The 144,179-nt window shown below is 42.0% G+C and overlaps 1 protein-coding gene across 1 annotated transcript; it reads right to left on the bottom strand.

Annotated features, from left to right (window-relative positions):
* Positions 1 to 34,828: 34,828 nt before the first annotated feature.
* LOC123771298 (probable G-protein coupled receptor Mth-like 1) lies at positions 34,829 to 122,528 on the bottom strand. The gene is made up of 6 exons (XM_069305103.1): positions 119,388 to 122,528; positions 118,521 to 118,717; positions 96,527 to 96,695; positions 42,964 to 43,053; positions 39,445 to 39,804; positions 34,829 to 35,348 (listed from the first exon to the last, which is right to left on the bottom strand). The coding sequence occupies exons 1-5, from the start codon at positions 119,489 to 119,491 to the stop codon at positions 39,537 to 39,539; spliced, it is 828 nt and encodes a 275-aa protein (XP_069161204.1). The 5' UTR covers positions 119,492 to 122,528; the 3' UTR covers positions 34,829 to 35,348; positions 39,445 to 39,536.
* Positions 122,529 to 144,179: the final 21,651 nt, after the last annotated feature.

Here is a 144,179-nt window from a genome sequence, read left to right as displayed (position 1 = left end):
GCTGAGTTGCCAGATGGTTGAACTGCAGTGCAACATTTGGCCAGCTATATGATGGATGTGAGGACAGTTTACTATTGTATGAACAGGCACTAATCCCCCTGAGCTGCCAGATGTACGATAACTACCTCTGAAATATAGTGGACCAATTATCTACAGTGTTACATAAAAGCTGTTCATGTGTAGGAATTACCTAGATTATGAAATGGTTGAGGAACTGTCGTAGAAGTCCTCTGCAGTTACTAAAAAACTGCGATTACTGAGATTGTCATCTAAAAAAATTGTCACCCACATTGTATATTTGTTAAAAAGTAGAATGTACACTATATATATTCTAATAAAAATTAAATAAAATGTACAAAATGCAAATTCTTAAGCCTTTGGTGAGGTTAGGCTTGGGGTGATTAGTCTTAACATTTGAATATTATTATTTTTATTATAATTATTATTATTAATATTTTAATTATTATTATCATTATTATTATTATTATGATTATTAGTAAACATTTAATGCATTACATATAAGTAGTATACTAGTTGAACAAGGCATCATTGCATAGCTTGTGACGTCACCTAGTGCTAAAGTAAGGCTGCTGTAAGAATTTCACACCTCTGTGTTAATGAGTAGAAAATTTGGTCCCTCTTTGGAAATGCTTGTGACTTCATGTGCCGCTAATGTAACGTTTCCTATTAGTGACTGAATACTCCTTGGGGCCGAAGACGTAGCTATTAAGAACATAAGAATGAAGGTAACTGCTGAAGGCCTATTTATCGATACGAGGCAGCTCCTATTTGTTTCAACCAAATCTTATTCACACACACACACACAAAGGGAAGAATCCGAGAAGCAACAGAAGAATCCATGGTATAATAGGGCATGTATGGAAGCGGAAAAACTGAACAAAAGGGCGTAGAGGAACTTCCGGAATAACAGGACACCAGATAGCAGAGAGAGATACCAGAGAACCAGGAATGAGTACGTCAGGGTGAGAAGAGAAGCAAAGAAAAGTTTTGAAAATGATATAGCAAACAAAGCCAAGACCGAACCAAAGCTACTCCACAGTCACATCAGAAGGAAAACAACAGTGAAAGAACAGGTATTGAAACTTCGAACAGGCGAGGACAGGTATACAGAGAATGACAGAGAGGTGTGTGAAGAACTCAACAAGAGGTTCCAGGAGGTCTTCACAATAGAACAAGGTGAGGTCACTGTGCTAGGAGAAAGGGAGGTAAACCAGGTGGCCTTGGAAGAGTTCGAAATTACGAGAGAGGAGGTCAAGAGACACCTGCTGGATCTGGATGTAAGAAAGGCTGTTGGTCCAGACAGGATCTCACCATGGATACTGAAAGAGTGTGCAGAGGCACTTTGATTGCCACTCTCCATAGTGTATAGTAAGTCACTGGAGTGGTCCCAATATACAAACAGGGCGACAAGCAGGAGGCACTGAACTACAGGCCAGTGTCCTTGACTTGTATACGATGTACGGTGATGGAGAAGATCGTGAGAAAAAACCTGGTAACACATCTGGAGAGAAGGGACTTCGTGACAAATCGCCAACATGGGTTCAGAGAGGGTAAATCTTGCCGTACAGGTTTGATAGAATTCTACGATAAGGTGACAAAGATTAAGCAAGAAAGAGAGGGCGGGGCGGACTGCATTTTCTTGGATTGTCGGAAAGCCTTTGACACAGTAACGCATAAGAGGCTGGTACATAAGCTGGAGAGATAGGCAGGTGTAGCTGGTAAGGTGCTCCAGTGGATAAGGGAGTACCTAAGCAATAGGAAGCAGAGAGTTACAGTGAGGGGTGAGACCTCCTATTGGCGTGAAGACACCAGTGGAGTCCCACAGGGCTCTGTACTCGGTACTATCTTGTTTCTGATATATGTAATTGATCTCCCGGAGGGTATCGATTCATTTCTCTCCATGTTTGCGGACGATGCTAAAATTATGAGAAGGATTAAAACCGAAGAGGACTGTTTGAGGCTTCAAGAAGACCTAGACAAGCTGAAGGAATGGTCGAACAAATGGTTGTTAGAGTTTAACCCAGCCAAATGTAATGTAATGAAGATAGGTGTAGGGAGCAGGAGGCCAGATACAAGGTATCATCTGGGAGAGGAAATTCTTCAGGAGTCAGAGAAAGAAAAAGACTTGGGAGTTGATATCACGCCAGACCTGTCTCCTGCAGCACATATCAAGAGGATAACATCAGCGGCATATGCCAGGCTGGCCAACATACGAACGGCATTCAGAAACTTGTGTAAAGAATCATTCAGAACTTTGTACACCACATATGTCAGGCCAATCCTGGAGTATGCAGCCCCAACATGGAGTTCATGTCTAGTCAAGGATAAGACTAAACTGAAAAAGGTTCAAATGTTTGCCACCAGACTCGTACCCGAGCTGAGAGGTATGAGCTACGAGGAGAGACTACGGGAATTAAACCTCACTTCGCTGGAAGACAGAAAAGTTAGGGGGGACATGATCACCACATACAAGATTCTGAAGGGAATTGATAGGGTAGATAAAGACAGGCTATTTAACACAAAAGGCACACGCACAAGGGGACACAGTTGGAAACTGAGTGCCCAAATGAGCCACAGAGATATTAGAAAGAACTTTTTTAGTGTCAGAGTGGTTGACAAATGGAATGCATTAAGAAGTGATGTGGTGGAGGCTGACTCCATAAAGTTTCAAGTGTAGATATGATAGAGCCCAATAGGCTCGGGAATCTGTACACCTGTTGATTGACGGTTGAGAGGCGGGACCAAAGAGCCAGAGCTCCCCCCCCCCTCAAACGCAACTAGGTGAGTACACACACACACACACACACACACTAAGTAACCACCTTGGGCACCCTCTCCCAACCCATCCCCTTTCTCCCACTCACCCCCCCCCCTCTTCCCACTCACCCCTCTCCCCAGGACTTCCCTTCTCCCCCATCCCCCAAGCCCTCCCTTCTCCCACATGCCCTCTCGTCTCTCCCACTCCCAAGCCCTCCGTTCTCCCCCGCTCCCTTAAGTCCCTCCACTCTCCCTCACCCCATCTAAGTCTTCCCCTCTCCACCACTCCCCTAAACCCTCCCCACTTCCTCACCCACCTCAGCCTTCCTTCTCCCCCCGCCCACCCCAAGCCCTCTCCCGTTTTCTGACCCCCCAAGCCCTCCCATCTCCCAAAGCCTCTCCTCCTCCATGCTCCCCCAACCCTACCCCTCTCACCCCCCCCCAACCCTCCCCCACTCACTTTCCCCCTTCCGCCCTCTCACTCTCCCTACTACCCTCCCCCTCTCACCCCCTCCCCCCCCCAAGCCCTACCGCCTCCACCACTCTCCCCGTACCAGATCCTCCCAGATCCAACAGGTCTCCCCCAGAAGAGAAGCAGAAGAGAGTCAGTTTCAGGGTGATGTACTCGAACATAGATGGGATCACAAGCAAGACAAGTGAACTAAGGGAAAGAGCACAAGAAGTGAACCCAGATGTAATCGGACTCACGGAAACAAAACTCTCTGGAATCAAAATGAATGCTGTGTTTCCCCAGGAATACACAGTAATAAGGAAAGAGAGGGAAGGTAGGGAATTAGGCTTAGTGGTTCTACTCATGCGAAAGGAATGAAGTTTTAAGGAGATGGCTATCCCGGGCGGTGAGGGTTTCAGAGACTACATAGTAGGCACCATGACAATGGGAGGACCAAGAATAGTAGTAGCAGTAATATACAACCCTGCACCAAATGACAGAAGACCCAGTCAAGAGTACGAAAACAACAACATTGCAGTTAACACTAAAATTGAGAGGACAGCCTCTGCTGCCTGTAGAAGTAGATCTCACCTGCTCATCATGGGGGACTTCAAACACGGGAGGATTGACTGGGAGAACAAGGAACTGCATGGAGGCGAGGATACATGGAGAGCTAAACTACTGGAGGTGATGAATAGAAACTTTTTAACCCAGCATGTCAGAGAACCCACAAGGATGAGAGCAAATGACGAACCAGCGAGACTCGACCTGGTCTTCACTCTGAACGATTCCGACATAAGAGAAATCGGTTTTGAGGCCCCAGTAGGAATGAGCTACCACAGTGTACTGGTGTTTGAGTACCTGATTGAAGAAGGGTTATTAAACTCGAGGAGGGATACCGAAACCAAAAGGTTAGCATACCGAAAGGGAAACTATGAGGAGATAAGAAAATTCCTAACAGAAATAGCATGTGAAACAGAGCTCAGGGGAAAGACGGCCCAAGATATGATGGACTACATCACGCAAAAATGCAAGGACGCAGCAAACAAGTTTGCCTCAGTCCAAAAGGAAAACAGTGAAATGAAGATGATAAACACATGGTTTAATCAGAGATGTAGGCTAGCTAAGCAGCAAAGTACAAGGGCATGGAGAAACTACAGGAATAACAGGACACTGGAGAGCAAAGAAAGATATCAGAATGCCAGGAATGAATATGTCAGGATGAAAAGAGAGGCAGAAAGACAATGCGAAAATGACATCGCATGCAAGGAAAAGAATCAGCCTATATTGCTGCATAGCCACATCAGGAGAAAAACAACAGTAAAGGAACAGCTTATGAAATTAAGGATAAGGGCAGAAGGATTCACTACAAATTACAAGGAAGTGTGTGAGGAACTGAATAAGAAATTCCAGGAGGTCTTCACCTTAGAGCAAGGAGAAATCCCAGAGATAAGAGAGGGAATAACTAACCAGGAACCACTGGACGAGTTTGAGATTACCAGCGGGGAAGTAAGGAAGTGTTTACTAGAGTTGGATGTGACAAAGGTTATAGGCCCAGATGGAATCTCCCCTTGGATACTAAAGGAAGGAGCAGAAGAACTGTGCCTACCACTCTCCATAGTGTATAACAAATCACTGGCAACAGGGGAACTGCCAGAAATTTGGAAAGCAGCTAACGTAGTCCTGATATACAAGAAAGGCGATAAACAGAAGGAACTGAATTACAGGCCAGTGTCCCTAACCTGCATGCCATGCAAGCTGATGGAGAAGATTGTGCGAAGAAAGCTAGTGTAGCATCTGGAGCAAAAGAACTTTGTAACACAGCATCAACATGGGTTCAGGGATGGCAGTTCCTGCATCACAGGGTTACTTGAATTCTACGACCAGGCAAGAAAGAGAAGGGTGGGCAGACTGCATATTTTTGGACTGTCAGAAAGCCTTTGATATAGTGCCACACAAAAGGCTAGTGAAAGAGAAGGTACGCCATTGGATAAAGGAGTACCTAAGCAACAGAAGACAACGAGTCAGTGTGAGGGGTGAGGTCTCAGATTAGCGAGACTTTACGAGTGGAGTCACGCAGGGGTCAGTCCTTGGACCTATACTGTTTCTGATATAGGTAAATGATCTCCCAGAGGGTTTAGAATCGTTTCTCTCAATGTTTGCCGATGTTGCAAAAATTATGAGGAGGATTGAAACTTAGGATGATAGTAGGAGGCTACAAGATGACCTGGACAGACTGAGTGAATGGTCCAACAAATGGCTATTGAAGTTCAACCCGAGTAAATGCAAAGTAATGAAACTAGGCAGTGGAAACAGGAAGCCAGACACAGGAAAAAGAATAGGAGATGAAGTACTTAATGAAACGGACAGAGAGAAAGATCTAGGAGTTGATTTCACACCAAACCTGTCTCCTGAAGCCCACATAAAAAAATTACGTCTGCGGCATATTCAAGGCTGGCTAACATCAGAACAGCGTTCAGGAACCTGTGTAAGGAATCATTCAGAATCTTGTACACTACATATGTAAGACCGATCCTGGAGTATGCGGCCCCAGAATGGAGCCCGTCCCTTGTCAAGCAGAAGACGAAGCTGGAAAAAGTTCAAAGGCATGCCACTAGACTAGTCCCAGAACAAAAAGGCATGAGTTACGAGGAAAGGTTGCGGGAAAGGAACCTTACGACCCGGGACGACAGAAGAGTAAGGGGGGACATGATCACAACCTGCAAAATCCTCAGGGGAATCGATTGGCTAAACACGGATAAACTATTCAACACTGGCGGGACGCTAACAAAGGGACACAGGTGGAAACTGAGTACCCACATGAGCCACAGGGACGTAAGAAGGAAATTTTTCAGTGTCAGTAGTTAACGGATGGAATGTATTAGGCAGTGATGTGGTGGAGGCTGACTCCATACACAGTTTTAAATGTAGATATGATAGAGCCCAGTAGGCTCAGGAACCTGTACACCAGTTGATTGTCAGTTGAGAGGCGGGACCAAAGAGCCAAAGCTCAACCCCCGCAAGCACAAATAGGTGAGAAAACACACACACACACACAAACACATACACACACACACACACACACACACACACACACACACACACACACACACACACACACACACACACACACACACACACACACACACACACACACACACACACACACACACACACAAATGTACACACACACACACACACACACACACACACACACACACACACACACACACACACACACACACACACACACACACACACACACACACACACACACACACACATACACACACACACACTACCTCACCTGTTGATTGACGGTTGAGAGGCGGGACCAAAGAGCCAGAGCTCAACCCCCGCAAACAAAACTAGGTGAGTAAACTAGGTGAGTACACACACACACACACACACACACACACACACACACACACACACACACACACACACACACACACACACACACACACACACACACACACACACACACACACACACACACACACACACACACACACACACAGTGTCAGGAGGCAGTAAACAGGTTCATCCCGGCCCAAAGGGAAAAATCCGAGAAGGCACAGAAGAATCCATGGTATAATAGGGCATGTATGGAAGCGAAGAAACTGAACAAAAGGGCGTGTAGGAACTTCCGGAATAACAGAACACCAGAAAGCAGAGAGTGATACCAGAGAACCAGGAATGAGTACGTCAGGGTGAGAAGAGAAGCAGAGAAAAGTTTTGAAAATGATATAGCAAACAAAGCCAAGACCGAACCAAAGCTACTCCACAGTAACATCAGAAGGAAAACAACAGTGAAAGAACAGGTATTGAAACTTCGAACAGGCGAGGACAGGTATATAGAGAATGACAGAGAGGTGTGTGAAGAACTCAACAAGAGGTTCCAGGAGGTCTTCACAATAGAACAAGGTGAGGTCACTGTGCTAGAAGAAAGGGAGGTAAACCAGGCGGCCTTGGAAGAGTTCGAAATTACGAGAGAGGAGGTCAAGAAACACCTGCTGGATCTGGATGTTAGAAAGGCTGTTGGTCCAGATGGGATCTCACCATGGATACTGAAAGAGAGTGCAGAGGCACTTTGCTTGCCACTCTCCATAGTGTATAGTAAGTCACTGGAGACGGGAGACCTACCAGAAATATGGAAGACAGCGAATGTGGTCCCAATATACAAAAAGGGTGACAGGCAAGAGGCACTGAACTACAGGCCAGTGTCCTTGACTTGTATACCATGCAAGGTGATGGAGAAGATCGTGAGAAAAAAACTGGTAACACATCTGGAGAGAAGGGACTTCGTGACAAATCGCCAACATGGGTTCAGGGAGGGTAAATCTTGCCTTACAGGCTTGATAGAATTCTACGATCAGGTGACAAAGATTAAGGAAGAAAGAGAGGGCTGGGCGGACTGCATTTTCTTGGATTGTTGGAAAGTCTTTGACACAGTACCGCATAAGAGGCTGGTACATAAGCTGGAGAGACAGGCAGGTGTAGCTGGTAAAGTGCTCCAGTGGATAAGGGAGTATCTAAGCAATAGGAAGCAGAGAGTTACGGTGAGGGGTGAGACCTCCGATTGGCGTGAAGTCACCAGTGGAGTCCCACAGGGCTCTGTACTCGGTCCTATCTTGTTTCTGATATATGTAAATAATCTCCCAGAGGGTATCGATTCATTTCTCTCAATGTTTGCGGACGATGCTAAAATTATGTGAAGGATTAAAACAGAAGAGGACTGTTTGAGGCTTCAAGAAGACCTAGACAAGCTGAAGGAATGGTCGAACAAATGGTTGTTAGAGTTTAACCCAACCAAATGTAATGTAATGAAGATCGGTGTAGGGAGCAGGAGGCCAGATACAAGGTATCATCTGGGAGAGGAAATTCTTCAGGAGTCAGAGAAGGAAAAAGACTTGAGGGTTGATATCACGCCAGACCTGTCTCCTGCAGCACATATCAAGCGGATAACATCAGCGGCATATGCCAGGCTGGCCAACATACGAACGACATTCAGAAACTTGTGTAAAGAATCATTCAGAACTTTGTATACCAAATATGTCAGGCCAATCCTGGAGTATGCAGCCCCAGCATGGAGTCCATATCTATAGTCAAGGATAAGACTAAACTGGAAAAGGTTTAAAGGTTTGCCACCAGACTTGTACCCGAGCTGAGAGGTATGAGCTACGAAGAGAGACTACGGGAATTAAACCTCACTTCGCTGGAAGACAGAAGAGTTATGGGGGACATGATCACCACATTCAAGATTCTGAAGGGAATTGATAGGGTAGATAGGGTAAATGGACAGTCTATTTAACACAAGGGGAACCCGTACAAGGGGACACAGGTGGAAACTGAGTGCCCAAATGAGCCACAGAGATATTAGTAAGAACTTTTTTAGTGTCAGAGTGGTGGACAAATGGAATGCATTAGGAAGTGATGTGGTGGAGGCCGACACCATACACAGTTTCAAGTGTAGATATGATAGAGGCCGATAGGCTCAGGAATCTGTACACCTGTTGATTGACGGTTGAGAGGCGGGACCAAAGAGCCAGAGCTCAACCCCCGCAAACACAACTAGGTGAGTACAACTAGTTGAGTACACATCATCTGGAGCGAAGGAACTTTGTAACACAGCAACAACATGGGTTCAGGGATGGCAGGTCCTGCTTCACAGGGTTACTTGAATTCTACGACCAGGCAACAAAAATAAGGCAAGAAAGAGAAGGGTGGGCAGACTGCATATTTTTGGATTGTCAGAAAGCCTTTGATACAGTGCTACACAAGAGGCTAGTGCGAAAGTTGGAGATGCAGGCTGGATTGAAACTGAAGGTACTCCGGTGGATAGAGGAGTACCTAAGCAACAGGAGACAACGAGTCTGTGTGAGGGGTGAGATCTCAGATTGGCGAAACGTCACAAGTGGAGTCCCGCCGGGGTCAGTCCTTGGACCTATACTGTTTCTGGTATATGTAAAATATCTACCAGAGGGTATAGATTCGTTCCTCTCAATGTTTGCCGACGATGCAAAAATTATATATATATAGTTGTGCAATCTCATATAATCTCTTCCCACAACCAAATTATATAATTGTGCAATTATATATATAGTTGTGCAATATATATATATATATATATATATATATATATATATATATATATATATATATATATATATATATATATATATATATATATATATATATATATATATATATAATCTCACATATCATAATCATATAATCATATAATCTCTTCCCACAACCAAACCATCGCCAGAGAAATCCTAGTAAACAACACAGAAATCACCGATAGATACAGCGATAGCAGGCGGCTTGACGTTTGCGAGGCACTACACATCAAGAAGTCAACACCAGCAATCAACAGCCAATTATTGCACAACTATATTCTACCCACCTCAAGACTCCGCTCCAATATAGAAGCATCAAGAAATATGGACCAATAGGCTTTCTACAATCACTTCCATTTCAATACCCATTGTTTCGTGTTCTGTCTTGTGTTGATGAAATTAATACCCTGTTAATGCCACCTTTTTTCCTGTCTTGTGTTGATAAAATTAATACCCTATTAATGACACCTCACCCCATCCACCTCACTCAAATGTAGACATAAACAAAATCGGAGATGTGTAAGTTCTATTCAGTTGTGTATTTGTAAACTAAAGTCTTTGAAAATGTAATAAGTTTTACGAAACGCGCTCGTGTCGCGTCAGACTAGAAATAAAAATGAATTTTGGAGAATTGATTTTTGAATTACCTCCAACAGTGAAAAGTAATGTACGAAAGATTGAGAAAATTCGTGTTAGAATTATTAATCTTACTTTTTCGGTCATATTAATAATATATGTCTACAGGAAAGACTGCTACCAAAATATACAAATATATATATATATATATATATATATATATATATATATATATATATATATATATATATATATATATATATATATATATATATATATATATATATATATATATATATATATATATATATATATATATATATATATATATATATATATATATATATATATATATATATATATATATATAATAGGGTATTAATTTAATCAACACAAGACAGAACACGAAACAATGGATATTGAATGCAAGTGTTTGTAGAAAGCCTATTGGTCCATATTTCTTGATGCTTCTATATTGGAGCGGAGTCTTGAGGTGGGTAGAATATAGTTGTGCAATAATTGGCTGCTGATTGCTGGTGTTGACTTCTTGATGCGTAGTGCCTCGCAAACGTCAAGCCGCCTGCTATCGCTGTATCTATCGATGATTTCTGTGTTGTTTACTAGGATTTCTCTGGCGATGGTTTGGATGTGGGAAGAGATTATATGTTCCTTAATGGAGCCCTGTTGCTTATGCATCGTTAAACGCCTAGTAAGAGATGTTGTTGTCTTGCCTATATACTGGTTTTTTTTGGAGCTTACAGTCCCCAAGAGGGCATTTGAAGGCATAGACGACGTTAGTCTCTTTTAAAGCGTTCTGTTTTGTGTCTGGAGAGTTTCTCATGAGTAGGCTGGCCGTTTTTCTGGTTTTATAGTAAATCGTCAGTTGTATCCTCTGATTTTTGTCTGTAGGGATAACGTTTCTATTAACAATATCTTTCAGGACCCTTTCCTCCGTTTTATGAGCTGTGGAAAAGAAGTTCCTGTAAAATAGTCTAATAGGGGGTATAGGTGTTGTGTTAGTTGTCTCTTCAGAGGTTGCATGGCTTTTCACTTTCCTTCTTATGATGTCTTCGACGAAACCATTGGAGAAGCCGTTATTGACTAGGACCTGCCTTACCCTACAGAGTTCTTCTTCAGAGTTCAGTTGAAGAACTCTGTAGGGTAAGGCAGGTCCTAGTCAATAACGGCTTCTCCAATGGTTTCGTCGAAGACATCATAAGAAGGAAAGTGAAAAGCCATGCAACCTCTGAAGAGACAACTAACACAACACCTATACCCCCTATTAGAATATATATATATATATATATATATATATATATATATATATATATATATATATATATATATATATATATATATATATATATATATATATATATATATATATATATATATATATATATATATATATATATATATATATATATATATATATATATATATATATATATATGCGGAAAATCCACAGAGAAATATGAAATGAGGTGAACGTTTCGGCTTTGTTAAAGCCTTGGTCAACACCAGACTGACTAAGGAGAAGGGAGAAGGGGGGAAGATATATAGGCCGACACCTGACCACCCCATCCCAAGGGTTGGTCAGGTGTAATTAACCAAAAACAGGTATAGCTTAGCTTAGAATGGTCAAAGAGGATTAAGCGGTCAGAGAATAAGGATGAAAGATTAAAGAAAAGCCTCATGAACACACAATATATGAATATACAATTATAATGAGACATTGTAAGCCTCTCTATCAGAGTTGTTTCTTAAACTGTTGTGCAATATTATAACTTAAAAATGGATCAAGTTTGTACATTCCAGTACTAACATTAAGAAGATTTGGACACTGACTGATTAGAGCAGACTCAATCAAATTCCGTTCCGCAAAATCCCCACAATTGGTAATGCTTTTTGCCCCATTCCAGTTAATATTGTGATCGCATAAACTCGTATGTAGATATAATGCATTAGACGTTTGGGCAGTTCTAATACTATAAGCATGTTGTGACAACCGCAATTGTAAGGACTTTCCTGTTTGTCCAAGGTACACAGAATCACAATCATTGCAGGGAATCGAATACACACAACCTGCTGTATCAGGGGAGTTTTTTATTAAATTGGATTTGATCGTACTATTAGTGAACACCAAATTTATATTAAGTTTCTTAAAAATCAGAGACAATTTTTCAAGTCCACTCGCATAAGGTACCACCAATGAGTTAATAATTTTTGGTTTCGCTTTAGGGACGTGATTATAAAACGTACGCTTGGCTTGTACAAACGAGAAATCCAAAAACCTCTTAGGATATTGTAAACTCTTCCCAATTTCATATATTTTAGCAATCTCTTCATCAAAAAACTCAGGGCTGCAAACCCTCAAAGCTCGTAGAAACATTCCTGAAAATACTGCCTGTTTAACTTTACTATGATGATTCGAATAAAAATGAACATACGACCCCACGTTGGTAGGTTTCCTATACACATTAAATTTGAACTTTCTAGTGACTCTATGAATCATAATGTCCAAAAACGGAAGAGTACCATTCTCCTCAATCTCACAAGTGAATTTTATTGAAGGTACCAAAGAATTGAGTTTATTAAGAAAAACTATCTGGTCTTTGTCACACGGCCATAAGCACAAAATATCATCAACATACCTATACCAAACCACATTAGCCGGGATAATCCTGGATAAGATTTTTGTTTCAAAGAATTCCATATACAAATTGCTTAAAACTGGGGACAGGGGATTGCCCATCGCCATACCAAATGTTTGTTTGAAAAATTTTCCATTAAAACTAAAATAATTGTCTTTTATACACAATTTAATAAGTTCCAATACTTTATTGGTCTGCAAGCTCAAATTATATTTAGGCAGTTCCTCACGTAGAAATTCTAACAGATCATCAACAGGAACTTTAGTGAATAAAGAGGTCACATCGAAACTTATAAGTTTAAAATCAAAATTTAAATTCAGTGTGGATAGCTTATTAACTAAGTCCACATTGTTTGTCAAGTGCGAGTTGGAAATAGTACCAACTATAGGGGACAAAACTTTGACTAACCACTTAGAGAGTTTATAAGCCGCCGAACCAATTGAACTAATAATCGGCCTTGCCGGATTATATGGCTTATGAGTTTTTATAAGACCATACATGTAAGGAAGAGAGGGGGATCGACTTGTTAGCCTAGATATCAACTCTTTATCGCCTTTACACACGGTTTTAAGAGTTTTGTTAAAATGTGCAATCACTTTTTCAGTAGGATCTCTGTTAACCAATAGATAAGTATCCCTGTCTTCCAAGAGTAACTCCATTTTTCGGACATAGTCATCTTTATTCATAATAACTACTGCATTTGACTTATCAGCCTTGGTAATATGTAATGAACTATCTTTTTTGAGATTTTTGAACGCATGAACAAATCGCCTTGGACAATTAGGAACAGAATTGTTAAGTAAAACGCCATACATCATACCTTTGCACACATTAATATCTTCAACTGAGACATTGCTATACTTTTCAAGATTGCTGAAACCTTTGGCAATATCTACATAATTGACTGTTCCGTTAGATGTGGCAAAGCTCAGGCCATATCCTAATGCAGTAATCGTGTCATTATCAAGCTGTCTATCCGAGAGGTTTATAACAAAATCCCGGTTGGAGTGTTTATTCCAGAAACTTTGTTGAATAAGTTTCTTTAATTTGAAATCAAGTTTAGTGCTCACCTTTCTGCAGGTAGACCTCAAAGTAGTATAACAGTAATCCATCATACAACGGTTCCACTCAGGTGGAATGGCTTGGAGAAAAGCGTACTTACAGTTATTCACAACTTTAAAACATTCACGAACTTCAAATTTAAGTAAATCGATGTTTTTCATAAGCACTATGCGGGGTATCTCATCAAACGGCTGATCTGACAATTTAAGAACGCTGTTGGGTAATAATGAACGGGGAAGCACTTGTTCACTGAGGCATTTTCGAAGAAAACGAAGACGAATTTTTAAGGAATGAGATTTCACTAAAGCAGAACGAAGTTTAGTAACAAAAGGTTTAAGGGAAGGGTAGAGAGAGGAGAAGGTAAGAAATTGGCACGTGGTATCCATTGATGCAATTGACGATCACAAAACACTGATCATTTTATGCGGAAAATCCACGGAGAAATATGAAATGAGGTGAACGTTTCGGCTTTGTTAAAGCCTTTGTCAACACCAGACTGACTAAGGAGAAGGGAGAAGGGGGGAAGATATATAGGCCGACACAATATGGACATGAAAAATTGTCTCTGATTTTTAAGAAACTTATATATATATATATATATATATATATATATATATATATATATATATATATATATATATATATATATATATAGATATATATATATATATATATATATATATATATATATATATAGATATATATATATATATATATATATATATATATATATATATATATATATATATATATATATATATATATATATATATATATATATATATATATATATATATATATATATATATATATATATATATATATATATATATATATATATATATTAGTATATTTTTGTAGCAGTCTTTCCTGTAGACATATATTATTAACTCTCTAAGTGGTTAGTCAAAGTTTTGTCCCCTATAGTTGGTACTATTTCCAACTCGCACTTGACAAACAATGTGGACTTAGTTAATAAGCTATCCACACTGAATTTAAATTTTGATTTTAAACTTATAAGTTTCGATGTGACCTCTTTATTCACTAAAGTTCCTGTTGATGATCTGTTAGAATTTCTACGTGAGGAACTGCCTAAATATAATTTGAGCTTGCAGACCAATAAAGTATTGGAACTTATTAAATTGTGTATAAAAGACAATTATTTTAGTTTTAATGGAAAATTTTTCAAACAAACATTTGGTATGGCGATGGGCAATCCCCTGTCCCCAGTTTTAAGCAATTTGTATATGGAATTCTTTGAAACAAAAATCTTATCCAGGATTATCCCGGCTAATGTGGTTTGGTATAGGTATGTTGATGATATTTTGTGCTTATGGCCGTGTGACAAAGACCAGATAGTTTTTCTTAATGAACTCAATTCTTTGGTACCTTCAATAAAATTCACTTGTGAGACTGAGGAGAATGGTACTCTTCCGTTTTTGGACATTATGATTCATAGAGTCACTAGAAAGTTCAAATTTAATGTGTATAGGAAACCTACCAACGTGGGGTCGTATGTTCATTTTTATTCGAATCATCATAGTAAAGTTAAACAGGCAGTATTTTCAGGAATGTTTCTACGAGCTTTGAGGGTTTGCAGCCCTGAGTTTTTTGATGAAGAGATTGCTAAAATATATGAAATTGGGAAGAGTTTACAATATCCTAAGAGGTTTTTGGATTCCTCGTTTGTACAAGCCAAGCGTACGTTTTATAATCACGTCCCTAAAGCGAAACCAAAAATTATTAACTCATTGGTGGTACCTTATGCGAGTGGACTTGAAAAATTGTCTCTGATTTTTAAGAAACTTAATATAAATTTGGTGTTCACTAATAGTACGATCAAATCCAATTTAATAAAAAACTCCCCTGATACAGCAGGTTGTGTGTATTCGATTCCCTGTAATGATTGTGATTCTGTGTACCTTGGACAAACAGGAAAGTCCTTACAATTGCGGTTGTCACAACATGCTTATAGTATTAGAACTGCCCAAACGTCTAATGCATTATATCTACATACGAGTTTATGCGATCACAATATTAACTGGAATGGGGCAAAAAGCATTACCAATTGTGGGGATTTTGTGGATCGGAATTTGATTGAGTCTGCTCTAATCAGTCAGTGTCCAAATCTTCTTAATGTTAGTACTGGAATGTACAAACTTGATCCATTTTTAAGTTATAATATTGCACAACAGTTTAAGAAACAACTCTGATAGAGAGGCTTACAATGTCTCATTATAATTGTATATTCATATATTGTGTGTTCATGAGGCTTTTCTTTAATCTTTCATCCTTATTCTCTGACCGCTTAATCCTCTTTGACCATTCTAAGCTAAGCTATACCTGTTTTTGGTTAATTACACCTGACCAACCCTTGGGATGGGGTGGTCAGGTGTCGGCCTATATATCTTCCCCCCTTCTCCCTTCTCCTTAGTCAGTCTGGTGTTGACAAAGGCTTTAACAAAGCCGAAACGTTCACCTCATTTCATATTTCTCTGTGGATTTTCCGCATAAAATGATCAGTGTTTTGTGATCGTCAATTGCATATATATATATATATATATATATATATATATATATATATATATATATATATATATATATATATATATATATATATATATATATATATATATATATATATATATATATACATATATATATATATATATATATATATATATATATATATATATATATATATATATATATATATATATATATATATATATATATATATATATATATATATATATATTAGTATATTTTGGTAGCAGTCTTTCCTGTAGACATATATTATTAAATATGACCGAAAAAGTAAGATTAATAATTCTAACACGAATTTTCTCAATCTTTCGTACATTACGCTTCACTGTTGGAGGTAAATCAAAAATCACTTCTCCAAAATTCACTTTTATTTCTAGTCTGACGCGACACGGGCGCGTTTCGTAAAACTTATTACATTTTCAAAGACTTCACAAATACACAACTGATTAGAACGTATCTCTGATTTTATATCTACATTTGAGTGAGGTGGGAAGGGTGATGTGGCATTAACACAAGACAGAACAGGAGGGGATATTAATAGGGTATTAAAAGTATCAACACAAGACAGAACAGAAACAATGGGTATTGAATAGAAGTGTTTGTAGAAAGCCTACTGGTCCATATTTCTTGATGCTTCTATATTGGAGCGGAGTCTTGAGGTGGGTAGAATATAGTTGTGCAATAATTGGCTGTTGATTGCTGGTGTTGACTTCTTGATGTGTAGTGCCTCGCAAACGTCAAGCCGCCTGCTATCGCTGTATCTATCGATGATTTCTGTGTTGTTTACTAGGATTTCTCTGGCGATGGTTTGGTTATGGGAAGAGATTATATGTTCCTTAATGGAGCCCTGTTGCTTATGCATCGTTAAACGCATAGAAAGAGATGTTGTTGTCTTGCCTATATACTGGGTTTTTTGGAGCTTACAGTCCCCAAGTTGGCATTTGAAGGCATAGACGACATTAGTCTCTTTTAAAGCATTCTGTTTTGTGTCTGGAGAGTTTCTCATGAGTAGGCTGGCCGTTTTTCTGGTTTTATAGTAAATCGTCAGTTGTATCCTCTGATTTTTGTCTGTAGGGATAACGTTTCTATTAACAATATCTTTCAGGACCCTTTCCTCCGTTTTATGAGCTGTGGAAAAGAAGTTCCTGTAAAATAGTCTAATAGGGGGTATAGGTGTTGTGTTAGTTGTCTCTTCAGAGGTTGCATGGCTTTTCACTTTCCTTCTTATGATGTCTTCGATGAAACCATTGGAGAAGCCGTTATTGACTAGGACCTGCCTTACCCTACAGAGTTCTTCGTCGACTTGCTTCCATTCTGAGCTGTGGCTGAGAGCACGGTCGACGTATGCGTTAACAACACTCCTCTTGTACCTGTCAGGGCAGTCGCTGTTGGCATTTAGGCACATTCCTATGTTTGTTTCCTTAGTGTAGACTGCAGTGTGGAAACCTCTGCAGTCTGGAAAAAGTCTTTCCTCAGTGTGAAAAAGAAAGGAAAGACTGCTACCAAAATATACTAATATTAAAGTGCACGACCCAGCAGCAAGGAATCAAGCCTTCACGATAAAATATCGCCAGGATCTGATTCGTGATCAGATATACAAGGCAGAGAATGAAATCAAAGACAACAAAACGCAACTACTTCATGCTACAAACGAGTGGAGAAATAGCAACATCGACCATAGTATCCGTACCCGCATTGAACAACACCTCGACACCCTCACAGACCAACATCACCTCAGCACTGAAACAAGGATTATCAAGAAACTAACAACATTATATGGAGGACCTATGGCAATTCCACGACCAAGAGATGGCTTCCTGAACCTTGCAGGAATTAACCTCCCTGAGGACCAAGTCACTCTCCTAAATCTGGGCATAAACTGTCATGTTATGTCCAGACCGAGTGAAATGGTCCGGAAAGTAGAGTTGGAAATTCTGTTGGACGACATATTCGACCTCGAGACACAAAAAAAGGTCACTACCAAATATACCTTACAAGCAGAACTTATTGCAGAAGGAGGAAAGAATCGAGGCAACTACAGAAGCACCATACTGTCCCCCGAGCTTAAAGCGGCAGCTAAAAGCCTTCGTGAGAACAAGGAGATAGTTGTCAGGAGAGGTGACAAGTCGCCAATATATGTCATTCTTAAAAAAGACGAATATCTGGCGAAAATGAACATCATACTCTCTGACCAAACTAAGTTCCAAAGGGTAACGAAGGACACTACAGCCGAATTAAAAGCAAAGGTCAACAAACTGATCGAAACTGTAAACGCCAAGAAATCCGGACTCCACCTGCCAAAGATCATTGGGGAATATAAACCTGGATATGCGTATGGAAATGTCAAGACGCACAAGCCTGGAAACCCACTTCGGCCAATCATTAGCCAGATACCCACACCCACGTACAGACTGGCAAAGCGACTCAACGGCCTGCTGACTCCTTATGTTCCTTGCGCCTTCAGCCTGAAGTCTCCAAAGGAATTTGTGGACTTACTGCGGGGCACACGGGCCACAGGGATAAGAGCCTCGTTGGACGTAGAATCGCTGTTTACCAACGTACCTGTGGACGAGACAATCGGAATGATAGCCGACAGAGTGTATCGTGATCCAGCCTTTACTCCTCTTGACATGCCAGAAAGTATTCTGAGGAAACTACTCCAAGCTTGTACTAAAGAGGCACCCTTCTTGAGCCCGGATGGGCACATGTATAAGCAAGTAGATGGGGTCGCCATGGGTTCTCCCCTAGGTGTCCTGTTTGCAAACTTCTACATGGGTACCATCGAGCAAAAAGTCTTAGTCGACATGAACTTGAAACCGGCCATATACTGCAGGTATGTTGGCGACATTTTTACACAGGTACCTGATGTCAGACATCTGCAGAAGCTGAAGGAGGCATTTGAGCAGAGTTCCGTGCTGCGTTTCACTTACGAGACGGAAAAGGATGGGAAGCTGCCTTTTCTAGATGTAACAGTCATGGAAAAGGGCGGGGGTTTCCACACTGCAGTCTACACTAAGGAAACAAACATAGGAATGTGCCTAAATGCCAACAGCGACTGCCCTGACAAGTACAAGAGGAGTGTTGTTAACGCATACGTCGACCGTGCTCTCAGCCACAGCTCAGAATGGAAGCAAGTCGACGAAGAACTCTGTAGGGTAAGGCAGGTCCTAGTCAATAACGGTTTCTCCAATGGTTTCATCGAAGACATCATAAGAAGGAAAGTGAAAAGCCATGCAACCTCCGAAGAGACAACTAACACAACACCTATACCCCCTATTAGACTATTTTACAGGAACTTCTTTTCCACAGCTCATAAAACAGAGGAAAGGGTCCTGAAAGATATTGTTAATAGAAACGTTATCCCTACAGACAAAAATCAGAGGATACAACTGACGATTTACTATAAAACCAGAAAAACGGCCAGCCTACTCATGAGAAACTCTCCAGACACAAAACAGAACGCTTTAAAAGAGACTAACGTCGTCTATGCCTTCAAATGCCCACTTGGGGACTGTAAGCTCCAAAAAACCCAGTATATAGGCAAGACAACAACATCTCTTTCTAGGCGTTTAACGATGCATAAACAACAGGGCTCCATTAAGGAACATATAATCTCTTCCCATAACCAAACCATTGCCAGAGAAATCCTAGTAAACAACACAGAAATCATCGATAGATACAGCGATAGCACGCGGCTTGACGTTTGCGAGGCACTACACATCAAGAAGTCAACACCAGCAATCAACAGCCAATTATTGCACAACTATATTCTACCCACCTCAAGACTCCACTCCAATATAGAAGCATCAAGAAATATGGACCAATAGGCTTTCTACAAACACTTCTATTCAATACCCATTGTTTCTGTTCTGTCTTGTGTTGATACTTTTAATACCCTATTAATATCCCCTAGTGTTCTGTCTTGTGTTAATGCCACATCACCCTTCCCACCTCACTCAAATGTAATGCCACATCACCCTTCCCACCTCACTCAAATGTAGATATAAAATCAGGGAAACGCAAGTTCTAATCAGTTGTGTATTTGTGAAGTCTTTGAAAATGTAATAAGTTTTACGAAACGCGCCCGTGTCGCGTCAGACTAGAAATAAAAATGAATTTTGGAGAAGTGATTTTTGATTTACCTCCAACAGTGAAGCGTAATGTACGAAAGATTGAGAAAATTCGTGTTAGAATTATTAATCTTACTTTTTCGGTCATATTTAATAATATATGTCTACAGGAAAGACTGCTACCAAAATATACTAATATATATATATATATATATATGTATATATATATATATATATATATATATATATATATATATATATATATATAAATATATATATATATATATATATATATATATATATATATATATATATATATGTGTGTATATCACGAAAATAAACACGTGATTAAGAATGTGACAATGTCAGACCACGGAGGAAAAATGAAACAGGAAATTTCCTGTTTCATTTTTCCTCCGTGGTCTGACATTGTCATATATATATATATATATATATATATATATATATATATATATATATATATATATATATATATATATATATATATATATATATATATATATATATATATATATATATATATATATATATATATATATATATTTATGCTTGTTGGAAGAAGGGGGACCCATAGCCTCGGAGGAAACCACACATAACGCATTGGAGGGAATGTAGGTCCCCTCCAATGCAGTTTCTGTGTGATTTTCTCCTACCACCCCCTTCCTTTTTTTTTTTTGGCTTTATTGTGTATTTAAAGGTTACAAAACATACAAGACAAATGCCTAAAGGTTATGGATCTCTTGAAGCTCCTCCGCTTCCTGACTGGAGCCGAGGACGCAGCAAGCATTTCCCCTCTGGATCGCCACACTGAGGCGCTGAAACAAAAAACTGGAAGCCCTTGGATCTCTGGTGACGTCAATGAGCTTGGAACCTAATTCCTTGAGAAATCCCAAGGCACTCTTGCCCTAGGGGCCATGCGTCTCAGACGCTATGGGAACAAAGAGGTATTGACCTTTCAGTCGCCTGTACTTGAGTGATTTTGCTGTTTCCCTGTGGTTGGCCGCCCCACCTGCTTGATCAGCTCCATAGTGTACTTAGGTGTCAGCCAGGGTGGATACACATGTGTAGTCCCACATCAACTGTCTACCCTCCTTCCGTGAGTATATGGTGATGCCATCATGGCGAAGTGCGGGGAAATCCGGGTTTTGGACCCCTAGGATGCGAAGTTCTCTCTCCGCTGGGCACCTAGCTGAGACGAGGCTACTCTTGATGATGTCATTGACCTCGTTGTGTCTTGCATGCCAGCCCTTTGTGCTTCCGTAATGCAACCCATGCAGTCCGTATTGGTCTGCTTCCACCCTGATGCAAATACACTTGTATTCAGTGTGAATTGGGGCACCAAGGCAGAGGGCCACTGCTACACGAAGGGATTCTGGATCTAGGCGCGTGCCCATTGCTGACGTGGGTACTGCCAGGAGGAAGTCTCCTGCATGGGGGGCATGCACTGCTCTGAGGCGGGCTTTCTCCTTGTCTGATGTTGCGGCGCTGAGCATAGCATCAGCTACTTTTTCCACTAGAGGGTGGTCCCAGCCGGACTGTTTGTGTTGTTTTGTTGGCTCTATAATGGTTGCTGGGGCTGCAAGAACATCTCACTGATTTGAACATTCAGTGAAAGCATAATCGTGTATTCCTGCTGAATCTCTCAGGGTTGCAGGTAAGATATCTCTGACGAGGTCGTGCGATGCGTGGGAGGAGGAAAGGAAGGCTGGTAGAGCAATTAGGGAGGCTGTGCGGACACCAAGGCCGCCGAGTCTTACAGGAAGGGTTGCTTGCTCCCACTGAGAGTCGTCCAATGGCAGATTCAGGACTTTCACGAGCATGGACCTCAGAAGGGTGTCATACACATTTAACTTAGGGCTGCTGTAGGATGGAGAACATCTCAGAAAGTACGTCAACTTAGGGAGAGACAGGCATCTTGTGAGGAGAAAGAGAGCATCATGGGCATCAATCTTGTCAATCCTGTTCAGCATTCTCTTTAGATCAGTGATTTTTGCAGCCAGGACCTCCTCGATTGCTCGTTGGCCAATGTGGGCACCCAGGAGAGTGCAGTGATGTTTTGGTTGCGGGAGATTATTTCACATTTGGATGAATTGAGAATGAGGCCTAAGACTGCACCCTGCTCCTGGATTTTCCTTATATCCTCCAAAATGGTTTCCGGGGTTCCAGCGAGAGTGCCATCATCCAGGTACCAGATGTTTAGCTCGCTTGTCAGACTATCAGTGACCTCTTTGATAGCTAGGCAGAAAAGGAGGGGGGCTAAGGGACCTTGTTGGACACCTTCACAGTAGTTTATTTCGTGCTCCCCAAAAAGAAGCTTAGAGTCCCCACTGTAGCACGATCGGATGAATGGGTAAAGGGGACGGAAATGGTTGTGTACAGCCCTGAGAACAGCGTCTCGTCGGACTTGATTGAAAGCATTTTTGAAGTCAAGCTTTACTAGTGCCTTCTGGTCCTGGAGATCAGCAATGTAAGCCCGCGCTGCATGTGCTGCAGCTTCACAATCTAGGGGAATCCCAAACCCAAGCTGATGAGGTTTCAGCAAGGTGGCTGCTTCCTGGCTGATGGATCTCACTGCAGCCTTAGCTACGAGGCGTCGGAGGGTGTTGCCAACGGCAATGGGCCTGATACGCCTTTCCTTCTTCTTTAGAGCACAGAGTGCTGCTCCATAAAAGACAGGCCTGATGTCCTCAGGGATGCCGCCAGCCAAACACATGCTGGAGAATCTGGTAAGTTCCACTAGAAGGTCCTATGCAGCATCTCCAAGCACCGGGTTCAGCATTTGTTTGATGTGCTGGGGTCTTAGGCCTGTAAAGCCCCCTGCTGAACCTGTTGGAAAAGACGTGGCTGCTTTGTACACCTCAGATTCTCGAACATCCAAGGGTTCTATTCCAACATTGTTTTCCTGGGGATCCCTGCTGTTGTCGAGGGCTCTGGGTGGGTGTTTGTCCTGACTCCAAAGACCACCACCTCCCAAGAGCATTATCTTATCGTAAAAATGACCCCTCACTTGCTCTAGTGCTCTTGGGAGGTGGTGGTCTTTGGAGTGTATAAATACTCCGAAATTACCATCTCTTTTAAGGGTCTGAGCAGGTGGTGGAGTGGGTTAAGGCGTACCTGTTATGCCAGTTGCTGGAAGGCTTCTGTGCTGGCTAGGGTTCGAGTCTCCTGGTGGGAAAGTGTTTCTAAAGTTGCATACTTCACTCTCGTGTTTAGGAGAGTTGTGCCTTAAGCATAGACACAGTGTTCTCCCATATTAACAGGGACTTGATGAAAAAACGTAAAAATGACCCCTCACTTGCTCTAGTGCTCTTGGGAGGTGGTGGTCTTTGGAGTGTATAAATACTCCGAAATTACCATCTCTTTTAAGGGTCTGAGCAGGTGGTGGAGTGGGTTAAGGCGTACCTGTTATGCGAGTTGCTGGAAGGCTTCTTTGCTGGCTAGGGTTCGAGTCTCCTGGTGGGAAAGTGTTTCTAAAGTTGTATACTTCACTCTCGTGTTTAGGAGAGTGGTGCCTTATATATATATATATATATATATATATATATATATATATATATATATATATATATTATCAATGATTATCATTGAAAAAATCATTGAAAAACATTTGTCTCACTAATTTATTGTATATATTTACCTCTTTATGTTATAATTACCTATGTATTATGCTTGTATGTCTGCTGTATCAGATGGGCCATTGGGCTTCATCGGATGGGCCAATTGGGTGCATCTGATGGGCCAATGGGCCTTCTGTGTTGTCCAAGTATTGTACCTCACCTTACTTCACCACTCTCTCCTGCCTATTTATACCCATCACTCGATCTGTAAAATGACCTTCTGAAGATGTATTTAATATACGAAAGTACTTAAGGAAATTTCCTGTTTCATTTTTCCTTCGTGGTCTGACATTGTCATATATATATATATGTATATATATATATATATATATATATATATATATATATATATATATATATATATATATATATATATATATATATATATATATATTGTGACGGTAACGCGTTGGTGTTCGGCTGTTTAAGGCTAGGGGTATGGCCTCGTCACATAGTTATAAAAAAAAATAGAAAAACTGGAACTTCGTCTGTGGTAAGGTAAGGAGAAGACACACAAAACACAAGTAAACTTTAACAATGAAATTTTAATTACGTTAAATAAATCAAAACATGAAAAAATGGACAAACAAATTTGTATAATAAAATCAATCAATCAAAACAATAAGAATAATTAAATGACACAATGAAAAGTTACGTTAAGGCAAAATAACAAGAAGTGCAATACAAAATAAAGGGAAGGTGCTGGAATATTGGCTTTAAGCTACCACCTCTCTCAGTACACGCTAACGTCTAGCCGGGAGGAGTGGTAACCACGAAAGCACTGAATATTCTGAGGTCTGAGGTCGTGGCGACCCCAGACATCAAGTAGTATGGGGGGGTGGAGTGCAGTTGCAGCCCGGCCTGCGACCAATCAGCGGAGCCGGTAACGATCAACAGGTAGTTTGGCGGTTTGAGTCTGAACAGGTGTCTCTGGCTGCAACGTTTTGCGCTCTGGCAAACCTTGGAGATGTTGTTGTCGTTGTTGGACATTCTTCCCTAGTAGTTTTATATAATTTCAACGACGTAATTGTGGAGGGAAGAGCAGGCTCATTCTCTTGAAGGAGATTATCGTCACAACTCTCCCCCGAAGCCTGCGGTTCTGGAAGAAGTACGTCGTTATGTGGTGGAGTAATGGATGGAGTCGCTTCTACTTCATAAACTCTGGAGAGATCATGGGCTAAGATGTTGTCAGACTCTTGGTATAGCGTGTCTCCAGGTTGAATTTCTGCAGGTAGCAAGCCCATAGTAGAAGACGTTGAGATGAGAAGTGGGCGTGCTGCAGGAGGTGTAGGGTGGTGTGGTCCGTATTGATGATGGACCGAGCACTTTTCAGGTGTGGAGTGAAGTGCTGAAGCTTCAGGATGAGGAAGAGTAGCTCCTTGCCAATTGTTCCGTAGTTCCTTGTAGCAGTAGTCGCTGACAGGTGTATTCTTCTCGCCTCGTTGCTGCATCACGACACCACCAACGTCGGTACCATTGGCGTCGACATGGAGGATGAAGGGCTTATCTGACGAGGTGAGAGTGGAATTAGAAGAGGGCAAAGGAGCACGATTATTATCCTGAAAGCATTTGGGAAGATCATTAAGGATTTCGGGATTAGAAAGCGCTGACTCCTTGTCAGTGCTTTCGGGAGGAGAAGCTGGGATGGTCTCACTGTGGATGTAGGGTTCTGTGAAGGTAGAACAATTAGTCAAGACAGTGGGAGGAGTACCATTATATTGCTTCAGGAGGTTGACGTGGCACAGCTGGGTCTTCCGCCGCCTATCTGGAGTCTCTATTACGTAGTTGTTATTATTCCTGCACTCTTTGACGCAGTAGGGTCCTGAAAACCTGTTTTGTAATGGTGAACCTGGGATAGGGAAATAGGCAAGGATGAAGTCTCCCGGCTTGAATTTTCGTACTTTGCTGGTCTGGTTGTAAGGAGTTTTCATTCTCACCTGGGCTTTCAATAGATTATCATGGGCAAAGCGGTGGACTCTCTCTAGAATGTGTTGAAGGTTTTGAAGAAACTGGGGCACATTCTGATGCTCACTGAAGGTGGCATCTCTGAGAGAGTCTTTGAAAGCCTTAAGGGGAGTACGGCACTTACGGCCGTAGAGCATCTCATAAGGAGATACTCCTAGGGACTCATTGGGGAGACTTCTGAAAATACACATTATAAGGTCAATCTGCTTATCCCAATCCTTCGAGGTTTCACTACAAAACTTTTTCAAGAGTGCTTTGATGGTCTGATGACTACGTTCAAGAGAACCCTGTGAAGCAGGATGATAGGGGCTGGACAATACCTGTTTGATGTTGAACTCCTCCAGTGTCCTTTTGAAGAGATCACTGGTGAAGTTGGTACCACAGTCACTTTGAATCTCCCTGGGAAATCCGTATTGAGTGAAGATCTTCAATAGATGTTTTATAACCGTAGCAGCCGTGATGTTCTTCACTGGAACTGCTATGGGAAATCTGGTGGTAGGACACAGGATGGTTAGGATGTAGGCGTTACCTGAACTGGTCCGAGGTAAAGGACCAACACAGTCTATTATGAGTCTGTGGAAAGGTTCCGCAGGCACCTGTATGGGAATCAGTGGTGCTCTGGGAATGGAGACGTTCGGTTTGCCTGCCATCTGACATGTATGACACTGTTTTACATACTGTTTGACGTTATTTACCATACCTGGCCAGTAGTAGTCTTGACGAATCCCATGGTAAGTCTTGTTGAAGCCGTAGTGGGAGAATGCTCCGTGGGCCAGGTGTAGAATAGTGGGCCGCAGGCTGGTGGGAATCACAAGTTGTTCGATGTTGGCCCAATCGTCCTCCTCCTTCAGTTTACTGGGTCTTTGTTGGTCAGTGGTTCCCTTGTATTGAGACTTACCACACTTGTCAATGGTATGTCCATAGAGTCTACAATACTTGCAGTACAGTTGTGAACCAGCTTGATCGGGGCTCACCTTCTCGTAACTGTACCACGACTTCTTACTGGAGGATGGTTCGGGTGTCAGCCGGTGGATGAGGCTGTAAGTGTCAGCCGACTTTGCACACTTCAGGTAGTCGGTTTCTTCTTTATCTGCTAAGTAGAGGCGGACAGGAGGCGGCACACGTCTCAAGAATTCTTCAACAAGCATCAGGTTGACGAGTTCTGAAAAAGTAGAGACATGTGCTGCTTCCAGCCATTTCATGAAATACCTCCGTTTCGTGTTAGCTAACTCGAGGAAGGTAGTGGTACTTGCCTTCAGGTGGTCACGGAATTTCCTTCTATAACTTTCAGTAGAGAGGAGGTAGGCGTCCAACACTGCTTGTTTCAGAGTGTGGTAGTCATTCTCAGACGCCAAAGTACTGAGTGTGACTGCAGCTCTACCGGTAAGATGGACTTTGAGAAGTGTGGCCCATTGGTCGACAGGCCAACTGAGTTGATTAGCAAGGGTTTCAAAGGTGGTAAAGAACACATCAACTTCTGCTTCTACAAAGGATGGCATTAACTTACTTGCATGTGATATATTAAAACTGACGGGAAGATTGGCAGTAGCTTGCTGGTGTTGAGTGAAGTGTGAAGTTTCCAAGGCGATTTCGCGTTGACGACACTCTAGAGCCAGAGTCGCTTGTTGCTTGTCATGTTCGCGTTGCATCTCCAACTCGCGTCGTTTGGTTTCAAGCTGTACTCGTTCCCGCTCCTGGAGTAGTGCAACCTCACGTTCCTGGAGGGCGAGTCCACGTTCGTGTTCTTCTCTCCTCAAGGCAGCTTCGCGTTCTTGTTCTTCTCTCCTCAAGGCAGCCTCGCGTTCTTGTTCGTCTCTTCTCAAAGCGGCCTCGCGTTCTCTGAGGGTGATTTCTCGTTCTTGTTCTTCCCTCCGTATGGCAGCTGTTCGTTCTTCAATCTTGGCCAGCTCTAGTTTGAGTTTCATCGTCGCCAAATCAGTTTTATCTGTAATATAGTAAGTTTCATGAGTTTCAGAGTCTATCTTACCTTGCTCTAAATAGTAATCCAGCAACAGGTTGTGTAGGTCATTTTTGTTGGCTTGGTAGGGAACTTCTAGTTGATACTCATGTGCAAGAGTTTGTAATTCAGTCTTCTTGGCACGACTTAAAGTCCCTATTTCACCTGCTGGATTTGTACGGAAAGCTTGGAGACGAAACATGGTGAAATTAGCAAATAAAGGTACACGAATATTCAATAGTGAAATGTCAGAAACAGGACAACGTGGCAACTGGTACCTACCCTGTGAGATCTTTAACAATTAAAGTTAAGTAAAAGATGTTAAATGATTAAATTAAATCAAGGGCGCAGGAAATCTTGTACCCGGTACTCATGTAAGAGGATAAGGGCAAGAAAATCCTACTAACAAATGAAACCGAGTTTCGAAAACAAATGAAACAGTTAAATGCTTCAAAAGTAAAATTGGTAGTCCAAGGATGTAGGCATACCTTGCCACGTCTCTATAGGACATAAAGCAAGTTTTTCCTACTGAATTTAATATGATACTTACAGAATTAGCGAACTTTTGTGCTCTGAAAAAATAAGCTAATTCCCTACCGTTGTATGTATCATCATCTCTGACTGACGTGTAGGGGTGCGAGGTGTCAACTGGTGACGAGAACTGCTGCTGACGTCCCAATTCAGCAACTAAAGTTCGAGCTAGAGGAACTATGGCCCTCTTTGTCCTCCTACAGTCAGATTGCAGAAGATTGGGTACTCTTGACCCGGGGCAGACCACAGTACCAGGGTACCAATATGATGATCTGTCAAAATGAGAAATATTCAAGGGACATAGATGGTAAACACGAGTAATAACACGGAGGGAGAGATGACCAATTAAGAGTATGACTGCGGCCTACAGTCACCACGTAATCCAAAGTTGTCTCACCTTCACCATATGTTACTCTCGTAATGCACAATACACCGCACCTTATAAAAAATGAAATTGAATATGAAAAATAGTAAAGCTACGTTAACAAAGTTAAATACGCTTACCATAAATTACCACTTGGCACCAGTACCTGAGTGAAGCTCCTAGGACAGGCCCCCATATAACTTGTGACGGTAACGCGTTGGTGTTCGGCTGTTTAAGGCTAGGGGTATGGCCTCGTCACATAGTTATAAAAAAAAATAGAAAAACTGGAACTTCGTCTGTGGTAAGGTAAGGAGAAGACACACAAAACACAAATAAACTTTAACAATGAAATTTTAATTACGTTAAATAAATCAAAACATGAAAAAATGGACAAACAAATTTGTATAATAAAATCAATCAATCAAAATAATAAGAATAATTAAATGACACAATGAAAAGTTACGTTAAGGCAAAATAACAAGAAGTGCAATACAAAATAAAGGGAAGGTGCTGGAATATTGGCTTTAAGCTACCACCTCTCTCAGTACACGCTAACGTCTAGCCGGGAGGAGTGGTAACCACGAAAGCACTGAATATTCTGAGGTCTGAGGTCGTGGCGACCCCAGACGTCAAGTAGTATGGGGGGGGTGGAGTGCAGTTGCAGCCCGGCCGGCGACCAATCAGCGGAGCCGGTAGCGATCAACAGGTAGTTTGGCGGTTTGAGTCTGAACAGGTGTCTCTGGCTGCAACGTTTTGCGCTCTGGCAAACCTTGGAGATGTTGTTGTCGTTGTTGGACATTCTTCCCTAGTAGTTTTATATAATTTCAACGACGTAATTGTGGAGGGAAGAGCAGGCTCAATCTCTTGAAGGAGATTATCGTCACAATATATATATATATATATATATATGTCGTACCTAGTAGCCAGAACGCACTTCTCAGCCTAATATGCAAGGCCAAATTTGCCTAATAAGCAAGGTTTTCATGAATTAATTGTTTTTCGACTACCTAACCTACCTAACCTAACCTAACCTAACTTTTTCGGCTACCTAACCTTACCTAACCTATAAAGATAGGTTAGGTTAGGTTAGGTAGGGTTGGTTAGGTTCGGCCATATATCTACGTCAATTTTAACTCCAATAAAAAAAAAAATTACCTCATACATAATGAAATGGGTAGCTTTATCATTTCATAAGCAAAAAATTTGAGAAAATATATTAATTCATGAAAACTTGGCTTATTAGGCAAATCAGGCCTTGCATAGTAGGCTGAGAAGTGCGTTCTGGCTATTAGGTACGACATATATATATATATATATACATATATATATATATATATATATATATATATATATATATATATATATATATATATATATATATATATATATATATATATGTCGCACCTAGTAGCCAGAACGCACTTCTCGGCCTATTATGCATAGCCCGATTTGCCTAATAAGCCAAGTTTTCCTGAATTAATATATTTTCTCTAATTTTTTTCTCATGAAATGATAAAGCTATCCATTTCATTATGTATGAGGTCAAATTTTTTTTATTGGAGTTAAAATTAACGTAGATATATGAAAGAACCTAACCAACCCTACCTAACCTAACCTAACCTATCTTTATAGGTTAGGTTAGGTTAGGTAGCCGAAAAAGTTAGGTATGGTTAGGTTAGGTAGGTTAGGTAGTCGAAAAACAATTAATTCACGAAAACTTGGCTTAGTAGGCAAATCGGGCGTTGCATTGTAGGCTGAGAAGTGCGTTCTGGCTATTAGGTACGACATATATATATATATATATATATATATATATATATATATATATATATATATATATATATATATATATATATATATATATATATATATATATATATATATATATATATATATATATATATATATATATATATATATATATATATATATATTGTGACGGAGTTCCCCTCCCTTATAATTCTCCCACGCCTGCAGTAAGAGTCATGTCTGCTTTTCCCAAGCGTTCTCTACGTTGCAGGCTACAATTTGATATATGGGAGAGAGTGAAGTATTCTCGGAGAGCCGATAAATTTGTGAAATAGTAATATTTTGGCCTGTGGTTTAGGCCCTTTAGGGAGCCAAGATGGCACTTGCCTCCCTGATCTCCCGCCAAAACCGTGTGACGTCAGTGGCACCGGATTGGTCACCGACAGCAATGTGGCACCGGGAGCCAATGAAAACCTCCCGTAGCAAAAGTGACGTCACGAAGGAAGGGGGTCCGGCCCGCGAGCCGGGCTGGCGCCATCAGTCAGACACGACACGTCATAGAGGTCGGACGTGCGACGGTTGGTCCTGTCAGTTGGACAGTTGTTTCTCGCTCCCGTGGATTTACGCGTCACCTGAAGTCCGCCAGTACTCTGAGAAGTCTTCCCTAGTTCATGTGTTGAACCAGAAGAGGGAATTGACGGTTATTTGAGCAACAAGTGCTCCAGTCAGGTGCTGTGCAAGAAGCAGTGAAGCCGTGCAGTGACGCATGTGGCGTCTGTGGCAATTCACCAGTTCGTGACAGCGTAGTGGCAGACAGAACCACTGGGTAGCTGAGGAAGAGAGGACTATTTGGGGAAACCGGACGACTGTAGCTGAGACGTAGGCGACAGCCGTTGCTGGGAAAAGACGACGGCCAGGAGACCGACTCCAACCTTCAAGAAGTCAAGAAGGAGGACGGACCTGCAGTGAGGAGGCACGGAGACGACGCGCTAAACGGTGGGACGACGAGAGGCTCTGGTAGGACACGACAACGTGTAGTGTGGGGGCGTTCCCGACACGAGGACCAGGAGCTACATCTCGACTCTCATCGGAGGATAGGGTGAAGTAGGTGTTTCTAGTTCCCTCCCCATTCCCCTTTAGTTAGCTATGTTATTCGGCTATATTATCTAGCCTGAGGATTTTATATGTCGTGAGCAAGTCTCACCCATGTCAGGGTAAAGCACCAGTGTGCTAGACAGTACTATCAAGAGTACTTGTAATATTCATGTTGATTATTGATGTGTGAAGGCACCAGGAACAAGTGATAAATTTACTGTGTTGTGTATATCTTTCTATAGATTTTGATATGAACATATAGTGGTAAATTATATATAATATTATGCCAGTATTTGAAAGTTAGGCTGTGTGCCCAGAAATCATTTATTTTCCATGTATTGATATTTGATGTATCTATATTATATATGCTATGTTTATGCAGTGATGAGTCATTTGTGAGTACAGTGAATTATTGCGTTATCGCCCGCGAGAGAAAGTACTGAAAACTCCAGTGTTAATATTTCACAATATATTGTTGGATGAATAACAGTGTAAGACCATTACAGTGTTTCATGGTAGCATTGATTGTAGAAAAGACTGTTTGAGCCTGAGTATAGTGTAACCAAGTGATACGTGCTACTGTAGCCAATATCGTGTGTGCGAGTTCATAGTAATATTGGAGAACTTAAAGAAACAGCGCGCGTGATTCTGAAAACAAGCAAAGAGCTTCCGCGCGGAGGGCCAGGCGATCAGCTGTTCTTGACACTTGATGAGGGGGGGGAGGTGTTGCCCCCTAGTGATCGCATACTATTCGTGGGAATTTCCGGCCGCGTCAGGATCAGTTGATTTATTGATTATTGTTGGGCTTTGTGACATCTTTCATACATTTTAAGTAAAATACAAAACTATCTTTGTGTTTTTATCATTCCCTCCATTGATCTTGTGGCTATATGATACTGAAAGCATTGAGTGATAACAATAAGTACCTGCCTGATTCCTGATCTTTTGAGTGTGACCTTGCCAAGGCTACCACTAATTCCACCAGTCCACTGATGGTGTTACTGGCCACCTAAAACACCAGTTGGCGACCTTGTGGTTAACCGTAGAGCCCGATTGTTGGGGAGGGCACACGACAGTCAAGTGCACGAGTCGTGTTCTCACTCTTTCTTAATCAGAGGCCGTTAAGATTGACTGGGAGACTCTCCTGGCGTGCAGTGGCGCCGTGAGGATCGAGTGAAGACCCGCAGGGCTACGGTGAGTTACCTTGAGCATAACTATTGCTCACCCCAGAGTAAGAGAATAGAGAGGTGAAACCCCAACAATATATATATATATATATGCAATAATGATCACAAAAACACTGATCCAAGTATGCCAAATAACTACTTGTGAAAAATAGATAATACTTAATGCGTTTTCGGCTAATTCGCCTTCATCAGAGCAAAGTAGATTGAAGATGATCTTCATTCTATGAAGATCATATGAAGAATGGTCAGATCTATATATATATATATATATATATATATATATATATATATATATATATATATATATATATATATATATATATATATATATTTATATATGCGAACAAGCCTGAATGGTCCCCAGGACTATATGCAACTGAAAACTCACACCCCAGAAGTGACTTGAACCCATACTGCCAGGAGCAACGCAACTGGTATGTACAGGACACCTTAATCCGTTCGACCATCACGACCGGACATAAGGAGGTGATAGCCGAAGCTATATGAACCTCCTCCTCCCCCCCCCTCCCGCCGGCACTCGGATGGTAATCTTGGGCATAGTATTTTATCAAATCACCTCATCCTTACAAAGAGATCTACATGATCTCTACAAATGGTCAGAAAACCGGAAAATGCTTTTAATATCGACAAAGGCAAGACCATGCATTTAGAGCATAACAATCTACGCCACGACTTTCAAATTAATAACATTAACATTACATTACAGCAGAAAAGAACCTTTGAGTCAAAATCCATTATTAATATTAAAAGTTGCACAATCGGTAGGTGCAACAGTCAGAAACGCTAACCAAACTCTTGGGATTATCAAGCGTACTTTTGACTATAAGAAAAAGAAGGTAATGGTTCAACTGTATAAATCTCTGGGCACCCCCTTTTGGATTACTGTATCCATGCATGGAGACCTCATTTTCAGAAGGATATAGCTGCTCTGGAGAAGCTGCAACACCGGGCAACAAAAATCATCCCTGAGCTAAGTCATCTCTCGTATCATGAACGCTTAAAGGCCACAGGGCTAAAAACACTCCAAACCAGGCTTGACGGGGCAGATCGCATTGAAACTTTTAAAATACTGAACAAGACGATGTTGATCCGGATATTTTCTTCAGAAGGCCAGATGTAACACAAACAATGAGCACCGGTTTCAAGCTCAACACGCCACAATGTAAGACAGAGAACAGGAGACGCCTTTTCACCCATAGGGTTATTAACCCATGAAACCGTCTACCTGCCGAAGCCGTAACTGTTTAAACTGGTGCTGAGTTGTAAAATATACTTGGAAAACTTCGTCATGGCAAATGGGGACCTTCGACAAACCGCCGGTTTCCTGTCCTCGTTGAGGCCACTTTAGTTAGGGGCCCCTCATGTAAACTTCGTAAATATATATTTTACTACTTATTCCCATATCCGGCCTATTCACCTCATTTAGTTCCTGATCAAATGCTATCTAGATATTAGATATATTTACCATTTTTACCAAACGTTTTACCATTTTTCCATGGTAAAACTCCGAGATTACTTAGTGTAATCTTATCTTAGATTATGGGTTGGTTCTTAGTAATGGGTTGGATCTTAGCATGTCGAACATGAACTTCTCAATGGTCTTTTACCACTAGGTGAGGAAAATCATCCAATAGGTGCTGGGCTGGTCAACGTGTGTCGTATCAAGCTAGCAAATTTGGGGCGAGATGTAGCCTCCGCCCTCCCACACCCCCGTTTATGTGTGAAGTTAGCGACTGATTCTCATATCGGGAGTATCTATTAATTTCTTGTCTTAAGATTTATTTAAATAATCAAATGGACTTTTAAAACGTTAAATTTGATGTCCTTCACTTAGATTAATAGTGAGAATCAACAGTTACATATAATAGCTTCATAGTCACAGAAAAGTGGGAAGATTTTGGCCGAATTGCGGCCACAGACTTATTAGCAACAATCTGGTTATGTGCATTTTAGTTCAAGTTATAATTTATGAAAAGAGTTCGAATCCTCTTAGCTTAAATGTCAGTAATTTGTGGTTAGTCTTATAAGCTTATGAAAGCAGGAATCTTCATAGTCATATATTATTAGAGATATTTATTAAGCAGAACATTGTCTTATAAGTGGAAAATATTTCTCACAAGTACACCTACACAAAATCAATAATATTCGTCACACACAGAAATCACAATAGCGTGATGCATCAAATGAACAAATCCCTTGTGGATTTGTTCATTTGATGCATCACGTTATTGTGATTTCTGTGTGTAATGAAGTAAGGGCGAAGAGGTAGAACAGCCTATTGACATAGCTCGAGTGCATGGGGGAGTTGTGTAAAACCCTGGTTTGTGTCTCGGAGAGGCTGCAGGATCCAAGTAAGTTCAGTAGAACTTCTGATCTTAATTCTTTTGACCATGTCGTAGCTCAGTCGATTAAGGCAGCGTCTGGGATGCTCTCGGACGTAGGTTCGAATCCTCGTCACGGCCCTTGTGCATTTTTTCAATTATATTCGTCCTTTGACTGGGTATAGTAAAAATTCCATATATATAACAAAATGCATCTGGAGTATTCAAACACTTCCTGCAGCAGCCAAGATCTAAAACTGGAATAGAGAGTTTAAAATTAGGTCCCCACATAACTTGACATAACATAACTTGTTACCACATACCTTGTCACCACATAACGTGTTACCACTTACCACATTACCACATAACTTGTCACCATATAACTAGCCACCACATATATAGACGAGGAGTCACAAATATGTTCCTGAAATATGTTGACCAATATGTAGGCACTACATAACTTGTCACCACATAACTTGTCACCACATAACTTTTCACCACATACCTTGTCACCACATACCTGTCACCACATAACCTGTCACCACATAACTTGTCACCACATAACCTTTCACCATATAACTTGTCACCACATACCCGTATGTTATATGATAGCTTTCACCATATAACTTTCCTGACAGTCATTACTTAACTTTCGTGGATGCATATTCAGGCATTTGTTCGACAGCATCATGGGGTATTTTATACAACAAGTGCAAATGTCAAAGAACAAAAACTGTAAAATATAAAATGCCATAAAACAAAACCTTGGCAAGATAGGCAAGATCCCGAAATTTATTAATCTTTATTCATTCTTTATTTTGATTGTAAAAATATAGAAATTTTGTTCCTTCAGTAAACACTAATCTGATCATCAACATTTTTATATATAACAATAATAATAATATTAATAATAATAAGGATAAAATCCATAGGATCCACGATGAGGTTTCGAGCTCATGCGGTGAGAAACTATTGAAATGAAGCTACGAGAATCATACAAAATCCAAGAGAGTCAAGAGAACAAAAGCCCATCAGTGAAATAGACAGAAATCCGAACATGATCAAAAACTACATCTAGTATCGGGCCTCTGCGAAAGAGAGATAGAACTTTCACAGTTGCCAACAAAGAAATGAGCTAAATACTGTAGAATCAGTACGACTTGAGCGAGCTTCAGTAAACACACTAAAAATTGATAATCCAAATGATTAATTTTTCATGCATGTGATACCAACATCAAATTATATAGCAAATGTCTCCCTATCCCCACTGGTTTTTAAAGGAGCCATAGACAGTATGCCTATGCACAAGGCCGATCCTTGGAACTCTATATTCATCAAGAACTGTAAAAAACACTATCGCAGGCCCATCACATTATTTGAAGGCAGAGCCTAGTTATTGGCGTTATCCCTGACATACTAAATATAGCAGAGATAGAACCACTCCATAAAGGAGGAAATAAGGCAGAGGCAAAAAATTAAAGACGATAACACTAACATGACACATGAATAAAATCTTTGAAAAAGTGCTAAGAAGTAAGATCACAAAATACATGGAATCTCAGCATCTCAATAACCCTGAACAACATGGTTTCAGATGAAGGCGCTCTTGCCTATCACATTTGCTGGACCACTATGACATGGCCTTAGATGCCATGAAAGACAAGCAAAACGCCGATCTAATTTGCACAGATTTCGCAAAAGTCTTCGACAAATATGACCGAGGTGTTATTGCCCACAAAATGCGTTCAAAAAGAATTACCGGAAAAATAGACAGATGAAACTACAATTTCCTGACAAACAGAAATCTACCCGGTCCCCCAAGGGTACTGTGCTTACTCCAGTACTTTTTCTCATCCTCATATCGGACACAGACAAGGACACACACTATACCGTACCGTATCATCTTTTGCAAAAGATGATACGTACAAAATTCAGTCAAATCAAAATATAGAACGAAAAAAAAATGTAAAGGATTTGAATGTACTCATGTTGGAAGATCTTAACTTTAAAGAGCACAATAAGGTATCCATTACATTTGCAAGAAAAATGACTGGAATACTATTGCACAATGCTAGTCCTTTTCAAAGCAGGAGAAATTGCTGACCTGGAAGGCGTGCAGAGATCCATTACTGCTTGAATCCACTCAGTAAAACATTTAAAATATTGGGACCGACTTAAATGCCTAGATCTGAATTCTCTTGAGCATAGGTGTGAGAGATACATAATAATTTACACGCGGAAAATATTTGAGGGGCTGGTCCCAAACCTGCACACATAAATAACATTACATGAGACCAGAAGGCATGGCAGAATGTGCAGAATACCCCCGTTGAAAAGCAGAGGTCCAATAGATACTCTGAGAGAGAGAGCTGTATCAACATCAGAGGACCTAGACTATTCAATACGCTTCCACTAGACATAAGAGGCATAACTTGCAGACCCCCCCTCACAGTGTTAAGAGAACTTGATAACTACTTCCAAAGGATACCTGATCAACCAGGCAGTGATTAGTACGTCAGGCTGCGAGCAGCCACGTCTAACAGTCTGGCTGACCAGTCCAGCAATCAGGAGACCTGGTCGAGGACCAAGTTTCAACCCTTATACCATGGAGTTGCCTAGTCATCTAGAGCATGTGCGTGGGAACACCCTACACATAGGTTCGAACCTTCATCATGGCTCCTACGGATTTTCTCACTGATGCAGTCACGTTAGTGTGATTACTCTGAATAATAATAATAATAATAATAATAATAATAATAATAATAATAATAATAATATTCAATGAGACAATCACATTAATGTGATGTATCAATGAGAAAATCCATAGGAGCAGTGATGAGGATTTGAACCTATGCACTAAATATTCCTAGTCACATGCACCAGCCAATCAGGCAACGGCATGGTAAAAAAGATTGCAACCTGAGGTTCTACTAAACCCAGGAGGATTCCCAAGGCTTCCACTGATACCGAACCAGGGTTTCACACAATCACCCCATGCACTCTGGCTCGGTCGTGTAAGAATGTTTCTCCTCTGACGCTCTTCTTTAATACACAGAGAGAAATCACACTAACATGATGTATCAACGAGAACCTCAGGTTGCAATCCTTTTGACCATGCCGTGGCCTGGTTGTCTGCGTGTGCCTGGAAATATCCAGCACAAAGGATTAAAACCTCTTCACGGCTCCTAAGGCTTTTCTCGTTGCTACATCACATTAGTGTGATTACTCTTAATGTATGAAAGAGGAGTGTCAGAGGAGAAAAATTCTTACCTGATCGAGCGAGAGAGCATGGGGGAGGGGGGGGGGGTTGTGTGCGAAACCCTAGTGTGGCTTCAGTGAAAGCCTCGGTAATCCTCGTGGGTTCAGTAGAACCTCGAGTTGCCATTATTTTGACCATGTCGTGGCCTGGATGTATAGGGTTTGTGCCAGGGAATATCCAGTGCATAGGTTCGAATCCTCATCATAGCTCCTACGGATTTTCTAAATAATAATAATAGTAATAATAATAATAATAATAATAATAATAATGTTAATAATAATAATAATAATAATAATAATAATATAATTATTATTATTATTATTATTATTATTATTATTATTATTTTTATTATTATTATTATTATTAACACTAACAAATAAAACAATAAAATACACTAATTCTGGGGTAAGATATTAGGGTAAGGAAAAAGTTTGGTAAAGTATAAACAACAATATCGTAAAGTGGATTCAAGCAGCTAGCTAATCAGAAAACACAGAAGTATGATTTTACTTGAAGCAATAATAATTTAGTTACATATGGTAAAGTAACTGTAGATTATTAAGACAACTGTAAACAACATTTTAAATATAATACAGGTTGAGGGTTATAGAGGGATGGAGATTGTTTAAGGGAGCAGCAGTTGCAATGTAATGTTGTTGTACAACACTACACTGAGTTTTGTAGGGAACAATAATCTATTAGTAAGAATCCTGGTGCCTCCCACTAACAGATTATTATTAGCTCCTCTGTATCACAGTACTTCTATTAATTGGGTTTTATTTTATCATTGATAAATTATTATGTTCTGCTGGAGGTAAACATGAAAATTAAAAAAAATTGTATACCAGTTTGTTTCAGACAATTTGTTTTTCGTGTATACAATAAATAATTTGAGTACAAATACTGTTTTATAATTAGTCCAGTTCACCACCTTCCCTCCTAGAGATTTTAGACTACCAAATATCATAACAAAATACACAATCAAAATCTATACTCTATAAGCAGAACTTAAATATTTGATACAAAAGAGATATTGTTGTAATTAATGAGTGTCTTCTGGGAGCACTGAGCCTTTATGGTTTGGCTACACTTACTTTCGATAATTGTTATTCAAAATAACACATGAATATTATTTTCAAGTGAGATTTGCATCTTGTAGCTAATTTTTTTTTTATATTGCATTGTGTTAATTGTCTCTCTTTTCTTCCATAGAATTTGTTGCTAAATATGTCATCCCATGTGTTTGATGATGCATTAAAACTGATGTGGAGTTTGTATCTTGATGCCAGGTGGCCGCAGTGTCATTACTCATAGATATCTTCCTCGCCGCATTTGACACTGCAGAAATGGTTCCAGTCAAAGCATCTCGTACTAGTTCACGTTTTTTCTTTCCACTAATGAAGATCAAGAAGATAATAAATCCTTGCAGTGAGTTTAAAACATCAGTCAAGAACCTGTTAAAACATAACTAATAGTATTAAATGTGAATATAAACAATCGTGTAAATAGTAAATACAGTAATGAATGTAATTTGAAAATCTTCTCTATGGATGGCCCTTCAGTAGCTCTCTACAGCTTTCTTCACTGACACCCATGCCCCCCCCCCCTCCGTACAATGTAAACTTTAGTGATAATCTCGACCCACCAGATGCAAAACCAATATCTTGTCCCACTTAAAAGTGCAGAGAAACCAGTATTGATCAACTGCTCTCAAACTCACAAAAATCTCAAAAATTATTAAATCATGCAAAGAAAAGATTGGAGAAACCAACTATGAAACTAGTAGCCAAAACAAGTAAACAGCTCACTTTATTGTCTGACTATGAGTCACCTGCAGATACAGAATGTGATGAGCTCCAGGATAAATTCTTTCTGTTGTATGTCAGAATCTTTTAGTGTCACATTACTCTAAAATATGTCATGGTCCTTCAGTATCATATTACTCTGATGTATGTCATAGTACTTGAGAGTCACATTACTGTGATGTATCTGTCATAGCCCTTCAGTGTCATAGTACTCTATTGTATGTCAGTGACACATTACTCTGACGTATCTGTAATGGTCCTTGAGTACCACATTACTCTGAGATTTCTGATTTAGAACGTCAGTGTCACATTACTCTAAAGTATCTGTAATGATCCTTCAGCGTCACACTACTCTCATGTATCTGTCATGGTCTTTCAGAGTCACAGTACACTGATGTATCTGTCATTGTCCTTCGGTGTCACATTACTTTGATTTGTCAGAGATCTACAGCGTCACATCACTCTGATGTATGTCAGGGTCCTTCAGTGTCTCAGTTCTCTGATGTATCTGTCATGGTCCTTCAGTGTCACATTACTCTGATGTATGTCAGGGGTCCTTCAGTGTCCCATTACTCTGATATATGTCAGGGTTCTACAGTGTCGCATTACTCTTATGTACGTCAAGGTCCTTTAGTGTCACATTACTTTTATATATCTGATATGGTCCTCCAGTGTCACATTACTCAGCTGAATCTCTCATGGTCCTTCAGTGTCGTCTAACTCTGATGTATCAGTCGCATGATGTATCTGACATAGTCCTTCAGTATCTCATTACTCTGGAGAATCGATCATGGTCCTCCAGTGTCACATTATTTAGATATATCTCTCAGGGAGCCGGTCGGCCGAGCGGACAGCACGCTGGACTTGTGATCCTGTGGTCCTGGGTTCGATCCCAGGCGCCGGCGAGAAACAATGGGCAGAGTTTCTTTCACCCTATGCCCCTGTTACCTAGCAGTAAAATAGGTACCTGGGTGTTAGTCAGCTGTCACGGGCTGCTTCCTGGGGGTGGAGGCCTGGTCGAGGACCGGGCCGCGGGGACACTAAAAAGCCCCGAAATCATCTCAAGATAACCTCAGGATATGGTCCTTCAGTGTCATATTTCACTGATGTATTTCTCAGGGTATTTTAGTGTTACGTTACTCTGATGAACGTCATAGTCCTTCAGTCTCACATTACTCTGAAGAATCTATCATGGTCCTCCAGTGTCTCATTACTCTGATGTATCAGTCATAGTCTTTCATTGTCGCATTACTGTGACGTATGGCAGTGTCCTTCAGTGTCATATTACTCTGGTGTATCTGTCATGGTCCTTCAGTGTCACATTAATTCGAAGTATCTGTCATAGTCCTTCAGTGTCACATTACTCTTATGTATCTACCATGGTCTTTCAGTGTCACATTACACTGATATATCTGTCAGGGTCATTCAGTGTCACATAAATCTAGGATATGTCATGGACCTTCAGTATCACATTACTCTGGTGAATATGTCATAGTGCTTCAGTGTCATTTTACTCTAATATGTATGTCAGGGTCCTTCAGTGTCACAATACTTTAATATATATGTCATGGTCCTTCGTGTCTCATTATTCTGATGTTTCTGTCATGGTCCTTCAGTGTCACATAACTCTAATATATCTGGAAGGGTCCTTCAGTGTCTTATTTCACTGATGTATCTGTCATGGTCCTTCAGTGTCACATAACTCTAATATATCTGGAAGGGTCCTTCAGTGTCTCATTACATTGATGTATCCGTCATGCTCCTTCAGTGTCACATTACTCTAATGTAGCTGTCATGGTCCACCAGTGTCACATTACTCTAATGTAGCTGTCATGGTCCACCAGTGTCACATTACTCTAATGTAGCTGTCATGGTCCACCAGTGTCACATTACTCTGATGTATCTGTCATTGTCCTTCAGAGTAACATTATTGATAAAATCCACTGAAGCTCTAAGCTGACTCGAACCAGCGACCAATTTGCACCCAACCACTCACGTTACCTCTGTACCACCACAAATTGCTTATGTTATACAACTTGTGATTCTACTGAATAGATTGAACTATGTTGCCTATTCCTGAGTGCTTGGAGGTTTTACGTAAAAAGTGGACTGGCATCATTAGGATCCTCCAGGCTTCCAGTAGATTCAATAGACTGCCAGGTTATATAACAAACCAAGACGTGGTCGTACAGAGGTAACTTGAGCGGTTGGGTACTCCATGGTCGCTGGTTCGAGTCACCTCAGACCTCTGGTTGATTTTCTCGTCGATATTTTTATTAGTAAACATTCTGACTGATACTATGCTAGAACATCACATTAAATTATTGTAACGGAAATTATTTATATTAATAAAAAGTTATTTTCACGAGTTCACACACATGAATTACTAAAACGAAAATCAGCAAAAACAAATAAATATTATTATTATTCAAACAGATTAGCTGGCATGAAATAAAATACAATTAGCCAAGTTTGGCAACACTGTCATAAGCTTCGTCATATAACTACACTCGGTTAATTACACCTAGGTATTTTCATACCAATTGTTACACCAACAAAAGTTACTTGACAGCATTTTTTCAATGTTGTCGCACGGGCCTCATGAATTTAAGGCAACATACTGAATTAAAAAAATATTATAAAACTATCCATACCATACTGCAGGTATATATATTTTTAACAACTTATAGTAAACATTACTATGTATTAACTGGTGTCTGCTTTAATATCTGCCACTTTTACAAAAGTCCAAAAAATCTAAATTGAGAAATGGAAAGAAAACATGTATGAATAGATCTCAAGCCTCACCATAGTTCAGGGGGAGGAATTTTCCATGAAAGAATCTCTGTGGTCCAACATAGAGCCATCAAAAGGAACAGAGTGAAGCGCTGCCAGAATCTGGAAAAGTATAAATATTGAATCTTTTCTGTGATTGTACATAATGCAAGATATTCTCTACGAATATATAGCGATTTAATGAAATCTTGGTAATTTTAAACACTTATTTTAGAGATATCTTATTTTATTATTTAGATATTATCTAAATAATTATTATCTTATTTTATTTATTTAGATATTATCTTATTTTATTTAAATAATAAAACATTTATTATCCATCAGAATGTGATGCCTTGAGCCCTTCTCCTGCTCGCGCTAAAATTGCGCTTATGGTAAAAAATAATGACATCGTGGAAAGAAGGAACTGATGCAACAGTTTAAAATTTTCGATAATAAATAAAAATAAATTTGGGGCCTTTAATATTGCAGCAATAAGTATAAACCAGAGAATAATGCAATAAACTGGATAAACAATGGAATTGAGGTAGAGATTTGGAAAGATACAGACGCTTTAGAGACAAAAAACTGAAAAAAACACTATTATTAAGAAATAATTCAAAAGAGAAGGGAAAATATCACAAATAAAACAATGAGCAAATACTAGAAAAATTTATACGCAAGGTTCACAATCTGAATATTTCTTGGTAGATAGGTTAGTTTAACAGACTTCGAGAATACAGGATACAGAATTGAGAATTGAATTTGGATAAATTAATGGGGAGAAGCTTGCCTCAAAACACACATTTAATGCTAATAGATTTGGAAAGGCCATGTGATGACGACAGAAGGAGATGAATAGAACAAGGTTCTCTCTATGGTAACTCACAACCCACTAAATATCTCAACCGACAAGCAGGTGCGAAATTAAAGTGATTACATTACTCTATCTACCATTCAAAAAAGACCTAACAACAAGAGCAAAAGGTGTAATAATTTTCACAAAAGCAGAACTGAATGCAATCAATTCAAGGACCTATATAATAAGGGAATATTTAGTGTATATGATGTGGAAGAGACAGCAGCTGCATCACAAGTTCTTTTAATTAAATAATAGAGGGATTATAACCTTGAGCCAATAGAGAGGATGAATCTAATATAAAAAAAAACAGAAAGGGAACAAATTGTTTACCGCATTTAGAACCCTCAAGTCAAAACCAGCAATCAAGAGCCAATATATATTTATATATATATATATACATTATATATATATATATATATATATATATATATATATATATATATATATATATATATATATATATATATATATATATATATATATATATATATGTCGTACCTAGTAGCCAGAACGCACTTCTCGGCCTACTATGCAAGGCCCAATTTGCCTAATAAGCGAAGTTTTCCTGAATTAATATATTTTCTCTAATTTTTTTCTTATGAAATGATAAAGCTACCCATTTCATTATGTATGAGGTCAATTTTATTTAATTGGAGTTAAAATTAACGTAGATATATGACCGAACCTAACCAACCCTACCTAACCTAACCTAACCTATCTTTATAGGTTAGGTTAGGTTAGGTAGCCGAAAAAGTTAGGTTAGGTTAGGTTAGGTAGGTTAGGTAGTCGAAAAACAATTAATTCATGAAACTTGGCTTATTAGGCAAATCGGGCCTTGCATAGTAGGCTGAGAAGTGCGTTCTGGCTACTAGGTACGACATATATATATATATATATATATATATATATATATATATATATATATATATATATATATATATATATATATATATATATATATATATATATATATATATATATATATATATATATATGTGCGAACAAGCCTGAATGGTCCCCAGGACATATGCAACTGAAAACTCACACCCCAGAAGTGACTCGAACCCATACTCCCAGAAGCAACGCATCTGGTATGTACAAGACGCCTTAATCCACTTGACCATCACGACCGGACAAAATGAGGTGATAGCCGAGGCTATTTGAACCACCCCACCGCCGGCACTCGGATAGTTATCTTGGGCATAGCATTTTACCAAATCACCTCATTCTTTGGGGCAACACGTGAGGAACACAAATGCGAACAAGCCTGAATGGTCCCCAGGACATATGCAACTGAAAACTCACACCCCAGAAGTGACTCGAACCCATACTCCCAGAAGCAACGCATCTGGTATGTACAAGACGCCTTAATCCACTTGACCATCACGACCGGACAAAATGAGGTGATAGCCGAGGCTATTTGAACCACCCCACCGCCGGCACTCGGATAGTTATCTTGGGCATAGCATTTTACCAAATCACCTCATTCTTTGGGGCAACACGTGAGGAACACAAATGCGAACAAGCCTGAATGGTCCCCAGGACATATGCAACTGAAAACTCACACCCCAGAAGTGACTCAAACCCATACTCCCAGAAGCAACGCATCTGGTATGTACAAGACGCCTTAATCCACTTGACCATCACGACCGGACAAAATGAGGTGATAGCCGAGGCTATTTGAACCACCCCACCGCCGGCACTCGGATAGTTATCTTGGGCATAGCATTTTACCAAATCACCTCATTCTTTGGGGCAACACGTGAGGAACACAAATGCGAACAAGCCTGAATGGTCCCCAGGACATATGCAACTGAAAACTCACACCCCAGAAGTGACTCGAACCCATACTCCCAGAAGCAACGCATCTGGTATGTACAAGACGCCTTAATCCACTTGACCATCACGACCGGACAAAATGAGGTGATAGCCGAGGCTATTTGAACCACCCCACCGCCGGCACTCGGATAGTTATCTTGGGCATAGCATTTTACCAAATCACCTCATTCTTTGGGGCAACACGTGAGGAACACAAATGCGAACAAGCCTGAATGGTCCCCAGGACATATGCAACTGAAAACTCACACCCCAGAAGTGACTCGAACCCATACTCCCAGAAGCAACGCATCTGGTATGTACAAGACGCCTTAATCCACTTGACCATCACGACCGGACAAAATGAGGTGATAGCCGAGGCTATTTGAACCACCCCACCGCCGGCACTCGGATAGTTATCTTGGGCATAGCATTTTACCAAATCACCTCATTCTTTGGGGCAACACGTGAGGAACACAAATGCGAACAAGCCTGAATGGTCCCCAGGACATATGCAACTGAAAACTCACACCCCAGAAGTGACTCGAACCCATACTCCCAGAAGCAACGCATCTGGTATGTACAAGACGCCTTAATCCACTTGACCATCACGACCGGACAAAATGAGGTGATAGCCGAGGCTATTTGAACCACCCCACCGCCGGCACTCGGATAGTTATCTTGGGCATAGCATTTTACCAAATCACCTCATTCTTTGGGGCAACACGTGAGGAACACAAATGCGAACAAGCCTGAATGGTCCCCAGGACATATGCAACTGAAAACTCACACCCCAGAAGTGACTCGAACCCATACTCCCAGAAGCAACGCATCTGGTATGTACAAGACGCCTTAATCCACTTGACCATCACGACCGGACAAAATGAGGTGATAGCCGAGGCTATTTGCATATGGTTGCATATGTCCTGGGGACCATTCAGGCTTGTTCGCATTTGTGTTCCTCACGTGTTGCCCCAAAGAATGAGGTGATTTGGTAAAATGCTATGCCCAAGATAACTATCCGAGTGCCGGCGGTGGGGTGGTTCAAATAGCCTCGGCTATCACCTCATTTTGTCCGGTCGTGATGGTCAAGTGGATTAAGGCGTCTTGTACATACCAGATGCGTTGCTTCTGGGAGTATGGGTTCGAGTCACTTCTGGGGTGTGAGTTTTCAGTTGCATATGTCCTGGGGACCATTCAGGCTTGTTCGCATTTGTGTTCCTCACGTGTTGCCCCAAAGAATGAGGTGATTTGGTAAAATGCTATGCCCAAGATAACTATCCGAGTGCCGGCGGTGGGGTGGTTCAAATAGCCTCGGCTATCACCTCATTTTGTCCGGTCGTGATGGTCAAGTGGATTAAGGCGTCTTGTACATACCAGATGCGTTGCTTCTGGGAGTATGGGTTCGAGTCACTTCTGGGGTGTGAGTTTTCAGTTGCATATGTCCTGGGGACCATTCAGGCTTGTTCGCATTTGTGTTCCTCACGTGTTGCCCCAAAGAATGAGGTGATTTGGTAAAATGCTATGCCCAAGATAACTATCCGAGTGCCGGCGGTGGGGTGGTTCAAATAGCCTCGGCTATCACCTCATTTTGTCCGGTCGTGATGGTCAAGTGGATTAAGGCGTCTTGTACATACCAGATGCGTTGCTTCTGGGAGTATGGGTTCGAGTCACTTCTGGGGTGTGAGTTTTCAGTTGCATATGTCCTGGGGACCATTCAGGCTTGTTCGCATTTGTGTTCCTCACGTGTTGCCCCAAAGAATGAGGTGATTTGGTAAAATGCTATGCCCAAGATAACTATCCGAGTGCCGGCGGTGGGGTGGTTCAAATAGCCTCGGCTATCACCTCATTTTGTCCGGTCGTGATGGTCAAGTGGATTAAGGCGTCTTGTACATACCAGATGCGTTGCTTCTGGGAGTATGGGTTCGAGTCACTTCTGGGGTGTGAGTTTTCAGTTGCATATGTCCTGGGGACCATTCAGGCTTGTTCGCATTTGTGTTCCTCACGTGTTGCCCCAAAGAATGAGGTGATTTGGTAAAATGCTATGCCCAAGATAACTATCCGAGTGCCGGCGGTGGGGTGGTTCAAATAGCCTCGGCTATCACCTCATTTTGTCCGGTCGTGATGGTCAAGTGGATTAAGGCGTCTTGTACATACCAGATGCGTTGCTTCTGGGAGTATGGGTTCGAGTCACTTCTGGGGTGTGAGTTTTCAGTTGCATATGTCCTGGGGACCATTCAGGCTTGTTCGCATTTGTGTTCCTCACGTGTTGCCCCAAAGAATGAGGTGATTTGGTAAAATGCTATGCCCAAGATAACTATCCGAGTGCCGGCGGTGGGGTGGTTCAAATAGCCTCGGCTATCACCTCATTTTGTCCGGTCGTGATGGTCAAGTGGATTAAGGCGTCTTGTACATACCAGATGCGTTGCTTCTGGGAGTATGGGTTCGAGTCACTTCTGGGGTGTGAGTTTTCAGTTGCATATGTCCTGGGGACCATTCAGGCTTGTTCGCATTTGTGTTCCTCACGTGTTGCCCCAAAGAATGAGGTGATTTGGTAAAATGCTATGCCCAAGATAACTATCCGAGTGCCGGCGGTGGGGTGGTTCAAATAGCCTCGGCTATCACCTCATTTTGTCCGGTCGTGATGGTCAAGTGGATTAAGGCGTCTTGTACATACCAGATGCGTTGCTTCTGGGAGTATGGGTTCGAGTCACTTCTGGGGTGTGAGTTTTCAGTTGCATATGTCCTGGGGACCATTCAGGCTTGTTCGCATTTGTGTTCCTCACGTGTTGCCCCAAAGAATGAGGTGATTTGGTAAAATGCTATGCCCAAGATAACTATCCGAGTGCCGGCGGTGGGGTGGTTCAAATAGCCTCGGCTATCACCTCATTTTGTCCGGTCGTGATGGTCAAGTGGATTAAGGCGTCTTGTACATACCAGATGCGTTGCTTCTGGGAGTATGGGTTCGAGTCACTTCTGGGGTGTGAGTTTTCAGTTATATATATATATATATATATATATATATGTCGTACCTAGTAGCCAGAACTCACTTCTCAGCCTACTATTCAAGGCCCGATTTGCCTAATAAGCCAAGTTTTCCTGAATTAATATATTTACTATAATTTTTTTCTTATGAAATGATAAAGCAACCCTTTTCTCTATGTATGAGGTCAATTTTTTTTTATTTGAGTTAAAATTAACGTAGATATATGACCGAACCTAACCAACCCTACCTAACCTAACCTAACCTATATTTATAGGTAAGGTTAGGTTAGGTAGCCAAAAAAAGCTAGGTTAGGTTAGGTTAGGTAGGTTAGGTAGACGAAAAAACATTAATTCATGAAAACTTGGCTTATTAGGCAAATCGGGCCTTGAATAGTAGGCTGAGAAGTGCGTTCTGGCTATTAGGTACGACATATATATATATATATATATATATATATATATATATATATATATATATATATATATATATATATATATATATATATATATATATATATATCGTACCTAGTAACCAGAACGCACTTCTCAGCCTACTATGCAAGGCCCAATTTGCCTAATAAGGCAAGTTTTCCTGAATTATTATATTTTCTCTAATTTTTTTCTTATGAAATGATAAAGCTACCCATTTCATTATGTATGAGGTCAATTTTTTTTTATTGGAGTTAAAACTAACGTAGATATATGACCGAACCTAACCAACCCTACCTAACCTAACCTAACTTATCTTTATAGGTTAGGTTAGGTTAGGTAGCCGAAAAAGTTATGTTAGGTTAGGTTAGCTAGGTTAGGTAGCCGGAAAAAAATTAATTCATGAAAACTTGGCTTATTAGGCAAATCGGGCCTTGCATAGTAGGTGAGAAGTGCGTTCTGGCTACTAGGTACGACATATATATATATATATATATATATATATATATATATATATATATATATATATATATATATATATATATATATATATATATATATATATATATATATATATTGTTGGGGTTTCATCTCTCTTCTCTCTAGTCTGGGGTGAGCAATAGTTATGCTCAAGGTAACTCACCGTAGCCCTGCGGGTCTTCCCTCGATCCTCACGGCGCCACTGCACGCCAGGAGAGTCTCCCAGTCAATCTTAACGGCCTCTTATTAAGAAAGAGTGAGAACACGACTCGATCACATCGACCGTCGTGTGCCCTCCCCAACAATAAGGCTCTACGGTTAATCACAAAGTCGCCAATTGGTGTTTAAGGTGGCCAATAACACCCTCAGTGGACTGGTGTATTCAGTGGTAGCCTTGGCAAGGTCACACTCAAAGATCAGGAATCAGGCAGGAACTTGTTGTTATCACTCTATGTTTACCAGTATAATATAGCCACAAGATCAATGGAGGGAATGATAAAAACACTAAGATAGTTTTGTATTTTACTTAAAATGTATGAAAGATGTCACAAAGCCAAACAACAACACATAAATCAGCAAATCCTGACGCGGCCGGAAGTTCCCACGAATAGTCCGCGATCATTAGGTGGCAACACCTCCCCCTCCTCATCAAGTGTCAAGAACAGCTGATCGCAATGGACTCTCCGCGCGAAATTTGCTTGTTTGCTAGATTCACGCGCGCGGTTTCTTTAAATTCTCCAATATTACTAGAAACTCGCACACTCGATATTGGCACAAATAAACCGAATTACTTAGTTACACTGTACTCAGGCTCAAACAGTCTTTTCTACAATCAATTCTACAATGATTCACTGTAATGGTCTTACACCGTTATTTATCCAACAATATATAATGAAATATTAACACGGGAGTTTTCAGTACTTTCTCTCGTGGGCGATAACGCAATGATTCACTGTACTCACAAATGATTATTCACTGAATGGACATAGACATATATATGGTATATAAATCAATCATCAATACATGGAAAATAAATAGTTTCTGGGCACATAGCCTAACCTCCAAATACTGGCATAATATTATATATAATTCACCACTATATGTTCATATCAAAATCTATAGAAAGATATACACAACACAGTAAATTATCACTGGTTCCTGGTGCCTGTACACACCAATAATCAACATAAATAATACAAGTACTCTTGATAGTACTGTCTAGCACCCTGGTGCTTTACCGTGACATAGGTGAGACTTGCTCACGACATATAAAATCTTCAGGCTAGATAATATAGCCAAATAATATAGCTCACTAAAGGGGAATGGGGAGGGAACTAGAACCACCTACTTCACCCTATCCTCCGATGAGAGTCGAGATGTAGCTCCTGGTCCTCGTGTCGGGAACGCCCCCACACTACACGTCGTCGTGTCCTACCAGAGCCTCTCGTCGTCCCACCGTTTAGCGCGTCGTCTCCGTGCCTCCTCACTGCAGGTCCGTCCTCCTCCTTGACTTCTTGAAGGTTGGAGTCGGTCTCCTGGCCGTCGTCTTCTCCCAGCAACGGCTGTCGCCTACGTCTCAGCTACAGTCGTTCGGTTTCCCCAAATAGTCCTCTCTTCCTCAGCTACCCAGTGGCTCTGTCAGCCACTACGCTGTCACGAACTGGTGAATTGCCACAGACGTCAACATACGTCACTGCACGGCTTCACTGCTACTGGCACAGTACCTGACTGGAGCACTTGTTGCTCAAATAACCGTCAATTCCCTCTTCTGGTTCAACACATGAACTAGGGAAGACTTCTCAGAGTACTGGCGGACTTCAGGTGACGCGTAAATCCACGGTAGTGGGAAACAGCTGTCCGACAGACAGGACCACTCGTCGCACGTCCGACCTCTATGACGTGTCGTATCTGACTGCTGGCGCCAGCTTGGCGCGCTGGCCGGACCCCCTTCCTTCGTGACGTCACCTTTGCTATGGGAGGTTTTCATTGGCTCCCGGTGCCACATTGCTGTCGGTGACCAATCCGGTGCCACTGACGTCACACGGTTTTGGCGGGAGATCAGAGAGGTAAGCGCCATCTTGGCTCCCTAAAGGGCCTAAACCACAGGCCAAAATATTACTACTTCACAAATTTCTCGGCTCTCCGAGAACACTTCACTCTCTCCCATATATCAAATTGTAGCCTGCAACGTAGAGAACGCTTGGGAAAAGTAGACATGACTCTTACTGCAGGCGTGGGAGAATTATAAGGGGGGGAACTCCGTCACATACCCCTCCCCTTAAAATAAGAGTCATGTCTCATTAGTGTATGCGGGATAGGGCGTCCGCCACTACGTCGTCCTTCCCTTTGATGTGCTTGATCCTTGTCAGACTCTCAGTGCGGGTGAGACTGGTGCCGTCCGCCCTGGACCACTTACTTTCCTCCTCCGGGAGTTCTCGGTCCCTCGGTACACTCAGACCCGTCGTCCGCTGGGTTTCTCGGGACATCGTTCCGTCCTGCTTGGCGGCTCTACCTTCCACCTTGAAGAAAGGTCTTAGGCTGTCTGCGCGACACACCTGTTTCTTCCGGGGTCCATCCGGCTTCCCAATCTCGTACGACACTGGACCCAACCGTCGCAGCACTCGGTATGGTCTCTTGAACCGCGACCTGGTCACTCTACCTTTACCTGGCAGCACAACCATTACTTTGGATCCGGCCTGAAAATCCCTCTGCGCAGCTCTCCTGTCGTACCACTCCGACATCTTGCGTTGCGCCTTCTTCAGGAGTTTCCTAGCCAATTCCTTCGCTCTAGTGAGACGTTCTTTGAACTTCTGGACATAGTTATTCACCGTCCCCACGGTCGCTCCTGGTGTCCATCGTTCCTTCAGCATGAATAGCATGGCATATATAATATAGATAAATGGAAAGTAAGCCTTCTCAGGACCCACACGTCCTCCTTCGGCCTTACTAACCAATTCGGGGAACTCCTCTTGCTGTAACTCTTTGAGACGAGTGCGGTTTACCCCTGGAGAACCGGTGAGTGTCACCTGCAACTCACCATTCGGGCTACCTTCGCCCTCCACTCGTTCTCTGGGTCCTACGCAGAGGTGATCTGTTCCCAGGCTGTCAGTCGACTCCTCAGCCCCATCAGATCCACAACCTCCTGGTTCTTCGCGTTGTCTCGGTGTCACAGTACAAACTGGGATCGCCACCGGTGCGATTCCCTTCTCGTCCCCACAGGCGTTCAAATCTTCGCCTGTCTCCTCGTGTTGTTCTGGGCACTCTTCGCCTTTCACGAGATGCGGGAGGACATATCCTCCACACGCGTCATTCCCCAAGATGACCTGTGCCTCCATCTTGGGCATTGATGTTCAGACTCCCACCTCTAGGGTCTGGCAGCCATATTCGGAATTTAAAGTTACCTGGTGTAGGGGCATCCTCACTGGGCCTCCCACAGTGGCCACACTTGCCACCCCCACACTGGTACTTTCGTAACCCTCGGGGAACAGGGTTTCACTTACCAGGGTAAAGTCAGCCCCGGTGTCTCTTAGCATCTTCACGGGGATGGGGTCTGCGACCCCCATCCTTACGGTTCCTTGACACATGAACGGGTGAATTTTCTTCTCCTCATTCAGCACGGGTTTATCCCGCACTCCCTCGGCCCTCTGGTCCTCGAACATCACTAAAGCAACGTGTCCCCGCTGCTTCGGGCGTCTGCACTCCCGCGCGACGTGTCCGGGTATTCCGCAGTTGTAGCAGCGGCCCCTCGGCGGAGACCATCCGCCACCGCTCGTCTTAGCACTGCCTCCAGAGACCGTCACACCCTGTGTCTTTCCCGCCTCACTTGTCGTTTCTTTCCCTGCAGTAACAGTTCCCGAGCTCTCAGCTTGGTTCTCCCCTATCGGCTCTACAACACCTTTTGTTCCTCGGGTGTTCCAACTTGAGAAATGGGACTTGGGAGAACTCGTTCCTGCCCTCCATCCATCCGTCCTTCTATAACTCCGATCGTTTCCGACGTATGCGGGTGGTCGGTTCTGTCCCTCTCGGCGTGGGCGTAGGGCTTCTTCTAGCATGTCGGCCCGGTCGGCTGCGGCCCTCAGGTCCTTTATGTCCGCCTCCTTTACCCTCATCCTGATCTCAGGAGAGAGCACGGACATAAACTTTTCCATGGCCATTAGTTCCTTGACCTCTTCGACCGACCTTGCTTCTTCAGAGTCCAGCCACTTAAGGAGCTTTCTTTCTATGTCCCTCGCCGTCTCCGCATACGACTTTCCTGGCAACCGGGTACATTCTCTAAACCTCTTCCGGTAACACTCTGGCGTGAGTTTAAAGGAACGGAGCACAGCTCGTTTGACCGCATCGTAGTTAGTGCATTCTTGGAAGTCGAGCATAGTGAAGGCTTGGCGAGCTTCCCCTGTGAGCCTCCCTTGGACCAACTCCGCCCACTCCGCCCTCGGCCACCTCTTCATAGCAGCAACTCTCTCAAAGTGATCGAAGAAACTTTCGGCTTCACTAGGCACAAAGACCGGCAGGTCTCGTTCCCTCACTCGTCGGTCTTCCTGTGGCGGGGCAGGGGCACCTAGTCCCAGTTCAGCTCGCTTCAGCTCCACCTCCTGGTTGGCTTCTATTTCCATTTGTCTCAGCCTAACTTCTTGCTCTCGTTCTTCCCTGCGTAGCTGTGCTTCTCGTTCTTGCTCTTCCCGGCGCAGCTGTGCTTCTCGCTCCTCACGCTTCGTCTGTGCTTCTCGCTCCTGTTCTTCCCGGCGCAGCTGTGCTTCTCGCTCCTGTTCTTCCCGGCGCAGCTGTGCTTCTCGCTCCTGTTCTTCCCGGCGCAGCTGTGCTTCTCGCTCCTCACGCTTCATCTGCGCTTCTGCTTCTCGCTCTTCTTTACGCTGCTGCGCTTCTCGCTCTTCTTTGCGCTGCTGTGCCTCTGCTTCTCGCTCTTCTTTGCGCTGCTGTGCCTCTCGCTCTTCTTTGCGCTGCTGTGCCTCTAGCTGCAGCTTCATTATTTCCAGCTTAATGCTGTGCCTGCTGCCGCTGGAACCCCTGCTGCTTCCACCAATACTCAAGTGTTCACCCTCACTGGCAGGTGTTTGGGGCCGTTCCTCCCCCAAAGCTTCATCTCGAGCCTTGAGCTGAGCCATTATCTCTAGTCTTCTTTCACCAACTCGGGCAGATTTCAGCTTTATTCCAAAATGATCCGCTATAGCCTGTAACTGTGCCTTGGTGCACTCTTCCAGCACCTGTTCGTTTCTAGAGTCAATAAACCTCGCTACTTTATCATCCTCCATCTTGTGCTACGAGTGATAACCTTCACCTGATCTCTAACACCACTGCCAAGTACCACTGCAACCTTTACTTCGATCGGTATCCTGGCAAGGTCGCCAATGTTGGGGTTTCACCTCTCTTCTCTCTAGTCTGGGGTGAGCAATAGTTATGCTCAAGGTAACTCACCGTAGCCCTGCGGGTCTTCCCTCGATCCTCACGGCGCCACTGCACGCCAGGAGAGTCTCCCAGTCAATCTTAACGGCCTCATATTAAGAAAGAGTGAGAACACGACTCGATCACATCGACCGTCGTGTGCCCTCCCCAACAATAGGGCTCTACGGTTAATCACAAAGTCGCCAATTGGTGTTTAAGGTGGCCAATAACACCCTCAGTGGACTGGTGTATTCAGTGGTAGCCTTGGCAAGGTCACACTCAAAGATCAGGAATCAGGCAGGAACTTGTTGTTATCACTCTATGTTTACCAGTATAATATAGCCACAAGATCAATGGATGGAATGATAAAAACACTAAGATAGTTTTGTATTTTACTTAAAATGTATGAAAGATGTCACAAAGCCAAACAACAACACATAAATCAGCAAATCCTGACGCGGCCGGAAGTTCCCACGAATAGTCCGCGATCATTAGGTGGCAACACCTCCCCCTCCTCATCAAGTGTCAAGAACAGCTGATCGCAATGGACTCTCCGCGCGAAATTTGCTTGTTTGCTAGATTCACGCGCGCGGTTTCTTTAAATTCTCCAATATTACTAGAAACTCGCACACTCGATATTGGCACAAATAAACCGAATTACTTAGTTACACTGTACTCAGGCTCAAACAGTCTTTTCTACAATCAATTCTACAATGATTCACTGTAATGGTCTTACACCGTTATTTATCCAACAATATATAATGAAATATTAACACGGGAGTTTTCAGTACTTTCTCTCGTGGGCGATAACGCAATGATTCACTGTACTCACAAATGATTATTCACTGAATGGACATAGACATATATATGGTATATAAATCAATCATCAATACATGGAAAATAAATAGTTTCTGGGCACATAGCCTAACCTCCAAATACTGGCATAATATTATATATAATTCACCACTATATGTTCATATCAAAATCTATAGAAAGATATACACAACACAGTAAATTATCACTGGTTCCTGGTGCCTGTACACACCAATAATCAACATAAATAATACAAGTACTCTTGATAGTACTGTCTAGCACCCTGGTGCTTTACCGTGACATAGGTGAGACTTGCTCACGACATATAAAATCTTCAGGCTAGATAATATAGCCAAATAATATAGCTCACTAAAGGGGAATGGGGAGGGAACTAGAACCACCTACTTCACCCTATCCTCCGATGAGAGTCGAGATGTAGCTCCTGGTCCTCGTGTCGGGAACGCCCCCACACTACACGTCGTCGTGTCCTACCAGAGCCTCTCGTCGTCCCACCGTTTAGCGCGTCGTCTCCGTGCCTCCTCACTGCAGGTCCGTCCTCCTCCTTGACTTCTTGAAGGTTGGAGTCGGTCTCCTGGCCGTCGTCTTCTCCCAGCAACGGCTGTCGCCTACGTCTCAGCTACAGTCGTTCGGTTTCCCCAAATAGTCCTCTCTTCCTCAGCTACCCAGTGGCTCTGTCAGCCACTACGCTGTCACGAACTGGTGAATTGCCACAGACGTCAACATACGTCACTGCACGGCTTCACTGCTACTGGCACAGTACCTGACTGGAGCACTTGTTGCTCAAATAACCGTCAATTCCCTCTTCTGGTTCAACACATGAACTAGGGAAGACTTCTCAGAGTACTGGCGGACTTCAGGTGACGCGTAAATCCACGGTAGTGGGAAACAGCTGTCCGACAGACAGGACCACTCGTCGCACGTCCGACCTCTATGACGTGTCGTATCTGACTGCTGGCGCCAGCTTGGCGCGCTGGCCGGACCCCCTTCCTTCGTGACGTCACCTTTGCTATGGGAGGTTTTCATTGGCTCCCGGTGCCACATTGCTGTCGGTGACCAATCCGGTGCCACTGACGTCACACGGTTTTGGCGGGAGATCAGAGAGGTAAGCGCCATCTTGGCTCCCTAAAGGGCCTAAACCACAGGCCAAAATATTACTATTTCACAAATTTCTCGGCTCTCTGAGAACACTTCACTCTCTCCCATATATCAAATTATAGCCTGCAACGTAGAGAACGCTTGGGAAAAGTAGACATGACTCTTACTGCAGGCGTGGGAGAATTATAAGGGGGGGAACTCCGTCACAATATATATATATATATATATATATATATATATATATATATATATATATATATATATATGTATATATATATATATATATATATATATATATATATATATATATATATATATATATATATATATATATATATATATATATATATATTAGTGAGGGGAGGTGGGGGGTGAGTGAGGGGTGTTGTGTGGTCAGGAGAGAGAGGTGGGGGTTTCGCGTGTGCCAAACAGTGTTTTGTGTTTTTCTTTTTCTTTTTTGAAAGTTTTGCTGAACAAGTTACGTTGTCAGCGATAATTGGCGCAACATATCTATCATATTGTGAGTACATCACACGTGCAGTGAGTCAGATTACAAGTGTGTGATTCATTCATTATTGTGCAGTGATATACGGGGAAATTATACCAGTGTTAGTGTCGCCCTGACCCCCGCCCCCACCCAGCGCCCAGGCCAGGAAGTATCTGCTCTTCCCCCTCCTACCCACCCCACCACGTCGCCTCCCCACCCACGAGGCCACCTTGCCACCCGCCCATAGAAGCCGGGAGGCTCCCATGTGTGTCTACGCTACCCACCCACCCAATGTATACCCACATATTGTGTAGTGGGTGTATACCCACACTTTGTATAGAGGTGGTATATGTATTACCACTCACCTGAGTAGTAAGTGCCACGGCCAGCTGATCACCCCCCCAGCCTCCAACCGCCGCCCACCCTCCAGTCTCCACCCGCCATCCACCTTCCCGCCCAGCGCCCGCCCAGCGCCAGCCCAGCGCCCGCCCATGTCGCAGCTCCCAACAGATAGCCAGGCTTCTCCAAGCCAAGATGAGCCATCAAACAGGGGTAGACAAGGTAGATGTCAGACGTGTGACCGGGTATGCTATATCCGGTCGAGTGACGATAATGTGCGCATTCATTACCACAACGGAGCCAGGTGTTTGGGTTCTGGGCGCCCTCCCAGGGAGAACACCAATCAACAGCCCACACCGCCCGTAAGGCAAAACACCTCCCAGACCTTCATTCCCACAGAAAATTTATTAGAAGATATCAAAGCAACATCGGCCAGAACCTTGCAACACATCCCTAAAGCAGCTCGCCCCCATGCAGCAGCCAAATTATCTGCCCTCCTGAGAAAGGTCAACGACTCTCCTGGAACGACCCAAGCATGGCACAACCTCCTAATGTTTGGCAACATATGTCTAGCCACCCCTGCAAGGAGAGACAAAACCTTAGCTGCCTCAGTCATCAAAGCTATAAATGATTTTCCCAGGGAGGACAACCAGGTGCGCCTTCCCACTCGCGCGAGAAACACCCACGGCAGGAAGAGCAACAGTGGCATATCCGAGACATCAAAAATCAGAACATCAGTCACCAAGAAAATAGAAGAAGGAAACACTATTGGCGCAATACGAGTCATCACCAGTGAGGACTCAATTGCCGACAGAGATGCCGCAACAGCTCAAGCCCTAAGGGAGAAACACCCACCCAGGGCTCCGCGTGAGGACGACATTGTACAAGTGGGGGCTACCGGAGCAGAACCTCTCTGGGTGGCTGAATCTGTGGTCCATAAAGCAGCCATGTCCTTCCCTACAGGATCAGCAGGTGGGTTCACAGGACTAAAACCCAACCACCTCAAGCAAATGCTCAACCCTGCACTGGGTGACATGGCAAAGAACCTCTTGGTGGAACTAACCAGATTCACCAACACATGTCTAGCTGGCAACATACCAGCGTCCATAAGACCTATCTTTTTTTCTATCTTCTCTGTGCTCTAAAGAAAAAGGATGGAGGGATCAGGCCAATAGCTGTGGGCAATTCTCTCCGGCGTCTCGTCGCAAAGGCAGCTGCAAGAACAGTTAGTGATGCAGCGGCCAACATGCTGAAGCCAAAACAGCTCGGGTTTGGCATTCCACAAGGGTGTGAGGCGGCAGCCCATGCAGCTCGAGCCTTCATCGCCAACATCACAGACGAAAAGGCCCTTATCAAGCTAGATTTCAAAAATGCCTTCAATTTGGTGCGGAGGGATGCTGTACTCCGTGCGGTTCATAGTCATTTCCCTTCCCTCTACCCTTTTGTACATTCATGCTACAGTATGGATCTTAAGCTACTTTTTGGCGAACATGAAATTGACTCGCGAGAAGGCGTCCAACAGGGTGACCCCCTCGCTCCTCTCCTTTTCTGCTTAGTCATCAAACAAGTCACAGAGGTCCTGTCTAGCGAGCTTAACATCTGGTTCTTGGATGATGGTACCCTAGCTGGTTCCCAAGACTCCCTCCTGGAGGACATCAGAAAAATCCAGGAGCAAGGTGCAGTTTTAGGCCTCACCCTGAACCCTTCTAAATGTGAAATAATATGTTCCAACCAGGGCATCGTAGAGAGAATAGAGGGTCTTCTGCCAAATATCCATAAAACTAAACCTGAAGACAGCACACTCCTAGGAGCTCCCCTGGGGTTGAAAGCCATCGATGAGGTCCTTGATAAGAAAATCGCCGACCTTAAGAGGATGGATGGGAGGATTGAGGATATTGATGCTCATGATGCACTCTACCTCATCACCAGATGTCTGTCCCTCCCCAGGTTAACCTACTTTCTGAGGTGTTCACCATCTTACAGTAGCCAAAAACTAAGTGAGTATGACCGGTTACTGAAATCAATGCTAGAAAAAGCCCTTAACCTCTCTCTCGATGACCTACAGTGGAAACAAGCCTCTCTTCCCGTAAGACTTGGGGGCCTCGGAGTTCGAACAGCAACGCAAATCGCTGTTCCAGCCTTCCTGTCCTCCTTATCAGCATCCGACGACCTTGTGAAGGAAATTCTACCTGCCCACTTACATCAGCTGGCAGGTGTACATGATCCCAATTTTACACGCTGTGCCACAGAGTGGGCCTCTCGTGCAGGCCAATCACCTCAACCACCATCCCCAAAATCCCGCAAGCAATCCAGCTGGGATGGTCCCATTGTAGACCAAGTTGCTGCAGAGTGCCTGGGTGCTGCAACAACACAACACGACATTGCCCGCCTCACAGCAGTAGCAGCACCACATGCAGGGGATTTCCTGTTAGCAACCCCAATGTCGGCAACTGGCACGCGTCTCACACCACACGCCCTCCGAATTGCTGTGGCCCTCCGCCTTGCTGCCCCAATCCACACCAGATATAGGTGTATTTGCGGCGAGGTGGTGGCTGACAGGTACGGTCACCATGGCCTACTCTGCCAAAGCACAGGGGGATGGCACTCGAGGCACAGTGAAGTTAACGACATCATCAAGAGGAGCCTCACCACAGCTGGATGCCCAGCTGAAAGAGAGCCCCGTTATCTAACGCCCCGTAACTCTGATGCTCTTATTGGTCGCCCGGATGGTATCACAGTGAACCCCTGGAAGAATGGCAAGCAGTTGGTATGGGACTACACGTGCGTATCAACCCTGGCTAACACCTACATTAACCTCAGTGTTTCACAACCAGGTGGCGCTGCCACCCACAGGGAAGCAGCCAAATCCCGTAAGTATAGAGAACTGGATCACCACTACAATTTTGTCCCCATTGCTTCTGAGACACTCGGCGCCTGGGGTAAAAGTGCTACCAGTTTTTTGAAGGAACTGGGTTCTAGGCTCATTGAAACAACAAGGGACCCGAGAGCTGCAAGCTTTCTTTTCCAGCGCCTCAGTGTGGCGATACAGAGGGGAAATGCGCACTGCATCCAGGGTTCCTGCCCGCCATCTGAGGAGCTGGAGGAACTCGACAACCTATGACAACCATCTTTGTAACCCATATGTAACTCCTTTTTTGTAACAAAGTTCAAATAAAGTAAATATATATGTGTACATACAAAAGAATGGGGGTGGTAGGAGAAGATAATATTAGTGTTCAGTGAGAAACCACAAGGTCTCCTCTGAATACTTTTTATTTTCTTCTCCGAGGCTATGGGTCCCCACATTGGCACCAGAGGTGGTACCCTCACAAACTTTTATATATATATATATATATATATATATATATATATATATATATATATATATATATATATATATATATATATATATACACATATATATATATAATCAGCGACAACAGAAAATTAGGTACCCAAGTCAGCAAGAAAGTTGAAGAGGACAATACAGTCGGGGAACAAGTGAGGACAAAATTTTGCCCAGGGATGAAACCACAGCCCAAACACCGAGAGAAAAACACCCCCTCAGGGCCGTAGGTGGACCGCTCCCACTGGTCAGGGTCCCCCCTAACCAGGAACTTCTCGTCTTCCAGGAATCAGAGGTCTATAAAGCTATCGTTTCATTTCCCACGGGCTCCTCAGGAGGCTACACTGGGGTGACCTCAACATGTGAAGGAAAAGGTGAACCCTGTTCTTGGTCCAGCTGCAGAAGCGCTCCTAACAGAAATCACAACGTTTGTCAACAACTGCCTCGCCAGGTTAATCCCTGATGAAATCAAACAATATTTCTCTTTGGTGCATCCCTTTGTGCCCTGAAAAAGAAGGGGGGAGGGATCAGACTCATTGCCGTTGATAATACCCTTCGCCGCCTAGTTGCTAGGGCTGCTGTCAGAAGTATCCGAATGGAAGCAGCCACCATGCTGCAACCCAACCAGCTGGGGTTTGGAGTCCCCCCCCAAGGCTGTGAAGCAGCGGCCCATGCTGCACGAGCCTACATTAGCTCTCTTACTGAAGACCAGGCAGTAGTAAAATTAGATTTTAAAAACGCTTTCAACTCGGTCAAAAGGGAAGCAGTTCTCACTGCAGTTCAGGAACATTGCCCAAGCATTTTCCCGTTTGTGTCAGCAGGCTACAGCAAAGACTCAACCCTCCTGTTTGGCAAACATGAAGTCACCTCAGCAGAGGGAATTCAACAGGGAGACCCACTTGCACCCTTCCTCTTTTGCATAGCGGTTCTAGAAAATACAAGCAGACTGTCCAGTGAGCTCAACATCTGGTTCCTGGATGATGGCACTCTGGCAGGCACACAAGACTCCCTGCTGGAAGACCTGCAGCTGGTGAAGACACTGGGGAAGACCATGGGTCTCGTTCTTAACCCCTCCAAGTGCGAAATTATTGCAACCAGTGAGGTAATTATTAGAGCAGTGAAATCAGTTTTACCAGAAGCCTCAGTCATTAAACCCACCGACAGCACACTACTTGGAGCACCTCTGGGCCACAATGCCATTGCTGCAGTCCTTGACGAAAAGTTTAGAGACCTAAAGAGGATGGAAGCAAAAATAGGGGACTTGGACTACCATAATGCCCTCTACTTTCTCACAAAGTGCCTTACCTTGCCCAGTTTAACATATTTCTTAAGGTGTGCACCCACTTTTGGCAACCCACTTCTAAATCAATATGATGAGCTCCTCAGGTCAATATTCAGGAAGGCGCTCAACCTAGATTTAGATGACAGTCAGTGGGACCAAGCAACACTACCAGTGAGATTAGTGGGGATAGGCATACGAAAGCCAACTGAGGTAGCACTTCCAACATTCTTATCATCATGTACAGCAGCCAACGAATTGGTAGGGTAGATCCTACCAGAGCGTATGAGAGAGACAGCGGGAACTCATCAAACATTCATCGAAGCAGCCAGACAACGGGACACCATTGCACACCCTCAGCCCCGACCACAAGTCCCAAAAGACCACAAGCAGGCCCACTGGGAAAGCCCCATAATGGAAAAGACTGTCACGGCAATGATTGACAATGCTGATGCTGAAAACAAAGCCCGCCTCCAAGCGGTAACAGCACCCCACGCCGAAGATTTTTTATTTGCTGTGCCCAATGCAGCCCTGGGAACTCGCCTCAGTCATGACGCTCTCCGCATTGGAGTTGCCCTTCGCCTTGCCGCCCCCATCCTCACCGAACATAGGTGCATCTGCGGAACTGCGATGGCAGACCAATATGGTCGTCATAGTCTGGTATGTCGTAAATCACAGGGTAAGATTGCAGGACATGAAGAAGTCAACAACATCATAAAGAGGAGCCTCGCCACAGCCCGCTGCCCAGCACAAAGAGAACCACACTTATCCAGACCTAACGACCCTCAGAAGCGCCCAGATGGGGTCACCTTGCTTCCTTGGAAGGATGGTAAGCAAGCGGTGTGGGGACTACACGTGCGCTGCCACACTGGCCAGTACCTACCTCCACTACAGCACACGTGTAAGCGGTGGTGCTACTTCTTCTTTCAAGGAATCGCAGAAAATTATTAAATACAGAGGTCTAGCACACTGCTACAGCTTTGTTCCGATTGGCTCGGAGACCCTTGGTTCGTGGGGAAAATGTGTTTTGAAGTTCCTGAAGGAATTGGGCGACCAATTGATCAGCGCCACGAAAGACCAGAGAGCAAAGAGTTTCTTGTTCCAGCGCCTCAGTGTTGCATTTCAGAGGGGAAATGCCTGTTGCGTCTTGATCACTAGTCCAACTTCAGTGAAATTCGATGTGTTTGACTTGCAACAATGATCGAACCCGTTTGTGACATTCATCAATATTTCCCACTGTCGTGTTTTTCATGAGATCCGTAACATTTAAGGACCTTTTTGTGTTATTTGTGTATCAACCCATGTATATCTTGTAACCATCATATACATAATAGAGCACAAAATAAAGGAAGGGGGTGGTAGGAAAAAAGCACACAGAAACTGTATTAGAGGGGATCTAAACATTCCCTCTAATGCGTTATGCGTGGTTTCCTCCGAAGCTATGGGTCCCACTTCCAGCCAGAGGTGGTACTCCCTTTATATATATATATATATATATATATATATATATATATATATATATATATATATATATATATATATATATATATATATATATATATATATATATATATATATATATATATATATATATATATATATATATATATATATGTATATATATATATATATATATGTATATATATATATATATATATATATATATATATATATATATATATATATATATATATATATATATATATATATGTGTGTGTGTGTAAATTAAAGTCTTTGAAAATGTAATATGTTATTACGAAACACGTTCAAGTGTCGCATCAGACTAGAAATAAAAATTAATTTTGGAGAATTGATTTTTCAATTACCATCGACAGTGAAAAGAACCATAAAAAATATTGAGAAATTTCGTGTTAGAATTATTAATCTTACTTTTTCGGTCATTTTTAATAATAATAATAATATATATATATATATATATATATATATATATATATATATATATATATATATATATATATATATATATATATATATATATATATATATGTATATATATATATATATATATATATATATATATATATATGTATATATATATATATATATATATATATATATATATATATATGTCGTACCTAGTAGCCAGAACGCACTTCTCAGCCTACTATGCAAGGCCCGATTTGCCTAATAAGCCAAGTTTTCCTGAATTAATTTATTTTCTCTATTTTTTTTCTTATGAAATGATAAAGCTACCCATTTCATTATGTATGAGGTCAATTTTTTTTTATTGGAGTTAAAATTAACGTAGATATATGACCGAACCTAACCAACCCTACCTAACCTAACCTAAGCTATCTTTATAGGTTAGGTTAGGTTAGGTAGCCGAAAACGTTAGGTTAGGTTAGGTTAGGTAGGTTTGGTAGTCGAAAAACAATTAATTCATGAAAACTTGGCTTATTAGGCAAATTGGGCCTTGCATATAAGGCTGAGAAGTGCATTCTGGCTATTAGGTACGACATATATATATATATATATATATATATATATATATATATATATATATATATATATATATATATATATATATATATATATATATATATATATATATATATATATATATATATATATATATATATATATATATATATATGCAATTGACAATCACAAAACACTGATCATTTTATGCGGAAAATCCACAGAGAAATATGAAATGAGGTGAACGTTTCGGCTTTGTTAAAGCCTAAAGGCTTTAACAAAGCCGAAACGTTCACCTCATTTCATATTTCTCTGTGGATTTTCCGCATATATATATATATATATATATATATATATATATATATATATATATATATATATATATATATATATATATATATATATATTAGTATATTTTGGTAGCAGTCTTTCCTGTAGACATATATTATTAAATATGACAGAAAAAGTAAGATTAATAATTCTAACACGAATTTTCTCAATCTTTCGTACATTTCGTTTCACTGTTGGAGGTAAATCAAAAATCAATTCTCCAAAATTCATTTCTATTTCTAGTCTGACGCGACACGAGCGCGTTTCGTAAAACTTATTACATTTTCAAAGACTTTAGTTCACAAATACACAACTGAATAGAACTTACGCATCTCCGATTTTATATCTACATTTGAGTGAGGTGGAAGGGGTGATGTGGCATTAACACAAGACAGAACAAGATGTGGTATTAATAGGGTATTAATTTCATTAACACAAGACAGAACAAGAGTATTAATAGGGTATTAATTTCATCAACACAAGACAGAACACGAAACAATGGATATTGAATAGAAGTGTTTGCATCAAGAAATATGGACCAATAGGCTTTCTACAAACACTTCTATTCAATATCCATTGTTTCGTGTTCTGTCTTGTGTTGATGAAATTAATACCCTATTAATACTCTTGTTCTGTCTTGTGTTGATGAAATTAATACCTTATTAATACCACATCTTGTTCTGTCTTGTGTTAATGCCACATCACCCCTTCCACCTCACTCAAATGTAGATATAAAATCGGAGATGAGTAAGTTCTATTCATCCAGCAGCTGAACACCCTCATAAAGACTGTGAAGCAGTATCCTCCCCCACGATAACAGCTTGATGGTTAAATGCAACCTCAGAACACTGGAAAAAAAAAATTGTACCACTTACGGGCTATTCATGCCCGTGCCACCTCTTGGGTGGCTTAATCTTTATCAATCAGTTCTATTCAGTTGTGTATTTGTGAACTAAAGTCTTTGAAAATGTAATAAGTTTTACGAAACGCGCTCGTGTCGCGTCAGACTAGAAATATAAATGAATTTTGGAGAATTGATTTTTGATTTACCTCCAACAGTGAAACGAAATGTACGAAAGATTGAGAAAATTCGTGTTAGAATTATTAATCTTACTTTTTCGGTCATATTTAATAATATATATATATATATATATATATATATATATATATATATATATATATATATATATATATATATATATATATATATATATATATATTATTATTAACGAAATTTCTCAATATTTCTTATGGTTCTTTTCACTGTCGATGGTAATTGAAAAATCAGTTCTCCAAAATTCATTTTTATTTCTAGTCTGATGCGACACTTGAACGTGTCTCGTAATAACATATTACATTTTCAAAGACTTTAGTTTACACACTCACAACTATAACCTGCAAACACTAAAACAGATTTCTTAGTATGCTATAATTCAAATGGCTTTTCAATTTATATACCTACATTTGGGTGACGTGATATGTTACAACAGTTTTGGATGAGGTGAAAACAAACTTTCAACACAAGATAGAACACGAAATATTGAGTAATATTGGCTAAAGTTAAAGGGGAGGAATGGAAGTAAATGCAAAGGGCCTAATGGCCCATATTTCTTGATGCTTCTATATTGGTGCGGAGTCTTGAAGTGGGTAGAATATAGTTATGCATTAATTGGCTGTTGAGTGCTGGTGTTGACTTCTTAATGCGTAGTGCCTCGCAGATATCAAGCCGCCTGCTATCGCTGTATCTATTGATGATTTCCGTGTTTTTTGTTAAGACTTCTCTGGTGATGGTCTGGTTGTGGGAAGAGATTATATGTTCCTTAATGGAGCCCTGTTGCTTATGCATCGTTAATCGCCTGGAAAGAAATGTTGTTGTCTTGCCTATATACTGAGTTCTTTGAGGCTTACAGTCCCCAATTGGGCATTTGAAGGCATAGACGACATTGGTCTCTTTCAGAGCGTTCTGCTTTGTGTCTGGAGAGTTTCGCATGAGTAGGTTGGCAGTTTTCTTGGTTTTAAAGTAAATCGTCAATTGTATCTTCTGATTTTTGTCTGTAGGGATAATGTTTCTATTAACAATATCTTTCAGGACCCTTTCCTCCGTTTTATGAGCTGTGGAAAAGAAGTTCCTGTAAAATAGTCTAATAGGGGGTACAGGTGTTGGGTTAGTTGTCTCTTCAGAGGTTGCATGGCGTTTCACTTTCCTTCTTATGATGTCTTCAACGAAACCATTGGAGAAGCCGTTGTTGACTAAGACCTGCCTTACCCTACAGAGTTCTTCATCGACTTGCTTCCATACTGAGCTGTGGCTAAGAGTACTTTCGACATAGTCGTTAACAACACTCCTCTAGTACCTGTCTGGGCAGTCACTGTTGGCATTGAGGCACATTCCTATGTTTGTTTCCTTAGCGTAGACTGCAGTGTGGAAACCTCTGCTCCTTCCCATGACTGATACATCTAGAAAGGGAAAGCTTCCCATCCTTCTCCATCTCGTAAGTGAAACGCAACAGAGAATTCCGCTCAAATGCCTCCTTCAGCCCCTGCAGATGTCTGACATCAGGTACCTGTGTAAAAATTTCAACATACCTGCAGTATATGGCCGGTTTCAAGTACTTGAAACCGGCCATATATATATATATATATATATATATATATATATATATATATATATATATATATATATATATATATATATATATATATATATATATATATATATTTATATATATATATATATATATATATATATATATATATATATATATATATATAAATATATATATATATATATATAAATATATATATATATATATATATATATATATATATATATATATATATATATATATATATATATATATATATATATATATATATATATATATACATATATAATAAAGGTGAAAACATGGGGGGATACATAAGGGATAAATGTGAGGTGAAACATTGAGGCTGCAGAAGGCTTATTGGCCCATACGAGGCAGCTCCTATCTAAACACAAAGATTAATCCAGTGTAATTGGCCTATTATGTTGGACATTGTCTTCTGTGTTGGCATCGATATGTTCTTGTCTCGTCCTTAATCTCATGGTGGGTAGAGTAAATAGTTCCGTGATTTGGGTGTTCATGGTAGGTCGCTCTATTCTTATGTGAATTGCCTCAAGAATTTGTAATCTTCTTGCATCTTGGGTTTTGTCTATTATGCAGGTATTCTTGTTCAACATTTCTCTGGTTAGAGTAATGTCATGGGCTTGTCTCATGTGATTCCTAGGGGCACCAGATTGAAGATATATATATATATACATATATATATATATATATATATATATATACATATATATATATATATATATATATATATATATATATATATATATATATATATATATATATATACATATATATATATATATATATATATATATATATATATACATATATATATATATATATATATATATATATATATATATATATATATATATATATATATATATATATATACATATATATATATATATATATATATATATATATATATATATATATATATATATATATATATATATATATATATGTATATATATTTATATATATATATATATATATATGTATATATATATATATATATATATATATATATATATATATATATATATATATATATATATTTATATACAACTTTAGAACACTTTCCCACCAGGAGACTCGAACCCTAGCCAGCACAGAAGCCTTCCAGCAACTGGCATAACAGGTACGCCTTAACCCGCTCCACCACCTGCTCAGACCCTTAAAAGAGATGTTAATTTTGGAGTATTTAAATACACCAAAGATCACCACCTCCCAAGAGCACTAGAGCAAGTGAGGGGTCATTTATACGTTTATTTCATCAAGTCCCTGTTAATATGGGATGACACAGTGTCTATGCTTAAGGCACAACTCTCCTAAACACGAGAGTGAAGTATACAACTTTAGAACACTTTCCCACCAGGAGACTCGAAGCCTAGCCAGCACAGAAGCCTTCCAGCAACTGGCATAACAGGTACGCCTTAACCCGCTCCACCACCTGCTCAGACCCTTAAAAGAGATGTTAATTTTGGAGTATTTAAATACACCAAAGATCACCACCTCCCAAGAGCACTAGAGCAAGTGAGGGGTCATTTATACGTTTATTTCATCAAGTCCCTGTTAATATGGGAAGACACAGTGTCTATGCTTAAGGCACAACTCTCCTAAACACGAGAGTGAAGTATACAACTTTAGAACACCTTCCCACCAGGAGACTCGAACCCTAGTCAGCACAAAAGCCTTCCAGCAACTGGCATAACAGGTACGCCTTAACCCGCTCCACCACCTGCTCAGACCCTTAAATGAGATGGTAATTTCGGAGTATTTAAATACACCAAAGATCACCACCTCCCAAGAGCACTAGAGCAAGTGAGGGGTCATTTATACGTTTATTTCATCAAGTCCCTGTTAATATGGGAAGACACAGTGTCTATGCTTAAGGCACAACTCTCCTAAACACGAGAGTGAAGTATACAACTTTAGAACACTTTCCCACCAGGAGACTCGAACCCTAGCCAGCACAGAAGCCTTCCAGCAACTGGCATAACAGGTACGCCTTAACCCGCTCCACCACCTGCTCAGACCCTTAAAAGAGATGGTAATTTCGGAGTATTTAAATACACCAAAGATCACCACCTCCCAAGAGCACTAGAGCAAGTGAGGGGTCATTTATACGTTTATTTCATCAAGTCCCTGTTAATATGGGAAGACACAGTGTCTATGCTTAAGGCACAACTCTCCTAAACACGAGAGAGAAGTATACAACTTTAGAACACTTTCCCACCAGGAGACTCGAACCCTAGCCAGCACAGAAGCCTTCCAGCAACTGGCATAACAGGTACGCCTTAACCCGCTCCACCACCTGCTCAGACCCTTAAAAAAGATGGTAATTTCGGAGTATTTAAATACACCAAAGATCACCACCTCCCAAGAGCACTAGAGCAAGTGAGGGGTCATTTATACGTTTATTTCATCAAGTCCCTGTTAATATGGGAAGACACAGTGTCTATGCTTAAGGCACAACTCTCCTGAACACGAGAGTGAAGTATACAACTTTAGAACACTTTCCCACCATGAGACTCGAACCCTAGCCAGCACAGAAGCCTTCCAGCAACTGGCATAACAGGTACGCCTTAACCCGCTCCACCACCTGCTCAGACCTTAAAAGAGATGGTAATTTCGGAGTATTTAAATACACCAAAGATCACCACCTTCCAAGAGCACTAGAGCAAGTGAGGGGTCATTTATACGTTTATTTCATCAAGTCCCTGTTAATATGGGAAGACACAGTGTCTATGCTTAAGGCACAACTCTCCTAAACACGAGAGTGAAGTATACAACTTTAGAACACTTTCCCACCAGGAGACTCGAACCCTAGCCAGCACAGAAGCCTTTCAGCAACTGGCATAACAGGTACGCCTTAACCCGCTCCACCACCTGCTCAGACCCTTAAAAGAGATGGTAATTTCGGAGTATTTAAATACACCAAAGATCACCACCTCCCAAGAGCACTAGAGCAAGTGAGGGGTCATTTATACGTTTATTTCATCAAGTCCTTGTTAATATGGGAAGACACAGTGTCTATGCTTAAGGCACAACTCTCCTAAACACGAGAGTGAAGTATACAACTTTAGAACACTTTCCCACCAGGAGACTCAAACCCTAGCCAGCACAGAAGCCTTCCAGCAACTGGCATAACAGGTACGCCTTAACCCGCTCCACCACCTGCTCAGACCCTTAAAAGAGATGTTAATTTCGGAGTATTTAAATACACCAAAGATCACCACCTCCCAAGAGCACTAGAGCAAGTGAGGGGTCATTTATACGTTTATTTCATCAAGTCCCTGTTAATATGGGAAGACACAGTGTCTATGCTTAAGGCACAACTCTCCTAAACACGAGAGTGAAGTATGCAACTTTAGAACACTTTCCCACCAGGAGACTCAAACCCTAGCCAGCACAGAAGCCTTCCAGCAACTGGCATAACAGGTACGCCTTAACCCGCTCCACCACCTGCTCAGACCCTTAAAAGAGATGGTAATTTCGGAGTATTTAAATACACCAAAGATCACCACCTCCCAAGAGATCTTTGGTGTATTTAAATACTCCGAAATTACCATCTCTTTTAAGGGTCTGAGTAGGTGGTGGAGCGGGTTAAGGCGTACCTGTTATGCCAGATGCTGGAAGGCTTCTGTGCTGGCTAGGGTTCGAGTCTCCTGGTGGGAAAGTGTTCTAAAGTTGTATACTTCACTCTCGTGTATAGGAGAGTTGTGCCTTAAGCATAGACACTGTGTCTTCCCATATTAACAGGGACTTGATGAAATAAACGTATAAATGACCCCTCACTTGCTCTAGTGGTCTTTGGAGGTGGTGATCTTTGGTGTATTTAAATACTCCGAAATTACCATCTCTTTTAAGGGTCTGAGCAGGTGGTGGAGGGGGTTAAGGCGTACCTGTTATGCCAGTTGCTGGAAGGCTTCTGTGCTGGCTAGGGTTCGAGTCTCCTGGTGGGAAAGTGTTCTAAAGTTGTATACTTCACTCTCGTGTTTAGGAGAGTTGTGCCTTAAGCATAGACACTGTGTCTTCCCATATTAACAGGGACTTGAGGAAATAAACGTATAAATGACCCCTCACTTGCTTTAGTGCTCTTGGGAGGTGGTGATCTTTGGTGTATTTAAATACTCCGAAATTACCATCTCTTTTAAGGGTCTGAGCAGGTGGTGGAGCGGGTTAAGGCGTACCTGTTATGCCAGTTGCTGGAAGGCTTCTGTGCTGGCTAGGGTTCGAGTCTCCTGGTGGGAAAGTGTTCTAAAGTTGTATACTTCACTCTCGTGTTTAGGAGAGTTGTGCCTTAAGCATAGACACTGTGTCTTCCCATATTAACAGGGACTTGATGAAATAAACGTATAAATGACCTCTCACTTTCTCTAGTGCTCTTGGGAGGTGGTGATCTTTGGTGTATTTAAATACTCCGAAATTACCATCTCTTTTAAGGGTCTGAGCAGGTGGTGGAGCGGGTTAAGGCGTACCTGTTATGCCAGTTGCTGGAAGGCTTCTGTGCTGGCTAGGGTTCGAGTCTCCTGGTGGGAAAGTGTTCTAAAGTTGTATACTTCACTCTCGTGTTTAGGAGAGTTGTGCCTTAAGCATAGACACTGTGTCTTCCCATATTAACAGGGACTTGATGAAATAAACGTATAAATGACCCCTCACTTGCTTTAGTGCTCTTGGGAGGTAGTGATCTTTGGTGTATTTAAATACTCCGAAATTACCATCTCTTTTAAGGGTCTGAGCAGGTGGTGGAGCGGGTTAAGGCGTACCTGTTATGCCAGTTGCTGGAAGGCTTCTGTGCTGGCTAGGGTTCGAGTCTCCTGGTGGGAAAGTGTTCTAAAGTTGTATACTTCACTCTCGTGTTTAGGAGAGTTGTGCCTTAAGCATAGACACTGTGTCTTCCCATATTAACAGGGACTTGATGAAATAAACGTATAAATGACCCCTCACTTTCTCTAGTGCTCTTGGGAGGTGGTGATCTTTGGTGTATTTAAATACTCCGAAATTACCATCTCTTTTAAGGGTCTGAGCAGGTGGTGGAGCGGGTTAAGGCGTACCTGTTATGCCAGTTGCTGGAAGGCTTCTGTGCTGCATAGGGTTCGAGTCTCCTGGTGGGAAAGTGTTCTAAAGTTGTATACTTCACTCTTGTGTTTAGGAGAGTTGTGCCTTAAGCATAGACACTGTGTCTTCCCATATTAACAGGGACTTGATGAAATAAACGTATAAATGACCCCTCACTTGCTCTAGTGCTCTTGGGATGTGGTGATCTTTGGTGTATTTAAATACTCCGAAATTACCATCTCTTTTAAGGGTTTGAGCAGGTGGTGGAGCGGGTTAAGGCGTACCTGTTATGCCAATTGCTGGAAGGCTTCTGTGCTGCATAGGGTTCGAGTCTCCTGGTGGGAAAGTGTTCTAAAGTTGTATACTTCACTCTTGTGTTTAGGAGAGTTGTGCCTTAAGCATAGACACTGTGTCTTCCCATATTAACAGGGACTTGATGAAATAAACGTATAAATGACCCCTCACTTGCTCTAGTGCTCTTGGGATGTGGTGATCTTTGGTGTATTTAAATACTCCGAAATTACCATCTCTTTTAAGGGTTTGAGCAGGTGGTGGAGCGGGTTAAGGCGTACCTGTTATGCCAGTTGCTGGAAGGCTTCTGTGCTGGCTAGGGTTCGAGTCTCCTGGTGGGAAAGTGTTCTAAAGTTGTATACTTCACTCTCGTGTTTAGGAGAGTTGTGCCTTAAGAATAGACACTGTGTCTTCCCATATTAACAGGGACTTGATGAAATAAACGTATAAATGACCCCTCACTTGCTCTAGTGCTCTTGGGAGGTGGTGATCTTTGGTGTATTTAAATACTCCGAAATTACCATCTCTTTTAAGGGTCTGAGCAGGTGGTGGAGCGGGTTAAGGCGTACCTGTTATGCCAGTTGCTGGAAGGCTTCTGTGCTGGCTAGGGTTCGAGTCTCCTGGTGGGAAAGTGTTCTAATGTTGTATACTTCACTCTCGTGTTTAGGAGAGTTGTGCCTTATATATATATTGTGATGGTGTTCCCCCCTTTATATTTTTCAAACGTCAGCTGTAAGAGTCATATCTACATTACCCGACCTTTCTCTGCATTCCAGAGAACAATTTGACATATGTGGGAACATGAGGTGTTCTCGCATTGGCGAGAAATTAACTAAAGAAGAGTGTTTTGGCCAGTGGCTTAGGCCGTTTTGGACGCCAAGATGGCGCCGACTATTACGTTCTCGCGCCAAAATGTTATGACATCAGTGGCACCAGATTGGCCAAGAGCGGTGACGTGGTACAGGAAGCCAATGAGAAACGCCCCTGGCATGTGTGACTTCACGAGTGGAGGTAGGTCCAGCGTGGCGCCAGGAGTTAGATACGACAAGTCGTTAAGGGTGGATGTGTGAAAGGGGGTCCTGTCAGTCTCACAGCTTTCGCCCCTCTCCGGTGAATATACGCATCACCAGTGATCTGCGAGCATCCTGTGAAGTCTTCCTGAACTTCGTGAGGCGGACAGAAGAAGGAATTGACGTGAAACGAGCAACAAGTGCTCCAGTTACAGGTGCTTAGCAAGAGTGGAGCCTGGGCAGTGACGTCAGGGACGACTGAACAGTTTCACCAGTCGGGTGATGACGTAGCGGCTGGGCGGAATACGAACGACTGCAGCCGTGAGTATGGACTGCAGACATAGTTGTGAGGAGGAGGCGACGGCCAGGAGACCGACTCCAACCCTTCAAGAGGTTGTGGAGGAGCACGGAACCTGCAGAGGGAAGCAGTACAGAGAAGACGCGTTTTTGGGTGTTGGTGGAGGTCCTGGGAAGAGCATCAGTGTGTGTGGGGGTGTTCCCTACAGCAAGTCATGAGCCGGGACCAGGAGCTTCAATTCAACCCTCAACAGAGGACGAGTCCACATCAATGATGGTGGAAGTAGGTAATTCAGTTTTCCCTCCCATTCCCCTTTAGTTAGCGATTAGCTAGAGTATCTTATATGTCGTAAGCAGGGCTCACCAACGTCTATGATTCTATTAAGACACAGTTGTGAAGGGTGATGCTATAGAGCTCTCACGAGATATATATATGGTGTGAGATTGCACCTGTGGTTTGATGAAGAGATTACTGTGACGAGGACATTTATATTTACGCGTCATTTATATTATAAGTTTGTGCGAGATGATATATATATAAATGTACAATTTAGTAGTGTAAGGCTGTGTGCCTAGATTTACCTTATTATTATGAATATTGATGAAATGAACTATATATACTGAAGTTATTAAATAACATATTCATATGTCTAGTGGTTAACTGTGATTATGCCAGTGTTGTGATATATTGCGAACATGAAGGAATAATAGGCGCCTCACGCCAATAGTGTGAGTATAGTGAGACAGTGAGGAGAGTGAGTGGGTGTGGCATCTCGTGAGTTGCCAAACGTTCGATAACACTCCATTTGGAGCGTGGGAACACGCGACTGCTGGGAGTGTTGCCATTTCCCGGAGTGTTCCAGAATTGTGAAGAGGCGGAGGGAAGATTGCCTATTTATTCCTTTGACATGTTGTTAATGCAGAGTTGTGATTCTTTAATCTTTTAAGTAAACTACAAAACCACCACCGTGTTTGTGTCAACCCTCCATTACCTTGTTGCTACTGAGAGTGAGAGATTTAAACATATACTTACCTGTTACCAAATTGATTAGTGTTCTCTTGGGCCACTACTACTACTATATTACCACTATTCCACTGAGGTGTTACTGGACACGGGAAACACCAGTTGGCGACCTATAATGAGCTGTAGAGCCGTCTGTCGGGGCGGGCACATGATCAAGTGAGGTGATCGTGTTCTCACTCGTCTTCAGGCTACGAGGCCGGCCGGAGAAAGACTGAGAGACTCTCCTGGTGAACAGTGGCACCGTGAGGATTGAGTGAAGACCCGTGGGGCTGCAGTAAGTAACGATTACCACTACTAATACTTGGTGGTGATTGGCTAGAGAGTCAGAGAGAGAGAGACACCACACACCCCGACATTGGCAACCTCGCCAGGATTACGATTACAATTGTGGTGCTCGATAGTGGCCGTACGCATTAGGTACAGGTAACAGGTATTCACTCATAGCATAAGTATGGAGGACGAGAAGGTAGCAAGGTTTATTGATACCAGGGACGAACTGGTGCTGGAGGATTGCACCAAGGTGCAGCTGCAGTTAATAGCTGACCACCTTGGATTCCAGTTGAGATCCTCCAAAGTGGGAGAAAGGAGGCTTGAGATTGTGGCACAGCTCAAGGCCCGAGATGAGGCTTCGAGGGAGGAACGGCCACAGACACCTACCAGTGCAGGGGAGGATTTAAGCATTGGTGGAAGCAGTAGGGGATCCAGCAGCAGCCGTTGCAGCGTCAAGCTGGAGGTGGTGAAGATGCAACTGGAGGCACAGCTGCGCAGGGAAGAATGAGAAGCAGAAGCACAGGTGAAGCGTGAAGAACAAGAAGCAGAAGCACAGCTGAAGCGTGAAGAACGAGAAGCACAGCTGAAATGTGAAGAACGAGAAGCACAGCTGAAGCGTGACGAACGAGAAGCACAGCTGAAACGTGATGAATGAGAAGCAGAAGCACAGCTGAAGCGTGAAGAACAAGAAGCAGAAGCACAGCTGAAGCGTGAAGAACGAGAAGCACAGCTGAAATGTGAAGAACGAGAAGCACAGCTGAAGCGTGACGAACGAGAAGCACAGCTGAAACGTGATGAATGAGAAGCAGAAGCACAGCTGAAGCGTGAAGAATGAGAAGCACAGCTGAAGCGTGAAGAACGAGAAGCACAGCTGAAGCGTGAAGAGCGAGAAGCACAGCTGAAGCAGCGAGAGATTGAAGCTAACAGAGAGATTGAGCTGAAGCGGGATGAACTAGGGCTAGCCCCACCCCCACCCCCACAGCAGGAAGACCGCCGGGTGCGAGAACGCGATTTACCGGTCTTTGTGCCTAATGAAGCTGAGGGCTTCTTTGACCATTTCGAGAGGGTAGCTACCTTGAAGAAGTGGCCAAGAGCAGAGTGGGCGGAGCTGGTCCAGGGTAGGTTCACGGGTGAAGCTCGCGAGGCTTACGACATGCTTGACCTCGAGGAATGCACCAATTATGATGCAGTGAAGAGTGCAGTGCTTCATTCGTTTAAGCTGATTCCAGAGTGTTACAGGAAGAGGTTCCGAGAATGTACCCGTTCGCCAGGTAAATCTTATGCAGAGACGGCGAGGGACATGGAAAGAAAATTTCTGAAGTGGTTGAAAGCTGAAAGAGCTAAGTCAGCCGAGGACATCAAAAAGTTAATGGTCATGGAAAAATTTATGTCCATGCTCTCTCCTGAGATCAGGACTAGAGTCAAGGAGGCGGACATAAAAGACCTGAGGGCTGCTGCTGACAGAGCTGACATGTTGGAGGAAGCCTTGTGACCACGCAGAGAGGGACCGCACCGACCGCCCGTATACTCCGGATATGGGAGTGGTTTTAGGAAGACAGACGGATGAAGGACAGGATCGAGTTCTCCCAGGTCCCACCTCTCGAGTGGAGATGGTAGGGGACTGAAAAGTTCTGTGGAACCAGTCAAGAAGCCCCTAGCTGAGTGTGCCGGATCTGTTGTTGTGCTGAGGGACGCTACGAGGGAGATAACGGAAGGCGTGAGGAAGACCCACGGAGCGACGGTCTCTGGAGGCGTTGCCAGGGCGAGCGGTGGTGGAAGGTCACCGCCAAGAAGGGTCAGCTGCTACAACTGTGGAGGATATGGACATTTCGCGCGGAATTGCAAATGCCCTAAGCAGCGTGGGAACGTTGCCTTCGTTCGGATGGAGGACCAAGTGGCCGAGAACGTGCGGGGTGAGTCCGTACCAAGTGTGGAGAAGAGAATTCACCCGTTCGTGTGTGAGGGCAGTAAGGATGGGGGAGGCAGACCCCGTTCCTGTGAAGATATTGAGGGACACTGGGGCTGATTTTACCCCGGTGAGTAGAACCCTGTTCCCCGAGGGGTTATGAGAATACCAGTGTACAGGTGGCTGTTGTGACCACTGTGGGAGGCCCAATGAGGATGCCCCTGCACAAGGTAACGTTGGATTCTGATTATGGCGGCCAGACCCTAGTGGTAGGGGTCTGTGCCTCAATGCCCAAGATGGAGGCGCAAGTCATCCTGGGAATGACGCCTGTGGAGGATGTGTCCTCCCTAACCTCGTGAAGGGCGAGGAGTGCTTGGAGCACTACAGAGAGAAAGGCGGAGTATTACACGCCTGTGGGAACGAGAAGGGAATCGCCGAGGTGGCGTTCCCTGTATGCGCTGTAATCCCAAGGCAGTGCAAAGAGCACGGAGTGAGTGGATCTGATGGGGCTGAAGAAGAGACGTCTGACAGCCTGGGGGTCGATCATCTCTTCGTGGGACACGGAGAACAAGTGGAGGGCGAAGGCGACCCGGATGGTGGGCTACAGGTGACCCTCGCCAGTTCCTTTGGGGTGGACCGCGCTCGTCTGGGGGAGTTACAGCAGGTGGAGTTCCCAGAGTTGATTCGGGAAGCCAAAGGAGGGCGTGCTGGTCCTGAGAGTGCCACACATTTTTATCTACAAGATGGGATGCTGATGAGACAATGGAGGCCTGTGAGAATGGAGTCCAGATAGGAATCACTAGGAATGAGGCACCAGGTAGTGTTACGGGCCCAGTGCAGAGCGGCAGTGCTGGATCTGTCGCACTCTGTGGATTTTGCAGGGCACCTAGGAGTGACCAAGACTCTACGCAAGATCAAGGACCATTTCTACTGGCCGGGTATAGACGCCGATGTGAGGCGTCACTGTAAGACTTCCTTACCTTGCCACAGAGCAGGAAAGAGTGTACCAGCAATACCAAAGGGCCCCGATAGTCCCTGTTCTTGCATTTGGGCCAGCGTTTGAACGTCTATTGGTGTTACGAACCAAAATTCCTCGCCAGAGCACGGAGCAGTGTAGTCAACGCCATCTGTGAGTCCGCTCCCGAAATCCTCACAAAATGGACAACGGCATCTAGTGGTGACCGGATATGCCGGCAATAGGTGCTGGATTCCTGTCCTAGTCAACTAGTGAAGTAGCCGCTGCTGACCTCTGGTGAGGTGGCGCTTAGACAGTGAACACCATCTATGGAGCGAAAAGGTGGACGTTTGTGTCTAAGCTAGTAAGTGATGTTTCCTAGTGGTTCCCATGCAGTGTCCCAGTACTGATGACGTGTCTGCTTTCACAGAGTCAACCTAGGATGGCTGTGATGTATGATGAATCAGTCTACCCAAGGCAGCCAAGGTCTCTTCACCAGTCTGCTTTGTAGAAGCTGTGAGCCGCCACCAGACGAACACTGCTGAGTGTTGAATTGTCTGCCTGAGGATTGGCAGTGACGGGATTCACCATACCTGGGCCTGGCTGGTGGAAGAGACAACCCACTGCGGTGCCGCCCTAGGAGAGTAACCAGCGAGTTACACGAGGCTCCTGCCTAGGGCTCGCAACCCTAGTATTCATCGTGAAGTGGCCTAACAGCGAGGCTGATTGGTACCTGCCAGCTACAGGCTGGCAGGTACCAATACAGGGCACCCAGTGGAATTGTGATTTGGCTGGCCTGTGGCCAGGGTAGATTCATCGTGGGTTCCTGGTACCTGCAGAGGGCTGTGCCATGGAATAGGAAACCAGGCAAGACTACACAGAGTGTCGCCAAGTGTTCAGCGTATTCAGAGGGAGACGAAGAGATATATTGTGTAGTAATAGTGCCCGTTTGTGACTTTTAATTTATATATGGAGGTGGGAGAAGAAATATATATATATATATAGAAAGTGATGAATTGTGTATTTAATGTACATCCCCTGTTTATTTTACTTGCATTACGGAGCTCACCCCTTGAAAGCCTCTACTAACTTGGGGCTGGATACCCAAAAACTAATACCAGCAGAAAAGAACCCGGTTGCGTCCAATTAGGGCCGTAACATAATTGGCATCCCCAGCGGGATCCGACCCCTTGTCAAGTACGTTTGACAGGGATGATGACGTAGTGCAATCCCCTGTGAATAATTCCCCTGTTTGTAATTTTTAGGACGTTATATGCCCTGTGCAGTGCAGTGTGATCAATTGCAGTATTGGCGAGTGTGGTGCTCAACTGTTGTGTCTAGTGTTAAGTGAAGTGGTGTATTAAGTGCTCGTGCACCACTTAGTGACAATGGCGGAGAAAGTGACCATTGAAGATCTGGACTTGTTCAGGAATTTCTGAACAAGGAGGACTGTGTTGCCAGATTGAAATATCTGGGAAAGCAAGAACTTGTGCTAGTGAGTGCCTATCTGGAGATAAAAATACGTGAAAGTAATTCCCGCGTTGAGATCTTGTCGAAAGTTCACAAACATTTGAAGGCCGGGGAGAAGCAGGAAAGCGAGGCACAGAGTACAAAGGGAAGTGAGGTGGTAGCTGCCACTGAAAAGGAAAATAAAGGTAGTGACGGTGAAAGTGATGTGGGTGAACTGAATATAAGTTTTCTAACTGTCAAAATGCGCGACTTAGAAATAAATCGTGAGATAGAATGGAAGAAATTAGAAATAGAACGGGAAATTAAAGAGAAGGAAATGGCAATGAAAGAGAAGGAAATAGAAATGAAAAGTTTGGCATTAGAGCAAGAAAAACAAGGAAAAGAGAAGGAAATGGAAATGAAACGGTTGGAATTACAAGAGAGAGAGAAGGAAAGAGAAGAACGACGAGAACGAGAGGAACGTGAAAAAGAAGAAAAGGAGAGGGAAAGACTACACGAGTTAGAACAAAGACAAAGTAAAGACTACATGATGTCATGGGTTCGTATCCTGGCCGGGGAGGATTTGTTGGGTGCAATTCCTTAACTGTAGCCTCTGTTTAACGCAACAGTAAAATGTGTACTTGGATGAAAAAACGATTCTTCGCGGCAGGGGATCGTATTCCAGGGACCATAGGATTAAGTACTTGCCCGAAACGCTAAGCGTACTAGTGGCTGTACAAGAATGTAACAACTCTTGTATATATCTCAAAAAAAAAAAAAAAAAAAAAAGAAGTGCTGTGATTAGGTGGTCAGAGGAAAACAACGGAAACAAGTAGTTTCGACCCGGTAAGATATATAAAGATGGTCCCACAACTCAACGAAAAGGAAGTTTCGAAGTTCTTCGCTGCCTTCGAGAAGGTTGCAGCCTCTTTAGAATGGCCAAAGGAGAATTGGGCCATCATGATACAGTCCGTCTTGACTGGGAAGGCCCAAATTGCCTACTCCACGTTGTCCCTTGATGACTCCAGTGATTACGACAAGGTGAAGAAGGTAGTGCTCATGGATTACCAGTTGGTGCCTGAGGCTTACAGGCAGAAGTTCAGGAACCTGAAGAAGACCTCGGAGCACACGTTCATCGAGTTTGCGTACATCATGGAACGGCTTTTTCAGGAGTAGTGTGCTTCTCGGAAGGTGAAGACAAAAGAACTCGAGCAGCTCATACTGTTGGAGGACTTCAAAGACTGCCTGTCAGTGGATCTGAAGACATACTTAGAGGAACAACAGGTGGAGACCTTAAATGCAGCAGCCACTATGGCTGAAGAATACATCTTGATGCATAGGCCTTCTGCTAGGTATGTCCCAAAGACCTACTCAAGATATTAGACAAAACATAAACCACAGGAGAAGACCGCCCCTCGTAGTGCCGCCAAGTCAATCCCAGATAGTCCTAGGAGGTTTAGTCCAAAAAGGGACATAATGTGTTGGACCTGTGGAAAGAAAGGGCACATGGCTGCTAGGTGCCGTAGCAGTGCTGGTAACAATCCACGTAGGGAAGTTATGCTGGTGAGTAGTATAGTACCACCGGTGGCCGCCCTAGAGAAGAGGAAAGAGTTGTTCGCCCCATATACTTCACAAGGGTATGTATCAAGTGACCACTCGGGTAAGCCCGTGATAGTACTCAGAGACAGTGGAGCTGCCCAGTCTCTGATTTTGGAAAAGTCATTACCCGAAAGTGTATCAGCGAATGGGAAACAGATGGTAATCCTAGGTGGTTTTCCTTCCACACTGTACGTTGCCCCTTTGATAAAAATGCATTTAGAGTCCCAACACTTCAAAGGCGAGGGTAAGTTAGCTGTGGTGGACAGCCTTCCCATAGAAAGAATTGAGGTCATCTTGGCCAATGACTTAGTCCTAGGTTTCTTACCTAACCATCCCCTGGTCATGGAAGATCCAGTGTGTGAAGAGTCCAATTGCGGTAGTGCAAACAAGGTCTCAGGCTCAATTCCAGGTACCATCAGGTTTAAATGTTTTTTTGACTCTCCTCCTATCCCACAGGTTACGAGAAGCACTTCACCAGACCCGCCCGTCCCGATGCCAGTTCCTGAATGCTGGACTCGAGCCAGACTGCTAGAAGAGCAGAGGAAGGACCCTCAAGTATAAAAGTTGGCAAATACCATAGAGTCTCCTATGAAAGGAGGTGACCTGTACGTATGGTCGAATGAAGTACTGTGTCGCAGGTTTCCACCGAAATACCCCCAGTCAACTGAGGTAGGTAAGCAGAGAGTCGTCCCAGCCGTGTTCCAATCTAAGCTGTTAGAAACGGCTCATGCCGATAGATTTGCTGGACATGGTGGGGTTTCGAAAACCTTTCATTGCCTAGCTAAGTGTTTCTACTGCCACACATGAAGAAGGACGTGTGTCGCTTCTGCAAATCCTGCCACGCCTGCCAGATGGCAGGGAAAGCAAACCAGCCTGTCCCCAAAGCTCCTTTATGCCCTATCCCTTCCATAGGTGAGCCCTTCGAGCACCTCATTCTGGATATCGTAGGCCCGCTTCCGCCTTCTACATCAGGGGTGCAGTATTTGCTCACTATATTAGATCGGGTTAGTAGGTACCCAGAAGCGATCCTCCTTAAGACCATCACAGCTAATGTCTTGGTGAAACATCTACTCTGGTTCGTCTCGCAATATGGTCTTCCTAAGACCATTCAGACTTATCAGGGATCGAATTTTATGTCTCGTTTGTTTCACCAACAGATCGCCGACCTGGGAATCCAACAGATTACCTCCAGTGCCAACCACCCCGAGTCGCAAGGAACTTTGGATCGTTTCCACCAGACGCTGAAGGGCATGCTTAGGAAGTTTTGCTATGACCGGCAGAGTAAGTGGGTTGAAGACCTACCCTACCTCCTATTTGAGGTAAGATCAGTACCTAATGAATCGCTAGGAATCTCCCCATTCGAAATGATTTATGGCCACTCTATGAGAGGTCCCTTAGAAGTGGCACGAGACCATTGGCTGGACGAGGAGACCGACGTAGACGTTGTGGACTGGCTATCTACAAATAAAGGCAGGTTGTTCTCTGCTTGGGAGATGGCAAAGAAAACCTTAGAGAATACTCAGAAGACCACCAAGAGCAGATATGATAAGAGGACCAAACAAAGGGATTTCCTAGTAGGGGATCTAGTCTTGGTATGTACTCCCGCAGTGACCGGAAGTTTGAGCGCTAAATTTGTAGGTCCTTACCAGAACGTGAGAAAGGTTACTAGTCACAATTACCTTCTTAATACTCCAGACCGCAGAAAGAAGGAAACTTTAGTTCATGTTAACATGATTTAAAAAATATGAGGGCCAAGATACAATCCCAATAACCATGGTGACAACTAAAGATGACATTGAGGAGGATGAGGATGTACTAATTAACTCAGAGGTTCTATATAAAATGCAGGCAAAATTGAAACATGTGGCCGGAGGAGATCAACCATCATTGTTGAAAATGATCCGGAGATACAAGACAATCTTCAGAGATGTTCCAAGACTAACATTTATCCAACAGCATGACGTTGTACTGGAGGAAGGAGTCCGTCCTATAAAGCAACACCCCTACCTACTCAATCCCCTGAAGAAAAAGGTGGTGGAAGATGAGGTGGAGTACATGTTGAAACACCATCTGATAGCCCCAAGCACGAGCCCATGGTCATCCCCGATACTACTAGTGCCCAAACCTTGTAAGAAATACCGTTTCTGTATTGATTATCGCCAGGTGAATAAGGTCACAGTAGCTGATACCTATCCTCTCCCCAGAGTAGAGGAATGTCTCGATGCCATAGGCCAAGCTAGCTACCTGACTAAATTTGACCTATTTAAGGGCTATTAGCAAGTTCCCCTCACGGAGAGGGCCAAACCCATCTCTGCGTTCGTGACTCCCGACGGCCTGTCAGGTGATGCCGTATGCGATGAAAAACGCAGCATCCACCTTCCAGAGGCTGATGGGTATTGTATTGCGTGACGTATGCCTGGCTGGTGCGTATTGCGTAGAAAACACCTTGGTATACATCGATGATGTATTAATATATGATGTCAATTGGCAGGACCATCTACGTCACATAGAGGACTTCTACGAGGCGATGCTCCAGTCAGGGTTGGTAGTCAACCTGCACAAATCTGAGTTTGCAAAAACCTCGGTCATCTTTTTATGTCACAAAGTAGGAGGAGGATGGATTGCGCCAAAGGCCAGCAAGGTAGAGGCAATAGTCCAGTACCCTACACCAGCCACCAGGAAGGACAACTTATGTTTCCTTGGCATGGCTAGTTTCTACCGTAAGTTTGCCCCTAACTTTTTATCCATCGCCGCCCCCCCTGACAAATCTTTTGAGGATGGGCGTGACACTGTTTTGGGATGAACCTTGCCAGGAAGTCTTTGAGAGCCTCAAGGCGAGTCTAATCTCTTCTCCAATCCTCAGGTCCCCGAGTTTTGAGGATAGATTTATCCTAACAGTCGACGCTTCCGACTATGTCCTGGGGTCCATATTATCTCACACGGTTGAAAAAGGGGTGGAACATCCTGTAGCCTACCATTCTAAGATGTTTACCCCCAGTCAGCTCAACTATTCCGTCATAGAGAAAGAGACGTTGGTTTTAATCAGTTCAGTCCAACACTTTGAGGTGTATCTAACTAGTAATAGTCATCCTATCCTAGTATGAACTGACCACAACCCTCTAAAGTTTCTCGCCCAGTTTAAGCAGAAGAATCTTCGACTCACCAGATGGAGTCTACTTCTGCAACAATATCCCCTCCAGATTGAGCACATCAAAGGAGTGGATAACGTTGTAGCTGATGTGTTGTCACGCATCTGAACAACTGATTAATTTGGTTTGTTTCCTTTATTGTTTTTAGAAACCCAAACCAAATGCTTTTGGTGGGGAGGTGTTACGAACCAAAATTCCTCGCCAGAGCACGGAGCAGTGAAGTCAACGCCATCTATGGAGTGAAAAGGTGGACGTTTGTGTCTAAGCTAGTAAGTGATGTTTCCTAGTGGTTCCCATGCAGTGCTCCAGTACTGATGACGTGTCTGCTTTGAGAGTCAACCTAGGACGGCTGTGATGTACGATGAATCAGTCTACCCAAGGCAGCCAAGGTCTCTTCACCAGTCTGCTTTGTAAAAGCGGTGAGCCGCCACCGGACGAACACTGCTGAGTGTTCAATTGTCTGCCTGAGGAGTGGCAGTGACAGGATTCGCCGTACACGGGGCTGGCTGGTGGAAGAGACAACCCACTGTTGTGCCGCCTGAGGAGAGTATCCAGCGAGTTACACGAGGCTCTTGCCTAGGGCTCGCAACCCTAGTATTCGTCGTGAAGTGGCCTAACAGCGAGGCTGATTGGTACCTGCCAGCTACAGGCTGGACTATGGTTGTGGGCCTTCACGATGGGGCACCCAGGGGAATTGTGATTTGGCTGGCCTGTGGCCAGGGTAGATTCATCGTGGGTTCCTGGTACCTGCAGAGGGCTGTGCCACGGAATAGGAAACCAGGCAACACTACACAGAGTGAGCATCGCCAAGTGTTCAGCGTCTTCAGAGTGAGACGAAAGATATATTGTGTAGTAATAGTGCCTGTTTGTGACTTTTAATTTATATATGGTGGTTGGAGAAGAAATATATATATATATATATATATATATAGAAAGTGATGAACTTGTGTATTTAATGTACCTCCCCTGTTTATTTTTCTTTCATTATGGAGTTCAACCCTTGAAAGCCTCTACTAACTTGGGGCCGGATACCCAAAAACTAATACCAGCAGAAAAGAACCCTGTTGCGTCCTATTAGGGCCGTAACAGTTGGTCGACGTGGTAGGACCATTGCCATGAACGAAAAAAGGAAACACCTACCTGATGACCATCATGTGTGCAGCGACAAGGTTCCCGGAAGCAGTCCCGATGCGATGCTTGACGTCAAAAAGTGTAGCTGGGCAGTTGCAGCATTTTTTCTTTTGGGTGGGAATGCCCAGGGAAATCCAGACGGACTGTGGGAGCGTATTCCAGTCCAAGTGGTTTAGACAAACCGTGTCGAATTGGGGAGTAACTCAGATTCGGTCGTCGCCCTACCGACCGCAGTCGCAAGGGGCGATCAAAAGGTTTCACTCCACACTGAAAACCATTCTGAGAGTGTTCTGTGCGGAACAAGGAGCCGAGTGGGATGAGGCAGTGTACCCTGCATTGTTTGCTATACGGAATGCTGTAGTGGAGTAACTGGGTTTCTTACCGTTCCAACTGGTATATGGACATGAGGTACGGAGTCCTCTATCCATGCTGAGAGGGCAATGGGCGCCAGGAGTGACCGTGGGAACGGTCATCGAATACGTGCAGAAATTTAAGGAGCGTCTCGCATTGGCGAAAGAGCTAGCAGGAAAGCATTTGAAGGAGGCGCAGCAAAAGATGTCAGAGTTGTACAACAAGAAAGCTACGCCAAGAGAGTTCCAGGTTGTGTCCCAGGGTTATGGTGTTACTGCCAGGGAAGAGCCGTGTGACCGAGTCGCAATTTGAGGGACCGTATAAGGTGCTAAGACGATTGGGTCCAGTGAGCTACGAAGTCAGCAAGCCAGACAGACCCCGCAAGACACAGGTGTGTCATATTGACCGTCTGAAGCCTTTCTTCCCTGAAGAAGGAGGAACCGCCGTGCAGGACGGAACAATGCCACGAGAACTACAGCAGAAAGTGGTCTTATGCGTGCGGGTGAATCAAGAGATTCCAGCAGAGGAAGGAAAATGGTCCAGGGCGGACGGCACCCATCTCTCCAATGCGGAGAGTTTGGAGAATATCGATGTCAAGCTTCGACACGTGGAAGGAAGACAGAGAGCGGATCTGACGGACCTGTTGAGAGAGAATGCGTCTCTTTTTACCGACGTGCCCCGACGCCACAAGAGTGTAACGCACGAGGTAGAGGTGAGGGACGCCATCCCCATTAAACAGAGTGCTTATAGGGTCAACCCTGAGAAGCGAGAATTGATGAGGAGGAAGGTGAACTCCATCACTGTGGCAGATTCCCACCCCATGCCCAGGGTGAGTGATTGCATCGATCAGGTGTGTAGTGCCAGATATGTGTCCAAGGTCGACCTGCTCAAGGGTACTACCAAATCTCGTTAACTCCCGAGGCTAGAAGGATATCAGCTTTTGTGACACCGGACGGACTGTATCAGTATAAAGTGTTGCCCTTCGGGATGAAGAACAGCGGGAGTTGTTCTCAACGTATGATGAACGAGTTGCTGAGGGGAGCCGAAGGCTGCACTGTGTACATTGACGATATAGTAGTGTACTCCGACGATTGGGAGGCACACCTAGAGCGACTCAGGGAGCTGTTCAGGAGGCTGGAAGATGCTAACCTGACCGTGAACCTAGCCAAGAGTGAGTTTGGGAAGGTCCATCTAGAATACCTAGGATTCGTCATCGGTCAAGGAGAGGTTACCCCTGTGGACCACAAGTTATCAGCTATTAGAGAGTACCCAATACCCAGGACACGGAAGGAATTGCTGAGGTATCTTGGGATGATTGGATACTATCGTGGTTTCTGTAAGAACTTTTCCATGATAGCGCATCCTCTGACAGAATTACTCTCTAAGAATACACGATGGAAGTGGGGAGAGGCCTGCCAGGAAGGAGTCTTTCGAGAAGACGAAGAACCTGTTGACAGAGGCCCCAGTGTTGATATCCCCAGATTTTACAGCCAGGTTCATTCTGTACATAGATGCCAGTGACGTAGGGATAGGAGCTATGTTGGTCCAGGAAAGGAGCGAGGTACATAGGCCTGTCGCATTTTACTCCAAGAAATTCGTGAAGTACCAGCGTGCCTATAGTACCGTCGAAAAGGATGCTTTGGCTTTAGTAAGGGCCCTAAAGCACTTCGACGTGTACGTGGGAGGAGGGGCGAGGCCTGTTCTAGTTTTTACAGATCACAACCCTCTGACTTTCTTGTATAAGATGAGAAACTCCAACCAGAGGCTGACAAGGTGGGCATTACTATTACAAGAATACTGATTAGAAAATAAGCACATCAGAGGGAAGGACAACGTGGTAGCGGATGCCCTTTCCCGAGTACACTAAACCGATATGACTCTTATTTTAAGGGGAGGGGTATGTGACGGTGTTCCCCTCTTATATTTCTCCCACGCCAGCTGTAAGAGTCATATCTACATTACCCGAACGTTCTCTGCCTTCCAGAGAAAAATTTGACATATGTGGAAGCATGAGGTGTTCTCGCGTTGGCGAGAAATTAACTAAAGAAGAGTGTTTTGGCCAGTGGCTTAGGCCCTTTTGGACGCCAAGATGGCGCCGACTATTACGTTCTCGCGCCAAAATGTTATGACGTCAGTGGTACCAGATTGGCCAAGAACGGTGACATGGTACAGGAAGCCAATGAGAAACGCCCCTGGCAAGTGTGACGTCACGAGTGGAGGTAGGTCCGGGCGTGCTCCACTGTGGCGCCAGGAGTTAGATACGACACGTCGTGAAGGGCGGACGTGCGATAGGGGGTCCTGTCAGCCTGACAGTATTCGCCCCTTTCCGGAGAATATACGCATCACCAGTGGTCTGCGAGCATCCTGTGAGGTCTTCTTGAACTCCGTGAGGCGGACAGAAGAAGGAATTGGCTGGAAACGAGCAACAAGTGCTCCAGTGACAAGTGCTTAGCAAGAGTGGAGCCTGGCCAGTGACGTCAGGAACGACTGTACAGTTTCACCAGTCGGGTGATGACGTAGCAGCTGGGCCAGTTCACCGTGAGGAAGGAGAAGAAAAAACTAATTGGAATTACGAACGACTGCAGCCGTGAGTATGGACTGCAGACGTAGTTGTGAGGAGGAGGCGACGGCCAGGAGATCGACTCCAACCCTTCAAGAGGTTGTGGAGGAGCACGGAACCAGCAGAGGGAAGCAGTACAGAGAAGACGCGTTTTTGGGTGTTGGTTGAGGTCCTGGGAAGAGCATCAGTGCGTGTGGGGGTGTTCCCTACAGCAAGTCATGAGCCGGGACCAGGAGCTTCAATTCAACCCTCAACAGAGGGCGAGTCCACATCATTGATGGTGGAAGTAGGTAATTCAGTTTTCCCTCCCATTCCACTTTAGTTAGCGATTAGCCACAGTATCTTCCATGTTGTGAGCAGGGCTCACCAACGTCTATGATTCTAGTAAGACACAGTTGTGAAGGGAGATGCTATAGGGAGAAATATTAGATGCTAAAAAGGAGAAAACCTAACCTAACCTAACTTTTTCAGGTACGACATATATATATATATATATATATATATATATATATATATATATATATATATATATATATATATATATATATTGTACCTAGTAGCCAGAACGTTGTACTCGGCCTGCTGTGCAAGGCCCGATTTGCCTAATAAGCCAAGTTTTCCTGAATTAATATATTTTCTCTAATTTTTTTCTTAGGAAATGATAAAGCTACCCATTTCATTATGAAGGCGGTCAATTTTTTTTCATTAGAGTTAAAATTAACGTAGATATTTGACCGAACCTAACCAACCCTACCTAACCTAACCTAACCTATCTTTAGAGGTTAGGTTAGGTTAGGTAGCCGAAAAAGTTAGGTTAGGTTAGGTTAGGTGGGTTAGGTAGTCGAAAAGCAATTAATTCATGAAAACGTGGCTTATTAGGCAAATTGGGCCTTGCATAGTAGGTTGAGAAGTGCGTTCTGGCTACTAGGTACGACATATATATATGTATATATATATATATATATATATATATATATATATATATATATATATATATATATATATATATATATATATATATATATATATATATATATATATTTATTTATTTATTTATTTATTTATTTTACCTGCCACATGTGTGACAGGTAAAAACATACTTTTTTGGAAAAACAGCAAACCAAATCACAATAATTTGCGAATAAATACTTACGAACCAGTATATATTTTCTCAATCTTCGGCAGCTTTGTTTACAATTATTAAACACGTAATGAGTTCCGAAGCACCAGGACTCTGTTTAGAACAATATCAACAATATATATGTATGGAAATATCAAGACACATAAGCCTGGAAACCCACTTCGGCCAATCATTAGCCACATACCCACACCCACGTACAGACTGGCGAAGCGACTTAACGGCTTGCTGACTCCTTATGTCCCTTGCACCTTCAGCCTGAAGTCTCCAAAGGAATTTGTTGACTTACTGCGGGGAACACGGGCCACAGGGATAAGAGCCTCGTTGGACGTAGAATCACTGTTTACCAACGTACCTGTGGATGAAACAATCAGGATGATAGTGGACAGAGTGTATCGTGATCAGGCCTGTACTCCTCTTGACATACCAGAAAACATTCTAAGGAAACTACCCCAAGCTTGTACTAAAGAGGCACCCTTCTTGAGCCCGGATGGGTACATGTATAAGCAAGTAGATGGGGTCGCCATGTTGGTGTACTCTGCGAACTTCTACATGGGTACCATCGAACAAAAGGTCTTAGTCGACATGAACTTGAAACCGGCCATATACTGCAGGTATGTTGACGACATTTTTACACAGGTACCTGATGTCAGACATCTGCAGGAGCTGAAGGAGGCATTTGAGCAGAATTCTGTGTTGCGTTTCACTTGCGAGATGGAGAAGGATGGGAAGCTGTCCTTTCTAGATGTAACAGTCATAGAAAAGGAGCGGAGGTTTCCACACCGCAGTCTACACTAAAGAAATAAACATAGGAATGTGCCTCAATGCCAACAGTGACTGCCCAGACAGGTACAAGAGGAGTGTCGTTAACGCTTATGTCGACCGTGCTCTCAGCCACAGCTCAGGATGGAAGCAAGTCGATGAAGAACTCTGTAGGGTAAGGCAGGTCCTATTCAACAACGGCTTCTCCAATGGTTTCGTTAAAGACATCATAAGAAGGAAGGTGAAACGCCATGCAACCTCTGAAGAGACATTTAATACAACACCTGTACCCCCTATTAGGCTATTTTACAGGAACTTCTTTTCCACAGCTCATAAAATGGAGGAAAGGGTCCTGAAAGATATTGTTAATTGAAACGTTATCCCTACGTATCCCTCCCTACCAGGAGGCCTGGTCGACGACCGGGCCGCGGGGACGCTAAGCCCCGGAAGCACCTCAAGGTAACCTCAAGGTACAGACAAAAATCAGAAGATACAATTGACGATCTACTATAAAACCAAGAAAACTGCCAACCTACTCATGCGAAACTCTCCAGACACAAAGCAGAACGCTTTAAAAGAGACCAATGTCGTCTATGCCTTCAAATGCCCACTTGGGGACTGTAAGCCTCAAAGAATTCAGTATATAGGCAAGACAACAACATCTCTTTCCAGGCGATTAACGATGCATAAGCGAAAGGACTCCATTAAGGAACATATAATCTCTTCCCACAAACAGACCATCACCAGAGAAGTCTTAACAAAAAACACGGAAATTATCGATAGATGCAGCGATAGCAGGCGGCTAGATATCTGCGAGGCACTACACATTAAGAAGTTGACACCAGCAATCAACAGCCAATTAATGCACAATTATATTCTACCCAATTCAAGACTCCGCACCAATATAGAAGCATCAAGAAATATGGGCCAATAGGCCCATTGCACTTACTTCCATTCTTCCCTTTAACTTACAAAATATTATGCCCATTGTTTCGTGTTCTGTCTTGTGTTGAAAGTTTGTTTTCACCTTATCCAAAACTGTTGTAACAAATCACCTCACCCGAACGCAGGTATAAAATCGAAGCTGTTTTAAACTCTGTTCAGTTATAGTTGTGTGTGTGTAAACTAAGGTCTTGTAAAAGAAAATGTAATAAGTTTTACGAAACGCGCTCAAGTGTCACGTCAGACTTGAAATAAAAAGGAATTTTGGAGAATTGATTTTTCAGTTACCATCAGCAGTGAAAAGAAATGTAAGAAACATTGAGAAAATTCGTGTTAGAATTATTAATCTTACTTTTTCGGTCATATTTAATAATATATATATATGCATACATACATGCATCCAGGGTTCCTGCCCGCCATCTGAGGAGCTGGAGGAACTCGAAAACCTATGATAACCATCGTTGTAACCCATATGTAACTCCTTTTTTGTAACAAAGTTCAAATAAAGTAAATATATATGTGTACATACAAAAGAATGGGGGTGATAGGAGAAGATAATATTAGTGTTCAGTGAGAAACCACAAGGTCTCCTCTGAATACTTTTTATTTTCTTCTCCGAGGCTATGGGTCCCCACATTGGCACCAGAGGTGGTACCCTCACAATCTCTTTATATATATATATATATATATATATATATATATATATATATATATATATATATATATATATATATATATATATATATATATATATATATATATATCATTGAATATGACCGCATATTCTGTATTTACTATTTTCTGATTTAGGGCTTCTTTCTCTGTAACTATTTTCTTAGCATCAGGGCTTAGCTGAAATAGGAGTTCTCCAAAACTCATTTTCGTAATTTTAAGGTAAAGAAAAGAAGTGAATTACTATAGAATGTATTACACTTATTTATACAATTTGCACAACTTTTCGAACCTCCATGGTTCATTCTCAAGCGGCGGGAATTTTCAGGTTTGGTTGATTTTATACCCGCACTGGGTCAGGTGATAAGACAATTAAGGTAAAAACAGGGGGGGATACATAAGAACATAAGAATAGAGGTAACTGTGGAGGGCCTATTGGCCCATACGAGGCAGTTGCAATCAATACAAACAAAGATTAATCAAGTGTAATTGGCCTGTTATGTTGAATGGTGTCTTCTGTGTTGACATCGTAATGTTCTCGTCTTGTCCTTTCTTTCAAGGTGGGTAGAGTAAATAGGTCCGTGAAAATCACGGAACTAAAATCACGCACAAGACACCACATGTCTTGTGCGACCACCATATGTTTTGTGCAATCACCATATGTCTTGGGCGACTACCATATGTCGTATGCAACCACCATAGGTCTTATACGACAGCCATATGTCTTGTGCTACCACACTATGTCTTGTGCGACCACCATATGTCTTGTGCAACCACTAATGTCTTGTGCGACCACTATATGCCTTGTGCGACCACCATTTATCTTGTGCGACCACCATATGTCTTGGGCGACCACCATATGTTTTATGCAACAACCATATGTCTTATGCCACAACAATATGTCGTGTGCGACCACATATGTCTTGGGCGAAAACCATGTCTTGTGCGAGCACCATATGTCTTAGGCGTCCACCATATGTCTTGTGCGACCACTATATGTCTTGTGAGACCACCATATGTCTGGTGCGACCACATATGTTTTGGGCGACCACCATAAGTCTTGGGCGACCACCATATGTCTTGTGCAACCACCATATGTCTTGTGCGACCACCATGTCTTGTGCAACCACCATATGTCTTGGGCGACCACTATATGTCTTGGGCGACCACCATATGTCTAGTGCGATAACTATATGTCTAGTGGGACCACCATATGTCTTGGGCGACCACCATATGTCTTGTGCGACCACCATATGTCTTGAACGACCACCAAATGTCTTGTGCGCCCACCATATGTCTTGGACGACGACAATATGTCTTAAGCAACCAACATGTCTTGAGCAACCACCATATGTCTTGTGCGACCACAATATGTCTTGGGCGACCACCCTATGTCTTGTGCGACCACCACATGTCTTGGACGACCACCATATGTCTTGTGCGACCACCACATGTCTTGGACGACCACCATATGTCTTGGGCGACCACAATATGTCTTATGTAACCACCATATGTCTTGTGTAACCACCATATGTCTTGTGCGACCGCCATATGTCTTGTGCGACCACCATATGTCGTGTGCGACCACCATTTGTCTTGTGCGACCACCATATGTCTTGTGAGACATATGTCTTGTGCATCCTCCATTTGTCTTGGGCTACCACCATATGTCTTGTGCGACCACCATATGTCGTATGCGACCACCATATGTCTTGTGCGACCACCATATGTCGTGTGCGACCACCATTTGTCTTGTGCGACCACCATATGTCTTGTGAGACATATGTCTTGTGCATCCTCCATTTGTCTTGGGCTACCACCATATGTCTTGTGCGACCACCATATGTCGTATGCGACCACCATTTGTCTTGTGCGACCACCATTTGTCTTGTGCGACCACCATATGTCTTGTGTCACCTCTATTTGTCTTGGGCGACCACCATATGTCTTGTGAGACATATGTCTTGTGCATCCTCCATTTGTCTTGGGGGACCACCATATATCATGTGCGACCACCATATGTCTTATGCGACCAACATATGTCTTGTGCGCCCACCATATGCCGTGCTCGATCACAATATGTATTATGCAACCACCATATGTCTTGTGCAACCACCATATGACTTATGCGACCTCTATATATAGTGGGCGACAAGCATATGTCTTGTGCGACCACCATATGTCTTGGGTGATAATCATATGTCTTGTGCGACCACCATATGTTTTATGCAACAATCATATGTCTTATGCGATCACCATATGTCTTGTTCCACCACTATATGTCGTGTGCGACCACACATGTCTTGGGCGACAACCATATATCTTGTGCGAGCACCATATGTCTTTGGCGTCCACCATATGTCTTGTGCGACCACTATATGTCTTGTGAGACCACGTTATGTCAGGTGCGACCACACATGTTTTGGGCGACAACCATATGTCTTGGGCGACCACCATATGTCTTGTGCAACCACTATATGTCTTGGGCGACCACCATATGTCTTGGGCAACCACCATATGTCTTGTGCGACCACCATATGTCTTGTGCAACCACTATATGTCTTGGGCAACCACTATATGTCTTGGGCGACCACCATATGTCTTGTGCAACCACTATATGTCTTGGGCGACCACCATATGTCTTGTGCAACCACTATATGTCTTGGGCAACCACCATATGTCTTCTGCGACCACCATATGTCTTGTGCAACCACTATATGTCTTGGGCAACCACTATATGTCTTGTGCAACCACTATATGTCTTGGGCAACCACTATATGTCTTGGGCGACCACCATATGTCTAGTGCGATAACTATATGTCTTGTGCGACCACCATATGTGTTGGGCGACCACCAAATGTCTTGTGCGCCCACCATTTGTCTTTGACGACAACAGTATGTCTTAAGCAACAACCATATGTCTTGAGCAACCACCATATGTCTTGTGCGACCACAATATGTCTTGAGCGACCACCCTTTGTTCTTGGGCGACCACCATATGTCTTGTGCGACCACCATATGTCTTGGACGACTACCAAATGCCTTGGGCGACCACAATGTGTCGTATGCAATCACCATATGTCTTGTGCGACCACGATATGTCTTGTGAGACCACCATATGTCTTGTGCGACCTCCATTGGTCTTGTGCGACCACCATATGTCTTGTGCGACCACCATATGTCTTGTGCGACCACCATATGTCTTGTGCGACCACCATTTGTCTTGGGCAACCACTATATGTCTTGTGCGACCACCATTTTTCTTGTGCGACCACCATTTGTCTTGGGCGACCACCATATGTTGTGTGCGACCACCTTATGTCATGTGCGACTACCATATGTCTTGTGCGACCACCATATGTCTTGTGCGACCACCATATGTTGTGTGCGACCACCCTATGTCGTGTGCGACTACCATATGTCTTGTGCGACCACCATATGTCTTATGCGACCACCATATGTTGTGTGCGACCACCCTATGTCGTGTGCGACTACCATATGTCTTGTGCGACCACCATTTGTCTTGTGCGACCACCATATGTCTTTTGCGACCACCATATGTCTTGTGCGACCACCATATGTCTTGTGCGACCACCATTTGTCTTGTGCGACCACCATATGTCTTGTGCGACCACCATTTGTCTTGTGCGACCACCATATGTCTTGTGCGACCACCATTTGTCTTGTGCGACCACCATATGTCTTGTGCGACCACCATATGTCGTGTGCGACCACCATATGTCTTGTGCGACCACCATTTGTCTTGTGCGACCACCATATGTCTTGTGCGACCACCATATGTCGTGTGCGACCATCATATGTCTTTTGTGACCTCCGTATCCCCGAACATGTTAGTTTTTCGATTTCGGTTCATCTTGGCCGCAAGTTTTTCACATGGAAGTTTGCAACACCTCTGTTGGGTTTTATCAAACACAGATTTTTGTTCTTTTTTAATCACTTGTGGCCATCAAAGATTTTCGATTCCATTTACACATCATTATATTTTGCTGAAATTCTAATTTGCTACAAGGGCCTTCGAAATATAAAAAGCAGTTCAGCCGTAGCTTCGATTGGCAGAAAACCGAAGAAAAACTAATTGGTATTGATTTGAGCAACAAGTTGATGTTATTATGGAAGTTGAGTCTCGTATCTCCAGGAGAGTTGATTGTGGCTAATACAATTGTTGTATTGGTATACCGTATACAAATAACACGGCATACAATTATTTCATACATTTTTATTTTTTATAATAGTAAAGACAAAGCTTAAACAATAAGACAATGAAAACACATACATTTCAAGGTGATGTCTGTTAAATGCGGTGATGTTGAACTGGCGGGCACAGCACTGGAAGGCGCTGCCAGCCTGGTATAACATGAAGACGGTGTGGCCCAGCAGCAGGAGGTTCATCACGAACAGAAGTGCCACTATTCCATAAAAGTGTGTTAAGCGTTCAATATCACCTGAAAATATTAAACAAGTTTCAGCAGTGATCAAATAATTACATATTGTTTCTCAAAGTAATATCGTATCTACAGACCTACAAAGTTAAAATAAATAATTTATACTTTATTTCAAATCATAACTTTAATGACAAATGAGGTAAAAAAAACAGTTTTTAATATAACTAAACGAGTCTCTCTCTGAGAGTCCCTTAGTGGTTTCCCGAGTTACGTAGCGGAGAGTCTCCATCAGTCTGACAGCAGTCTCAAGTGTTTATCAGAGCCTAAGAGCAGAATCTGGCCCTCCAACTCAGTCACACATGGTCTAACTAAGCAACGACTCCTAAATACCACAGATTGAAACTGGAAACGAATAGGGAGCTGCCGAGAGACTCAGCAGAAAAAAGCGCTTCATTTAATTATTATTGAAAAGAATCCTCTTTTTCCCGATTAATAAGAAGGGAGAAAGGGAAGTTGCCCTGTCTCGAGTGGGGATGGGGAGGTCGCTCTGTCCGGAGTGAAGGTGAAGAGTGGACGCCGTGTTTCGTGTGGGAGTGGGTGGGAGCGTCGCTGTGTCGGGAGTGGGGGTTGGGGAGGTCACCCTCTCCGGAGTGGGGGAGGAAGGGAGGTGGCCGTGTTCGGAGTGGTGGTGAGGAGGTCGCTGTGCCCGGAGTGGGGATTAAAGGTGGGCAGGTCGCTGAATTCCGAGTGAGTGGGGGGAAATCACAGTGTCCGGAATGGGGGACGGAGGGTGGAGAAGTCATCATGTCAGGAGTGGGAAGGTCGCAATGTCTGGAGTGGGGATGTCTCCATGTCTGGAGTGGGGAGGTCGCCATGTCTGGAGTGGTGAGGTCGCCATGTCTGGAGTGGGGATGTCGCCGTGTCTGGAGTCGGGAGGTCGCCGTGTCTGGAGTGGAGAGGTTGCCATGTCCGGAGTGGAAAGGTCGCCGTGTCCGGAGTTGGGAACCACAGTGTCCGGAGTGTAGCCATTACTGGGTGAAGGCATGATAGACTAATTTGTTAACCCGGTGTCTCTAGTTTCTTATCCCGGGGCCCAGATGACTAAAATGGTTCGGATAATGGTCAAGTTTAGCCTTCCTGCTGATTATCCATTCCCCCATGCCATCTGCAGGCTTTATTCATTGTTCGTCTAATATTCTAATATGTTGAACTTAAATATTGGTTAATGGTATGTATTGATCTAATTCGGTTTTTGGCAGCTAATTACATGGTTAATTAATGTCTATAGGCAATGGTGTGCTTTCAATGGTGGGTTTGGCTGACCAGCACAGATCCCTCCTGGGATATTAGCATCTCCTCCCTTTAGCAAAAACTGAAAGAGGCTCTACTGGAGGAACCGGTACAGAGCCGACAGCTATACTTCACCTATCATGTAAGTTACGCAGGCAAAACTGGCTGTTGTACAACCTATACAGATGCCAATGACAAATCCGAGTGCATGACACCACACAATGGATGAAAGACGTACACAGAGTCATAACCATTAGCTGCGGTAAAAAGGATGCTACCGTGGCCCATAAACTTTATAACCTGGGCCAGCATTAGCTGGAATTTCCATGAAACGACGTAGAATCCTAGCCCTGCCAACCGGGACAGATCCCTTATCACAAGAAGTCGGAAGTGAGGCCTAAATCTTTGAAGCCCAAAGGCTCATAGCTGGAAAAAACCACACCACAGAATTACCAAGATCAGTTGTAACACAGCAGCGGCAATGGGAGCACATGGGAAATCTCCTCTTACAGAGACCAGAGGGAAAATTGGCATGAGAGACAAGACAGACAGACTTGCAAAATGAATATCAAAGAAAGCCACTACAGAAATTCTCATGAAGTGGATGAATATCGTGGACACAGCTTCCGCTGCAGCTGCTGCAGAGCTGCCGAATTCAGTTCCGATAGCAAAGTATCCGGTCTTTGAGGCCTGATGGTTGGGTATTATTGCTGTTTTTACTTCTGTGAGTGAACCATGGGTTTGTTTCCAGCACTTGGTCCAGCAGGGGGTTTATGCCTCTCTTTTGTTTATTTTCTCAGGTAAAGGGATAATGTGAACTGCAACATAAATTCCCGGGCACGCAGCCTTCCAGCTGGTCTGTGACTGAATTGGTGCTTATGGTTTCCTTCCAAGTTTAGTCTTAGAGGGGGGTTTTGGTGCTCCATTCCAAGCCTGCTGTTGCAGTTTCTGTTTTCTCTGGGTGTTTCCCAGCTTGATGATGGCCGTTGGTCACCCTTCTATTTGTGCTAAATCAGTATCTTGGATTGATGGGTGCTTTTATCTTCAGTGTTGATGGTGTGGCCGATTGCCTTTGTTGTGGGCCACACCAACATTTTAGGCTATGGCTTCGTGGATGTTGGCTACTTTGCTGTTTAGGGCTCACTGTTTTGTTGTTGTGAACCTGGTCGGGTTAGCCGCCCTATGCTGCTGGCTTGTTCACTGGTTGCATTTTCTGTTTTTCTCTGGCTTCTTGTGGACGGTCTGGCTGCTTCAATTTGAGGTCACCTGCCTTGCCCCATCTTCTTTGTGGAGTCCGGAGATCCTTGGTGCTTTGGGGCTGATCTTTATTTATGATCTGGATTTATGCTGAGACTCCATGCCATCTTTTGACTGCTAAGTTTGTTCTCTTGTTCTTAGGGTGTCCTAATAGTCGTTTTTGATGCCTCATTCCCTATTATGGGTTATCTTGAGGTTATCTTGAGATGATTTCGGGGTTTAGCGTCCCCGCGGCCCGGTCCTCGACCAGGCCTCCTTTTTGTTACACTCCCCCCCCCCCCTCCCACAGGAAGCAGCCCGTAGCAGCTGTCTAACTCCCAGATACTTATTTACTGCTAGGTAATGGGTGCATAACGGTGAAAGAAACATTTTGCCCATTTGTCTCCGCCTTCATCGGGGGATCGAACCCGAAACCTCAGGACTACGAATCCGAAGCGCTGTCCACCCAACTGTCAGGCACCCTGACAGTTGTTTCCTGACAGGTGTTTGTTTTTTTGGTATTTTGGTAACAACTGACTTTTGCGAAGGGCTTAAAAACATTTGGAGAGCTTTGTTCTTTAGAATTTTGAAATTCTGAAAGCTTATTTTGCTCAAGTGATAATATCTGGATTTTCTGTTTTCCTGTTATATTTGGCATTCATCTTTAATTCGGCAGGGTTTGAAGCTTTTGATTTGCATAGTTGGGTCTTTTCATTTTACCAGTGGCATTTTAAAGATAATTCGCACTCCTGATTTATTTCAATTTGAGGCATGTTGTCATCTTCTCCAGCTGAGGCACTTCTTCCAATTCCACCTTTGTTTTCTGGATCTGTCATCAGGGTTGGCTCCATTGTCGTTTTTCTGTTTGGGCTGGATCTCTACCTCGGCTAAAACACACACATACTTCTTAGGGTTTTTTTATATGCATCTTGCCTTCCTAAATGTTCGCGCGTCACATAACTTCAACAGTGTTTTGGGCAATCTTTTCTGCATTTTCTCTGACATATTTTTGACCTTGTTACAGCTCCTGGTAAGTCAGCCACTTGCATCTTTCCTTCCTTCGTGACCAGTTTTGTTTTTTTTACCTTTGACTCATTGTTGTGGGAAGCATCTGGCCCAAAAAAAACATTTGCTCCTTGCCTACTAGGTGGTCAGAAATTTTGGCATCAGGTGCCAGGTGCAGCTATTTTATTTTTCCAACAATAATCACAATTGGGCTGTGCCACGTTCGGTCTCCACCTCCTGCTGGTGTTGGGGTGAACTTCTAAAAGGCTCAGTTAACTTTTTAGTTGGAAATGCTCGTTTTGGAGTAGCTTTGGAGTCAGTTTCCTTCACCCTTTTTCTTCATATTCTGTTCCGCGAGAGGAGGTTTCCTGGGTGATCAGGATTAACGAATCTGACTTCCTGCTTTTGAATCAGTATATTGTGGTTCGAGGTTTGCTGACACTTGATTAAGATTGGCATTGTGTGGTGTCTGAGCATTGGGCAGTGGCCCCGTCTTCATTATAGTCTCCTTCTCGGAGGTCCAACCATATGGGATTTTTGTTTCGGCATTTGGGTGACAGACGTTCCACTGTGGGAAAGGACGGCAGTTGTTAGTTAATTTGTCCAATACTGACTTTTCTGTTTTTTGGTATTTTGGTAACAACTGACTTTCGCGAAGAGCTTAAAGCCATTTGGAGGGCTTTGTTCTTTGAATTTTGAAATTCTGAAAGCTTATTTTGCTCAAATGATAATATCTGGATTTTCTGTTTACGTGTTATAGAGTGCTTTTCTTGGAATGCTGTTTATTTCTTCCAACTCTTTTTTTTCTGGGAATAAGTTACTAGGAGTAAAAATAGAGTAAATAAAGATATTATAGTAATATACAAACCACCAGATGCAACGGATTAGGAATTCACTGAACAGATAAACAAAATAGAGAATAGCCTCGATAATTTGGTAAACCCATTACCTGATATTACCTTCCTAGGTGACTTAAACCTGCCTAGTCTAAGATGAAAAATAGCAAACAATAATATTATACCAGGAAATCTATCTGGACATAACCAACCACAGATTAGGGAATACTTAGATTCTGTGATAAATTTTCACTCAATAAAAGAGCCAACTAGGAACTAAAATATACTAGATCTGGTCTTCACAAACAATGAAGACATACTCAGGGACATTATGATCTCAGATACCACAAACTCAAATCACAAGCTCGTTGAAGTGCAAACTAACATCAATGCTCATAATAGACCTTAAACAATGATCATGCGAGAGGGGTTATTCAGTAAATTTAATATTAATAATAAAATGATTGACTGGGAAAAAAATTACAAACATACAAACAAACAGGGGGGCATTCAAACATTCAATGAGAAACTGTTCTAAGAAATTGCTTGATATCCGAACACCTGGAAAGTATAACTGATATATCATGAGGTTATCTTGAGATGATTTCGAGGCTTTAGTGTCCCCGCGGCCCGGTCCTCGACCAGGCCTTCACCCCCAGGAAGCAGCCCGTGACAGCTGACTAACACCCAGGTACCTATTTACTGCTAGGTAACAGGGGCATAGGGTGAAAGAAACTCTGCCCATTGCTTCTCGCCGGCGCCCGGGATCGAACCCGGGACCACAGGACCACAAGTCCAGCGTGCTGTCCGCTCGGCCGACCGGCTCCAACGGTCAACGCCACTTATCAACACAAGTGTGGGAGATTTTGAAAAGAAAATTGACAACATGTCCATACACTCAGCCTTTGGTCCAGACTCATTTATTTCAGTATTTATAAAGTAATACAAAGTGCTAGCAGCACAGGAACTCAGTATAGTGTGGAGGAAAAGCTTGGACATGGGGAAGATAACAGATGTGCTTAAATCAACAGCCATAGCTCCTCTACACAAGGGAGGGAGCAAAGCTTTGTCTAAGAATTATGGATCAGTTGCAGTAACGTCCCACATAATAAAAGTATTAGAGAGAGTGATCAGGAGTCAAGTCTTTAGTTTCGGGGGAGACCAGTAACCTTCATAACCTAGGCCAACATGGATTTAGAGCGAGAAGATCATGTCTCTCATAGCTACTTGACCACTACGACAAAATTACTGAGGCATTAGAAGAAAAGTAGAATGCAAATGTGATATACATGAATTTTGCAAAGACATTAGATAAATGGGATCAAGGAATGATTGTACACAAATTGAGGTCAATGGGAATAACAGGTAAAGTAGGACAGTGGATACTCAATTTTCTATTGAACAGAACACAAAGATTAACAGTCAACTAAATAAAATCTAGTCCAAGTGCAGTTAAAAGCTCTGTACCTTAGGGTACAATCCTAGCACTACTTATTTTCCTTATTCGCCTATCAAATAAAGACAAAAATGCAAGTCACAGCTTCGTATCATCCATTGCAGATGATTCAAAAATTACCATGAAAGTTACCTCTGCTGAAGACATTGAAAAACTACAAGCAGGTATAAATAACGTTTTCGACTGGGCAGTAGAGAATAACATGATGTTCAACAGTGATAAATTCCAGGTATTCCGGTACGGAAAAAATGAGGACCTTAAACACAATATAGGGTACAAAACACAGTCAAATCTGCCCATAATAGGAAAGCATGTATAGGATCTGGGAATAATAACATCTGACAAATTAACGTTCAGGGAGCATAACAATGCAATATTGCGTCGCCAGAAAAGTTATAAGATGAATTACGGGGACCTTCATATGCAGAGATCCCATCACAAAGGTTGTACTAATCAAATCATTTACGCTTTCCCGTCTCGAGTGCTGCTCGATACTCACTTCCCCCTTCAAAGCGGGAGATAGTGCTAAAAAAGAGGGAAGGCAGAGAACATATTCGGCACACGTAGACACAATAAAGCATTTAAGTTATTGGGATCGTCTCAAAGTTCTCCAAATGTACTCACTAAAAAGGAGACAAGAAGATATCGAATAATATACACATGGAAAATACTGGAAGGTCAGGTCCCATAAATTCACAGTAAAATAACAACATATTGAAGTGAACGATATGAAAGAAAATGAAGAAAAGAACCAGTGAAGAGCAGAGGTGCCATAGTCATAATCAGAGAACACTGTATAAACATCAGAGGTCCACGGTTGTTCAACATATTACGAGAGAGAGTGAGTAAAAGATATTGCCGGGTGTGTATTCCCCTTGTTCACCTAGTTCTTATTGTAGGGGTTGAGCTCTGCTCTTTCTTCCCGCCTCTCAACTGTCAATCAATCAACTGTAACTAACTGTTTATAGTCTCCGTGGTGTAGTGGTAAGACACTCGCCTGGCGTTCCGCGAGCGCATTGTCCTGGGTTCGTATCCTGGCCGGAGAGGATTTACTGGGCGCAAATCCTTAACTGTAGCCCCTGTTTGACTCAACAGTAAAATGTGTACTTGGTTGTAAAAACAATTCTTCGAGGCGGGGATCGTATTCCAGGGATCTGCCCAAAACGCTACGCGTACTAGTGGCTGTACAAGAATGTAACAACTCTTGTATATATCTCAAAAAAAACAAAAACCTAACTAATGTCTTTTTTCACACACACACACACATCCAGGAAGCAACTCCGTAACAGCTGTCTAACTCCCAGGTATCTATTTACTTGTAGGTAACAGAGGCATCAGGGGTGAAAGAAACTTTGCTCATTTGTTTCTGCCTGGTCAAGGAATCGAACCCGGGACACAGAATTACGAGGACTGCGCGTTGTCCGCTCAGCTGACACTAGGCCCCCCTGTGTGTGTGTGTATGTGTGTGTGTGTGTGTGTGTGTGTGTGTGTGTGTGTGTGTGTGTGTGTGTGTGTGTGTACTCACCTATTTGTACCTACTTATTTGTGCTTGCAGGGGTTGAGCTTTGGCTCTTTGGTCCCGCCTCTCAACTGTCAATCAACTGGTGTACAAATTCCTGAGCCTACTGGGCTCTATCATATCTACATTTAAAACTGTATATGGAGTCAGCCTCCACCACATCACTGCCTAATGCATTTCATCCGTTAACTACTCTGACACTGAAAAAGTTCCTTCTAACGTCCCTGTGGTTCATGTGGGTACTCAGTTTCCACCTGTGTCCCCTTGTTCGCGTCCCACCAGTGTTGAATAGTTTATCATTGTTTACCCGGTCGTTTCCCCTGAGGATTTTGTAGGTTGTGATCATGCCTCCCCTTACTCTTCTGTCTTCCAGTGTCGTAAGGTGCATTTCCCGCAGCCTTTCCTCGTTACTCATGCCTCTTAGTTCTGGGATTAGTCTAGTGACATACCTTTGGACTTTTTCCCAGCTTCGTCTTGTGCTTGACATTACACAGGTTTCTGAATGCTGTTCTGATGTTAGCCAGCCTCGCATATGCCGCAGACGTTATTCTTTTTATGTGGGCTTTAGGAGACAGGTTTGGTGTGATATCAACTCTTAGATCTTTCTCTCTGTCCGTTTCATTCAGTACTTCATCTCCTATTCTGTATCCTGTGTCTGGCCTCCTGTTTCCACTGCCTAGTTTCATTACTTTGCATTTATTCGGGTTGAACATCAACAACCATTTGTTGGACCATTCACTCAGTCTGTCTAGGTCATCTTGTAGCCTCCTAGTATCATCCTCAGTTTCAATCCTCCTCATAATTTTTGCATTATCGGCAAACATTGAGAGAAACGATTCTATACCTTCTGGGAGATCATTTACATATATCAGAAACAGTATAGGTCCAAGGACTGACCCCTGCGGGACTCCACTCGTAACGTCTCGCTAATCTGAGACCTCATCCCTCACACTGACTCGTTGTCTTCTGTTGGTTAGGTGCTCCTTTATCCAACAGAGTACCTTCCCTTTCACTCCAGCCTGCATCTCCAGCTTTTTCACTAGCCTCTTGTGTGGCACTGTATCAAAGGCTTTCTGAGAATCCAAAAATATGCAGTCTGCCCACCCTTCTCTTTCTTGCCTTATTTTTGTTGCCTGGTCGTAGAATTCAAGTAACCCTGTGAGGCAGGACCTGCCATCCCTGAACCCATGTTGATGCTGTGTTACGAAGTTCTCTCACTCCAGATGCTCCACTAGCTTTCTTCGCACAATCTTCTCCATCAGCTTGCATGCTATGCAGGTTAAGGACACCGTCCTGTAATTCAGTGCCTCCTGTCTATCCCCTTTCTTGTATATCGGGACTACGTTAGCTGCTTTCCAAATTTCTGGCAGTTCCCTTGTTGCCAGTGATTTGTTATACACTATGGAAAGTGGTAGGCACAGTTCTTCTGCTCCTTCCTTTAGTATCCAAGGGAAGATTCCATCTGGGCCTATAGCCTTTGTCACATCTAACTAGTAGTAAACACTTCCTTACTTCCCCGCTGGTAATCTCAAACTCTTCCAGTGGTTCCTAGTTAGTTATTCCCTCTCTTATCTCTGGGATTTCTCCTTGCTTTAAGGTGAAGACCTCCTGGAATTTCTTATTCAGTTCCTTACACACTTCTTTGTCGTTTGTAGTGAATCCTTCTGCCCCTATCCTAAATTTCGTAACCTGTTCCTTTACTGTTGTTTTTCTTTGCCTTGCTTGCGATGTCATTTTCGTATTGTCTTTCTGCCTCTCTTCTCATCCTGACATATTCATTTCTGGTATTCTGGTATCTTTCTCTGCTCTCCATTGTTCTGTTATTCCTATAGTTTCTCCATGCCCTTTTACTTTGCTGCTTAGCTAACCTACATCTCTGATTAAACCATGGGTTTCTCATCTTCATTTCACTGTTTTCCTTTTGGGCTGGGACAAACTTGTTTGCTGCGTCCTTGCACTTCTGCGTGATGTAGTCCATCATATCTTGGACCGTCTTTCCTCTGAGCTCTGTTTCCCATTCTATTTCTATTAGGAATTTTCTTATCTCCTCATAGTTTCCCTTTCGGTATGCAAACCTTTTGGTTTCGATATCCCTCCTCGAGTTCAATAACATTTCTTCAATCAGGTACTCAAAAGTACACTGTGGCTGCTCATTCCTACTGGGGCCTCAAAACCGATTTCTCTTTTGTCGGAGTCGTTCAGAGTGAAGACCAAGTCGAGTCTCGCTGGTTCGTCAGTTCCTCTCATCCTTGTGGGTCTCTGACATGCTGAGTTAAAAAGTTTTTAGTCACCACCTCCAGTAGTATGTGTGTGTGTGTGTGTGTGTGTGTGTGTGTGTGTGTGTGTGTGTGTGTGTGTGTGTGTGTGTGTGTGTGTGTGTGTGTGTGTGTGTGTGTGTGTGTGTGTGTGTGTGTGTGTGTGTGTGTGTGTGTGTGTGTGTACTCACCTATTTGTACTCACCAATTTGTGCTTGCGGGGGTTGAGCTTTGGCTCTTTGGTCCCGCCTCTCAACTGTCAATCAACTGGTGTACAGATTCCTGAGCCTACTGGGCTCTATCATATCTACATTTAAAACTGTGTATGGGGTCAGCCTCCACCACATCACTGCCTAGTGCATTCCATCCGTTAACTACTCTGACACTGAAAAAGTTCCTTCTAACGTCTCTGTGGCTCATGTGGGTACTCAGTTTCCACCTGTGTCCCCTTGTTCGCTTCCCACCAGTGTTGAATAGCTTATCCTTGTTTACCCGGTCGATTCCTCTGAGGATTTTGTAGGTTGTGCTCATGTCTCCCCTTACTCTTCTGTCTTCCAGTGTCGTAAGGTGCATTTCCCGCAGCCTTTCCTCGTAACTCATTCCTCTTAGTTCTGGGACTAGCCTTGTGGCATACCTTTGGACTTTTTCCAGCTTTGTCTTGTGCTTGACAAGGTACGGGCTCCATGCTGGGGCCGCATACTCCAGGATTGGTCTTACATATGTGGTGTACAAGATTCTGAATGATTCCTTACACAGGTTCCTGAACGCTGTTCTGATGTTAGCCAGCCTCGCATATGCCGCAGACGTTATTCTTTTTATGTGGGCTTCAGGAGACAGGTTTGGTGTGATATCAACTCCTAGATCTTTCTCTCTGTTCGTTTCATTAAGTACTTCAACTCCTATTCTGTATCCTATGTTTGGCCTCCTATTTCCACCACCTAGTTTCATTACTTTGCATTTCCTCGGGTTGAACTTCAACAGCCATTTGTTGGACAATTCACTCAGTCTGTCTAGGTCATCTTGTAGCCTCCTACTATCGTCCTCAGTTTCAATCCTCCTCCTGTGTGTGTGTGTGTGTGTGTGTGTGTGTGTGTGTGTGTGTGTGTGTGTGTGTGTGTGTGTGTGTGTGTGTGTGTGTGTGTGTGTGTGTGTGTGTGTGTGTGTGTGTGTGGTGTGTGTGTGTGTTTGTGTGTGTGTGTGTGTGTGTGTGTGTGTGTATGTGTGTGTGTGTGTGTGTGTGTGTGTGTGTGTGTGTGTGTGTGTGTGTGTGTGTGTGTGTGTGTGTGTGTGTGTGTGTGTGTGTGTGTGTGTGTGTGTGTGTGTGTACTCACCTAGTTGTGCTTGCGGGGGTTGAGCTCTGGCTCTTTGGTCCCGCCTCTCAACCGTCAATCAACAGGTGTACAGGTTCCTGAGCCTACTGGGCTCCATCATATCTACACTTGAAACTGTGTATGGAGTCAGCCTCCACTACTTTACTTCCTAATGCATTGCATTTGTCAACAACTCTGACACTAAAAAAGTTCTTTCTAATATCTCTGTGGCTCATTTGGGTACTCACTTTCCACCTGTGTCCCCTAGTGCGTGTGCCCCTTGTGTTAAATTGCCTGTCTTTATCAACCCTGTTGATTCCCTTGAGAATCTTGAAAGTGGTGATCATGTCCCCCTAACTCTTCTGTCTTCCAACGAAGTGAGGTTTAATTCCCGTAGTCTCTCCTCGTAGCTCATACCTCTCAGCTCGGGTACTAGTCTGGTGGCAAACCTTTGAACCTTTTCCAGTTTAGTCTTATTCTTGACTAGATATGGACTCCATGCTGGAGCCGCATTCTCCCGGATTGGTCTTACATATGTGGTGTACAAGATTCTGAATGATTCCTTACACAGGTTCCTGAACGCTGTTCTGATGTTAGCCAGCCTCGCATATGCCGCAGACGTTATTCTTTTTATGTGGGCTTCAGGAGACAGGTTTGGTGTGATATCAACTCCTAGATCTTTCTCTCTGTTCGTTTCATTAAGTACTTCAACTCCTATTCTGTATCCTATGTTTGGCCTCCTATTTCCACCACCTAGTTTCATTACTTTGCATTTCCTCGGGTTGAACTTCAACAGCCATTTGTTGGACAATTCACTCAGTCTGTCTAGGTCATCTTGTAGCCTCCTACTATCGTCCTCAGTTTCAATCCTCCTCCTGTGTGTGTGTGTGTGTGTGTGTGTGTGTGTGTGTGTGTGTGTGTGTGTGTGTGTGTGTGTGTGTGTGTGTGTGTGTGTGTGTGTGTGTGGTGTGTGTGTGTGTTTGTGTGTGTGTGTGTGTGTGTGTGTGTGTGTGTGTGTGTGTGTGTGTGTGTGTGTGTGTGTGTGTGTGTGTGTGTGTGTGTGTGTGTGTGTGTGTGTGTGTGTGTGTGTGTGTGTGTGTGTGTACTCACCTAGTTGTGCTTGCGGGGGTTGAGCTCTGGCTCTTTGGTCCCGCCTCTCAACCGTCAATCAACAGGTGTACAGGTTCCTGAGCCTACTGGGCTCCATCATATCTACACTTGAAACTGTGTATGGAGTCAGCCTCCACTACTTTACTTCCTAATGCATTGCATTTGTCAACAACTCTGACACTAAAAAAGTTCTTTCTAATATCTCTGTGGCTCATTTGGGTACTCACTTTCCACCTGTGTCCCCTAGTGCGTGTGCCCCTTGTGTTAAATTGCCTGTCTTTATCAACCCTGTTGATTCCCTTGAGAATCTTGAAAGTGGTGATCATGTCCCCCTAACTCTTCTGTCTTCCAACGAAGTGAGGTTTAATTCCCGTAGTCTCTCCTCGTAGCTCATACCTCTCAGCTCGGGTACTAGTCTGGTGGCAAACCTTTGAACCTTTTCCAGTTTAGTCTTATTCTTGACTAGATATGGACTCCATGCTGGAGCCGCATTCTCCCGGATTGGTCTGACATATGTGGTGGATAATGTTCTGAAAGATTCCTTACACAAGTTTCTAAAGGCCGTTCTTATGCTAGGCAACCTGGCATATGCTGCTCATGTTATCCTTTTGATATGAGCTTCAGGGGACAGGTCTGGCGTGATATCAACCCCCAGGTCTTTCTCTCTCTCTGACTCTTGAAATATTTCATCTCCCAAATGATACCTTGTATCTGGTCTCCTGCTTCCTACCCCTATCTTCATTACATTACATTTGCTTGGGTTACACTCTACCAACCATTTGTTCGACCATTCCTGCAGCTTGTCCAGGTCTTCTTGAAGCCTCAAGCTGTCCTCCTCTGTCTTAATCCTTCCCATAATTTTGGCGTCGTCAGCAAACATTGAGAGGAATGAGTCTATACCCTCTGGGAGATTATTTACGTATATCAGAAACAGGATAGGTCCAAGCACAGAGCCCTGTGGGACTCCAATGGTGACTTCACGCCATTCTGAGGTCTCACCCCTCACTGTAACTCTCTGCTTCTTATTGCTTAGGTACTCCCTTATCCACTGGAGCGCCCTACCAGTTTTTCCTGCCTGTTTCTCCAGCTTATCCATCAACGTTTTATGGGGTACTGTGTCAAAGGCTTTCCGGCAGTCCGCCCATCCTTCTCATTTTTGCTTAATCTTTGTCACCTGATCGTAGGATTCTATCAAGCCTGTAAGGCAAGATTTACCCTCCCTGAACCCATGTTGATTGGTTGTCACGAAGTCCCTTCTCTCCAGATGTGTTACTAGGTTTTATCTCACAATCTTCTCCATCACCTTGCATGGTATACAAGTTATGGACACTGGCCTGTAGTTCAGTGCCTCTTGTCTGTCACCCTTTTTGTATATTGATACTACATTAGCAGTCTTCCATATTTCTGGTAGGTCTCCCATTTCTAGTGACCTACTAGACACTATGGAGAGAGGCAAGCAAAGTGCTCCTGCACACTCTTTCAATACCCATGGTGAGATTCCGTCCTGCCCAACAGCTTTTCTCACATCCAGTTTCAATAGGTGCTTCTTGACCTCATCTCTTGTAATTTCGAACCTTTCCAAGGTCACCTGGTTTGCTGCCACCTCTCCTAGCGCCGTGACTTCTCCCTGTTCTATTGTAAAGACCTCCTGGAACCTTTTGTTGAGTTTTTCACACACCTCTTTGTCATTCTCTGTGTACCTGTCCTCGCCCACCCTAAGTTTCATCACCTGTTCCTTCACTGTTGTCTTCCTCCTGATGTGACTGTGAAGTAGCTTTGGTTCGGTCTTGGCTTTATTAGCTATATCATTTTCATATCAGCTGCTCTTCTCACACTAACATACTCGTTTCTGGTTCTCTGGTATCTCTCTCTACTTTCTGGTGTTCTGTTATTACGGAAGTTCCTCCATTCCATTTTGTTCAGCTCCTTTGCTTTCATACATTCCCTATTAAACCACAGATTCTTCCTTTGCTTCTCTGTTTTTTTCCTGTCGGGCTGGGACAAACCTTGCTTACAGCCTCCTGACATTTTTGGGTGACAGTCCATTATGTCTGGTACGGACTTGGTTCCGAGTTCTGTGTCTCAATGTATAGCCCATAGGAGTTTATTCATCTCTTCATAGTTTCCCTTTCGGTACGCCAGCCTTATGATTCTCATTTCTTTTTTGGGGGTGATAATTCCTAGCTCAACCAGGTACTCAAAGCTCAATACACTATGATCACTCATTCCCAAAGGGGCTTTCAGCTTAACTTCCCTTATATCCGACTCATTTAGGGTAAATATCAGATCAAGCAAGGCTGGTTCATCCCCTCCTCTCATTCTTGTCGGTCCGTTGGCGTGTTGACTTAGAAAGTTTCTTGTTGCCACATCCAGCAGCTTAGCTCTCCATGTGTCTGGGCCTCCATGTGGGTCTCTGTTATCCCAATCTATCTTCCCATGGCTGAAGTCTCCCATGATTAGTAGTCTGGATCCATTCCTGCTAGCCACAGAAGCTGCTCGCTCTATTAAATTGATGGTGGCCAAGTTGTTTCTATCATATTCCTGACTGGGTCGTAAGTCCTTGAACCACAGACTATTACTTACTAACAGTCTGATAAGTTTGATAAGAACCTCTATACTCTGCCTTTAACAGAACTATGATATATTCTAAATTAATATTTAAAATCAATCTGTATACCTTATTTATGACCTAGGGAGAGAAGGGAGTGCGTACGGCCACCTCCCCCGCCAAGCACAACCTTTGTGAATTTTATAGATGTCTGTATATTGGGATAAATGCATATATATATATATATATATATATATATATATATATATATATATATATATATATATATATATATATATATATATATATATATATATATATATATATATATATATATATATATATATATATATGTCGTACCTAGTAGCCAGAACGCACTTCTCAGCCTACTATGCAAGGCCCGATTTGCCTAATAAGCCAAGTTTTCATGAATTAATTGTTTTTCGACTACCTAACCTACCTAACCTAACCTAACCTAACTTTTTCGGCTACCTAACCTAACCTAACCTATAAAGATAGGTTAAATTAGGTTAGGTAGGGTTGGTTAGGATTGGTCATATATCTACGTTAATTTTAACTCCAATTAAAAAAAATTTGACCTCATACATAATGAAATGGGTAGCTTTATCAGTTCATAAGAAAAAAATTAGAGAAAATATATTAATTCAGGAAAACTTGGCTTATTAGGCAAATCGGGTCTTGCATAGTAGGCCAAAAAGTGCGTTCTGGCTACTTGGTACGATATATATATATATATATATATATATATATATATATATATATATATATATATATATATATATATATATATATATATATATATATATATATATATATATATATATATAAATTTGTGAGGGTACCACCTCTGGTGCCAATGTGGGGACCCATAGCCTCGGAGAAGAAAATAAAAAGTATTCAGAGGAGACCTTGTGGTCTCTCACTGAACACTAATATTATCTTCTACCACCCCCATTCTTTTGTATGTACACATATATATTTGCTTTATTTGAACTTTGTTACAAAAAAGGAGTTACATATAGGTTACAAAGATGGTTATCATAGGTTGTCGAGTTCCTCCAGCTCCTCAGATGGCGGGCAGGAACCCTGGATGCAGTGCGCATTTCCCCTCTGTATCGCCACACTGAGGCGCTGGAAAAGAAAGCTGGCAGCTCTAGGGTCCCTTGTTGTTTCAATGAGCCTAAAACCCAGTTCCTTCAAAAAACTGGTAGCACTTTTACCCCAGGCGCCGAGTGTCTTTGAAGCAATGGGGACAAAATTGTAGTGGTGATCCAGTTCTCTATACTTACGGGATTTGGCTGCTTCCCTGTGGGTGGCAGCGCCACCTGGTTGTTCAACACTGAGGTCAATGTAGGTGTTAGCTAGGGTTGATACGCATGTGTAGTCCCATACCAACTGCTTGCCATTCTTCCAAGGGTTCACTGTGATACCATCCGGGCGACCAATAAGAGCATCAGAGTTACGGGGAGTTAGGTAACGGGGCTCTCTTTCAGCTGGGCATCCAGCTGTGGTGAGGCTCCTCTTGATGGTGTCGTTAACTTCACTGTGCCTCGAGTGCCATCCCCCTGTGCTTTGGCAGAGTAGGCCATGGTTGCCGTACCTGTCAGCCACCACCTCGCCGCAAATACACCTATATCTGGTGTGGATTGGGGCAGCAAGGCGGAGGGCCACAGCAATTCGGAGGGCGTGTGGTGTGAGACGCGTGCCAGTTGCCGACATTGGGGTTGCTAACAGGAAATCCCCTGCATGTGGGGCTGCTACTGCTGTGAGGCGAGCAATGTCGTGTTGTGTTGTTCCAGCACCCAGGCACTCTGCAGCAACTTGGTCTACAATGGGGGCCATCCCAGCTGGATTGCTTTTGGGCTTTTGGGGATGGTGGTTGAGGTGATGGGCCTGCACGAGAGGCCCACTCTGTGGCACAGCGTGTAAAATTGGGATCATGTTCACCTGCCAGCTGATGTATGTGGGCAGGTAGAATTTCCTTCACAAGGTCGTCGGATGCTGATAAGAAGGACAGGAAGGCTGGAACAGCGATTTGCGTTGCTGTTCGAACTCCGAGGCCCCCAAGTCTTACGAGAAGAGAGGCTTGTTTCCACTGTAGGTCATCAAGAGAGAGGTTAAGGGATTTTTCTAGCATTGATTTCAGTAACCGGTCATACTCACCTAATTTTTGGCTACTGTAAGATGGTGAACACCTCAGAAAGTAGGTTAACCTGGGGAGGGACAGATATCTGGTGATGAGGTAGAGTGCATAATGAGCATCAATATCCTCAATCCTCCCATCCATCCTCTTAAGGTCGGCGATTTTCTTATCAAGGACCTCATCGATGGCTTTCAACCCCAGGGGAGCTCCTAGGAGTGTGCTGTCTTCAGGTTTAGTTTTATGGATATTTGGCAGAAGACCCTCTATTCTCTCTACGATGCCCTGGTTGGAACATATTATTTCCCATTTAGAAGGGTTCAGGGTGAGGCCTAAAACTGCATCTTGCTCCTGGATTTTTCTGATGTCCTTCAGGAGGGAGTCTTGGGAACCAGCTAGGGTACCATCATCCAAGAACCAGATGTTAAGCTCGCTGGACAGGACCTCTGTGACTTGTTTGATGACTGAGCAGAAAAGGAGAGGAGCAAGGGGGTCACCCTGTTGGACGCCTTCCCGCGAGTCAATTTCATGTTCGCCAAAAAGTAGCTTAAAATCCATACTGTAGCATGAATGTACAAAAGGGTAGAGGGAAGGGAAATGCCTATGAACCGCACGGAGCATACCTATGAACCGCTATGAACCTACCTAACCTAACCTAACCTTGCTTTTTCGGCTACCTAACCTAACCTAACCTATAAAGATAGGTTAGGTTAGGTTAGTTAGGGTTGGTTAGGTTCGGTCATATATCTACGTTAGTTTTAACTCCAATTAAAAAAAATTTACCTCATACATAATGAAATGGGTAGCTTTATCATTTCATAAGAAAAAAATTAGAGAAAATATATTAATTCAGGAAAACTTGGCTTATTAGGCAAATCAGGCCTTGCATTATAGGCTGAGAAGTGCGTTCTGGCTACTAGGTACGACATATATATATATATATATATATATATATATATATATATATATATATATATATATATGTCGTACCTAATAGCCAGAACGCACTTCTCTGCCTACTATGCAAGGCCCGATTTGCCTAATAAGCCAGGTTTTCCTGAATTAATATATTTTCTCTAACTTTTTTCTTATGAAATGATAAAGCTACCAATTTCATTATGTATGAGGTCAATTTTTTTATTGGAGTTAAAATTAACGTAGATATATGACCGAACCTAACCAACCCTACCTAACCTAACCTAAGCTATCTTTATAGGTTAGGTTAGGTTAGGTAGCCGAAAAAGTTAGGTTAGGTTAGGTTAGGTAGGTTAGGTTGTCGAAAAACAATTAATTCATGAAAACTTGACTTATTAGGCAAATCAGGCCTTGCATAGTAGGCTGAGAAGTGCGTTCTGGCTACTAGGTACGACATATATATATATATATATATATATATATATATATATATATATATATATATATATATATATATATATATATATATATTTATATATATATATATATATATATATATATATATATATATATATATATATATATATATATATATATATGTCGTACCTAATAGCCAGAACGCACTTCTCAGCCTACTATGCAAGGCCCGATTTGCCTAATAAGCCAAGTTTTCATGAACTAATATATTTTCTCTAATTTTTTTCTTATGAAATGATAAAGCTACCCATTTCATTATATATGAGGTCAATTTTTTTTTATTGGAGTTAAAATTAACATAGATATATGACCGAACCTAACCAACCCTACCTAACCTAACCTAACCTATCTTTATAGGTTAGGTTAGGTTAGGTAGCCGAAAAGGTTAGGTTAGGTTAGGTTAGGTAGGTTAGGTAGTCGAAAAACAATTAATTCATGAAAACTTGGCTTATTAGGCAAATCGGGCCTTGCATAGTAGGCTGAGAAGTGCGTTCTGGCTACTAGGTACGACATATATATATATATATATATATATATATATATATATATATATATATATATATATATATATATATATATATATATATATATATATATATATATATATATATATATATATATATATATATATATATATATGTCGTACCTAGTAGCCAGAACTCACTTCTCAGCCTACTATGCGAGGCCCGATTTGCCTAATAAGCCAAGTTTTACTGAATTAATATATTTTCTCTAATTTTTTTCTTATGAAATGATAAAGCTACCCACTTCATTATGTATGAGGTCAATTTTTTTTATTGGAGTTAAAATTAACGTAGATATATGACCGAACCTAACCAACCCTACCTAACCTAATCTAACCTATCTTTATAGGTTAGGTTAGGTTAGGTAGCCGAAAACGTTAGGTTAGGTTAGGTTGTCGAAAAAACATTAATTCATGAAAACTAGGCTTATTAGGCAAATCGGACCATGCATAGTAGGCTGAGAAGTGAGTTCTGGCTACTAGGTACGACATATATATATATATATATATATATATATATATATATATATATATATATATATATATATATATATATATATATATATATATATATATATATATGTATATATATATATATATCTATATATATATATATATATATATATATATATATATATATATATATATATATATATATATATATATATATATATATATATTGACTTCTTCTTGATATATATATATATTGACTTCTTGATGTGTAGAATAACATCTACAATAGGTTCAGTAACAGGGTATACATCTACATCTACACATCAAGAAGTCAACACCAGCAATCAACAGCCAATTATTGCACAACTATATTCTACCCACCTCAAGACTCCGCTCCAATATAGAAGCATCAAGAAATATGGACCAATAGGCTTTCTACAAACACTTCTATTCAATATCCATTGTTTCGTGTTCTGTCTTGTGTTGATGAAATTAATGCCCTATTAATACTCTTGTTCTGTCTTGTGTTGATGAAATTAATACCCTATTAATGCCACATCTTGTTCTGTCTTGTGTTAATGCCATATCACCCTTTCCACCTCACTCAAATGTAGATATAAAATCGGAGATGCGTAAGTTCTATTCAGTTGTGTATTTGTGAACTAAAGTCTTTGAAAATGTAATAAGTTTTACGAAACGCGCTCGTGTCGCGTCAGACTAGAAATAAAAATGAATTTTGGAGAATTGATTTTTGATTTACCTCCAACAGTGAAAAGAAATGTACGAAAGATTGAGAAAATTCGTGTTAGAATTATTAATCTTACTTTTTCGGTCATATTTAATAATATATATATATATATATATATATATATATATATATATATATATATATATATATATATATATATATATATATATATATATATATATATATATATATATATATATATATATATATATATATATATATATATATATATATATATATACATATATATTGGTGTATACTGGCAGCAGGTTTTCTTTCAAACATGTTTCATTGAATAATTGGCGTGGATATTCATTGCCAATTACACTGAATTAATCTTTGTATTTTAGATAGGAGCTGCCTCGTATGGGCCAATAAGCCTTCTGCAGTTACCTCTATGTTTCACCCCACATTTATCTCTTATGTATCCCCCCATGTTTTCACCTATATTGTATTATCACCTGACCCAGTGAGGGTATATAATCAACCAGCATTGTAAGATCTGTTCACTTGAGAATGAACTATGGAGGTTCGAAACGTTGTGCAAATTGTATAATTAAGTGTAATACACTCTATAGTAAATCACTTCTTTTCTTCACCTTAAAAGTACGAAAATGAGTTTTGGAGAACTCCTATTTCAACTAAGCCCTGATGCTAAGAAAATAGTTAGAGGGATAGAAGCCCTAAACCAGAAAATAATAAATACAGAATATGCGGTCATATTCAATGATCATACATATATATATATATATATATATATATATATATATATATATATATATATATATATATATATATATATTCATATATATGTATGTTGTATTTATGCTTGTAGGTTAGATTATCATTTTAAAATCACTGCAATCACCTTCTGTGGTTGATTGTTCGATAAATCCCTGAACTATATGTTTAACAGATCTCTCACCCTGCTCATGGAGGACAGAAGAAAGTGTATATATGCTGGTTAGCACTGTAAACGTGTGGCCACGCTGCGGTAGAAAATAGTAATAATAAAAAAACTACGGAAGAATACTACGACCCCGAGTACTACAAGACCTACCCCGACGGACAGCCAGAATTCCATGACCACGACAACAACCTGGTCGACGGCATGATGAAGAAGAAACTACGAATTAAGCTGTGCATAGCAGATGCAACGCGATGCATTAATCGATAAGTCGCCTACCTGAACAGACAAGCCTCTTGCAGGACATGAACTGCGAGCGACCATGAAGTTGATCATCCACAGATATATAGTGTCAGCTACTGGTACGGGTAATGGCTCCAAATAGCCTCCACGTACGAACAATTCATACCCGTACCACCTTTTAGGTGGCTTAATCTCAACCAATCAATCGTGAATGATATTGCCCTTTTAAAGTGCCCCGGTATATGGCAAATTTATCCTGGTCATGTTAAATGAATGTACAATGGTAGAGTGGTGAAGAAAGCATGTTAGAGTTACTTTGAAGTTAGGAGCAGAGTAAGGTCAAAGAGATGGGCATATATGGTGGGAGAAAGCAGGAGGTGGGAGAAAACATCATATGAGATGTCGTGGAAAAGAAGACAGTACTTTATAAGATCTAACTAGTTTAAAACATTATATGGTAACGTAAATGGATCAGTGCACCACCCCGCAGCCTTATAAAGTGAAACTGTATAATGGACTAGATAAAATGTATGGACGGGCACAACGTTTTGATATGAATATTATTTTACTGCTTCACTATATTCTTCGGGCTGATACCTTCAATGTCTATTACAGGGAGAAGGCGATAGGATAGGCGGGAGATAGGAAATAGGATATTGGTTTCAATAGCTTCAAATACTGAATTAATGTTTGCAAACATCCAAGGCCCTTCGAAGGGCTAATAACTTGCCTATAAATTACAATCTATGTATATCAAGGTAGAAAAGATAATTTACTGCAACCCACATTAACCAACTCTTTAGCATTTATTTTAGGATGCTGTAGCTATTGAAAATTAAATTATAAATTATTCTACAGTAATAAGAGTGACGTACAATTACATTAATATTTACCTTGGTACCAGCATGACACCTTTCCAAATCCTGGCCGAATCAGGCTGTTGAAAGTAGGATGATCTGGAAGATTATCCACTATTATCCCCACGACCGTCACTATCACAGGGCCACCCCACGCATAGGTAGAGTACACCCGAAATTTTTTAGCGTCATTGGCCAAGATACCAGTTATTGGTATGCAGCGAACAGTGCCTCTGAAAAATATATTATCGCGTAAATAATCAATATAATTGACAAATTACTTATTCCAACAAAAACGTTTAGCTAAAACAGCTCAATTTGAAATATAAAAGTCATAAAATAATACATGTAATCTTAACTCTATAAAACATTAATTGGAGTTGCCAGGTATGATCGATTCTTTTTCATATTTTTTAGTTCTTGTTTAAATATGAGCCTGAAAGCTGGCTGTTATGGGTTCCCGTGTTTATAAACATATATCCTTGTAATTTTCTAGGGGTGAGCTCCCATGTGGACATTCCTGTGACACTGATCCTATTTCAGACAGCCGGCTGCCTCTGGTGGAGTTCTTTATTCTTCTGTCAACAAGTAAGCTACTGTGGTGTGATTAGGACGAGACTTACATCTCAACGTCTAATGAATTAGACGTTGTTGAGATTTAAGTCTCATCCTAATCACACACTCAGACCTTGACAAAGTTCTCAGGAGAGTGAGAAAATCTTGTGTATATTCCATACTTAAATTTCTCAAATACACAAGTGTGGGTTTTTATCCATTATTATTATTATTATTATTATTATTATTATTATTATTATTACTATTATTATTATTATTGTTAATTTTAACTTTCAGAGATGCACGAATTATAATTCAGCTCAATTGTTCCAGCTTTTGTTTGCTTACCTTATTACTCGCCAGATGTCAAAGCACATTACATTCAGCCAGAAAAACACTGCCAAAAATGAAAACTGAAGAATTACTCCTGGAAAGAGATTAAAAGAGATCATTGACTGTAATAAAATGCCCCTTCTGTACTTAGCCTCAAAAGTTTACACTGACCATTGACGGTCAAACTTTGTCTCCTCTACGAGGCGATAGCACACGGGAATCCGATATCAACCCAAATCTGAGATAAATTTCCATAGTGCAATGAAGTGTTAATTCCCAAAAACCAACAACGCAATCGCCTTAGGAATTGTTTATTTTAAATATTTAAATGACAAAACAAAACTTTGAAAAGTACTAAACATGTGATCCCAGATAATCCTCCAATTTGCTACCTGGTTATAATTTTCGGGTTTCCTATAGTCTGACAGTCTATAGACTATAGTATATAGACTATATATACCTATAGTCTTAAGGGCCTGACAGCTGAATGGACATCGCCTGGGATTCGTGGTCCTGAGGTTCCGGGTTAGATCCCAGGGGGAGGCGAAAACAAATAAGCAGAGTTTCTTTCACCATAATGCTCCTGTTAACTAGCATTAAATATGTACCTGGGAGTTAGACAGCTGCTACGGGCTGGGGAAGGGGGTGTAACAAAAAGGAGGCCTGGTCGAGGACCGGGCAGCGGGGACGCAAAGCCCAGAAATAATCTCAAGATAGTTAGGGGAAAGAAAGCCTGTTTAGGCTTAACGAAATTATCGTTAAGCCGACTGTTGAACTTTTCCAGGATGCAACCCACAACAGTTGCCAAACTCCTAGATACCTCCTTACTGCTTGGTGAAAAGTAACTATTTGCCAAATTGCCCTGCCTGGGAATGAAATGGCTCTGTCTGGGAATGAAACCCGGTATCTTTTGAATGTGAACCAATGCCAGTAACAAACTCACTACAGCCCCAGCAAAGGGCCCCCACACGCTCTAGCCCAGGGGCAGTGTATTTCCTGAGTGAAGAAAGGAGAGAGACAGGTCTGGGATGGTGAGCTACTTAGGTTATATCAGGCTGAAAACAGCCAACTGAAGTACATACCTCCCGGGCAGTGACACAGGTAGCAGCCAAAGTAATTGGTGGAATACATACGTTTCCGACAGCACCAGAAGAACTACTTCCAACATATATGATTTGGTCGAAAATAGTAATGAGAATCATTCATTGTGAATGGAGGGAGTTTGGGTATCTTGTGGCTATATTTCATTACACTAAGACATTTTGAATCAGAATTGCATTAATCTCTTATCCCAGTGTGCTCCCGGTTTCATAGAAAGAATATTTATTGGAAAATTAAGCTGTTCTTGTCGTCAGTAGGCAGTTATTGTCCCACGGGTATCTGGCACTAGCTGGTCTGACCAGTAGTCGCCAGTTCATAGCGCATGGGAGCAACTAGAGGGACTGCCAAGAAAAATATATTGAAAATTTAATTTTGGTGTTACATAAATCTACATAATAATTTTACAATAAACACCAATGTAATAAATTCCAATCCATACGTGATTAATGCATCATCAAAACATCTTGGAAAATTAGGATAGTTAGGTCATTGGAACATTATTTGTGCGAAATCAGGTACAGAATTGAAGATAGACTTATTTGACGAATGCATGCAAAGCTAAACATTTTGGCTATTTTCACCACCTTTGAAAGCCTTAGTTTAGTAAACTTGAGAAGGCAAATTAAAATGACCTTATATAAACTCTCCAAAGCCTCAACCACAAGGTGAAATATGTTAACAATAGTAGTAGTGAAAAGTGCGACAATGCCTGTCAATTTTGTTTTTTCAATGGACGGACATAAGCGTAGGGGGTGCTTTCAAGGTATTCACATAGCCGGGCATAGTTGTAAGAGTGTTTTCCGCTTTTTTCCCGACGGCTGGGCATAGGCATAAGTGGTATTTTCATTTTTCGAGCGCTCCCTCCTATCATATATAATGTTCCAAAATGTGAATTAAAATGCGCCCTCCTAGGTCCTGCCCTTTTGCTCTAGTGGATTAGAAGGGCCCCCTCACCTGTCCGGGTCCGTTTTCCATTAGCTCGGCGAGTGATTGCTAGCGTTCTAATCCCTTTAAATTTCGATCAAAGGGATTAAAAGACCGGCTTCGATGTGTGCTGTTTTCCGTTATCCCGGCGAGTGATTGCTAGTCTTGCAGTCCCTGAAAATCCCTTAATCAAGGGGGATTAAGTGGCCAGCTTCCGTCTGGGGTGTTTTCTGTTACCCCAGCGGACAGTTCAGGTGCATTCATCTTCCATCATTAAGCCCGTTTTCCTTAATGACGTATTTTCATACTGTTTCCAATTTTTCGAAGATAATTTTCTAGCTAAGATTGCATTTTGAACATAAGAAATGAAATTGCAGAAGACCTTTTTGCAGGATTTTCTATTTACTTCCAATCTATGTTAACCAAAACATCAACTGCCGCTATTAGATGAACTGCAGTAGAATTATTTCCAATAAATTAATACTTCTTCCATCTTTATTTATACACTTCAATAAGGTCACTCCATTAATATTTAAAAGGACCTATTTGTTACCCGTACTTATCTAGAAGCTTTATATTTATAGTATAAAACCAAGGATCGTTTATTGGGCATAGTAATTGATGAAATCCACTATCTCCCATTCGTATGAAACAAGAGAGCAACACAGCACGAACTAACACTTGCGTTTGTGTTCAACCATGTTACCAAACCAGTATCTTCCCGAGTATTTTCCTAAATTTAAACTTAACCAATTTATACCCATTATTTCGTGTTCTGTCTCGTGTTGATACTTTTAGTACCCTATTAATATCCCCTTTGTTATGTCCATTCATCCACTTGCACATCTCTATCATGTCACCCCCTAACTCTTCGCCTTTCTAGAGAAAGGAATTTAAGCTTTGTCAACCTTCCTTTATAAGAGAGGTTTCTAATTTAAGGATTTACCTTATCATCCTAAATAGGAACACTACTGAAGTTCCTGTTAGAGTCTTCAACGACATGCAAGTATGTGTTATCATATAATTGTTCAAGGAACAAGCTATAACATCACTCAGACATTTTCATTAATTCCTCTCTCACAGCTATAACTGTGTACGTCTTATTAACGCTCAAAAACATGCACCTCACTGTAACATATCCATCTATACCTAATCAAAATACTCATTCAGTGTCCATATATATGTATATATATATATATATATATATATATATATATATATATATATATATATATATATATATATATATATATATATATATATATATATATATATATATATAGCCGGAACTTGAAACCGGCCATATACTGCAGGTATGTTGACGACATTTTTACACAGGTACCTGATGTCAGACATCTGCAGGAGCTGAAGGAGGCATTTGAGCAGAGTTCCGTGCTGCGTTTCACTTACGAGACGGAAAAGGATGGGAAGCTGCCTTTTCTAGATGTAACAGTCATGGAAAAGGGCGGAGGTTTCCACACTGCAGTCTACACAAAGGAAACAAGCATAGGAATGTGCCTAAATGCCAACAGCGACTGCCCTGACAGGTACAAGAGGAGTGTTGTTAACGCATACGTCGACCGTGCTCTCAGCCACAGCTCAGAATGGAAGCAAGTCGACGAAGAACTCTGTAGGGTAAGGCAGGTCCTAGTCAATAACGGCTTCTCCAATGGTTTCATCGAAGACATCATAAGAAGGAAAGTGAAAAGCCATGCAACCTCCGAAGAGACAACTAACACAACACCTATACCCCCTATTAGACTATTTTACAGGAACTTCTTTTCCACAGCTCATAAAACAGAGGAAAGGGTCCTGAAAGATATTGTTAATAGAAACGTTATCCCTACAGACAAAAATCAGAGGATACAACTGACGATTTACTATAAAACCAGAAAAACGGCCAGCCTACTCATGAGAAACTCTCCAGACACAAAACAGAACGCTTTAAAAGAGACTAACGTCGTCTATGCCTTCAAATGCCCACTTGGGGACTGTAAGCTCCAAAAAACCCAGTATATAGGCAAGACAACAACATCTCTTTCTAGGCGTTTAACGATGCATAAACAACAGGGCTCCATTAAGGAACATATAATCTCTTCCCATAACCAAACCATCGCCAGAGAAATCCTAGTAAACAACACAGAAATCATCGATAGATACAGCGATAGCAGGCGGCTTGACGTTTGCGAGGCACTACACATCAAGAAGTCAACACCAGCAATCAACAGCCAATTATTGCACAACTATATTCTACCCACCTCAAGACTCCGCTCCAATATAGAAGCATCAAGAAATATGGACCAATAGGCTTTCTACAAACACTTCTATTCAATACCCATTGTTTCTGTTCTGTCTTGTGTTGATACTTTTAATACCCTATTAATATCCCCTAGTGTTCTGTCTTGTGTTAATGCCACATCACCCTTCCCACCTCACTCAAATGTAATGCCACATCACCCTTCCCACCTCACTCAAATGTAAATATAAAATCAGGGAAACGCAAGTTCTAATCAGTTGTGTATTTGTGAAGTCTTTGAAAATGTAATAAGTTTTACGAAACGCGCCCGTGTCGCGTCAGACTAGAAATAAAAATGAATTTTGGAGAAGTGATTTTTGATTTACCTCCAACAGTGAAGCGTAATGTACGAAAGATTGAGAAAATTCGTGTTAGAATTATTAATCTTACTTTTTCGGTCATATTTAATAATATATGTCTACAGGAAAGACTGCTACCAAAATATACTAATGTTAAAGTGCACGACCCAGCAGCAAGGAATCAAGCCTTCACGATAAAATATCGCCAGGATCTGATTCGTGATCAGATATACAAGGCAGAGAATGAAATCAAAGACAACAAAACGCAACTACTTCATGCTACAAACGAGTGGAGAAATAGCAACATCGACCATAGTATCCGTACCCGCATTGAACAACACCTCGACATCCTCACAGACCAACATCACCTCAGCATTGAAACAAGGATTATCAAGAAACTAACAACATTATATGGAGGACCTATGGCAATTCCACGACCAAGAGACGGCTTCCTGAACCTTGCAGGAATTAACCTCACTGAGGACCAAGTCACTCTCCTAAATCTGGGCATAAACTGTCATGTTATGTCCAGACCGAGTGAAATGGCCCGGAAAGTAGATTTGGAAATTCTGTTGGACGACATATTCGACCTCGAGACACAAAAGAAGGTCACTACCAAAGATACCTTACAAGCAGAACTTATTGCAGAAGGAGGAAAGAATCGAGGCAACTACAGAAGCACCATACTGTCCCCCGAGCTTAAAGCGGCAGCTAAAAGCCTTCGTGAGAACAAGGAGATAGTTGTCAGGAGAGGTGACAAGTCGCCAATATATGTCATTCTTAAAAAAGACGAATATCTGGCGAAAATGAACATCATACTCTCTGACCAAACTAAGTTCCAAAGGGTAACGAAGGACACTACAGCCGAATTAAAAGCAAAGGTCAACAAACTGATCGAAACTGTGAACGCCAAGAAATCCGGACTCCACCTGCCAAAGATCATTGGGGAATATAAACCTGGATATGCGTATGGAAATGTCAAGACGCACAAGCCTGGAAACCCACTTCGGCCAATCATTAGCCAGATACCCACACCCACGTACAGACTGGCGAAGCGACTCAACGGCCTGCTGACTCCTTATGTTCCTTGCGCCTTCAGCCTGAAGTCTCCAAAGGAATTTGTGGACTTACTGCGGGGCGCACGGGCCACAGGGATAAGAGCCTCGTTGGACGTAGAATCGCTGTTTACCAACGTACCTGTGGACGAGACAATCGGAATGATAGCCGACAGAGTGTATCGTGATCCAGCCTGTACTCCTCTTGACATGCCAGAAAGTATTCTGAGGAAACTACTCCAAGCTTGTACTAAAGAGGCACCCTTCTTGAGCCCGGATGGGCACATGTATAAGCAAGTAGATGGGGTCGCCATGGGTTCTCCCCTAGGTGTCCTGTTTGCAAACTTCTACATGGGTACCATCGAGCAAAAAGTCTTAGTCGACATGAACTTGAAACCGGCCATATACTGCAGGTATGTTGACGACATTTTTACACAGGTACCTGATGTCAGACATCTGCAGGAGCTGAAGGAGGCATTTGAGCAGAGTTCCGTGCTGCGTTTCACTTACGAGACGGAAAAGGATGGGAAGCTGCCTTTTCTAGATGTAACAGTCATGGAAAAGGGCGGAGGTTTCCACACTGCAGTCTACACAAAGGAAACAAGCATAGGAATGTGCCTAAATGCCAACAGCAACTGCCCTGACAGGTACAAGAGGAGTGTTGTTAACGCATACGTCGACCGTGCTCTCAGCCACAGCTCAGAATGGAAGCAAGTCGACGAAGAACTCTGTAGGGTAAGGCAGGTCCTAGTCAATAACGGCTTCTCCAATGGTTTCATCGAAGACATCATAAGAAGGAAAGTGAAAAGCCATGCAACCTCCGAAGAGACAACTAACACAACACCTATACCCCCTATTAGACTATTTTACAGGAACTTCTTTTCCACAGCTCATAAAACAGAGGAAAGGGTCCTGAAAGATATTGTTAATAGAAACGTTATCCCTACAGACAAAAATCAGAGGATACAACTGACGATTTACTATAAAACCAGAAAAACGGCCAGCCTACTCATGAGAAACTCTCCAGACACAAAACAGAACGCTTTAAAAGAGACTAACGTCGTCTATGCCTTCAAATGCCCACTTGGGGACTGTAAGCTCCAAAAAACCCAGTATATAGGCAAGACAACAACATCTCTTTCTAGGCGTTTAACGATGCATAAACAACAGGGCTCCATTAAGGAACATATAATCTCTTCCCATAACCAAACCATCGCCAGAGAAATCCTAGTAAACAACACAGAAATCATCGATAGATACAGCGATAGCAGGCGGCTTGACGTTTGCGAGGCACTACACATCAAGAAGTCAACACCAGCAATCAACAGCCAATTATTGCACAACTATATTCTACCCACCTCAAGACTCCGCTCCAATATAGAAGCATCAAGAAATATGGACCAATAGGCTTTCTACAAACACTTCTATTCAATACCCATTGTTTCTGTTCTGTCTTGTGTTGATACTTTTAATACCCTATTAATATCCCCTAGTGTTCTGTCTTGTGTTAATGCCACATCACCCTTCCCACCTCACTCAAATGTAATGCCACATCACCCTTCCCACCTCACTCAAATGTAAATATAAAATCAGGGAAACGCAAGTTCTAATCAGTTGTGTATTTGTGAAGTCTTTGAAAATGTAATAAGTTTTACGAAACGCGCCCGTGTCGCGTCAGACTAGAAATAAAAATGAATTTTGGAGAAGTGATTTTTGATTTACCTCCAACAGTGAAGCGTAATGTACGAAAGATTGAGAAAATTCGTGTTAGAATTATTAATCTTACTTTTTCGGTCATATTTAATAATATATGTCTACAGGAAAGACTGCTACCAAAATATACTAATGTTAAAGTGCACGACCCAGCAGCAAGGAATCAAGCCTTCACGATAAAATATCGCCAGGATCTGATTCGTGATCAGATATACAAGGCAGAGAATGAAATCAAAGACAACAAAACGCAACTACTTCATGCTACAAACGAGTGGAGAAATAGCAACATCGACCATAGTATCCGTACCCGCATTGAACAACACCTCGACATCCTCACAGACCAACATCACCTCAGCATTGAAACAAGGATTATCAAGAAACTAACAACATTATATGGAGGACCTATGGCAATTCCACGACCAAGAGACGGCTTCCTGAACCTTGCAGGAATTAACCTCACTGAGGACCAAGTCACTCTCCTAAATCTGGGCATAAACTGTCATGTTATGTCCAGACCGAGTGAAATGGCCCGGAAAGTAGATTTGGAAATTCTGTTGGACGACATATTCGACCTCGAGACACAAAAGAAGGTCACTACCAAAGATACCTTACAAGCAGAACTTATTGCAGAAGGAGGAAAGAATCGAGGCAACTACAGAAGCACCATACTGTCCCCCGAGCTTAAAGCGGCAGCTAAAAGCCTTCGTGAGAACAAGGAGATAGTTGTCAGGAGAGGTGACAAGTCGCCAATATATGTCATTCTTAAAAAAGACGAATATCTGGCGAAAATGAACATCATACTCTCTGACCAAACTAAGTTCCAAAGGGTAACGAAGGACACTACAGCCGAATTAAAAGCAAAGGTCAACAAACTGATCGAAACTGTGAACGCCAAGAAATCCGGACTCCACCTGCCAAAGATCATTGGGGAATATAAACCTGGATATGCGTATGGAAATGTCAAGACGCACAAGCCTGGAAACCCACTTCGGCCAATCATTAGCCAGATACCCACACCCACGTACAGACTGGCGAAGCGACTCAACGGCCTGCTGACTCCTTATGTTCCTTGCGCCTTCAGCCTGAAGTCTCCAAAGGAATTTGTGGACTTACTGCGGGGCGCACGGGCCACAGGGATAAGAGCCTCGTTGGACGTAGAATCGCTGTTTACCAACGTACCTGTGGACGAGACAATCGGAATGATAGCCGACAGAGTGTATCGTGATCCAGCCTGTACTCCTCTTGACATGCCAGAAAGTATTCTGAGGAAACTACTCCAAGCTTGTACTAAAGAGGCACCCTTCTTGAGCCCGGATGGGCACATGTATAAGCAAGTAGATGGGGTCGCCATGGGTTCTCCCCTAGGTGTCCTGTTTGCAAACTTCTACATGGGTACCATCGAGCAAAAAGTCTTAGTCGACATGAACTTGAAACCGGCCATATACTGCAGGTATGTTGACGACATTTTTACACAGGTACCTGATGTCAGACATCTGCAGGAGCTGAAGGAGGCATTTGAGCAGAGTTCCGTGCTGCGTTTCACTTACGAGACGGAAAAGGATGGGAAGCTGCCTTTTCTAGATGTAACAGTCATGGAAAAGGGCGGAGGTTTCCACACTGCAGTCTACACAAAGGAAACAAGCATAGGAATGTGCCTAAATGCCAACAGCAACTGCCCTGACAGGTACAAGAGGAGTGTTGTTAACGCATACGTCGACCGTGCTCTCAGCCACAGCTCAGAATGGAAGCAAGTCGACGAAGAACTCTGTAGGGTAAGGCAGGTCCTAGTCAATAACGGCTTCTCCAATGGTTTCATCGAAGACATCATAAGAAGGAAAGTGAAAAGCCATGCAACCTCCGAAGAGACAACTAACACAACACCTATACCCCCTATTAGACTATTTTACAGGAACTTCTTTTCCACAGCTCATAAAACAGAGGAAAGGGTCCTGAAAGATATTGTTAATAGAAACGTTATCCCTACAGACAAAAATCAGAGGATACAACTGACGATTTACTATAAAACCAGAAAAACGGCCAGCCTACTCATGAGAAACTCTCCAGACACAAAACAGAACGCTTTAAAAGAGACTAACGTCGTCTATGCCTTCAAATGCCCACTTGGGGACTGTAAGCTCCAAAAAACCCAGTATATAGGCAAGACAACAACATCTCTTTCTAGGCGTTTAACGATGCATAAACAACAGGGCTCCATTAAGGAACATATAATCTCTTCCCATAACCAAACCATCGCCAGAGAAATCCTAGTAAACAACACAGAAATCATCGATAGATACAGCGATAGCAGGCGGCTTGACGTTTGCGAGGCACTACACATCAAGAAGTCAACACCAGCAATCAACAGCCAATTATTGCACAACTATATTCTACCCACCTCAAGACTCCGCTCCAATATAGAAGCATCAAGAAATATGGACCAATAGGCTTTCTACAAACACTTCTATTCAATACCCATTGTTTCTGTTCTGTCTTGTGTTGATACTTTTAATACCCTATTAATATCCCCTAGTGTTCTGTCTTGTGTTAATGCCACATCACCCTTCCCACCTCACTCAAATGTAATGCCACATCACCCTTCCCACCTCACTCAAATGTAAATATAAAATCAGGGAAACGCAAGTTCTAATCAGTTGTGTATTTGTGAAGTCTTTGAAAATGTAATAAGTTTTACGAAACGCGCCCGTGTCGCGTCAGACTAGAAATAAAAATGAATTTTGGAGAAGTGATTTTTGATTTACCTCCAACAGTGAAGCGTAATGTACGAAAGATTGAGAAAATTCGTGTTAGAATTATTAATCTTACTTTTTCGGTCATATTTAATAATATATGTCTACAGGAAAGACTGCTACCAAAATATACTAATGTTAAAGTGCACGACCCAGCAGCAAGGAATCAAGCCTTCACGATAAAATATCGCCAGGATCTGATTCGTGATCAGATATACAAGGCAGAGAATGAAATCAAAGACAACAAAACGCAACTACTTCATGCTACAAACGAGTGGAGAAATAGCAACATCGACCATAGTATCCGTACCCGCATTGAACAACACCTCGACATCCTCACAGACCAACATCACCTCAGCATTGAAACAAGGATTATCAAGAAACTAACAACATTATATGGAGGACCTATGGCAATTCCACGACCAAGAGACGGCTTCCTGAACCTTGCAGGAATTAACCTCACTGAGGACCAAGTCACTCTCCTAAATCTGGGCATAAACTGTCATGTTATGTCCAGACCGAGTGAAATGGCCCGGAAAGTAGATTTGGAAATTCTGTTGGACGACATATTCGACCTCGAGACACAAAAGAAGGTCACTACCAAAGATACCTTACAAGCAGAACTTATTGCAGAAGGAGGAAAGAATCGAGGCAACTACAGAAGCACCATACTGTCCCCCGAGCTTAAAGCGGCAGCTAAAAGCCTTCGTGAGAACAAGGAGATAGTTGTCAGGAGAGGTGACAAGTCGCCAATATATGTCATTCTTAAAAAAGACGAATATCTGGCGAAAATGAACATCATACTCTCTGACCAAACTAAGTTCCAAAGGGTAACGAAGGACACTACAGCCGAATTAAAAGCAAAGGTCAACAAACTGATCGAAACTGTGAACGCCAAGAAATCCGGACTCCACCTGCCAAAGATCATTGGGGAATATAAACCTGGATATGCGTATGGAAATGTCAAGACGCACAAGCCTGGAAACCCACTTCGGCCAATCATTAGCCAGATACCCACACCCACGTACAGACTGGCGAAGCGACTCAACGGCCTGCTGACTCCTTATGTTCCTTGCGCCTTCAGCCTGAAGTCTCCAAAGGAATTTGTGGACTTACTGCGGGGCGCACGGGCCACAGGGATAAGAGCCTCGTTGGACGTAGAATCGCTGTTTACCAACGTACCTGTGGACGAGACAATCGGAATGATAGCCGACAGAGTGTATCGTGATCCAGCCTGTACTCCTCTTGACATGCCAGAAAGTATTCTGAGGAAACTACTCCAAGCTTGTACTAAAGAGGCACCCTTCTTGAGCCCGGATGGGCACATGTATAAGCAAGTAGATGGGGTCGCCATGGGTTCTCCCCTAGGTGTCCTGTTTGCAAACTTCTACATGGGTACCATCGAGCAAAAAGTCTTAGTCGACATGAACTTGAAACCGGCCATATACTGCAGGTATGTTGACGACATTTTTACACAGGTACCTGATGTCAGACATCTGCAGGAGCTGAAGGAGGCATTTGAGCAGAGTTCCGTGCTGCGTTTCACTTACGAGACGGAAAAGGATGGGAAGCTGCCTTTTCTAGATGTAACAGTCATGGAAAAGGGCGGAGGTTTCCACACTGCAGTCTACACAAAGGAAACAAGCATAGGAATGTGCCTAAATGCCAACAGCAACTGCCCTGACAGGTACAAGAGGAGTGTTGTTAACGCATACGTCGACCGTGCTCTCAGCCACAGCTCAGAATGGAAGCAAGTCGACGAAGAACTCTGTAGGGTAAGGCAGGTCCTAGTCAATAACGGCTTCTCCAATGGTTTCATCGAAGACATCATAAGAAGGAAAGTGAAAAGCCATGCAACCTCCGAAGAGACAACTAACACAACACCTATACCCCCTATTAGACTATTTTACAGGAACTTCTTTTCCACAGCTCATAAAACAGAGGAAAGGGTCCTGAAAGATATTGTTAATAGAAACGTTATCCCTACAGACAAAAATCAGAGGATACAACTGACGATTTACTATAAAACCAGAAAAACGGCCAGCCTACTCATGAGAAACTCTCCAGACACAAAACAGAACGCTTTAAAAGAGACTAACGTCGTCTATGCCTTCAAATGCCCACTTGGGGACTGTAAGCTCCAAAAAACCCAGTATATAGGCAAGACAACAACATCTCTTTCTAGGCGTTTAACGATGCATAAACAACAGGGCTCCATTAAGGAACATATAATCTCTTCCCATAACCAAACCATCGCCAGAGAAATCCTAGTAAACAACACAGAAATCATCGATAGATACAGCGATAGCAGGCGGCTTGACGTTTGCGAGGCACTACACATCAAGAAGTCAACACCAGCAATCAACAGCCAATTATTGCACAACTATATTCTACCCACCTCAAGACTCCGCTCCAATATAGAAGCATCAAGAAATATGGACCAATAGGCTTTCTACAAACACTTCTATTCAATACCCATTGTTTCTGTTCTGTCTTGTGTTGATACTTTTAATACCCTATTAATATCCCCTAGTGTTCTGTCTTGTGTTAATGCCACATCACCCTTCCCACCTCACTCAAATGTAGATATAATATCAGAGAGACGTAAGTTCTAATCAGTTGTGTATTTGTGAAGTCTTTGAAAATGTAATAAGTTTTACGAAACGCGCCCGTGTCGCATCAGACTAGAAATAAAAATGAATTTTGGAGAAGTGATTTTTGATTTACCTCCAACAGTGAAGCGTAATGTACGAAAGATTGAGAAAATTCGCGTTAGAATTATTAATCTTACTTTTTCGGTCATATTTAATAATATATGTCTACAGGAAAGACTGCTACCAAAATATACTAATATATATATATATATATATATATATATATATATATATATATATATATATATATATATATATATATATATATATATATATATATATATATATATATATATATATATATATATATATATATATATATATATATATATATATATATATATATATATATATATATATATATATATATATTTATTGTGGGACATTTGGGGCTTGACTCTATTTATTTAAATATTAATGTAATGAAAATCAATTACGAAGGACCACCCGCTTTCATAGTAAAGAGGGAAACTAAGAAAATATGATCATTTGAAAATTCCTAGATGAACCAGTAACTATGGATAAAATACTAGAGAATATGATCACTTATATAATTAATGGGCTGTATAATTAACTGAATCAAAGCCTCAAACACCTACATTGGGGGGTTATTACTGGAACTCAATATGTCCAGGAACTAGTGTGGTTCGTTCACCAGTCCAATGTATAATAATCTAATCCTATGAATATTTATAGAGTCATTATCTTTATCATCAATGAGAACATAGATCAAGAACATAAAAATTAATAATTATAATAAACACATGTCAATCCAATGAAACAGGGTTCTGCATGTAAAGGAATACAGATAATAGAATTCAAAGAATACGGAAAGAGTCTTAGCTTGAAGACGATTTCCAAGAAGTTGGTTTCGACTCATCCTCTGATTCTCCTGGACTCGTCATGGAACACTGGGAGATGATTAACATGGGAAATGACAGCTCGTAGAATTCTTCACACACGCTGTAAATCAAATTATATTCAGTAGCAACAGATTAAGCTGCTAGACATCTATGTTCAAGAAATTTAGATTAAATAATGAAAGTAAATAATGACCTGTGGTTTTTTATTGTCGCTCTGCGTCACGACAAGCTACCCAACTATAAACCCCCACCTAGATGATGCATCAAATAAGGATAAAGGTACTTTGCTAATATGGGCACTGTGTAAGTTAAGGCTTGCCGAAGTTCGCGTCCTAGGTTCAGGCTTCGTAATAACGAACACGTGGTGTCCAGCCTAGCCTAGATGCTGACGCGCTTCACTGGCCGGTCACGTTGAACTACACAGAACCAAATTTAACAGGTTCTGGCCGAATGTCAAATTAAATCTCTTGACAATTCAACTCGTCGTATAAAGTGACACTGACACCATCAAAGTGAATGTCTGCAAAGGTTCTTCACACCTCACAGTGGCGACTTTCTTCTGGAGCTCTTGATGGCGTCTACCCTGGTGGCTGGGGTAATGGCGTGTCCTCTCCCCACTCCGCGTCCCGCGTTTGCTACACAAATTATTTATTACGGATATTATCATTTCTTGCAGTTGGGATTGAAATGCTCGGATAAGGACGGGTTTATTATTCAGAAGAGTTAAATATTATTATTTGCCCGGTTTACGATGGGAAATGAGCAATGGAGATGAATTAAAGTCTCTCCAGGGCATTCACGCGTGACGTTAAATTTATTACCAGATAACAGTTATAACTATAAACGCTCTATTTGGCTTTAGTTGGGGATCAGTTTATCTGTAATTATTTATCACACAGAACACTGTTATTTTATAGAGAATCAAATTCAATTCTCAGACACACTGGATATAAATGTGTTTATTACAATGGAATCTGATGCAATACTGGCGTCAGGTGACGTAAGAATTCTAGCCTTAATGTACAGATGTAATCATTAGTACATGTGAACTCTACGCTTGGTTAATTTTAATTACTACAATGATTAGTAGAATTAGTAATAATTAATGAGAAAACAACACTGTTGTATTTGGTGTTGGAAATTTCCAACATAACTCTGGGGGAGGACTCTAGGGTCGTAGTGTAATGTGGAGTACTGACACCTTTCCCAAAGTTGAGATTAATATTAGTATATTAGTATGTTAGTACACACATAACGAATGTCCCGTATTTGACAAGGACATACAAGAAACTTAAGTCTTGCTAATTTTCATGTTAAATGGAACATGTTATTATGAATTACCTAAAGCTAATAATTAAGAAAGCCTACAATAACTCTGAGATTGGTGTCGCTATGACATGTAATGTGTATGTTACAAATCTCTAAGTCTGCAAACTCTCAGGTACTCTAGATAAATAATGTGATTTATAGCCTACACAATAATTAAAGATTTTAAATCACACAATTTAAACAACAGAATCTACTGTGAGGGGAATGTCCTAGGTCATAGTGACTTGTAATGGTTTGTTACTTGACATCACTCCACAGTATCATCATAGTCATCTAAATTGGGTGTAAAGTTATTTGCTCTTAGTTAAGAACTATAATAGGCTTGTAGTTTCCCTTAGTGGAAACATGTATTAAATATTGAAACATTAAATGATTAAGTTATTGGTAATCAGGAACTCTCTAAAGCTCACAATAAACTCAACAACTAGGGTCGCAGTGACATGTAATGGTGTATTACGTAGCTGCTGAAGCGTAGGCAAACTCAGAATAAGTTCCTAAGAACTGATAACACTATTGTATAATTATACAGTAAAGTATTATTAGTCATTTAAGATCAAGGAGACTATGACACTACAGTAAGGTCACTGTCTAGGGTCGCTGTGACTTGTAACTATTGAGTTACTAGACAATAAGTTACTAGTTACAATAAGTTACTAGACTATTGAGTTACTAGACAAGTTACAATAAATTTACCCAAATAAAGAGCAACATTAAACAAACTTGGAGAACAATTTCTCAAATATTGGGATCAAAGAAGTCTTTAAATAACAAACCGACTCTCCTGTCTAATAACGATGGTCAGCTTTCAGCCTCTGATTCTGCTACTGAGTTCAATAGGTTCTTCTCTTCCATTGGTTCATCCCTTGCAAATGATATTCCATCTTTCAGTACAGACATTAATGACTATCTTTCAGGTAACTATCCACAGTCTCTGTACCTAAAGCCTATTAATTCCACTGACGTCAATGAGATAATCCTTTCCCTTAAAACCAAGTCTGGTGCCCTTGAGGAGATACCAACTTTAATTTACAAAAAAGCCTCCAGATCTTTAGCCCCTGCTATTGCTTTGCTCTTCAACAAGTCACTTGAACTCCAAACCTTCCCAGATATTCTAAAAAAAGCGAGAGTAACGCCTGTCCACAAATGTAGTAATCTCACAGATGTTAACAACTACAGACCTATATCTATCCTGCCAAACTTGTCAAAAAAATTTGAAAAACTAATCTATAAGCAGCTTTACTCATATCTAGCCAAACTCAATATACTTAGCCCTTGCCAATATGGCTTCAGACCCAAAAAAAGCACTAACGATGCACTTATTAGTATGCTTAACTCGATTCATACAGCTCTTGATAAAAATGAGTTCTCTGTTGGGTTGTTTGTGGACCTGCGTAAAGCTTTCGACACTGTCAACCACCAAAACCTTCTTCTTAAATTACATCATTATGGAGTCAGAGGACACTCCCTACAATACCTCAAATCCTACCTTACTGACAGGCTCCAATATGTTTCTGTGAATAATACAATTTCTCCCACCCTACCCATCAACATTGGTGTTCCCCAGGGCAGCATACTTGGCCCTCTCCTCTTTCTCATCTACATTAATGACCTTCCAAATGCCTCCCAACACCTCAAACCAATTCTATTTGCTGGCGACACAACCTTCATTTACTCCAGTCCTGATCCCCTTGCTCTAAATGCCACAGTAAATACTGAGCTAAATAAAGTCCATCTGTGGCTAACTGCCAACAAACTCACCCTTAACATTGACAAAACCTTTTATATTCTGTTTGGCAATAAATCCTCTAATCAAATAAATCTCAAAATAAACAATACCCAAATTTGTAACAAATTAGATGGCAAATTCCTTGGCATTCTCATTGACCACAAGCTTAATTTTCAGGGACACATTCTAAACATATCAAAAAAAGTTTCAAAAACTGTGGGCATTCTTTCTATGATCAGATATTATGTACCACGCCCTGCCCTGGTGACTCTCTATTACTCCCTTATCTATCCATATCTCAACTATGGTATTTGTGCTTGGGGTTCTACTACCCAAAATCACTTACGTCCTCTAATTACTCAACACAAAGCTGCTATTAGGACAATATCCAATTCTGGCCCCAGACATCACTCGGTACCCCTACTTAAATCTCTGAATATGTTAGACATTAAGTCACTGCACATTCTCTCATGTGTATTATACATATATAAAACGCTAAACTATAATGCCAATCCTGATCTCAAAAGCTTCATAGAAGGTTGTATCAGAACCCATGAGCATCACACCAGAAATAAATACAGTTTTGATATTCCTAGAGTACGACTTAATCAAACTAGAAATGCTCTACAAATCAAGGGGCCCAGAATGTGGAATGACCTTCCCAACCATGTTAAAGACTGTACCTCTCTCAACCAGTTTAAGTTAAAACCGAAGCTATACCTAATAAATTCCCTGTAACCTACCTTACCCTTCTATTGTCAACCAATGTCTGTTTTTTTCTTTAAAGAGCGCTGTTTGTCGACATAATTGTATTTGTGCTGCTTTTTCATCTATGTTTTCATTTCTTGTTTTCATTCTACTCATTATGCTCAATTAGTATTAAGCTTGTCATTTAAGTTTATCATGCCCGAAACGCTTTGCGTAATAGTGGCTTTAGGCATTGTATGTACTAGCTATACCTATAAGTCAAACAATCCTTGTAAATATTTATTGTATGTATGTACCTTACCTAAATAAAATTGTATTTTATTGTATTGTATTGTAATAACATCACGCAGCATCATGATCACCCCAAATTCAAATGAGGAAATTGAATTTAATGTGCACTGCCGTGCAGTAGTCATACTGACTGATGGTACAACTAATTTGCTAACTAGCTAAAATAATAGAAAAGTAGAGAACGGAAAAGTTTATTCATTAAAATCAAGGAAAATTCTGAGTCGACAGTGAGATTAGCAGCCTAGTCATTCTGACTTATGAGCTAATTAAATGGCAGCTCATAGGCTTGACACTGTAAACTTGTTAATACGAAATCACCTTTACATGAAATTGAGTTTATTAAATCAGTCTCTATAAGTATAGTCAACTGTAATTAATGGTGAGTACAGATTAGGCTAGTACTCAGTTGACACTACTAAAGTCCCTAAACCTACCTAAATAAATGGTTTAAATTTCTAACCTACCTAAGTAAGGGACTAAGCTAATTGTGAGCAAAATGTACTCAAATTAACATTGGGAGCTATATTGAGCTCATTAAGCATGTTAATAAGGTGAGTTATAGTAAACTCGTCAACATGGTGAGCTATATTGAGCTCGTCAACAGTGTTGACAGGGTGAGCTGCAGTGAGCTCGTTAACAAGGTTAACAGGGTGAGTTATATTGAACTCGTCAACAGTGTTGACAGGGTGAGCTGCAGTGAGCTCGTTAACAGTGTTAACAGGGTGAGTTATATTGAACTCGTCAACAGTGTTGACAGGGTGAGCTGCAGTGAGCTCGTTAACAAGGTTAACAGGGTGAGTTATATTGAACTCGTCAACAGTGTTGACAGGGTGAGCTGCAGTGAGCTCGTTAACAGGGTGAGTTATATTGAACTCGTCAACAGTGTTGACAGGGTGAGCTCGTTAACAGTGTTTACAGGGTGAGTTATATTGAACTCGTCAACAGTGTTGACAGGGTGAGCTGCAGTGAGCTCGAATTAACGAGGTGGAGTATTGCATCATTCAATTATCATGGCGAGCAGTGCTCGTGGCATGGGGAACATTAAAGCGTTCGATTGTCATGGCGAGCAATATTGAGCTCGTATGCGCATGGGGAACAAGAAGCACTCAATTATTACGTTAATTCTAAGGTGAGCTATATTAAGCTCATGAAGCATGTTAATTAACAATGCTGATGTTTAACGATAATACATTAAACAAAGAGAAACCTAAGATTGCTGGAAATTAAATTACTGCTACGATTAATCCTATTCAAGATAATTTGTAACATTTTCCCAACCTAAACGTTTCACGGGTTATTAGTTCTCTGTAAATTCACTTACGTATTGGTAAGTTTGCAAGTTTGTTCGTGTTGCGCTCCTACACTAATTAAGCAGAAACGAAAGCAAAACAACTCAAACAAATTGATGCAAGTATTTATCACTAACTCTTAGTGCAGAAAACATGGTATTAAGAAGGTTTTCTTGGCAAACCTTTAAGCGCAAGTATAGTGGACCAGCGGTCCTAGCGAATTTATAATTACAGAAGTTGCTTGATGACTTCATAGTATTACTAAATTCAGGAAATGCCAGTGGCATTGAGTGCTAGATTCTCGTAGCCTAACATTATTAATTACCTTGGGAGTACTAGATTCTCTAGCCCAACATTATAATTTACCTAGGAAGATTGAGTGTGGTCAACTATTACTTGTCGAGAGTAATTCTAGTTCTGCAGTGAATTCAATGGTTTGGTCGCTGTGACTTGTACTTGTTTGAGTACGGACCATTGGTTTTCACTGAGAGCTATGAAACATCTCGGCGAGTATCAATTGTACTACATTCAATCTGAGTTTATTACTCAGCTGTGTTTCTCCTTTTAGCTTGCTGCTGGAGAATTGATTTACTGCTGACTAATTTATTATTGTTGGCAGGCTTAGGCTTGTTCACATTCAGAACTTTACCAGTAAGTAAGTAGCCACCTGCAAATCGGAGCATATTCATTCCCAATCGTTTAACATGTCCAGTTATGAACTGGTAATAGTAGTCGGCTCCTACTAGTACATCTACATTGTTAAGGCGGTCAGACGTTAACTTGTTGTCAGCCAAATTAATTTCACGTTCCTGCAGGAAGTGGGCTGTGTACCCCAGACCCTTAATGTTTAAGTCTAAAGGTATTTGATCTACAACAATGGCTTGGACAGCCTTGGCATGACTACCTAGTCGTACAAGCGGTTGAGCTACTGAGTATTCATGGGTTCCTCGATTTATCATGAACCCTGACAAGTTTAATTTTACCTGTCCTATTGGTTGCAAATTAAGTGCCTCTGCTGCCCTTCGAGTAATGAAAGTTCTCTGGGAACCTTGATCAAATAGTCCACGTGTGGTGATCTTGGCTCCTCTGTTCTTCACTTGAAGTTGGGCAGTAGGCAAGGCAGCATCCACTTGAGATGCTTGTGAGGTTTCGCTGTACACATCTCGCACCTTGCAGCACTGTACTGATGTAGATTCTCTACCTCCTATTCTAGGATTGACATAATTTGTCCTAACTAATTTGCAAAGTGCAGCATGATGCTTGCCCCTTCTACACCTATTGCAGGTGTTCAGTGGGGTTTCACAGCTATTAATATTATGTGATTTGAGACACCTAGTACATTTATGTAACTGTTTGAGTCGTCTGACTCTTGTGTCTCTATTAGGGTAATTAGTACATTTGTACAGAGAATGTTTTTGATTGCAAAACAAGCGCATTCCCCATCCTACAGCTCGTTTAGGGGTTACCGGTTTAGGTAAAACAGTACTTGCTGGTTGTGATGGGTTTACTGCTTGCATTTGCTTGTTATATATTCTCTTGTGAGTACTTGGTGTACTCTGGGGAACCATTAATAGGCTCTTGGGAGTGCTCTTTGGACTATTAGGTCTCTTAGGAGCACCTGTGGAGTCATTGGGGGTGCTCTTTGGACTATTAGGTCTCTTAGGAGCACCTGTGGGGCTCTTAGGCCTTACTGATGAATCAGTGTTTGACTGATTGTTATTACATTGATTATTAGCACCTTTGTTACCTAGTGACAGTGTCACTTCAGGAGTTTCTGGTAAGGAAACTGATGTAGGTACAGTTTTGGTGCATTCAGATTTAGCATTAATTGCCTGGTCTGCTGTATGATTGCTCATATTGCGCAAACCTGTAAATATATCCTGCATTGACAGGGTATTACCATTCTGGTATACATATAATTTATTAAGTGTGTCACCAGACAATTTTCTTTGGATGACAATTTTTGTCATCCACTCAGCAGTTGGGTGATCCACCTCTTTACTGAAGGAATTTATCAGTGACTCAAGCTGGAAACTAAAGGCTTGTAAAGAGTCAACTGATTGTTCTGGTGAAGATAAATTTAATAATTGGTGCACAAGGTTTATAATAGTCTTCTCATTGTTAGCACTTACTTTAGAAGGCTGTTGTGAGCAATTGTGACCATTACTTGTGTTGCTTAAGGCTTCTTGCTTAGCCTCAGCTTTGATTACAGCTTCGACTGCTGCTGCAGCCTTAGCTTTATCATTTTCTGGTTCAGATTCACTGATTATTGCAGCTTCACTTGTTTCATCTGCAGCTTCACTTGTTTCTCTGGGTTCTTGTGATAAGCTAGTTAATTCAGTAGCCTCATGTATTGAACTTATAGAATCCAGGGAACATTGAGAAGAGCTGTCTGAAATTTGATCAGACTCTGTAAACAAATCATCACAGGAAGCTGTATTAGACGAGAGGTTAGAAAATGAAGGTTGAACTTCAGTTGTGGATCCAGTGTAGTGATCAGTATTGATTAGATGATTCTCCTCATCTTTAGGTAGCTCAAGTATTTCATCTGAGCTGAGTGTTGACTCGGGTGTAGGTCTATTAATGATCTGTTCTATCCACTCGGGAATATCTTGTCTCGCAAGCACCTCCTTATATCGGTCTAACCTGGTTTGAACGCTACGTTCATAGTTATCAAGATCAGATTCTGTCAGACGTAAGTGGTCTGAGACAGTATGACCAACCTGGAGTAAATTCCTGTGGGACTCGATTACAGTCTTTATATAACCATATTTTTGGTTAGCGTTCCTTATGGAACTTGCTAGTCTGTATACGTCACCTGGGTCAGTTTCTACACAGTGATGACATCTGATAAGCAGTTCTCCTAGGCGAATTTGAAGAGTTCTCAAGAATCTTGCATTCCTTTCTAGAGGATTCATTCTTGCCGTAAATTGAGCCTGATAGGGCTTATATAGCTACTTGTACAGCTATGGTGTCTGCTCCTTGATGTAGAGCAGGTATAATTATTGACAGCCTGATATTTCTTGAGGCTGGTTGTAATTTACCTCATTTAGAGGTTAGCTACCTACCTAATAATAAGCAACTAAGATTTGAGTGGTACCTTGGTCTCACTACAGGTGTTCCTCAGCTTAGCTCTTCAAAATCAGCTTCGGATGGGTAGCGGACTTACAGTAACACTCAAAGACATACATAGAAATATGCAATAAAATATAATTACACAATAAATGGTTAATCCCACCCTTGATAGGGTCAGCACAAAAATGAATAATATATATGGCACTAACTAGCTCAAGCCTAGTCGTGAGAATTTCTACTTAAGAAACTACAACATTATTTAGTCTATGCTTGTGCCAAATTCAACACAATCACAGCCTAAATTGCTACCTAATAAAGGTTGGCAAAGATTATATTGTGGTGCAATAATGTGCAAATAATTGTGCTGTGTTTTTGTTTTTTTTGGATTTTATATAATATACACTTGTATAATTATGTGTATAAGAAATTAAATGAACACAAGAGAATTAATTGTGTTTGGCAAGTATTCTACTGCCGTAAATATTATCTAACTCCTGAATGTACTCCTAATTGTGGAATAAAATGTTATCAGGGTTAGTAATGATTAACTAGTATGAGATCAGTAATTTATATTAGTATACTGGATCCCTAAATGTTAATGATCCACTGACTTGAGTGAATCAGTAACTATAACATGGATTCAGGCTATAATGGACAGTCTGCTGACAGCCATATATTGAAACATTTGTATAGCCTAAATGGTTAACACATAATTGGTGTTAGTGATTAATATAAATTTATGAGCTGTTGCTCCTGGTGACCTAAAGATTCTTACTTCAGTATGAAGTGTAGGCCTAAGTGTTGTGGGCAATAAACTGTGTCCCACGAGTGCTACCTTATACATAAGGTATAAGTAGCAATGAATTGGCGTGACTTAGGCTAACCTATGTGTTACGTTGTTAGTAGACACAATTAATTAAAAGGGTTAGTCTTGATTACATCACACAAGGATTAGTTATTATTAATTAGTATTTGTAATTATAATTTATGTTTATCCGGTTCGAAGGACCATATTGTGGAACATTTGGGGCTTGACTCTATTTAAATATTAATGTAATGAAAATCAATTATGAAGGACCACCCGCTTTTATAGTAAAGAGGGAAACTAAGAAAATATGATAATTTGAAAATTCCTAGATGAACCAGTAACTATGTATAAAATACTAGAGAATATGATCACTTATATAATTAATGGGCTGTATAATTAACTGAATCAAAGCCTCAAACACCTACATTGGGGGGTTATTACTGGAACTCAATACGTCCAGGAACTAGTGTGGTTCGTTCACCAGTCCAATGTATAATAATCTAATCCTATGAATATTTATAGAGTCATTATCTTTATCATCAATGAGAACATAGATCAAGAACATAAAAATTAATAATTATAATAAACACATGTCAATCCAATGAAACAGGGTTCTGCATGTAAAGGAATACAGATAATAGAATTCAAAGAATACGGAAAGAGTCTTAGCTTGAAGACGATTTCCAAGAAGTTGGTTACGACTCATCCTCTGATTCTCCTGGACTCGTCATGGAACACTGGGAGATGATTAACACGGGAAATGACAGCTCGGAGAATTCTTCACACACGCTGTAAATCAAATTATATTCAGTAGCAACAGATTAAGCTGCTAGACATCCATGTTCAAGAAATTTAGATTAAATAATGAAAGTAAATAATGACCTGTGGTTTTTTTATTGTCGCTCTGCGTCACGACAAGCTACCCAGCTATAAACCTCCACCTAGATGATGCATCAAATAAGGATAAAGGTACTTAGCTAATATGGGCACTGTGTAAGTTAAGGCTTGCCGAAGTTCGCGTCCTAGGTTCAGGCTTTGTAGTAACGAACATGTGGTGTCCAGCCTAGCCTAGATGCTGACGCGCTTCACTGGCCGATCACGTTGAACTACACAGAACCAAATTTAACATGTTCTGGCCGAATGTCAAATTAAATCTCTTGACAATTCAACTTGTCGTATAAAGTGACACTGACACCAGCAAAGTGAATGTCTGCAAAGGTTCTTCACATCTCACAGTGGCGACTTTCTTCTGGAGCTCTTGATGGCGTCTACCCTGGTGGCTGGGGTAAAGGCGTCTCCTCTCCCCGCTCCGCGTCCCGCGTTTGCTACACAAATTATTTATTACGGATATTATCATTTCTCGCAGTTGTGATTGAAATGCTCGGATAAGGACGGGTTTATTATTCAGAGGAGTTAAATATTATTATTTGCCCGGTTTACGATGGGAAACGAGCAATAGAGATGAATTAAAGTCTCTCCAGGGTATTCACGCGTGACGTTAAATTTATTACCAGATAACAGTTATAACTATAAACGCTCTATTTGGCTTTAGTTGGGGATCAGTTTATCTGTAATTAATTATTACACAGAACACCGTTGTTTTATAGAGAATCAAATTCAATTCTCAAACACACTGGATATAAATGTGTTTATTACAATGGAATCTGACGCAATACTGGCGTCGGGTGACGTAAGAATTCTAGCCTTATTGTACAGATGTAATCATTAGTACATGTGAACTCTACGCTTGGTTAATTTTAATTACTACAATGATTAGTAGAATTAGTAATAATTAATGAGAATACAACAGTGTTGTATTTGGTGTTGGAAATTTCCAACATATATATATATATATATATATATATATATATATATATATATATATATATATATATATATATATATATATATATATATATATATATATAT

This window comes from Procambarus clarkii, chromosome 54 (assembly GCF_040958095.1).
Source record: "Procambarus clarkii isolate CNS0578487 chromosome 54, FALCON_Pclarkii_2.0, whole genome shotgun sequence".
NCBI lineage: Eukaryota > Metazoa > Arthropoda > Malacostraca > Decapoda > Cambaridae > Procambarus > Procambarus clarkii.
This window is presented reverse-complemented; position numbering and strand designations above follow the sequence as displayed.

What these genes read in the sequence shown, in the direction of transcription:
- LOC123771298 (XM_069305103.1), bottom strand. Translation starts at nt 119,491, where the DNA reads ATGATCTCTTTTAATCTCTTTCCAGGAGTAATTCTTCAGTTTTCATTT. An exon ending in GACATCTGGCGAGTAATAAG is followed by an intron (nt 118,718 to 119,387) that starts GTAAGCAAACAA and finishes TATATTTTTCAG; the next exon opens with AGGCACTGTTCGCTGCATAC. An exon ending in GGTGTCATGCTGGTACCAAG is followed by an intron (nt 96,696 to 118,520) that starts GTAAATATTAAT and finishes TAATATTTTCAG; the next exon opens with GTGATATTGAACGCTTAACA.